The 144179-nt window shown below is 42.9% G+C and overlaps 1 protein-coding gene and 1 long non-coding RNA gene across 4 annotated transcripts; one reads left to right on the top strand and one right to left on the bottom strand.

Annotated features, from left to right (window-relative positions):
• Window positions 1–26778: 26778 nt before the first annotated feature.
• Window positions 26779–127152, bottom strand: FNIP1 (folliculin interacting protein 1). 3 transcript variants are annotated; one of them, XM_056575078.1, is made up of 18 exons: window positions 126805–127152; window positions 76996–77122; window positions 68418–68555; window positions 63266–63366; window positions 56030–56104; window positions 55574–55662; window positions 53365–53448; window positions 51669–51740; window positions 51441–51576; window positions 50648–50849; window positions 50453–50538; window positions 43364–43510; window positions 38430–38599; window positions 33225–34629; window positions 31261–31429; window positions 30976–31173; window positions 30667–30782; window positions 26779–28049 (listed from the first exon to the last, which is right to left on the bottom strand). In XM_056575078.1, the coding sequence occupies exons 1-18, from the start codon at window positions 126891–126893 to the stop codon at window positions 27971–27973; spliced, it is 3483 nt and encodes a 1160-aa protein (XP_056431053.1). In that variant the 5' UTR covers window positions 126894–127152; the 3' UTR covers window positions 26779–27970. The 3 variants fall into 3 exon arrangements, with proteins under 3 accessions (XP_056431053.1, XP_056431054.1, XP_056431055.1); XM_056575079.1 differs by lacking the exon at window positions 126805–127152 and adding an exon at window positions 81910–82038; XM_056575080.1 differs by lacking the exon at window positions 53365–53448 and having other exon boundaries at window positions 126805–127150.
• On the top strand, window positions 95076–108571 carry LOC130369625 (uncharacterized). Its single transcript, XR_008892843.1, has 3 exons — window positions 95076–95237; window positions 104036–104096; window positions 108290–108571. It is a non-coding gene; the product is annotated as an uncharacterized LOC130369625 (long non-coding RNA).
• Window positions 127153–144179: the final 17027 nt, after the last annotated feature.

Genomic DNA, 144179 nt, shown 5'->3' with positions numbered 1-144179 from the left:
GGAAGGATTAAGATTTTTTAATAGAAGTAATTTACAAATATGTTTAACTTTCTGCCACCAGTTGATTTAAAAGAAAAAAGGTTTTCACCGGAGTACCCCTTTAATGACACAGCCTGGAGTTGGCGGCAGAATGAGGAGAATATATGGTGGCAGAATGAGACAGCCTGGAGGTGGCATCATCAGCACGAGGAGAACATATGGTAGCAGAATGAGACAGCCTGGAGATGGCAGCAGCAACATCAGGAGTCCTGAATGTGACCCTGTGACAGAATAGTGTGGTGGGTGGCAATGCCAGTGCCCGGTGAGGAAGGTGGTTGAAAAAAGGAGAACTTGGCATCAGATGTGTGGCATTAGGCGGGTGGCAGGATCAGAATAGTAGCTGAGGCCGGTAGGCAGAAGAAAATGGTCTCTTTTGTAAAAGTGTTAGTGTGCACAAGTAAGTATTGAAGATATGCATTACGTAAAAATTAACTTTTAATAATATGCTTAGGATAAAATATATGGACCCAAATATATATTTTTTTAAATCAAACAAAAGCAAAGGTGTGCAAAAAACACCATGTACCACATACACCACCAAGTATTGATATGATGCAAAGACCTCTAAAAGGTGGAAGGGAACATCGTATATGGTCCAATGTAACCGATGGGGTTAAAAACTTCCCCTGTAAGGCCCTGCTCTCACCCTATTAATTCCCTTCTTGGCAAGTGTTACTCACTCTAAAAAGGATGACCCCACACAGGAAACTCTCTCTATTTCCACCTGAAAACCCTGGGAAATGGCAGTGTTTGTAATGTAAATATGGAGAGATTCCTGTGTGAGGCTTCCCTTTTTAGGGCGAGTAACACTTGCCAAGAAGGGAATTAATATTGTGAGATTGGGGCCTTACAGGGGAAGTTTTTACCCCCACACGTTATAATGGACCATACGTTGTTCCCTCCCACTTTTTGGAGGTCTTTGCATCACATCGATACTTGGTGGTGTAGGTGGCACATAGTGTTTTTTGCACACCTTTCCTTTTGTTTGAGTTTAAAAAAAAATGTTAGTACATATATTTTATCCTAAGAAAAGTTACGTTTTAGCTAATGCATATCTTCAATGCATACTTGTTGTCTGATGGCGAGGAATGTCTGTAACTGGGGAGCAGCACCTTTAACATGTTTTGCACTATCCATATTTGTGAAGTGTTGGTGTGGCACCATGGTCAATCTACTCTGATGCATCAGGCATTGGTGGGTGGAAATCCTGGCTGATCCATGCCTGATTCATCTTCACAAAGGTCAGTCTCTCCACGGAGACGAGTTCTCCTTGGGGTTACTATGGCCCCTGCTGCAAGACAGCTTTTCCAGGGCAAATTCTGCTAGTTGCGGCCACAAATCAAGTTTGGCTGCCCAGAAGTCCAACGGATCTTCAAGGTGTGTTGGCATGGGCATGTCAAGGTATGCCACCACCTGCTGGTTCAGGTCCTGCTCCAGGTCTACCTGCTGCAGCTGATGAGTTGCTTCACTATGCGAGTGAAGAAAGGTACTCATCAGCGACTGTAGACTCTGGCTGCTGCTGATGGAGCTGGGACCTGCCACGCCACCCCTCCCCAGCAGCCATGGCAGTGGAAGGTGAGCGCAGAGGGCCCCTCGAGTCAGACCTGTGAGAGGATGGACGATGGCGCAGATAGGCATCGGCCAACTGACTACATAGGATGTCTCTGTAGTAGGTCAGTTTGTCCTCCCTCTCAGTGGGTGTGAAAAAGGCCCCCATTTTGTGCCGGTAGCGAGGGTCTAATAAGGTGGAGAGCTAGAAGTTATCCTGCTGCCGAATGGTGACAATTCTGCGGTCACTATGCAAGCAAGTGAGCATGCATCGTGCCATTTGAGCAAGTGACTCGGAGGGACTCCTTGCCTCCATCTCCACTGCATACTGCCACGGTGTGTCTGGGTCCTGTGTCTCGCCTTCCTCATAACCCTCTAGCTGCTCCTGTTCCTCCTCTCCTGTCAGATGACTAGAAAAAGCACCCATCTCGCGAAACCTAAACTGTGCTCCACTGTGCCTGTGCCCCTCTCCCTCCTCCTCCAGTTCAGCCCCCACAGGGCTCATGTGGTCGTGAGATGTAGGCGCCACGTCTCCAGTGCCCTGACCAGCCATTGTTTCCAACATGTGTTGTAGTAGATGAAGCAGGGGAATGGCGGCGTTCATCCCGTAATCCTGGCGACTGACCAATAATGTGGCTTCCTTAAAGGGCCTGAGCAAACGGCATGTGTCACGTATGAGCTGCCACTAGTTGACATTGAAGTTACACAGGGGAGTCCCCCTATCCAATTGGATCATCAAAAAATCGGTGATGGCTTTTCTCTGTTTGTATAGTCAGTCCAACATATGGAGGGTGGAATTCCAACGTGTGGAAATGTCGCAAATCAGACTATGTTGGGGGATGCCATTTTGAGGCTGCAGCTCAAGGAGGGTGTGCTTTGCGGTGTACGAGTGGCTCAAGTACATGCCAAGTTTTCTTCCCATTGTTAGGATGTCTTGCAGATGGGGGGGGGGGGAATACTTCATGAACTGCTTGACAACCAGATAGAACATGTGTGCCATGCAGGGTGCATGGCTCAGGCTTCCTTGTCGCCGTGCAAACAAGATGTTGTTCCCGTTGTCGGTCATGGTTAGCATTTCCAGTTTTTGTGGCGTAAGCCAGGATTCCATTTCTTTATGAAATCCTCCCCTGTGTGACTTCTTTCGTCAAGGCAAACCTTGTGAAGAACAGTGTGACATCGCAGTGCCCTGCACACATGCTGAAAGGGCACTGAGACTTGTCTGTGCAGTGGAGGCTGAGGAGAAGGTGGAGGATGAGGAGGCGGGACAGGAGCACATTTAGCTTCTGTGCCGTTGGATGAGTGGGTGCATACTGTTGTCTCTTGGACATGGCTTTGCCGATAGATTGCTGGTGGTATGACTGACTCGAAGTAGGAGGAGCAGGACCATCTAAAGCGACAGAAGATGGGTATGACACACAGCTCCCTTCGGCTGCGGTGGTGGAGCCTTGGCTGGCGGAAACAGGGAGCTGCGTGCCACTGGGTAATGCAGCATGCTGGACTACCACATCAGAGCCACGCTTCTCCCAGGCTGCTTTATGGTGACGCTGCATATGTTGACGCAGGGCCATGGTGCCAACATTATGACCCTGGCCACGCTCCACCTTCTGCCAACACATCTTACATGTGGCCATGTTAACCTCCTCCGGATACTTGATTTAAAAAACTGCCACACCGCCGGGTATCTGATTTTCCCACCAACAGTCCGCACTGATTGACTGCTACTGCCACCAACTCCAGGAACCCATGTTCCACTACCTCCCGGATAGTTAGGCTTCCGCGATGCAGGTGGTCTACCCTGGGCACGTTTGGCTCCAGACTTTCCACTTCTGCCACCATGCTGACTGCCAACTATGCTACCACCTTGCTGACTCAGCTGCTGCTTCATAGGCAACCTGAAACCCTCTACTCCTGATGATGATGATGATGATGCCTCTTCTGCACCCAGCTCCCAAGTGTGATCTGCTTCATTATCATCGAGTTGTGTCTGCACGTCACTGATGTCCTCCTCAGGTTCCTCAACAGTGTCTGCTTTAGGAGCCTGAACGCTCGCAACACCACCTCCCACATCACTCTCCTCATCCCTACTCGCTCGCCTAGCGGAGGAAGCGGCAGATGTCTCCTCCACTTCTTGGCTGGGCAGTAGTTGCTGACTGTCCTCTAGTAGATCGTCCTCAGTAAATAGTGGAGCTGAACCCACAGCATAAGATACTACTGCGGGGGAGGGAACAGCATAGGACAGAGGCAATGGGAGGACAGGGACTGCTCCCGGGCCATGCCAACTGAGGGTTGTGTATGAGGAACCCACCGACTGTTGACTGGGGGTGTCAGATGTCACTTGTGATTAAGTGGATGACCGTGTTAACCAATCGATGATGGCAGATGGGTTGCTGGTCGAGACATGACTGCTAGCTGATACCCGGAGCTCAGACCTCTCGCTGCGACTCCTGCTGCCACTTGTCCCTAGTCTGCTGCAACCACTGCTTGAAGAATTTAGGCCTCTGCCACTCCTCTGTGCACGTCCTGGCACTTCTCTGCCTGACATACTTTGTGCGTATTATGAGGGGAGTACAATACGCTCCACTACGCTTAAAACAGTATTTGTCTACAACACCAGCAGGTGTGTACTTTTGCCTGGCCTTTCACATTATCTAGGCACTTGAGACTTTAACAGGAACAAAATTGTACACCACTTAGATGTATCTATGTGGTATGCACTTATGAGAGGAGGACAATGCGCTCCAGTACACTTAAAAAAGTATTTGTGTACAACACCAGCAGTACACACCGGTGCTGCAGCACACAGTTGCTGTGTACTGAACCCAAAATTGCACTTTCTCTCTCAATCTCACTCCCTTCCTTCAGTGCTTCTAGGCAGAATTTGTGCTTGAGCTGTCCCTCTCTCTCTGCTCTCTGCAAAAGAAAGCTGTAGTGACTGGGAGGTGAATCGCTGCAGTAAGAATGGTTTTCTGTGCAACACATACTGCTTTCTGTCCCTCTGTGCAACAGAACGTTGATGTGACTAGGAGGTGAATTGCTGCTGGAAAAAAGCTTTTCTGTGCAACACACAACTCTGTCTGTCCCGATCTATCTCTCTGCAATAAAAGGCTGAAGTGACTGGCCGCAATATTTCTGCCGATTATATAGGGCTGTGACATCACAGGGGTGACTGGCTGCTGATAGGCTGCATGCTGCATGTGATTCAGGGTCATCCCGTCTACACTTGTTCCCGCCTTCCCAGAGTTCCTTGCCCTTGTCCTCACATGTGGATCCACTATTTTCATGCCCTGGAGCCTGGACCACACTAAATGGAGTTTAATGAAGCGATTAGCGCAATCAAATTGTGCCAATATTCACATCTGTTGCGAAACAAATTTTTCCTGAAATTCGTAACCAATTCGGATTTGTCAGATTCGTTTCGCTTATCTCTAATCTCGGAGCATGTACATGTCTAAAAAGTGTCACCCAAGAAGTATAAAACAATAGTAATATATACATGATGTATACACTTTGGTACACAAGGGGACAAAATAATAGTATATGACACAGTAATAGATGGTGCACAAAGGAACAAAAATGAGGCACATACTGAATAGTAACCCCCCCCCCCCCACTACATTTTTTTAAGTTTGTTGCGTTTTTTTTGTTTCCTTGTGTCTTTTGTTGTGATTCTCAATATGATTATGATGCCATCAAGTGGCTAAATGGCAAAATGCATATATGTATAGTTAAACACAGAAATTAACTTTTACTAACCTGACATCTCTCTTTGCATAAAAAAGTTGCACATACTTGCGTACGTGCAACTTTTCTATACATGCTGCGACTTTTTGATTTTGCTTATTCCAAAGCACATTTCTGAAATCTGCTCACGTAGTAATTTTTTGTTTTTACTTTGCAGTGGTCATGTATTTATCTAATGTGATAGTCGCTATTTATGAAGGAAAAAAAGTCACATCTCCATTTAAAAGTTGCATATGTATTCCAGGTCCGACCTGGCTTACAAAAAGTGCATACGTTTGCAGAAAAGGACATTAACACCCACTTTAACAATTGTTCGTGTTCTGCATCGTGATACATAGCTACTACATTAATGTTAATTATATAAAAAATTAATTATATAACTAATAACTCTATTTTAGGGTTGAAAATACACACTACACAGGGGCGTGGCTTGGTGCCGACTGTGATGGCCACACTTTGAGTTAAAACCCCTGGTTTCTGCGCTTTCTTCCGGCACCCCCAGGCCTGCCCGCCATAGCAGGCCCTGCGCAAGGCCTGCGCTCCCTCTCCAGGAACATCTCTACAGTCCAGGACACAGGCCTTCCAGCTCTCCACCTGCCAGCTCCGGAGGACTTGGGGTTGACACTCTGACTGTCTCATCTGGCCGCCGCTGCTCTGCCTGAGACCCGTGACACCAGCCAGCCTTCCCTGCACGGTGCTGACCCCTGATCCCCCTGCCTTTGCTACCACTCCTGGGGCTCCCGGATGCCTGGGTTTGGCGGTGAGTGATCCACCTTATTTACAATCCGTAGACTCTGCACCCCCTGATCCTCCTGGACTGTCCTCACACTTGGGGCATCTGCTTTCCTCCCCCTGTCTGGATGGGGACCCACCATCTTGGGCCTTAGTAGTGAGAGGCTTGCCTTCCCCTACCACCATCCCACAGCAGCACGCAGCTACTTCAGATTGCTCAGCCCTCCCCTCCCCTGTCTCTCTTGCCTGGGATACAGACCTCCCTACTTCAGCATTGCTTAGCTCGGAAGGGTCTGTACCTGTACCACTTGCACCCTCCCTCTCCATACTCCTGGATCCCCTCGCTGAGTGCTACATTCCACCTGCCTCTCCCAAACTCCAGAGGGTCCGGTTGCCCACCATGAGGCCTGTTGGTACTTCCCGCCTGTCCTTCCAGGGGACTCATCGTCTCCCCTCTGGGTGCCTGGGGCCTCCTCCACCAACACCTGCTTCTTCCTACTGGGATGCCCTCTCAGAGAATTACCTGCCATGCCTGTCCTGTGCCTTTCTCTGCTCTACCTGACCTGGGACAGCTTCTTTCTCAAATTCCAACAAAAGAAGATTTCCACTCACTTATTGCTGAAGTTAAAGTTACCGGTCGGGCAGAAAGTTCATCTCTGTGCCAGGATCTACAGCATGTGTCTGACCGGGTGGAGGGCCTGGAGGAAGCTCATGATGCCACCAGAGCCTACATAGCTCAGCTACATTCTTCAATTGCATCTCAAACAGACTTTCTGTGTGATCTCCATGCCCATGTGGAGGACCTGGACAACAAGGGAAGGCATAATAATGTTCGTGTACGAGGGCTGCAGGAGGCTACCCTACCCGCAAGGAGGATCTTTTCATCACCCTCGAAGCCATCTTCAACCTTATCCTGGGTGAGCCCCTTTCACATAAGATCAAACTGGACAGAGCTCATAGGGCCCTCCGCCCTAAATCTACTATGGGCACCCCTCGTGATGTTGTCTGCTGTGTGCATGATTTTCAAGTCAAGGAGGCTATCATGGCTAAAGCCCAGTCCCTGAGGAACTTTGATTTCGTTGGGGCCCCTATTCAGTTATTCTAAGACCTGTCCTGGCTGACACTCAGAAAACTGCGGATGTTCCAACCACTCTTCTGTTGTCCTGTCTGTTGGTTGTCTGTATGTTGGTCCTTTTGTTCCCCTTTGTTTCCCTCCCCCTCCCTTCCTTTTCTCTGGTCAGGTCAACTCCCCCTGCACTTCACTGGGCCCCTGGTTCCCCAGTCATCTCACCTTTGGAGTGATGCGGTCCTTCTGGGTTCTCCTGTGAGTATGTCTCTTAATTGGCTGTATTCTTCCTCTTACCATCCACCATGGTCAAGTGTGTCTCCCTGAACATTAAGAGCCTGAACTCTCCCTCTAAGAGGTGTTGTTTGCAATGGCAGTTGGTCGAGCTACGTGCTGATATAGTTTTTCTTCAGGAGACACACTTTGACCGTTCTGGATCCTTTCAATTCCGCCAGCATCTCTTTCCACAGGCCTACTCTGCTGTCTCTGACAGGAAGACGGCTGGAGCTGCTATTCTTATCTCTAGATCCTGCCCGCTACAGGTTTCTTCCTCTTTTTTGGATCCACAGGGGCGCTTTGTAGTGGTGGAGGGGGTTCTGGGTTTGGTCCCACTTCTGCTCTGTAACGTTTTCCCAAATCCCATTCTTGCAAAGAGTACTTTCTAAACGCCATAAATACCCCTCCTCTGCTTGGCTGCTTGGGGGGGACTTTAATATTATCTTTTCTCCCTCTATAGACCACCACTCTCTCACTGCTACCCCTCCTACCCCTGCCCAGCTACCATTTTCTGTTGGATTGTTAGGACCTCCTCATTGCAGGATTTGTGGCGGTAAACCACCCGAATGACCGCTCTTTTAGTTTTTACTCACACCCCCATAAATTGCATACATGCAGAGAGCTGTCACTGGCGACTTAAGGATACTCTTCTTAAATCACTGCCTTCCCGGGAGTCGATACAGAAATGTCTTAGTAACTACTTTGCTACTAACGAGGGCTCAGTCTCTTCGCAATCCAGTCTCTTACCCTCCTCTGGGAGGCTCACAAGTCGGTTGTGTGGGGGCATTGTATTGCTCTTGACATGCGACTTAAGCGTGACACTCTGACTCGCTCCCGGGAACTTCGTACCCAGATTGCCCGTTTAGAAGCGCTTTTACTGTCCTCCCCCTCTTTAACGACCCTGAGGCGCTTGGTAACTGCCCGTGCTCAGTTAGGTGACCTGGCTCTCCATAGAGTTGAACAACAGCTGATGTATATGTATTTTTATGAGAAAGGTAACAAAGCACATACCCTGTTAGCCAGGTGCCCACGGGACCGTGCTGTTGCTCAGTCTCCCTCTGCCCTCAAGGACTCCTCTGGTGTTCTTCACTATCATCCAGCTGATATCTCTCGTCTCTTTGTAGATTACTACACTTGTCTCTATTCCCTTCCCTCTCAACTTCCGTCTGATCCGGTGGAGCATCCAGCCGCCCTAGACTCCTATCTCTCCCGATGTGGCTTACCTACTCTGTCGGGGGGTGATCGTGAGCTCCTCAATGCACCTATTACTGGGGATGGACTACTGGAGGTTCTCAAATCCCTTCCTGCTGGTGGCTCCCCCGGCCCAGACGGATTCACGTACCTGTATTATAAGACTTACTCTTCTCTACTAGTATCTCAACTTGTTCCTCTGTTTAATTCTGTTAGGGGGGGGGGGGTAAGGGGATCCTGCAGTCCTTCCTGCATTCCTTAATCACCCTGATACCTAAACCTGGTAAGGACCCTCATGATTGTTCTAGCTACAGGCCTATTGCCCTCCTTAATTCTGACTCGAAGCTCTTTTCTAAGGTTTTAGCAGTCACACTCTGCTCCTTTCTCCCTTCTTTCATCCACAAGGATCAGGTTGGGTTTATCCCCTGTCGCCAGGGAGGTGATAACACCAGGGGGTGATAGATCTGGCTGACTTAATCAATCGGAGATCTGAACAAGCATTGATTCTTAGTTTAGATGCGGAAAAGGCCTTTGATAGCCATTTCTGGGATGGCCATTTCCTTTTGCTACCCTTCAAAAGTTTGGTATCACGGGCAATTTTTTCACTGCACTGTGGAGTCTTTATTCCTCTCCTTCTGCCTCTCTCAAACTTCCTCATGCTTCCTCCCCAACCTTCCCTTTGCCCGTTGTACCCCTTGGTTTGCCCTATGCATTGAGCCATTGGCCGCCATGATAAGGAGTGATCCGGACATCACTGGCATTCCCTTACATGACAGGGAATTCAAGATATGCTTATTTGCTGATGATGTCCTACTTACCCTTTCTCGCCCTTTGCTCTCTCTCCCTAGCCTCTATAAAGCTCTTCATGCCTACGGTGTGGTTTCTGGTTACAAGGTCAATCTCTCTAAATCTGAAGCGCTTCCTCTGAACCTCCCCCTGTCTTTGTCTACCCTCTTGCGCTCTAAGTACTCATTTAAATGGTCTACCTCTGCTATTAAGTATTTAGGGGTCTATATCACCTCTCACTACTCCTCTCTTTACTCCACTAATTACCTTCCTCTTTTCCAGGAACTTCAGGCTCTTATGGAGAAATGGCGGTCACAATATATATCCTTTTTTTGGTCGTATAGCGCCGGTTAAGATGACGATTCTTCTGAAATTGCTCTATTCTTTTTGAGACGTTGCCCACCTGAGTGCCCTTATCGGCCCTTCACTCTTTTTAACCAGCAATTTTTTGTTTAATCTGGGATAATAAGCAGCATCGACTGCCAATGACTGTTATAATGGCTAGTAGAGCTATGGGGGGTTTGGCTGTCGCTGACATGACAAAATACTACTGGGCTGCCCACCTACGCTATTTAGCAGCATGGTCCTCATACCACGCATACAGCTGTTGGATGGAGTTGGAGAGGCTCTGGCTGGCTCCTATCCCCCCTAATACTCTCCTATGGTCCTTACCGGCACCAACTCTTACTCTCTCTCCTCTACTAGGCCCTATGTCTTTTTCAAAATATGTGTGGGGATATTGTTCAGTAAAATTCAAACAGTTTTCTCCCTCTTCCCCTTTGCGCTCTTTCCTCTATCACCCTGACTTCCCCTCTGGTCTGTCCTCTACTATGGTGAGGGAGTGGGGGTCTCGGGGCCTTTTTTTGCTGGGCTGATATAGTGGACCCCATATCTTGTTCACTCCTGCCCTTTGACCAATTGATTGCTCGTTGGGAGCTCCCCTCGTCTGAATGCTTCCACTATTTACAATTGCGGCATCTTATGTCTTCCGTGACTGGCACCACAGTGGTCTCTCTACCCACCAGCTTCGAAAGGTTATGCCGAGGTGGACCTTAGATGAGGGGCCTTCTGTCTGATATTTATTCCCTAATTCTTCAGCTCCCGAATGGTGACCCTCCGCACCCTAACACAGTTTCGTTGGGAGGCTGTTCTAAATACCACCATTACCCTGCGTCAGTGGCATATTATCCGGGAGAGGGCCCCTAAGGCCTCCATCTGCACTGCATACAAGGAAACCCAATATAAAATGATTATGGGCTGGTATCACACTCCGGAACTGTTGAATAGACTAAACCCTGATATCCCTCCTCAATGCTGGCGTTGTTGAGTGGGACTGGGTGTGGTGTTTCATATTTTCTGGTCCTGTCCTCTCCTAGTAGATTACTGGAAAACAGTGCAGCGCCTAATTTCTGGTGCCCTGGGTGTTTTGGTTCCACTGGACCCCCTTGTCTACCTTCTTCATCTTTCTCACCCTACTCTATCTAAAAAGCCATTTAAGCTTTTCATGCATATTGCCTTGACAGCTAAAACTCTTAGTGCTGGAAGAGGACCCTTCCTCCCTCTGAGTCGGACCTGTTGGCCTATATATACGTGAGATCCACTCCTTGGAATTTCTCACGGCCTTTTAAAATAATTCTATCCCTTCATTTCTCACTATCTGGGAACCTTGGGACCACTTCTCTGATTGACAGCTGCCTTGACTCCTCTACCGTCTCTTCTCTCTCTTCTTCCTCCTCATCTCTCCCCCCCCCTTTCCCTCCCTTGTCTCGTGGTTTGTTCCATGTCTGTCTTTGGGGTCTTTTATTTTTGTTCTTACCCCCTCCCCCCCCTCTCCCCTACCCGAGTCTGTGGCCCCTGGGCCTTACTGCATATATTTGTTGGTACACAGATCTACGCTTGTTGATGGATCTTTATGGTTAAGGTTATGTTTTTTTTTCTATTGGTACCCTGGTACTGGAGGGCCTTTACCTAGATTTATATGGTTTCATTGGATTACATTGGTCCTCCCTGTTCATCATTTTGCTATTTCTTACACTCTAACTGTTATGGGTCTCGACCCTTTATAATGCTGTTTGTGCCTTATTTTCACATTATATGGATTTGTACTTCTGAAAATTTCTTTAACAAAAATTACAGTAAAAAGAAAAGTAAAAGAAAATACAGACTGCACACCTTGTTAATTTTAGGACACGTACATGCTGGCGTACCCACTAAATTTTAAAATTAATGTTGTGTTAAAATAGAATAAGCAACAAAATAATTGTGTAATAATTTTTACAGACTACGTAAATAACCCATATGTGGCACTAAAATTTTCCCCTAAAAAAAAACAAAAAACATTCATAGTAATACAGCTTCATGAAAACAATACCCCTTATAAACAACCCCTAAAACATAACTTTTACTGTATGCTGTTAAAACCTATAATCTCAACAGAATTGTATTAAAACTGATACCGGAGTGGACCAGATTGGCCAATGCAACATGTTAGGGAGTATACGCTCCTTACATGGAAGTGAACGGCCCTGCAGTGGCCACTATACTATCTATCCACTCCGATTGCCACTTAAAACGTCACTCAATTGCTGCCTCTACATGTTTCGCCGTAACAACTGTTTTCTCAAGAGGCAATGGTGGCAGTGTGGGGTGTGGTGGGTTACTGGGCAGTGGGGGTCTCTGTGTACCGCACCGATACTTTGCATGCATGTAGGTCTTTAGCCATTTTTACCATATTTGGATTATATGCTTTCTTAGTGCACTAGTCACTGTATACTGTAATCCAGATTGTATTCTTGGGTATGGACCCAGCATGTACATGACTCCACCTTTTTTCATGCTTCTATAGGTCTGTGTGCATATACCGGTTTACTGCTTACCTTTTTTCCATGCATGTATGTAGGCACTTTTTACTGTTTTGTGTGTCTGAATATATTTTTCCCCCTCCCCAGATTCCAGTGTTTTATGCCCCTTGTACTTTCTTTCTTGTGGTTTAGTTTGTTGACAATTTATCTTAGTTTACCACTGAATCCTCTTTCTTTATGTATCCCATTTTTTTTGGTGACTATCTCTGTAAATTTATTGAATTAAACATTCTGTAATAGGCGTAACATAGGCACATTTTATAACCTGTTTTTCTTACACTGATATTGGCCAGGTAGCTTAGGCATCTGCTGCTCCATTGTCTATGGGAGTGCTGAATTTGTACAACCAGACACTTAAAGGGGTATTCCGGCCTAAAACATCTTATCCCCTATCAAAAGGATAGGAGATAAGACGTCTGATCGCAGGGGGGGGGGCCGCCGCTGGGACCCCCCACAATCTCCCTGCAGCAGCCCGCATTCTATGCGTGGCTGCGTCTGCTTTTTCTGAAAGCTCCGGGCTTCCGAGACGGGGATGTGACATCACGCCACGCCCCCTCCATTAATTTCTATGGGAGGGGGCGTAATGGCCGCAACGCCCTCTCCCATACAAATTAATGGAGGGGGCATGGCGTGACGTCACGTCCCCGTCTTGGAAGCCCAGAGCTTTCAGAAAAAGCAGACACAGCCACGCATAGAATGCGGGCTGCTGCAGGGAGATTGTGGGGGGGTCCCAGCGGCAGCCCCCCCGCGATCAGACATCTTATCATCTATCCTTTGGATAGGGGATAAGATGTTTTTGGCTGGAATACCCCTTTAATTCTGACAGAAGGCTCGGGTCTTCATTCTCAAGATCACAAGGAAGTCCCAGTTGTCAGACCCCTCACAGTCTGGCACTTAACCCCTATCGTATAAATTAGAATACCCCTTTCAAGCGATGAAAATTGCTCAACACAGCTGGCACTGTGGTCCACTTCCGACCTTTCATTTTCAGTATTGTTCACTGTCTCCCATTGGAATCAAAAGGAGCAGGGTTTTTAAGTGAAACTGCATTGTTTTTGACACAACAATCAGGTCTGTTTTTACATTAAAAACCACATGGATGCTTAGGGTGTGAGGCGTAAACAAAAAAAACATACTGAGTTGCCGTAGATTCCCACTAGTGCCCTTCTGATGGTGCATTCTGCCCTTTGTTCTGACATACAGTAATTGCCCACTAGGTCATTGCTGCAGCCAGTGACTGGCCGAGTTGGCACCTCTTGTATGTATGTAGCATGGATGGCATCATCAGAATGTGGGGGATTAGCAGCAGGTGAATTTGTGCTTTTTTTTTTTTATTTACTCCTCACACCCTGAAGAATTTTAACTGTAAAAAAAAATTATTTGGTCACCCCCCCCCCCCCTTAATATTATATCTCTAAAAGCCATGATTAGACTGTTTTGCCAAAAACATCCCTAAATCTCCACTCCAAAAACTCCACACAATTCATAAGGTTGAAAAAAGGCAGGAGCCTTCTAGTTAAGCTGATGCCAAATGTCCTGTACAAGGGAGAAAAATTCTGTCCCTAAATCTAATATCCATAACCTGTAATATTATTACTCTTCAGAAATGCTTCCAGGCCTCTTTTGAACTTTTATTGTGTTCATTATGACTCTGGGAGAGAGTTCCACTGTCTCACTGCTCTTACAGTAAAGAACCCCCGTCTGTGTTGGTGTACAAACCCTCTTGTTATAGATACAGTCCTGGGTATAAAAATATCTCTGGAGAGATCTCTGTACTGTCCCCTAATATATTTATACATAGGTATTAGGTCTCCCCCTAAGCTGTCGCCTTTCCTGAACAAAATAACCCTATTCTGATAATCTTTCTGGGTACTGTAGTCCTCCCATTCCCCGTATTACTCTGGTCACCTTTCTCTGAATTATTTTCAGCTCCACTATATGTTTCTTGTACACCGGTGCCCAGTTCTGTGCACAGTATTCCATATCATGTAGCCAGAGGCATTCCATGGAGCACTGTATTCTCCCTTGATTCTTGAAGAGAAAAGCTATGTAAAATGGCGCTCCAGGAAGCATTTCAGCATGAGAAATAAAACTTCATACACATGAAGTGCTAGAGATGTAGAGCTGCCTACAGGGGCCTATTGTTATATAAACTGCTGCAGGTAATGGATGACATCTGATGATTTTTTTTTGTTTGTTTATAAATCTTTGTCATTTTGACTGATATCACATTGTATGGGGTATAAGAATGAAATTTTAAGAAGTCAGCTGCTTTCTGATTGTCTTAATCATTGCACATTGTTGTGATGAAGACCTGACATCTTGGTTTTTAGAATTACAACAATTTTATGTTAGAAAATACTGAACATTAGTTGTTTATAGCAGTGAATGCACTCGTTCCACCTGAATTTATGTATGGCTGGCACTTGCACTTCTGGAGAGAAAGATGATGCTGGCGTGGTATCCCGGTACAGGACCTGGTCCTCTCCCTGTCTAAAGTCCCCTCAGTTAGAGACCATTCATTCCACAGGGCTCTCCATCAGGGCTTGCCCCTTGGTCGCCTCATATAAATGTATTTCTGTATAGTATACAAATGTATAGGACCTACCTAGGTCACGTGATATATTATAATGGTTGTAAAGATATTTAGGACCTTCCTGGGTTATGTGATGTACCCAGAGTTCTCTGGGTTCAGGACTTACAGGCTTTGCAGCCAGTGGGATTAGTCCAGCCCTCCTTGTATATAAGGGGCTGTATTCTCTAAATTCACTCTCTTGTTCCTGCTCTCTTAGTTCCGGACTATCAAGGAAGCACAATCAGCATATATCAATTCATCTCAAATAGGCCAAAGACTAAAGATCCAGCAGCCACTAAAACCGTGAGTTATAAAGCTCTATCTAAAAATTCTTTGTGACTACTATTCAACTCAAATCCTATAATTAGCACAGTGGCCTCCTTAAAGCTAAAGACTATTAGTCCCAGCAAAGCCTGTGATGAACCGGCATCCCGGTTACCTCAAGAGAAACTGTATGTTTGTAAAGACTGTTGGCATAACAAGTTCAGTAAAAGTTCCAGTTATCTCATAAAATCTGCTGTGAACATTCCGTTTATTATCCTGCCATTTGTGGACCGGTTGTCGTCAGGGCCTTCTATACAAAACAACCGCACCCTGGCGTCACGACAAACTAAGGGTTAATACCACCAGACCCTGTAGCATCATTGCAACACCCCTATATCACTACTCTCCTGGCTTACCACACTGGTGTGATGTACCGGTACAGGATTTGCATCCCACAATCCTATCAGCTTGAGTCCCTGCACGTCCCCAGGGCTCTCCTGCAGTGTAACCCCATAATCTTATTAGTTGTACATTGAATGTAAAGGACCTTTGATATGGTCACGTGGTTATTAGTCATATGATAATGGTTGTCACATGTTAAGGTCACATGTTTTGTTACCCAGAGAGCACCAGGTGACCAGATGACCCGTAGCTAGCCTATGGGCTCCTTGCTCAAACCCCCCCCCCCCCCTTATAAGAGGGGGAGGTACTACCATCTCTTCTTGTGCTTCACTTTCTGCTGAGGTCAAGTCCAGTCCAGGCGTCTAAGACCCAGTGTCCAGCACATCTGGAGGCCTCAAGCCTAAATTGCAGCCATAAGTCAGTAAGTTAAGTCATCTCTGTCTGCTGTCACTATCTTCACTCAAGTCAAGTCTATTATAGTCAGCGTGGCTGTGCTAAAGTCTGTCAAAGTCACTGCAAGTCCCAGCAAGCTGCGAGGTCCCCTGTGTTACTGGTCATCTCTCTGGGATCCTGGTCTAGCTGTAAAGACTGTACCATTTGTCTACCTCAGTAAAGCTACCGTTAACCTTGACCTGGCCTTGTACTCTTATTTGCCCTGCCTAACTAGGACTAGCAGCGCTACCATTCGGGTGGTTCTCTGTTAAAACCACTGTGGCGCACCACCCTGGTTTCTAGTGAACTGAGATGTAATAATCCTTGAGGCCTAACAATGCTAGTACAGTATGATTAATATAATGGGAATAGTTAGCCCCCGTGTCTATGGCATTTTCACATTACAGCCTGCCAAAGTAAGGTGCCATGATGCCTGGTGGGTGCCATGAGCCACCACAAATAATGTCTAAGCTACAGTGATCCTGTTGTTTGACATTTATTTTGAGAGTTGCAGTCTTATGTAAAACTACAGATAATTCCTGGGATTGAGAGACGTAATTAAATCAAATCTATGTGGAGGTCTGTGATTTATGAGCAAAGGGTAGAAAAGTAATTATATCAGTCAATTTTGTCATAGGAGTCAAATGTTAGGGAGGGATCAGACCTCCAACAGTCCTTGTCCTGATGTCAAGCATGTGTGGTCATCTCTCCACTGAAAAAGAATAGGGTCATGGAAATAAAGTTCTATTGACATTTTTTTAGGCCACATCCATGGTATGTGTCACAATACCAGCAAAAAATGTATTTTGATATACAGTGGGGCAAAAAAGTATTTAGTCAGCCACCAATTGTGCAAGTTCTCCCACTTAAAAAGATGAGGCCTGTAATTTTCATCATAGGGTTGTCTCGACTATGAGAGACATAATGAGAAAAAAATCCATAAAATCACATTGTCTGATTTTTAAATATTTTTTTTCAAATTATGGTGGATAATAGGTATTTGGTCAATAACAAAAGTTCATCTCAATACTTTGTTATATACCCTTTGTTGGCAATGACAGAGGTCAAACGTTTTCAGTAAGTCTTCACAAGGTTTTCACCCACTGTTGCTGGTATTTTGGCCCATTCCTCCATGCAGGTCTCCTCTAGAGCATTGATGTTTTGCGGCTGTCGCTGCGCAACACAGACTTTAAACTCCCTCCAAAGGTTTTCTATGGGGTTAAGATCTGGAGACTGGCTAGGCCACTCCAGGACCTTGAAATGCTTCTTAGGAAGCCCGGGCGGTGTGTTAGGGATCATTGTCATGCTGAAAGACCCAGCCACGTTTCATCTTCAAGCCCTTGCTGATGGAAGGAGGTTTTCACTCAAAATCTCACAATACATGGCCTCATTCATTCTTTCTTTTACAAGGATCAGTCGTCCTGGTCCCTTACCAGAAAAACAGCCCCAAAGGATGAAGTTTCCACCCCCATGCTTCACAGAAGGTATGGTGTTGTTTGGATGCAACTCTGCATTCTTTCTCCTCTAAACACGACAAGTTGGGTTTTTACCAAAAAGTTCTACTTTGGTTTCATCTGACCATATGGCATTCTCCCATTCCTCTTCTGGATCATCCAAATGCTCTCTAGCAAATTTCAGACGGGCCTGGACATGTACTGGCTTAACCCCTTAAGGACCAAGGACGTACCGGTACGTCCTTGGTCCTGCTCTTCTGATATAACGCGGGGTTACACAGTAACCCCGCGTCATATCATGGCGGGCCCGGCGTCATAGTGAAGCCGGGACCCGCCTCTAATAGCGCGCAGCGCCGATCGCGGCGCCGCGCGCTATTAACCCTTTAGCCGCGCGCTCAGAGCTGAGCCGCGCGGCTAAAAGTGAAAGTGAAAGTTCCCGGCTAGCTCAGTCGGGCTGTTCGGGATAGCCGCGGCTAATCGCGGCATCCCGAACAGCTGACAGGACAGCGGGAGGGCCCCTTCCTGCCTCCTCGCTGTCCGATCTCCGAATGACTGCTCAGTGCCTGAGATCCAGGCATGAGCAGTCATGCGGCAGAATCGTTGATCACTGGTTTCCTATGAGAAACCAGTGATCAACATAGAAGATCAGTGTGTGCAGTGTTATAGGTCCCTATGGGACCTATAACACTGCAAAAAAAAAGTGAAAAAAAAAAGTGAATAAATATCATTTAACTCCTCCCCTATTAAAAGTTTGAATCACCCCCCTTTTCCAATAAAAAAAAAAACACAGTGTAAATAAAAATAAACATATGTGGTATCACCGCGTGCGGAAATGTCCGAATTATAAAAATATATCATTAATTAAACCGCTCGGTCAATGGCGTGCGCGCAAAAAAATTCCAAAGTCCAAAATAGTGCAATTTTGGTCACTTTTTATATCATTTAAAAATGAATAAAAAGTGATCAATAAGTCCTATCAATGCAAAAATGGTACCGTTAAAAACCTCAGATCACTGCGCAAAAAATGAGCCCTCATACTGCCCCATACACGGAAAAATAAAAAAGTTATAGGGGTCAGAAGATGACAATTTTAAACGTATTAATTTTCCTGCATGTAGTTATTTTTTCCAGAAGTCCGACAAAATCAAACCTATATAAGTAGGGTATCATTTTAATCGTATGGACCTACAGAATACATATCAGGTGTAATTTGTACCGAAAAATGTACTACGTAGAAACGGAAGCCCCCAAAAGTTACAAAACAGCGTTTTTTTTTTCAATTTTGTCGCACAATGATTTTTTTTCCTGCTTCACCATAGATTTTTGGGCAAAATGACTGACGTCATTACAAAGTAGAATTGGTGGCGCAAAAAATAAGCAATCATATGGATTTTTAGGTGTAAATTTGAAAGAGTTATGATTTTTTAAAGGCAAGGAGCAAAAAACGAAAATGCAAAAACGGAAAAACCTCCGGTCCTTAAGGGGTTAAGCAGGGGGACACATCTGGCACTGCATAATTTTAGTCCCTTGCGGCGTAGTGTGCTACTGATGATAGCCTTTGTTACTTTGGTCCCAGCTCTCTGCAGGTCATTCACTAGGTCCCCCATGTGGTTCTGGGATTTTTGCTCAACCTTCTTGTGATCATTTTGACACATGGGGTGAGATCTTGCATGGAGCCCAAGATCGTGGGAGATTATCAGTGGTCTTGTATGTCTTTCATTTTCTAATAATTGCTCCCACAGTTGATTTCTTCACACCAAGCTGCTTGCCTATTGCAAATTCAGTCTTCCCAGCCTGGTGCAGGTCTACAATTTTGTTTCTGGTGTCCTTCGACAGCTCTTTGGTATTGGTACTGGAGTTTGAAGTGTGACTGTTTGAGGTTGTGGACCGGTGTCTTTTATACTGATAAGTTCAATCAGGTGTCATTAGTACAGGTAAGGAGTGGAGGACAGAGGAGACTTTTAACCTGTTGGGGACGGAGGGCGTACTTGTAAGCCCTCCGCCCCCTCCCTTTCTATAACGCGGGGCTACGCCGTGGCCCCACTTCATAGCGGGTCGGGCCCAGCCTCTAACAATGGCTGGGACCCGTGGCTAATAGCGTGCGGTACTGATCACGGTTCAGCGAGCTATTAACCCTTTAGACGGGCGTTTATAGTTGAATGCCACGTCTAAAGTGAAACTAAACTAATGCCAGTTAGCTCAGGGGGTTGTTCGGGATCGCCACGGGATCCCGAACAGCTGTAGGACAGCAGGAGGGTCCCCTACCTTACTCCTCACTGTCCAATCACTGAATGACTGCTCAGTGTCTGAGATCAAGGCGTGAGCAGTCAAGTGGCAGAATCATTGATCAATGGTTTCCTATGAGAAACCATTGATCAATGTAAAAGAACAGTGTGTGCAGTGTTATAGCCCCCTATGGGAGCTATAACACTGAAAAAAAAAAGTGAAAAAAAAAAGTTAAGATCATTTAACCCCTTCCCATAAAAAAAAGTGTAAATAAAAATGAACGTGATATTGCCACATGCGGAAATGTCCGAATTATAAAAATATATAGTTAATTAAACCGCACGGTCAATGGTGTACGCGCAAAAAAAATTCCAAAGTCCAAAATAGTGTATTTTTGGTCACTTTTTATAGCATGAAAAAATTAAAAGCGATCAAAAAGTCTGATCAATACCGCTAAAAACTTCAGATCACGGAGCATAAAATGAGCATAAAAAATCATACTGGCCCATACGTGGAAAAATTTAAACTTTTTAGGGTTCAGTAGATGACAATTTTAAACATATAAATTTTCGTGCATGTAGTTATGATTTTTTCCAGAAGTATGACAAAATCAAACCTATATAAGTAGGGTATCATTTTAATCGTATGGACCTACAGAATAAAGATAAAGTGTCATTTTTACCGAAAAATCGACTGCGTAGAAACGGAAGCCTTCTTCAATTTTGGTGCACAATGATTTTTTCCCCATTTCGCCTTAGATTTTTGGGTAAAATGACTGATGTCATTATAAAGTAGAATTGGTGGCACAAAAAAATAAGCCATCATATGGATTTTTAGGTGCAAAATTGAAAGGGTTATGATTTTTAAAAGGTAAGGAGGAAAAAACAAACGTGCAAAAACGGAAAAATCTTCCAAGGGGTTAAAGAAGTTACAGGTCTGTGAGAGCCAGAAATCTTGCTTGTTCGTAGGTGACCAAATACTTATTTTCCACTATAATTTGCAAATCAATTCCTTAAAAATCAGACAATGTGATTTTATGGATTTTTTTTTCTCATTATGTCTCTCATAGTTGAGGTATAACTATGATGAAAATTACAGGCCTCTCATCTTTTTAAGTGGGAGAACTTGCACAATTGGTGGCTGATTAAATATTTTTTTGCCCTACTGTATGTGCCGCATATCCACTATAATATACTGAATGTAGCCACTATTAAACATATGTGTTCTAGTTTCCAATTTTTCTACTTTCTTTTGTAAGACTTAAATGTACAGTAAACTATACTTTGAGTCCTGCGGGGGAAAAATAACTAACTAAAAAATAAAGAAAAAAAAAAAACCACAATCAGTGTGAACTACTGGCTACACAGTAATAGGAGGGTAACTGTATACTCCTAAGCCAAACTAATGTGTTACATTGTGTGCAACCTGCTATATGCAACAAAATAAATCCAGGTCCCTGGAAGAAGGAAGTCATTCTGAAACTGATTGTCAGGTCAGGCTTTTGATCTCCTGGTTTGGTAACGTGTGGGTATAGATCATTGCTTGTACATGTTATCCTGTGTTACTATGTTTAATGCACTTTTATTAGTTCACAGGGACTCATGTAATGTACTGTACCCCTTACAATCGTATTGATGCTGTTTGCACGTTCTTCTTTCAGTTGCTGCCTCTTTTTCTGCCCTTTGGCTTAGTGTGCATTTATGGAATTTTTGGTGCTTAAATTAAAGGGGTATTCTGGCCAAATCCATCTTATCCCCTATCCAAAGGAAGGGGATAAGATGTCTGATTGCCGGGGGCCTGCCACTGGGACCCAGCGATCTCTGTGCAGCACCCACATTCTATGCGGGGCTGCATCACATGTCTCGGAAACCTCTTTGCTTCCAGGACTGGAAATGTGACGTCACGCCATGCCACGAGGGGGCGTGGCGTCACGCCTCCAGTCCTGGAAACAGAGGTTTCCGAGACTGGAGACTCAGCCCAGCATAGAATCCTTTGGATAGGGGATAAGATGTATTTGGCCGGAATACCCCTTTAATACAGTTTATTAATTTCTTTTTACCTTTTTCTGCTGCCATTTTGTTGTGTGTAGGTTGAATAAAGTCACTAGTAGACTATGTTCAGACTATTAAAGTTATTGGGCCCACCAGGGTTAACTTTGTGCCGGTATGCTGATGTATATCTTGTATGTAGCCCTGAAGCATGATGTGAACGGGGCCTAACATATAAGTGACCACAACATACGATCATTTCAACATACGATGGCCTCTCAGAGGCCATCGCATGTTGAAGGCAGCATCAACATACGATGCTTTTGTATGTCGGGGCCATCGCATAAACTGATATCTGGCAGCGCTGACTGCTTCAGCTGCCGTCGGATAGCCGATCACGGTGCCCCGTGTGGTCCGCTGACGATCACTTACCTGTCCTCCTGCGCGTCCTCTTCAGGATCCTCTGCATAGTCGGCGCTCTCCATCGTCGTCATCACGTCATCGCGCACGCCGACCCGTCATCCAATATGAGCGGCGTGCGTAACAACGTGATGGCGGCAGCGGAGAGCGAACATGCTGGGGAAGCAGAGGCCTTGCCGGAGCGTCGGGGACACCCCGGGGATGCGGCGACAGCGATGGAGGGCAACATCCAGGGCAGCGGTGACGGTCCGGAGCAGTAGGGACACGTGAGTACAACTTACTCTACCAGTGGTCTCCAACCTGCGGACCTCCAGATGTTGCAAAACCACAACTCCCAGCATGCCCGGACAGCCAACGGCTGTCCGGGCATGCTGGGAGTTGTAGTTTTGCAACATCTGGAGGTCCGCAGGTTGGAGACCACTGTCCTATACTTTACATTGCACGGATTCCTCAACATACGATGGTTTCAACAAATGATGGTCCATTTGGAACGGATTACCATCGTATGTTGAGGGACCACTGTATACGTGAAGGGAGCACCTCCAGTCTAAGCATAGGAGGAGACATTTATTTATTTTTATTTAATATGCTCACACAGCATTCTGAAAAATCCATGCTATACTGAATGTGGTTTGTTTTGCAGTTTTTTCTGAAAAAAATTCATTCAGATGTACGAGACATACAAAATCCTATTAAAATTAAACTATGATTAGTCAAACCAAATCTCCTTTAAGATTATGTTCAGTATCTTAAAATGAATAGGTTGGCTTTGATACAATGGGATACTGCCCTACCACAAAATGTATGTCTTGAAATGGATACAAACATGCCCTTACTCTACAGAAACCACAGCAGCAATAAAATATTGACAAGACTGGTATTTATTGCACAAAAGTTGCCCATAAAATTGGGTTTAGTAATATAATACAGTGCATATTATGAAAAAATATTTACAAATACAGGAAGACGGCTCTGTACATTATACACATGATTCATCCAAATAATTTAAGTAAGCAAACAGACAATACCACCAGTGCTTTCCAGCAATCCAGGAGGGGGCAGATATGACACGCATGCAACACGGGCGGATGTTTTCTGCCAAGAATTTAAGACATTAAAAAAATGATCCAGAATTTGGTCAAGGGCAGGAGCCTAGAAAACCTGCACCTAAAAAGGAGTACAGAAGATAAGTCTGAAGGCCCTTTTTGCTTATTAATGTCTTTTACAATGGTTAAAGGGGTACTCCACAAGAAAACATTTTCTTTTAAATCAACTGGTGCCAGAAAGTTGAACAGATTTGTAAATGACTTCTATTAAAAAAAAATCTTAATCTTTCCAGTACTTATCAGCTGCTGTATGCTCCACAGGAAGTTCTTATTTTTTAAATTTCCTTTCTGTCTGACCACAGTGCTCTCTGCTGACACCTCTGTCCATTTTAGGAACTGTCCAGAAAGAAAGGAATTAAAAAATAAAATAACTTCCTGTGGAGCATACAGCAGCTGATAAGTACTGGAAGGATTAAGATTTTTTTTATAAAAGTAATTTACAAATCTATTTAACTTTCTGGCACCAGTTGATTTAAAAGAAAATGTTTTCCAGTGGAGTACCCCTTTACCTTCTTGAGAATGAGCAAAATAAATTGTGAAACTTTAAATCGCTGTCAGTTTACATAGAGAATATATAGGAACAGTTAAACCATGATCATGCTCAGTGGTGCAGATGATCTCTCTACAACATATTTTATTTTTTTCTAAAGTTTTAGCAATAGTTTGTAGTAAACTGCAAATAATGTAAGAGGCGAAGCATCCAGGCTGCATCTCAGAATGAAAAATAGAAAATAGACCAGAGAATAAAGAAACGGAACAGTATATACACAACACAATAGAAATCAAAGAGTAAATAAATGTCAGACGCTACAGAATGCTATGGGCAGCTTGATAGCAGAGCAAGACTGCATTATCTTATTTGGATATCCTCAGGTACTTAATGGAGTTGGGTGCAGATAAGGACTATAACTAATATAGAAGAACTAGTATGTGGACATGGGGGCAGAGGAAGAGATGGTAATGATACAAGCCTCCTACAATGACTGTAATGTTTAGCAGCTCTGTACATGTGGATGCTGGCAGATTTAACGTTTACAGGGTTTTATCTAAACCTATGTCATATTTCTATAAATGTAGTAGTGCTGTTTACCGAAAAAGCTTGTAAAGGGGCTGGTAACAGCAGAATATATGTCTCTCAAATTGTCCCAGTGCTCCCACATTCCCTGAACATAGATCTGTATCTATATTAAGAGAAGTTGGTTTCAGAGATAGTCTTTAACGTTATATTTATAGTGGCAGGTGGTCTTTAATATATTGGAAAAGCAATGTAAGATGGGTGCCAGAGATGAGCGAACTTACAGTAAATTCAATTCGTCACGAACTTCTCGGCTCGGCGGTTGCTGACTTTTCCTGCATAAATGAGTTCAGCTTTCCGGTGGGCTGGAAAAGGTGGATACAGTCCTAGGAAAGAGTCTCCTAGGACTGTATCCACCTTTTCCAGCCCTCCGGAGCACCTGAAAGCTGAATTTATGCAGGAAAAGTCATCAACTGCCGAGCCGAGAAGTTCGTGACGAATCGAATTTACTGTAAATTCGCTAATCTCTAATGGGTGCTTTACCATAAACAGCTCATTCTATGAGTATATCGTACTCGTGGCAGAGCTGTGTGCTCAGAGACTTACCATGTCATCACTTTTCATGCAGCCCGGACCACGAGTCATCTTTGCTTCTTCCTAGTCTGCAGAATTTGACCGATAGATCACTTCCTGTTTGGATATAGGTAGATCTAGCAGTCAAGGCTTGTGGGGCAGGGAAAAGCTGCCGGGGACCTCCTTAAAAGGGAAAATGACAGCCTATTCACTCACACTAAACCCAATACACTTGAAGCAGAGTGCATGCTCTCATGTCACTAGAATATTCATCAGATGGGCGGGTATAGAGCTACATATGAAGGAGGCAGGGGAGCTCGGCAAGCTGGCTCCCCCCCCCCCATTGTATAACTTTTAATCCACTTGACCAATTTCTGTAAGAGACACCTCCTTTAAAAGCTGTTCACCCTCACTATAAACCAGGGTATTGTGTTTAGTGCGGCTGAACAGCCTGTCAGTTTCCCTTTTAAATGACTTGTGGTTAAGGCAGCATGAAAGTGATGTTCAGATTACCACCTTAAATGGAATCTGTAAAAAATAAGAACTATTAAATGGATAAAAATGATTCTTTAATTAAAACTATAATATTTATGGGAACTAATAGTTGCCAGATACTCAAATGTTCTGGTTTACTGAATGATCATAGAAAAAATACAGAGCCCTCTGTGGAAGACAGACTCAAATAAAATTTCTAACATATAAGAGAGATTCGGTCTGCATGTAGTTTAAGCTGTTTTCATATACTCTAGTAATTCTGGGATTCCAGAAAAGAACAGGTTATCGGAATTTCTGCTCAATTGGTTTGTAGATTAAGGGAATCTAACTTCTTCATTTACAGATTTGTAAAGGGGCAAATCAAAATTTCCTATACAACAAACATGATGATAATGCAAATGCATCCATACTGGGAAGTAAAATTCAGTCTGATATTTGCCCTATTTATGAAAAACAGAGAAAATAGCCAATGTTCAGTTGGCACAAAGCAAAATATTTTCCAAAGTATTCCTTCTATATCATAGTGGTCAGATTCTCAGAGCACTTTGCAATATATACAGTGCCTACACAGGAATTAGGTTTATTGCTGCATAGAGATACATCAATGTAAAGGGTTAATATTTGCAGTATATTTAATTAGATTTTTTTTTACCAAGATGTTATTGGGATTATGAATTTAGGATTATTTTTTTTTTAAGAAGAGCATATCATTTTCTTTCAAAACAAACTGAATATAGCAAAATTAATTAGGGGAAATGGGTTAAAGATGATCTGTCAGTATTAGGTAGTAAAGACTTTCCACATAAAATAACATTCTACTGCTCCTCTGTTATTCTTCCTGGAAATTAGAGCTGCACGATATATTGCAAAAGCAATCGAATTGCGATTTTTGCGATATAGCCCCCTGGGAAAACTTGCGATTATCTGCTCGGGTCGGCTCATGTGTGCTGCTGCAGATGGGGCCAGCCAGAGCAGGTAAAAACTAATTTAAATACTAAAAGTCAGTGTTTACCAACCAGGGTGCCTCCAGTTGTTGCAAAACTACAACTCCGGGCATGCTGGAAGTAGTAGTTTCGCAACTGGTAGAAAAACACCGAGCTAAGTAAAAGGGCACAGGGAGAAAATAAAAATAAAAACTTCTGCTAACCTACTCCTGTTCCCTGCAGATGCCGTTAGTCTCCGGGCGGTCCGGTGTCTCCTCTCTATATAAGTAGAAGGACCTTTCCCTTTTCAGCCAATCACTGGCCACAGTGGTGTCACGTGTCAAGCCAGTGATTGGCTGATGGGGAAAGGTCTTTTTCGGCTGCAAACACACTGGGTTTCCCGGGTCCAGTGGAAGATTTGAAAACCATTCGGGAAACCAAGTGTATTGCTGCAGTACAAAAAACTACCTACAGGGGGTGGGTGGTTATGTGACATGGAGGGGATATTGTGACAGGGGGGAGTTTGTGATATGGGGAAGAGAATGTGACATAGGGGAAGATTGTGATGGGGGGGAGAGAGAGATTGTGACGGGGGGGGAGAGATGTCACCATGGAGGATGAGATGTGACCATGGGGGAGAATATGACAGTTGGGAGATAGAAATGGGGGAGATGTGAGATGGGAGGAGGGCATAAATTAGGTGGATAGATGTAAAATGGAGAAGATTGACGTAAAATGGGGGGATTTGACTGTTCATTTATTATATCGCATTGCATATCAAAATCGCAATATTTAGGCCCATAATCACATTCGCACATTTTCCCCATATGGTGCAGCCCTACTGGAAATTTATGAATACATGTACAACTAGGTGTTCCTATTCCCCTGGTCTATGTGGACGTGTCCCAACCTAGTGCAGCACTGCCTGATCACTGTGGACAGTGTAAGTGCGTTAAGTCACACCTTATTAAGAAGAGTGGTAAGACCCGATTATAAATGTACTCCAGGAGGAAAACTAAACTGAAGCAGACACATTGGGAGAGGCGACAGGAACATCTTTTAGGTTCTTCCTGTGTAATGGAGAAATAATAATACATACAAATTAACATATACTGGAAAAGGCCATTATTGACAAACGCACACGCAACATTTCCATGAATTGATGTTCTGCCCACAATATGGCCGCCCCTTGTTATGGAGGAGAAAGATTCATTTTAAGAAGTAGTGTTAACATGAGGACTCGGCTCATAGTAAAGAGCCACCTCTGAAGTTCAGTCCCCTGCACAGGAATCCTATTGCTGTACTGTGTTACACATGGTTATATCATATATGTTGTCTGTAAAGCTGCAACACTTCTTACCTTTCCAAGATTACATCAGACCTTGCACATTTTTTGGTGACATCTTGCTAAATCAGGGACAACTGTTTATCTAGAGTAATATTTTTCTGCTCCGCCAGGAAGGGAAGCTTGTTACATAAAAGGGAGATTCATACTATAAGAAGCAGCCATTCAAAGTCACTCTTAACATTTGTTCACCCTATTTACAAAAATGATTTTTAAAAAGTTCATACAAAGTTACAAAGAGGAAGAAAATGTTTCCAAAGTCTTTAGAAGCGTCTGAAATGCTGCTGTAATAAGGACCCATAAATGTACGCCTTTTATTTCTCATGATCGAGAAGTTCTGTCTTCCTTCCATTTTGACTCCCATCTAGAAAAGATGGGAGGAAAATCTCCTGCAATGTGATTATCTTCCTGAAATACTACACGTGGAGTCTATTAAACTGCTATTACAAAATACTGCAATAAGACATCGTCCTCTCCCCATTCTAGCTCATGGGGCAATTCCATATTCTCTTTTACAGGAGGATTTGTGCAACGTACGGAGAGTGAGTGCTGGCAATTGCAGCAAGTAACGGAAGATCACTGGATTCGATTCTGCAAGAAAGGACAGAAACAGCAGTTTACTTATTGGGCTACACAAGAAAAAAAGACAATAAGACTATTCGATGGGTAAGTAAGGCTACTTTCACACTGCCGTTGTACCTCGCCTTTAACGACCATTATCGGGACAGGGCACAAAGGGCAATAACAGGTCCCGATGGATCATATTTACAATAATGGTGTCCTTCAGGTGCCGTTATTTTGTAGTGGGAGAAAAAGACTGTGCTTGAAGTATTTTTTCTCCCGTTGTTCCCCCCAGTTCCCCCAACAGCCGTGTCCTTACGGCAATGTGAAAGAAGCCTAAGGGAGCTCTTATAACAAAACGCCAAGAGAGGGGGTTAAAGGGGTACTCTGCCCCTAAACATCTTATTCCCTATCTAAACATTTATATTCAGAATTCCGGGTTTTGGTGGACGTGAAGCCACGCCACACCACTTAATTAACATCACGAGCATGGCCACCACAAACCTGGCATCCTGAATATAAGTGTTCAGAACGCCAGGGTGCCGGCCCAGAGATCGCAAAGGTCCCAGCAGCCATTCCCACCATGATCAGACATCTTATCCCCTTATCCTTTTGGATAGGAAATAAGATGTCTAGGGGCGGAATGCCCCTTTTTTGTTCAGGAACAAAAAAAACTGCAATTTCTGGGTAAAACCAGCACTACACCTGTCCTCAGGTTGTATGTGGTATTACAACTTGGCTTCACTTACTTCAATGGAACTGAGCTGAAATGCTAAACACAACCAGGACAGACGTGGTGGAATTTTTGGAAGAAATCAGCGTAGTCTTTCTAATCCTGAATAACCCCTTTAAACGATACTTTCCTAAGACACTATGTAGTCACTAAAATATAACTACCTGTCAGGAATTAAAGCAAACCAGATTGCAGCTGCAAGTTCACTTTAGTGCAGATTTGCAGCTATGAATTTACTGGTGGAAATGCCATAGCCTTTCCGCTGAACAAAATCTGCAGCTTAACCGTCCTGTGTGCGGCCACCACACTAGGGAGAATGCTGTCAGAGATGGCCATAAATGGGCTGACATATTTCTTTTAACTTTATTCACTTCTCACATTTATGGAAAAGCTTTAGTAATGTTCAAACTGTTAAGATTTTAACTGTTTAGTTATTTAACCCCCTTCCCTCTTTGGCGATTTTTCATTTTATGCACTTGTAATTTTCAGAACGTGAGGAGGGGAGGGAAAAAAAAAAAAAAAAAAACACAATTTTCCACCTAAAAATCCATATGAGGGCTTGTTCTTTGAGCCAACAATTTTAATTTGTAATATCATTAATAATTTCACCACAAAATGTACGGCGAAACAAGAAACACATTTTTTGTTTCTACACAGCACAGTTTTCAGTAAAAATTGCACCTTATATTTATTCTGTAGGTCCATACGGTCGCAAGGATACCAAATTTATATAGGTTTGATTTTATTTTACTACTAAAAAACCAAAATTATAACTACTCTATTATAACAACTCCTTTCCTGACCCCTATAACTTTTTTATTTTTCCATATAAGAGGCGGTATGAGGGCTAATTTTTTGCGCTGTGATCTGAAGTTTTTATCGGTACCATTTTTGTTTTGATCGGACTCTTTAAACACTTTTTATGGTATAAAAAGTGACCAAAAATACGCTATTTTGGACTTTTTTTTTTTTTACGTGAACACCATTGACCATGCGGTTTAATTAACAATATATTTTTATAGTTCGGACATTTACGCACGCGGCGATACCACATATGTTTGTTTATTTTTATTTACATAGTTGTTTTTTTTAATGGGAAAACGGGGGTGATTCAAACTTTTATGAGGGAAGGGGTTAAATCCCTTTTATTAACACTTGATTTTTTACACTTTTTTTTTTTTTGCAATGTTATAGCCCCCGTAGGAGACTTATAAAATGCATTATACTGATCTCTCATACTGATCACTGCTATCTCACTGCATAGCATTGATCAGTGTTTCTGCCGCTTGACTGCTCCTGCTTGGATATCAGGCATGGAGCAGTCATTCGGCGATCGGACGCCAAGGAGGCAGGTAGGGATCCTCCAAGTTTGATCGCCGCGTCTAAAGGTTTAATACCAGACATCAGTCCGATCGGTGATATCTGGCATTAGCCGTGGGTTCTGGTTGACTATAACAACCGGGACCCACCGGGTATGATGTGTGCTCACCTGCTGAGCTCGCGTCATACCTCGGGAGCCGCAAAAGGACGTGAATGTATGTCCATTTGCAGCAAAGGGGTTAAGCTGCAGCACTAAAGACTGTGGTGAATGAGGTCATTTAAGCAAGAAAAAATAAATAAAAATGTATGTGTGCCATGTCCATGCTGTTATCTTGAAATACTCTACAACTTTCTACCTCGTAGGGCAGCATTTGCCAACCAGGGTGCCTCAGCTGTTGTAAAACAACTCCCAGCATGCCTGGACAGCCTTTGGCTGTCCGGGCATGCTGGGAGTTGTAGTTTTACAACAGCTGGAGGCACCCATGTTGGGAAACACTGTCAGAGACATATTGAGGTTTGCCTTAGACTGATATTGTCTAGTCTTAAAGCTAGCAAGTGTGTCAATCCAGGTACTGAAGTCTTCACATCTCTTACCCTAACACCATGCTGAGCTCCTTCACATGAACTCTGGTTTGTCCTTTTAGATATTCGGAAAGCATACGGCTTTTGAAGTACAGCTCTTGCAGTCTGTCTTCCAGGTGCATGATGCACTAACAGAGGGATAAAGGGATTAAGAATACAAATGAGGTTTGTAACAATGGCAGAACAAGCTTTAAAGCAGCTGTTGATAGACGTTATGGTATACTAGGAAGTCAACACTGTAGTTTACAGGCTTTAAATGGAAGCCGCACTATACAACTACCCACCTTCCCAAATAGTGAGAACGGTATAAACTATACTCACAAAGTTTGCTGATAAGTTGTGTTTATAAAGCTGGAGGGTGGAATGAAGAAGGCTGGAGACCAGGCTGGATACCAGCACCTCCTTGCCTAACTTGTTATCAGTCGTCCTCCTCTGACTACTGGCCACTTGTACTGACCATTTTTCCACGTCTGCAATAATGCAGACAGCCTCTGCGATGGGTTCATCCAAAACTGGATGCTATGGAAGAAAGTCAAACAAGTGCATTAACCCATAAGCTAGAGCCAGTAGTCATTTATCCGTCTCCCATATGAACACATTACCTACCTGTACAGCGTGCGACAGGTCTGACATCAGGCACTGCCTTAACTTCTCCTCACTTCCTATTCCTTGCAGAACAAAGTCTGGTACGTAGGATGAGCAATAGCCAGCTAACAGGGATCTCCCAAAGTTAGCTATATTGGGCTTTACCGAATTGACTTCCACCAGTTTTGATCTGAAAAAAAATGAAAAAATTCAGAAAAACTGTTAAAAGCAACACTTGGGCTGTTTAAGGGGAAACATGTAAATGTGTTGGAATGGCCATATCTCAACCCAATCGAAAATCTGTGGTCAATTGCTGTTCACAAGCGCAAACCATCCAACTTGAAGGAGCTGGAGCAGTTTTGCAAGGAGGAATGGGCAAAAAATCCCAATCCTTGGAGCTGTGATTGATGCAAAAGGTGTCTCTACAAACTATTTCCTTTAGGGGGGGGGGGGGGGAATATGCACACTGACTTTTTCTGTAATTTTGTCCTATTTGTTTGCTTCACAATAAAAATAAATAAATAAATTAAATAAATCCTCAAACAATCCATGTTAATTCCAAGTTGTGAGGCGCCAAAATACAAAAAAAAGAGTTAAAAAAAGGGGGGGGGGGGAGATGAATACTTTTGCAAGGCACTGTAAATACCAAATAATGACAACTGGCAGTGGGTGTGCATTGTTGACACTCTGATATCTTCATGACAGCACTGACCATAGTTCATGGAGAAAAATGGAGCAACAGGGTAGTATACTGTATGATGCAGCTTCCGAATATATGGTATTGGCAATGCCTGGGCACTAATATGAGGCTAAAGCTGAATGTTACTGCATCATCCATTTACAGTTATTAGAGTACAGTGTGTAAACCAGACCTTACTATGTGTTATTGCTGGCTTCTAGACAAGTATACAAGTCTGTCCCACTGTACAGTGGCAGATGTCACAGAAGGCTGTAACATTTGCCACTATATTGGTTTGGAACACCCATAGGGAGATTATTAAGGGAGATTCATTAAAACCTTTGCAGAGTAAAAGTCGACCTGTTGTTCTTAGCAACCAATCAGATTGCTTCCTTCATTTTTGAAAAGGCCTCTAATAAATAAGAGAAGCAATCTGATTGTTTGCTATTGGCAACTGGTCAACTTTTCCTCAACACAGGTCTAGATGAATCTTCCCTATTGTGTGGTATAACACGATGCATCTGTATAAGAAAGCACAGAAGAAAGACATTTTCCTATAAAGAAAAAAAAAAAGTTTATATGCCCAATGAACGTCCGGGTAACTGGGGTGTTATGAATGCTTTCCACAGCTTACACCAATATAAGATGTGTAAACAGTAAATACAGATACGGTGGTCCCTCAACATACAATGGTAATTGGTTCCAAACAGACCATCTTTTGTTGAAACCATCGTATGTCGAGGGATTTGTACCATGGTATATACTCGCATGTGCCCGCTGCTCCGGCTCGTCTGTTCACCACTACTCTAATGCCGTATCACTACGTCCCCGCAGCCCTGCGGTTGCTCTCTGTCGCCGTCATCACGTCACTGCTCATGCTGCCCCTATTGGACGACAGGGCTGTGTGAGTGGCGACGTGATGACGGTGACTGAGAGCGACGGCGAAGGTTAGCGGTAGCAGTGGAGTGGCGAAATGACTGCCCAGAGCAGCGGAACATGTGAGTATCAATGAGCGGGGCACATTAAACGGCTATCTGGCGGCAGCTGAAGCAGTCAGCGCTACCAGATAGCCGTTTTTGTGATGGCCCCGACACACAGAAGCTGTCTTCAACATACGATGGCCTCTGAGAGGCCATCATATATTTAAATGATCGTATGTCGGGGCCATGGTATGTTGGGGGACTACTGTACAGTATTCTGCAACTAGAGAAATACCACTGTGGTCTATTGCACTGTATCTCTCATGTGACCGTAAGGAGTAACGAAGTGTGTAGTCAACCTGCACAACATGTACATAAATTCTCACCCTGGAAACTGTATTTCCTCCTCTTCCATCCATTCTTCTTGCTCGGCCCCGTAGTAGTTGATACTTGGTGTGAGAAGCTCGTGGCCTGTATCCTCACTTTCACTGTCACCCAGGGCACTGTCTGAGCTCTCGTTCCTCGGTATGTCCCAGTCAGTGCCCACTGCAACTTTGCAACTACTGTCAGATTTTTCTTTATCCCCATGGGGGACAGATACAGAGACTTTGTCTCTTTGGTCCTGCTCAGCAAAGCAGTTTTTGCATAAATTCGGAAGAACTGAATTTGTTACACCAGAAGCTGGTTCATTTGCTTCACAAAGTTTTTTTGAGCACCCAGAGTCGCTGTCATGATCAGACTTTTTTGCGTCTCCTTCTGGAATTTCTTCAATGATCTTTGCCTCAATAGAACCATCTTCTGGAAAATACTCATCAAACATGCTAATGTTTTCAGGATGAAAAGGATTCCAGTTCTGGATTTTGCTTGCCACCCGGGAAAGCTTTTCAGATGAGCCACCAGCTTTTTGGTCCTCAGTATTTGGCTTTGCCACACTGAACTGGTGATCAGAAAGTGTCCTCTGTTCCTGCACTGGATTAAGCTGATGCTTCTGCATCTGATCTGCTACATTTTGGATTTTTATCTCAATATCAGAGTCAGGTGACATAGAATCGCCAATCTGAAATTTTACCTTGTTCAGAAGATGGCCAGAGTCACAAGGCACAGCAGCAGACTTGTCAGGGGGTTTCTTCTCTATACCAATTTCACTAGTTCTCGTGCCTTTGATAGTCAGGCCTTCATCCTGTAGTTTTTCATTTTCCAAGCCCTGCACTGCTGGCTCAAGACTCCCCACTGCCAAGACACATTTGTCCAATGGAGCTGCCCCAATGTTAATGACCGTTTCTACCTTGGTGTCCAGACAAGTTCTTGACATATCCTTATAGACTTCAGTGTAACCGGCTTCCTCTTGGCTGGATGATTGAGAAACTAACTGGCTCCCATCTTTACTTGCCTCCACTGCCTCTGAAAAAGAATTCTTTGGATTGTTTTCTTGAAGCAAGTCGTTGTTTTGTTGGTCAGTGAGGGGACACTGGCAACACTGACACTTATTTTCAGAAGTCCGCATTACCTCTGACTCACTGCTCAGCAAACATCCCTTATTCTTGTGCATTGTGATCAGCACATAGTCTGTTTCCTCCACCTCTCCTTTCTGCAGCATGGTGGTGATGACTGTGCCAGGCATGACAATGGCTTCATCTTCCCCACTCTCCAGGAGGTGGGTTTCTTGAAGTTCAGAACATCTGATGAAGTAGGTAAGAAAATAGAGCAACCTCTGCACGAGATCTTGCCTCTTGCCTACAACAACCGTTCGTGATGACCGCACTGGAGACCCAATAGCTCCATATAAATCTCCTATAAGAGAAAAGGGCTCAGTAAATAGATTACAATGCCAAGTTAATAGAGCTGCTTTGTGTATGTGTTTTGGAGTATGTGGACTCTTAAACTCTGATATACCCATAAATCAACCATATCATTGAAATCACAGACTGGTGATGTGAATAACATTGATTCTCTCCCTACAGGAACACCTGTCAAGGATTTGGGCATATTAGGCAGCTAGTGAACAGTTTGTTCTTGAAGTTGATGGGGGGTATTTATGAAGTACTTTACCCTTGTTTTCTGGGGTTAATTTGGCGCAAATATTTGGCGCAGTGCATTTTTTGCGCCTTTTCATTTACACATATTGCTTTCCTTGGCGGCGTTATGCGTGTTAAGTCGGGTTTTTGCAGTGGTCAGGAATTTATGAAGATGCAGTTTTTTTTTTTTTTTTTTAAAAAGGTGCAAAATTTGTCTCAAACCCTTTTTAAAAAGGCGTAAATCACCTCCATAAAAAAAATGCTATAGAAAATACACATTACAAAATGTTTTTGAAATTACTCAATATAAGCAGGCCACCTTGTTATTGAAATTAATATATATTTTTTTATTTCCTATAAAAAAATATATATATATATTTTTTAAATGTAGAAATATTTTTCAATATGGTTAGGATGGACATGTTTAAAAGTCTGGATATTTGGTACAATTAAGTTTAACACACAAGGAATCACCTCTGAAAGAGCTTCCTGTAACACTCACACATTTTGGAAATTGCACCAAATTTATAGCCCGACTTGCGCCTTTTTGTAAATTTGGTGCAGTGAGTTAAAAAGCCACCCATGAAAAAAAAGGAGTAAAAAAACACACATACCACAGCCATTATTCATAAATCCCCCCCGATGTGTTTGAAGCTAGAAAAATTGGCAATAATAAAAGGTCAGAGACTTTGATAAAGGTCATAGTGTGATGGATAGACAACTGAGTCAGGGCATCTCCAAAATTGCACCTCCATTGGGGGAGATTCTGATACATTAAAATGTAAAAGCAATATTGTTAATGAATAAGAGCTAACTACATAGAAAAATACAATCCTGGACTACACGGCATTATCATCCTTGACTATACTCTGCAATAATCAGGTCTAGAATCCTTTACATTTTACTCCATCTTCTTTAAAATAACATAGAACATTTTCTTTCATACTGAAAAACATACAGCAGGTGGCAGCAGAGCTCAAGAAACCAGAACAAGTGCACCACACCCAGAATTAGGCGCCCTTCTAACATTAAAATATAAATAGTAATATTAGGATTACTACTGACATATTGGGTCATTGGTTACTATGCGCCCCTAGAACTGGTATAAATACATTTGCCCATTGCATTCTTATGACATGCAAATCTGCAAACCAGTAGGAAAGATTTGCTCAACAATTCAGTTGTTCCTGCTGCCAGTTTATCCACATAGTAATTATATCCTTGAAATCTTTGTGCCCACGCAGACGAAGTACATAGCAGCACAAACCGACACAATAATGCCACATAGCAAGTGTGCCCACACAGTACATGATCACTATTTCCATGGCCATGTCAACGAGTTATTCCTGCAATTTTAGCAGGTGAAAAAGCCTGAGTTTTTACACAGAACTGGCCAACAGAGCAGAGAGACATATATAGTCCCTCAGGTTACACAGACTGTTGGCCCAGGGCCCTTGACACCATTTTTAGGCCGTGTTCACATTTCCACTTGGACTTTCCATTTTTCTGCTCCGTCAAAGCAGCAGAACAACAACAACGACTCCATGCTGGATCCACTGCAGGCTGGACACCTGACCAACCCCACTGACTATAACGGGGTCCATTGTGTTTCTGTTGTGGTGTATGGCAATTGTGAACAGCGCTTTACTGAAGTGCATGCACTGGCGGTCTAGTCATGCTCTGTACTGCTCTTTACCTGTGCCAGTGATTTACACCTACCACAGAGCCTCTTGTGGCCTGTCCGGCAACCACTGCCACGCACATAGCGTTCCTGTGCTTTCACTGTAACCCCTAACAAGGTCCCATACAAAGCAGGCCCCAGCGCAGTGACCTGGTCATTTGGACTGGTAAGCAGCTGCATCCCTAGGGAGTTAGGCTAGGTTCAGACTATGGAATTTCCGCCTGCAATTCCGCTTTGAAATTGCAGGCGAAAATTCTGCTTGCTAAAATGTATAGTATAGTGAATGGGTTTCCATTCACAAATTCACACCAGAATTTGTGAACGGAAAATCTGCTTGGAAATTTCCGCCTGAAGAATGGCGTTGCTCTTTCTTCAGGCAGAAATCCGCCCGGAACACATTGCAGTCTATTGGAGACTGCAGTGTCCGCGCGGTCCTAGAGCCGACTGATTCAGTCAGCACTGGCCGCACTCGGAATCTCCGGGTGGAAATTTTCTGCCCGGAGATTCTGTAGTCTGAACCTAGCCTTACTGTGTAGGGACTTCTGCATCTGGGTGGTGAAATTATAGGGATTGGGTGCTGTGAATACTATGGCCGGCATTTATCATTGTAGGTGTAAGTGAAGCATTGTTCTACACTTTTTTGTGTGTGCTGATAATGTGTAGGATCACTACATTTATTAAATGGTCACAGAGCATTTGATACATTTTGTGCAGGTCACATTTTCTGAAATTTTACTCTTCACATACACCAAATAGCTAAGCGAAGTCTGGGCTGGTGCAGTTTTAGAGGCAGATATTTATAATTGTCTTTAGACTGTTTTTTGTGTCTAAAAAAGGTGCAAGCAGGATTTATTTGCGCCTTTTTGTTTACACTTTTCTGCTGATTTTGAGTTGCAATCCACTGATTTGGGGCAATTAACATGATATAGAAGGGTTTTATGAACTGCGCCTATTTGTGAAAAGGCGCAAAGCCACTGAAAAGTCTCTAAAACTACACCAGCCCAGACTTAGCTTTGTGGTGTATGTGAAGAGAGAAATTTCAGAAAATGTGACCTGCACAAAATGTATTAAATGCTCTGTGACCATTTAATAAATCTGGTTCTCCTACACATTACCAGCACACAAAAGTGTAGAAAAATGCTTCACTTACACCTACAATGATAGATGCCTGCAAGGCACTTTTTAGTGGCTTTGCGCCTTTGTAATAAGGCGCAGTTCATAAAACCCTTCCATATCATGTGTATTGCCAAAATCAGTGGATTGCAACTCAAAATCAGCAGAAATGTGTAAACAAAAAGGTGCAAAAAAAAAGGTGCAAATAAACCCTAATTGCGCCTTTTTTTGCGTCTTTTGTAGACACACAAAAAATGATCTAAAGACAATGATAAATGGCGGCCTATGTGAGTGGGCTAGAAGAAGTCTTCACGACAGTCAGATGGCGAAGAGATGGGAATGACTCCAATTAGAGAAGACATGACCTGGGAGTCCCTGGATTGTAGAGTCACCTCTCCTGACCTATATAGGGGCCTGGGGTATAAATTTATATGACATTTTTTATATATATATATATATATATATATATATATATATATATATATATGTAATTTTTCTATGTATTCTGCCTTTGTTATATATCCTATTAGTGCTGGTGTGAGGGTGAGAGGGCATGGCTACCAGCCAGCCGACCCCTGGCTATTTCCTCAGGGTTAGGGGCCGCATTTCATTCTCAGACCCACGCATCACAATGCCCTGGCCTTCCATCAGTTCTTTCTGACTTTTAGATGTAAGGAATTATTTTATCTGTCTTAGTCATCATCTTGTTAGGTTAAAAAGCATAACTATAGTATTATCGGCAGGTTTAATAATCCTCAGGCCTTATGGGATATAGAACTTACCCAGCTGTGCCCATAGAGGGTTATATGGATGAGTCTTTGCCAGCATGTCTACACTTTGTGATGAGTGTTTTTCAAGGAAGATTTTAATGGGTGGTTGTCCATTGGGCATCACAGTAGGGACCCATGCCAGGTGATTTGTGAGGACAGCGGTGAGAAGAGCTGAAAGGAACCTGAAAAAGAAACCCATATGCTTAACATGCGCACAGTATCTCCATACCAACGTCACAATAGAAGGGCATCTCCGTCCACAGCATTTACTACAATGATCACAAACCATGTAAAACAAATGTCTAACTGATAAATCCGCAGCACTAGATCTGGCAATATACTTTAAAGAGATGTTTGCTTGTCCATCTGACAACTATTTCTCCATAATACCCAGGTGCAAATGTGTTCTAAATAGAGGCGACTTCTCTCCCCTGAAAGGATTGGACAATTGAAATCAAACTATGATCCTTCACCACAACATCTACTGGGGGATTCAGGACAATGAATATTGATGAAGGAAATAAATATTGATAAAAGGAGCGACACGAATGGGACCCAAGGGACACCTCAGAGGTGCAGATAGTCTTCAAGCCCCCCTCCAGTGTGGATCGGCTGAACAGATTGGGGGAAGGAATACATCTTTTTTTTTTTTTTTCCTTTAACTTTATTTGCAACAACAATTTTACATTTTATTTAAAATCACATCTCCATTTCTCTTTGTCTGTTATCTATATTTTAACAATTTTTTTTTCCCCCTTTTACTCCCCCCCCCCCCCCCCTATACATGTCTCCCATCCGGTCTCAGTGCCCTGTCAGACCCTCGCCATCTAATTATTCCCTTTTACCTCATCTGATACTACCTCTCCTATACATAACTTTACTCAGGATCACCCACACTAACCACATGTATATTCAAGTTAGGGGGCTTGAGTCATCTTTCAGTTAGTCAGCTAGTTTGGGAAACCCTAGGTCAGTGGTCTTCAACCTGCGGACCTCCAGATGTTGCAAAACTACAACTCTCAGCATGTCCGGACAGCCAACATAATCCTTTCAATAATTATCAGCTGCTGAAGTTGAGTTGTTGTTTTCTGTCTGGCAACAGTGCTCTCTGCTGACATCTCTGCTTGTCTCGGGAACTGCACAGAGTAGAAGAGGTTTGCTATGGGGATTTGCTTCTAAAGTGGGCGGTTCCCGACACAAGTGTCATCAGAGAGCACTTAGACAGAAAAGAACAACTCAACTTCAGCAGCTCATAAGTACTGAAAGGATTAAGATCTTTTAATAGAAGTAATTTACAAATCTGTTTAACTTTCTGAAGCCAGTTGATATATAAAAAAAAAAAGTTTTCCTGGATAACCCGTTTTTCTGTTACATAGAATGCAAGATCTGACTGCTCTGCGAGCGTATTCATATTGAAGGAGATTTATCATTCTTTTCACGCGTATGGCTTTTATATGACAATTTTTTTTAACTTACTTTTGCTTACATGTGACCTTTTTATCAAATAGTCGCACGACCTTGATAAATAAATCACACATAAGCAAAAACCGGGAAACCAGCTTACAAAAGCATTTTTTAAAGCAGAAAATGTTTCCCTTATGTTAATAGCCGTAGTTCTTTATCAACCCTGTGTGAATGTGTGTGTCTGAATGTATGGCTACTACTACTCCCATCATGGAACAGACTTGTTTCCATGATGGGAGTAGTAGTTCCCCTGCTGCAGGAGTCTGCAGGTGGCTGGGAAGGCTACATTATTGTTTGTACTACTTCCTCCATCACGGAACATGTCTGTTCCATGTTGGGGGTAGTAGTACAGGGGATAAGGGATTGATCGCACCAGGTCTCACTTCAGAGAGCCGATGCGATCAGCAGTTATAAAGCAGGGAAGCAGGCAGCATGCTCCGCTCCCCTGCGATGTATATACTACTGTGTAAACTTTCAATTTTAAATCCCCCGCCAAGAGCCCTGAATGGCTGGCACCGAGGATCCATTCAGGGCTCTCGGCGTTTTTTTTTAACTACTTCTTTGTCCCCCAAATTTATGCCCCCATGTATGTTTATAATAATTAATTTGCCCCAGTGTGCTTATAATAATTCCCTTGGCCCCAGTGTGCTTATTCCCCCTCCCGGTGTCTGCTCCTCATCTTCTTGGAGCAGAGCAGCGGGACATGTCAGGAACCGACGGCGGTGAAAGAATGAATGAATGAATGAATGAATGAAGCTGACAAGACTGCGCTAGGAGCAGCGATAAATGAACTAATGAAGCCTACATAAAGTCGCACGTGCGCAAGTACATGCAACTTTTTACGGGGAAAAAAATCTACTACAGAGCATGATAAATATCCTTCATTGTGATCTCCTTATACAATACACAAACCATACCAGAAAACAAACAACGTCAAAGAGGACCAATCACAACTATGAGCCATCTGTGCACTTGTACTTTCCAACTAGATACCTGCAATTCAATAGATACTACTTGATCACCAAAGAGAGAGGACAAATGTGCTATTCATATACTGAAGGAACATTGCCAAAAGGAAATACAATATGATATGTATCTCTACCACTTTGAAAAATATGTCTGTACATAAAACCATGCCACGTTCCATAAATGGTGGTAAATACTTTGGAGCAGTGACAAACTAATTTTAATATATACAGCTATATTAGGCAACAATGACCATGCTGAGGAATGTGACCTGAGGAGCAAATATCTCACAAAGTCTGGGCCTGACACACATGATGAGCTGCCCCGGTCCAAGCTGACAGATAATCTACTTTGGCTAAAGCTACTCAGGGTGATATTGTGGCAAAAATAAGCAAGCCTCATTTATAGACTATTTATTATGGCTACTTATATCCTGCAGACTGTCAGCTAGAAATACAGTATTCTACAGTGACAAACAACATTACTCTGCATCATGACCTATACATACTAAAAAAAGAGATTACAATTAAAGGGAATGTGATGGTAGAAAATTACCTATTGTCTAAAATAAGTTTTTATTTTGAAACACATCTTTTAATAATTTGGTGATGTTTCATACATTTTTCATAAAATCTATTCTACAATAGAAATCTTGCAGTTTTCATACTGGCCACTGAGCCTAACAATAGGCTGACATTTCCATTTCTGTAGAAAATCATGAGGACTCTTCTCCTCCCCTTCCCATGCTTAGAAAACTTTTCCATAGAAGTCAATGGATCAGCTCCTGATTACAGGTCCATTTATCAGTTGCTGTAAAGCAAATCTTTGAATACTGTTATCAGTACCTCAGGCAAGATGGTTGCCCCATAATCATATACACAATATAGATCAACATAAGAAAAATAGAATCTGTATCATTGTCTGGTTTTATATGTTGTATAAATTATACTTTCCCTTTAAGCGTAAAACAGGTAAACTAAGGTTCACCTAGTAAATGGGTTATGGAGCCCTTCATAAAACACACACTATTCCCTTAAAAATAAGGTTTAGACTCTGTGGCCCAGATTTATCAAACTGTGTGAGAGAAAAAGTGGAGAGATTCTCCCACAACAACCAATCACAGCTCAGCTAACGAGCTCTGGTAAAGTGAAAGCTGAGCTGTGATTGGTCGTTGTGGGAAAATCACTCCAGTTTTTCTCTCACACAGTCTGATAAATCTGGGCCTGTGTCTGTTTACACTGGACTTCTTTCTGGTCACATTGCTGGACTTTGGGCTACTGTTTCCTGCAGGGAATATCTGTAAACATTTACTGCTGGACACCTTCCAAACCTAAAAATAACTGTGTTTAGAAAGCAATTATAAGGAATAGGAAGTTTTAACTATGGTTTCTTTTTCTCCCAAGGCAAAATGGAATTTAGGGGTACATCCACACGAAGCAAACAAGCACCTTTTGCACACTTCACTTTACATGCTGATTCTGTGTTGCATTTACTGGGGGGGCATTTTTCTGCACGCAGGGGGTGGGGCTTCACAGCTCAATTTATATATTCATTGTTTGACTCCACATCCTAGTGAAGTGGAGTCACAAAGCCCTGCTCCCTGCAAAGCCCCGCCCCCTGTGCGCAATTCACTGAATTCAGAGGATCCTCTGGGGGGACATAAGTCAAGACCTATTGGACATATTTAAGTAGTGACCCCTCATTGGACTCCAGTTCACTCACACTATAACCAGTGTATTGGGTTTAGTGCGGGTGCACAGGCTGACAGTTTTCCTTTAAGGATGCAGCTGATTTTTTTTTTTTTTTACTAATTACCCCTTTACGTCAAATTAGTAACTTACTGTGCCAAAAATGTGCCAGTTTTCTGTTTCACAAATGCATCACATGACCTGTGACATAATGACTTCTGCTCCAGTGACATCCTATCTACCGGTTTAGAAATCTCAATCCCATTGGTCATAAGCTCAGTGAGGGGACCTCACTAGTGGAGGAAGAGCCAGTGGCATCGCAGGTGAGGAGACAAAATACTGGAGCTAAAAACTGGCACATTTTTGGGGGCAGAAGGTAAAATAATATATTTGCTGTGGACAGTGATGAAATAATTAGTAAAAAAAAAAAAAAAAATCCGACAAAGCCTTCATTTTTTTGAACAACAAAGCTGTATAAGGTTTTGTTTTTTCACTTGCAGGGCAAATGATAGTTTTTATTGATATGACTTTAGGATACGTTATCACAAGCCACACAGACCCATCTCTGACTGCGGCAATCTCTGGATTAGTAACCTGGCTGAGTCATTCTGTGCTTATCTTATTATTATACTGGGTTCAGACAAACAAAGGCTAAATTGAGTAATATCATTTTGGTGTGGACTCTGACCACAGGCAGTGAGGCCCAGGCATCACCATTTTCTGGCTGATAAGAAATTCAGAAGCCTTTTTATGGATATTTAACCAAAGATCATTAACAGACAGCAAATGAAATAACATTACTGAGACCAAATACATAGAAAACATTACTGGTTTTTGGAGGTGTATTCCATCAGGAAGGCAAACTCCTTCATAAACCGCTGGCATAGGTGATTCTTCTCTGGTGACCCAGACATCATCGTTAACCACACAGGTTCCGATATCCGAGGCATGGTGTACAGGTTACAGATGGTTGTCCTGCAGATTGAAACACAAACTGGTTATAGGTCGATATATTTATTTCAAAGGAGTAAACATAAGGGCCTCATTTCATAGACTTCAGATGTTTGAGAGCTGGAAGACATGCACAAACCTAAAAATGAAGAAATATACATATGCCACTATATATTAAGAAATAACATAAATATTATTTGTTTTAAATAATTTCAAAGTAAAAATATACATACCTGTTATAGGCCCTTATACTGCCTCATATAACAGATGGCCCCCACATAGCAGTAGGAACCCACCCCCATGGAGAACAGTACATAAGTGTGTGTGACTACTGTCAGTTTCCCTTTCAATACAGTTTAACAGTTATAAAACTGTTAAAGGAGATCTCAGGCGAAAACAAACTTCTCCCCATCCACGGGATAGAGGATAAGTAGCTGATTGTGGGGGGGGGGGGGGGGGGGGGGGTCTGACCGCGGGTACCCTCTCCAATTCCTGGGACGGGACCCAGCTCCATTTATTTCTATGGGAGCGCCAAAAAGACCCAAGTACAGCACTCGGGCATCATCGGGGCTCCCAGAGAAATTAATGGAGCGCATGTCGTCTACCAGTAGACAAGACATGCTCCTCACTGACAGAGCCCCTGCGATCAGCTACGAATCCCCTATCCTGTGAATAGGGGATAAGTACATGTTCACCCGGGGTCTCCTTTAAAGGGGTATTCCAGGAAAAAAAACTTTTTTTTTATATCGACTGGCTCCAGAAAGTTAAACAGATTTGTAAATTACTTCTATTAAAAAATCTTGATCCTTTCAATAATTATCAGCTGTTGAAGTGGAGTTGTTCTTTTCTGTCTGGCAACAGTGCTCTCTGCTGACATCTCTGCTTGTCTCAGGAACTGCACAGAGTAGAATAGGTTCGCTATGGGGATTTGCTTCTAAACTGGGCGGTTCCCGAGACACGTGTCATCAGAGAGCACTTAGACAGAAACAACAACTCAACTTCAGCAGCTCATAAGTACTGAAAGGATTGAGATTTTTTAATAGAAGTAATTTACAAATCTGTAACTTCCTGGAGCCAGTTGATATATAAAAAAAAAGTTTTTTCCTGGATAACCCCTTTAAGTCTTAGCTTTTGTTTATTCCCCTGCCGTGTTAACTATTAGGCCACATACACCCTTTTTTTTTTTTTTGAGACCTCCATCCATATTGAGAGTGAGGTCATCCCAAACCCCTCCTAGAGTTACGTGAACAGCACAGATTGCAATGAGAGTTATGCAAATTGCTAAGATAGCTGTTTTAGCTGTATTTGGCCGTCCACCTACGTCAGACAACCAGGTTGATTAAGAAGCCCTTAATCTCAGCACAAATTGTGTTTTTTCAGAGGTGGGTCTAACTCCCAGAGGACATTTCTGCCCCTTTAAGAAAACTGTTTTTGGTGCAAATTATGCCAGAAAATTGCAATGGTAACATCTGCCCCACTAGGTTGTTCTTATTCCTTAATGATTTCCACCCTATCAGAGCAATTTATTAATGTATTAAAGAAATATCCATGAAGGCAGATCCAAATGGTCTGTCCTAGTTCTTAGCACATACACCACTTGTTCATTGGCAGATGGAGAATACATGGAGCAATTCTACTCCGAGCCCTTAGCTTCCAAGTAAAGAGAGCATCTGATTTTCTACACATCATATGGAATATTTATAGGACAAAACGTAAAGCACTCCAATAGGGCAAACAAACTGCATTAAAAGTCCATCTTTGTAGAAGGTGTTAAACACTGTTTGCCCAGCGTAGATAGACCGAGTCTTGTGATACATTATTTACTATTCTGGTAACCCTGGCTGAATCTGCTGCCGATAGTGTTTCCTCCAAGACAGATCAGATTCCGCTGGCTGCCCTCCAGCAGACATGTGACTGCAATAAAGGGAACCCTCGATACCAGAAATGAGAGTATTAATGGCTCACGGACCAAGGGCAGGGCGCAGCGGCTACGTGTACACACACTCACACCCTGTTGTCCTGGATCTTTTAACTATTTAAACAACTCTAACATCCTGTCATATATTTAATGGAAGTTAAAAAATAAAAAGGATTATAAAGACAACGTTTCTATGTAACAGTTGAATACAGCTTAATGAGAAGTTCTTTGTAACATCAAGTTGTATTAACAAGCTAACAGTTCCGGTTTGTTCGATAAAGAACAACAACTTTCTCGGACAGCAGAGTGAACAACAGACAGTACAAACCCTGTGGGATCCACAATGCACCAGCTATGGTAGTAACAGTAGACGGCCAGGAGCTACCACACAGCTGCCTTATGGCAAAGTCATCCTATAGATTTCAGCCCGTTTCCTGTTATTCACATTGCGTTGTAATACGCTGTTGAGCAGCAATAACACAATAATACACAGCTGCACTGACTAGGATATAAAACATCCCCCCAAGATACAAAAAAACATAAAATGATGGAAGGTAAGGGCCTTCTATGTACACAAAAAGGCTGTGTTCTAATGTTTCAATAGGAATAAATATTAATGGGTTCCTAAGAATCAAAGATGTGATAGACATTATTGATAAAAACCCAGTCTACATTATGCACCCGCCTAACATGTTGCCAGGAGGTTTTAGCATCATCCCAATATAGCATTCGCACCCATAACTTATTTTATTGACCAAATAATGATTTTCCACCATAATATTCAAATAAATTCTTTAAAAATCAGACAATGTGATTTTTTGAATTTTTTTTTCTTATTATGTCTCTCATCTTTTTAAGTGAGAGAACTTGCACAATTGGTGGCTGACAATACTTTTTTTTGCCCGACTGTATCTCTGCCATACAAAATGAGGATTTGTCTCCTAGTTGTGCAGTGACCATACATTTAAGGGTCACTTTTTTTTTTTTTTAATTACTATATATGTTTAACAAAGCTTGTTATTTTATTTATATTTTTACATCTGGTGCATTTATTTGATAGGAGGTTATAAATAAAAATATATACCAGTGTTCCTTATAGGGGCACCTGTCAAATTTAGTACCGTTAGATATATATCTATATATAAAACTCAATGTGTGTGTGTGTGTATGTATGCTCCAGCATCACGTCCAAACAGCTAAAGATATTAACATGAAACTTGGTACACGTTACTTATATGTCAACAACAAACATAGGATAGGTCATTTAACCCTTACCCACCCTAAAGTCCCATACAAGTCTATGGGAAATATATGTTACTGCATAACTTTCATACAGCTGGAGATATTTCAATAATACCTGGTACACATATTACTTATAAGTCAAATAAAAAGATATGATAGGGTTTTTATTTCCAGTCCCATGCAAGTATATGGGACTTCCAGTACCTTACCCCACAAGCTCCACTCTACATCTCCTGGTGAATGTGACAATCCGGCTTCCAAGCCACACCCCATATCTTCAAAGACACGCCCACATTTAAGACACCCCCCTTTTATTATCTACCCTTTTTGTGCATCGGTCTGGCTTGCAAATCACGCCCAGTCCCACAAAGCCACGTACCCTTCTATTTCCAGCTTACAATATCTTCATCACAAATCAGTCCCACCTGACAGGATATGAGGATGCGATATGAGGTCGGGATATGAGGTCGGTATATGAGGTCAGGATAGGAGGTTGGGATATGAGCACGGTATATGAGGATGGGATAGGAGGTCGGGATAAAAGGTAGAGATATATAAGGATGGGATATGAGGTCTGGATAGGAGGAAGGGATAGGAGGTCGGGATATGAGGTCGATATGAGGACGGGATAGGAGGTCGGGATAGGAGGTCAAGATAGGAGGTCAAGATAGGAGGTCAAGATAGGAGGTCAAGATAGGAGGTCAAGATAGGAGGATGGGATAAGAGGATGGGATAGGAGGACGGGATAGGAGGACGGGATAGGAGGACGGGATAGGAGGACGGGATAGGAGGACGGGATAGGAGGACGGGATAGGAGGACGGGATAGGAGGACGGGATAGGAGGACGGGATAGGAGGACGGGATAGGAGGACGGGATAGGAGGACGGGATAGGAGGACGGGATAGGAGGACGGGATAGGAGGACGGGATAGGAGGACGGGATAGGAGGACGGGATATGACAACAATATATGAGAACAGGATATGAAGTCAAAAGCTTCCTCCTTTGTGGATTTTCCTCCCCAACAAGGATTAGGAAGGAAAAATTGGGCAACGCTGGGTACAATAGTGTTAATGATTGTGTCACTTGTATTTCCTATATCTAAAGAGTAGGGGGGGTCCATTCTGAATTCATCTTGGTATAATATTCTCTCAGGGAGTGATGCCATAGATTTGATTTGCTGACCGTGTGGTGATTGGTCTTTGTACAACACAGTTACTTGTAGCTACTGTAATTCTGTAGCCTCTATATAGCTACTTTCTGCATAAGCTTAGCGTGCTTCTATATATGTTCTATACATTTCTTACCTTACATGATTCATATATGTAGTCATTGTGCTTTTATATTAAATAACGCTTAAATAAACTTCTATATGTGTTCATATTGATTTATGATACATATATGTATAATATCTTTATATACTCATTTTGTTTATTAATCATAACCAATAAATCTGCAAAGTTAATAATATCTGTGTGTTATTTTATGATATTGCAAAACAAACTGCCATGGCATAAATCAATGAGCTTTTAAATATTCTGGGTAAATAAAAGAATGAATTCCTTTGTTTAGATATTTTAGCAGTTCATAAGATCACATATATTAAATTCCTCGTCATAATGAGTGCCCACTATAGCGGGATAGACAACATTCATGTGGGGGGTTATCCATCCTCTGGGGGGGGGGGGGGAACTAATACTATATTGAGGGAGTTGCCCACAGGGATGATTTACATATGAATAGTGGCCTCACTGTGCATAATCTCCTCCCACAAATTTAAGGAGGTCCGCAGGTGGGTCACCATCACATGTGTGATCAATAAAACTGACATATTTGGTAGGTCCTACAGAGATCAGATAATACTGACATTATTTGGTAGGTCCCACCCTAGATCAGATCAATAATACTGACAACATTAGGACCAATATGACAAGAGGGCCAAAACTTAAAAACTTCACAGTATTACTCATTGCATTTATTCTGTCAAGTTGTATACTACATGGAGATAACACGGGCAACTTTGCATTTCTGATCATTTGTGCTACCAAAGGCAAAAATTCTGATTTCTGTGATGCCAAATAATTCTCATGTAATTCGATAGTCTAACAATCGTGACTTTTTACAAGAAGACAGAGTCAGTCACTCACTCTCTTCGAGCAGAAATCTAAGAGACAAAGCATCTCAGAATGCTATGACAATGAACAGTAATGTTCTGCTGCCCTGAGAAGTCATGGAGGGCATCTGAGGTTATTGGCTTTAACTATCAAGTAAACGTTTGGAAGCCTAAAGTAGCCATCTGTCTACACCTCGTGATTGGCAGTACTCTATTGCCAATAAACAACCCATGGCGTGATGACTGCCGGAGGAAGTAAAAACTTCAATCCTGGGCTCATACCCACCTCCTCTTTTGGGAATTTCCTGTAGCATAGGTCACATACCTACAATTTGGTAAACCTTAGACCAGTATATCATTCTCTGTGAGTCTCCCCCAGTGGATTGAAAATGAGTTGACACAAGTAGCACATACAGTAAAGGGTTTCACGCTTTCTCAGCGTGGTCTACAGTTACTGTTCCCAAGTTTGACATTTGGGGTCTGTGCCTTTTGAATGAAAGTCACTTTATTTATTTTTCGAATTTAAAGGAAAATAACTTATTTTTTATGCTGTTACTAGAGTATTGTTGGTCAAGTTTTGCAATAAAAAAAAAAAAGTAGCTTAACTGATCTGTACAGAAGAAAACACAATTCAACATCACATGTCCTTAAAAATGTGACCTAGCTGCAAGATCCGAACATCTCATGACTTAGCCTAGTGCTGATATTTATGGCTCCAAGGCAAAAACTTGCTGGAGAGGCGGAAAAAAAAGAAAAACAAAAAAAGGCACGTTGAACTTTTTTTCTAGGAGTCAGTATGGTACAACTGAATGCAAAGTGCAACACAAGACTGCAGTTATTTCCACGTGATCTAGATGCCTGAATATGAGAGCTTAAAAGAGGTGAATGTATCCCTGCACATTGCCTGTCACGTGCCACTACGTTCCTGATCACAGGTGAAGAGACCACAGATGATCATATGCTTATCTAAATTGGGTTAAAGGGGTATTCCGGCCTCAGACATCTGGGACTCCCCCCTCCCCTTGCGATCTCGGTGCAGCCGTCACGCCCCCTCCCATGGACATGAATGAAGGAGGAGTGGTGTGATGTCACGAGGGGGGGTGGCGTGATGTCACAACTCCATCTCAGGAGCAGCACCCGGCACAGAATTCCGTGAGCTGCACAGAGATCGTGTGGGGGGTCCCAGCAACAGGACACCAGCGATCAGACATTTTATCCCCTAACCAAAGGAATACCCCTTTAAGTAACATGCCATGCACTCTATGTCAAATTGTCATGATGATACTACTTGTACTTGTATACTGTTTTTCCATCAGACACTTACAAATCTTCTTTTTAGAATAGATTTTGTTGGGCTTTGCTGGCAAATCTCTATTTCTACACACATTATACTGTCAGCAGATGCCCTTCAAACTGGCTTCATCTGTCAGAAAATTAAGATCATGCAACATCCTGGGCCACTACCGTGGTAGAAGGGAAATGTATCATTAAAACCTCACAGCAAGGTAAAATTCACAGAAATTATTGCCCCCGCAACCTAACTTTATTCTGTTCTGAGTGGCGTCTGAGGAATGTAGTGTTGGATTTTTCAGAGAAACAGAAAAGTGTAAAGAACCACAAAACGACTTCACAAGAAAAGGGCATATACTTACTAAAGAACTATCTTAAACAATCGAGAAATAAAATGGCCTTTACCTGAACTCATTAAGAGCGTCCACTATTTTATTGTACGCCAGGCTCCTCTGACTGGTGTCCGCTGATCTGCGGCTCATTTTCATGGCCTTTAAAAAGAATGCTTAGAATTAATAAAGGCAACCAATAAAAAAGGGAGTTTACCACCGCGTGCCACAAGTTCCTATACTGTATAAGGAAATTCCTCATTAAGGTTACCTGCTCTATGGCGCTCTTCAGCTTGTTCATATGACTCTCAAAAAGAGGAAAATGAGAAAAAAAGAACTCGTGAAACTTGCTGGTCTCCTCCTCATCCCTTGACAAGGAGAATATGACACCAATGGCGATCTTCTTCTTGCGGGTAACACCTAGGTTGGGTCCACAGCTCTCATCAGACATGTTAAAGCTTTCCTCTACAGACCTATGATATAAGGGAATAGTTGAGTCGAGTTTGTGTCTTAATTTTATCCTCTGTTTGCATTTTTCCTTGGGATTGCAGGAAAACTTTAAAGGGGTACTCCGCTGCTCAGCGTTTGGAACAAACTGTTCCGAATGCTGGAGCCGGGAGCTTGTGGCTTCATAGCCACACCCCCTCATGACGTCACACCCGCCCCCTCAATGCAAATCTATGGGAGGGGGCGTGGCGGCTGTCACGTCCCCTCCCATAGACTTGCATTGAGGGGGCGTGGAGTGACGCTGTGAGGGGGCGGGGCTATGCTGTCACAAGCTCCCGGCGTCGGCTCCAGCGTTCGGAAACAGTTTGTTCCAAGCGCTGAGCAGCGGAGTAGCCCTTTAAACAAAATATCATGTATTCATATACTGTAGGTTGTTTCAAGTGATGACATTGGCTTTGGTAGCTACAAACAACAATTACCTTAGTATTTCAATGTGATTTGGGAAAAAGAAAGACAATTACAAAAGGTATAAAACTAGTGTTGAAGTTAAAACCAAAAGTCCCTCAGCATTTGTATACTAGTGATCAAAAGAGGACATATAAAAATATTTCACTCACCATCGCGGGAAAACGCCATTTTCCAAGCTGGTAGTTTGGCTACGACGCCAGCGTCTCTGGTAGCTGCTGGCACAGCTGCTATTAAGTGATGAGCTTGGTGATGGGAATGGAGTGATCAGGAGACTACTCAGAGAAGCTACAGATAGTAAGCGCAGACATGCATTGGTCAGTGAAATAGACTCGCACAAGCATATAAAGATAGCAATGGTAAATGTAAAACAGCCTCACCTGATCTTGCTATGCCACTGTCCCGGTCATCATTAAACCCTCGGCCTGGCATATCCATGGGATTGCTATGGACTGTAAAAGAAGCCAATACTTAGGTTATATTAAAGACTTCCTAGACTTTCACTTTCACCCAGCAGATAATCAGTATCACCTGTGAATTCACCTTAAGAAATAAAGTGAGCAAATGGTAGACACTACCTGAGTGACAGATTAGAGTACTCGAGTGACAATTCCATGCAAAACCACCACCAAAGGTAAAAGGTCAGCTGAACAAGTGTCCACCAGAGTCCATCGTGACTTTTCTTCACCAAAGAGGTTTTAGAATGTTACTACAATTATATATACTTATCATAATGTCATCCATATTGTATACCTCTTACCAAGGTTAATCTTTAAATATTATAGAGAATTATTGTGAACAATGATAATAGGTCAATGGAAAATATGCGGTGTACAATCTTCACTTGTATACAATTCACTCTTTTTTTGGGGGGGGGGGGAAAGTGAATCCTGTTCAGCTGGCCTCTCTACACATCAGGACTGACAGGTCATGTGCTTGTGAGGGAATCCAGAATATCAACATTGCCAAATTAACATACGCATGCAAGGTGTGTAGACAAACGCAGCCATTGACTGTGGAAATAAGGTTATTGTAATCTACTTTCTATTCAGACTGAATATGAAGTCAAAATGGTCTTAAAGGCGTACTCCACTGGAAAACCTTTTTTTTTTTTTTTTTTTTTTTTAAATCAACTGGTGCCAGAAAGTTAAACAGATTTGTAAATTACTTCTATTAAAAAATCTTAATCCTTCCAGTACTTATTAGCTGCTGAATACTACAGAGGAAATTATTTTCTTTTTGGAACACAGTGCTCTCTGCTGAATGACGAGCACAGTGCTCTCTGCTGACATCTCTGTCCATTTTAAGAACTGTCCAGAGTAGGAGAAAATCCCCATAGCAAACATATGCTGCTCTGGACAGTTCAAAAAATGTCAGCAGAGACCACAGTGTTCCAAAAAGAAAAGAATTTCCTCTGTAGTATTCAGCAGCTAATAAGTACTGGAAGGATTAAGATTTTTTTAAATAGAAGTAATGTACAAAACTGTTTAACTTTCTGGCACCAGTTGATTTTTTTTTTTTTTTTTAAATCAACTGGTGCCAGAAAGTTTAAACAGATTTGTAAATTGCTTCTATTTAAAAATCTTAACCCTTCCAGTACTTATCAGGTGTTGTACTTATCAGAGGAAGTTCTTTTCTCTTTGAATTTCCTTCCTGTCTGACCACAGTGCTCTCTGCTGACACATCTGTCCATTTTAAGAACTGTCCAGAGTAGAAGCAAATCTCCATAGCAAACCTATCCTGCTCTGGACAGTTCCTGACATGGACAGAGGTGTCAGTAGAGAGCACTGTGGTCAGGCAGAAAATGTATTTTAAAAAGTAAAGAACTTCCTGTGGATCATATAGCAGCTGATAAGTACTGAAAGGATTAAGATTTTTAAATAGAAGTCATTTACAAATCTGTTTAACTTTATGGCACCAGTTTGTTTTCGAGGGGAGTGCCCCTTTAAAGTATAATAGGTTTCCAGATGCCTTGAAATACAACTTTCTCTTTCTTATTTCCACAATAAAGCCATAAAAGTGAGCATGCATAGAGACACACAGGCTACACTACATGTCGCACGGCAAGCAGCACACCTGCAAAGAAAGAAGCACTCCGGATGAGTCGGAGCGGGCCCTGCTCAGAGAATGCCCTTCTGGGGCTGCAGAGCTGAGACAGACCTACATGTTGAAATGCAGAATACAGACGGAAGAGAATACAGTTAATAGGGAAATGTGTGGCCTACAGAGGAAAAAAATGGACAGTAGAAGAAAACAAATGAAAAAAAGATGGTGGTCAGATTAACATGGAAGTAAGCACACTCATTTATGACGTTCTGCTGTTCTGCTGACATATAGTAAATGTTATTAGATAGCACAAGAATCGCAGTGCACTAAATTCTGATGTTTTAACCCAAATAGGTCTTTCCATACGAGTAAGACATTCTTTATGCATTTATTACAGTGTTTCCCAACCAGGCTGCCTCCAGGTGTTGCAAAACTACAATTCCCAGCATGCCTGGATAGCCAAAGGCTGTCCAGGCATGTTGGGAGTTGTAGTTTTGCAACATCTGGAGGCACCCTGGTTGGGAAACACTGATCTATACAATAGCTAGTGCTGTGACTGGATGGTGTGCTCAGTCCCATGAATGCTTATATACTTTATAACTAAAATGATGCAACTGACCAAGCCAGAAGTTACAAAATAACGTTTGTATTTCAATATACAGTATCCATGTCAACCGTTTACTAACAGAGCAACACAACAAAGCACAAAAATTGTGTCAAATGGGCACTCTCATTAAAACAAATTTTTGCTATTGCACTCCTTATGGTAAATAAAAAACCTTTCTAATATACTTGGTTTAAAAAAAAAATGAAGTTTTCTATGTTTTATTTGTGTTTAAAAAAGCCGCCACTAGGTGTCTCCCTACTTGTGCAGAGCAAATTTCCCGCCCATCTCATGCACAGACTTTGGACTCCTGCTGGCCTGACAGAAGTAAAAAAATCAGGAAATGCTGCCTGGAGTGCTGAGGGGGGTGTGTGCAGTCTTAGCCAATCATAGCTCCTCTCACACTTAACTGCCATATGCAGTTGGTTGCAGAATAAGGGAGGAAGTTCTCCCCTGTATGGCTTCAGGTGATGTCACGCCTTCTGGGTAACACCCCTTCCCAGTCTGTGAGCCTGAGCAGAAAATAAAGAGCAATATCAAGGTAGAAAACTAAAAAATAATAAAAATAAAGGCATGGGGTGGTTTATTATGATGGGGGCAGAGAATTGGGAAGATTATGAAATTTATCAAGTTAAATGAGAGGTACTCTCTAACTTAGATATGAGAGTACATTGTAAGTACAGAAAATGTTTATCCATAACAGCTACCTTATGAAAACTCATAAAAAATAATTGTTTCCAACATATCCATTAATACTCGTATAACCTGGCTTAGGGTGCATTCACACCACATTTTTGCAATACATTTCCCGTATAAGGTTTTTGACGAAAAACTGATTCCTCAAAACCTGACTAAACGGTATCAAAATGTGTGTACAAATTTCAACATACATGGTTAAAAACCGTATACGGTTTGAAAAATGATGTCCGGCTGCATACGTTTTTAACTTGCACATACGGTTCTGTACGGTTCCCATTGATTTCCATGTAAAAAAAAAAAAAAAATGTATACGGCTAAAAACTTTTTTTTTTACCCAGACCAAAAACGTGGTACCCTACGGTTTTGGATATGGGTAAAAAACCCGGACAAAACCGTATAAGGCGCAAAACGGACTAAACCGGATGATGCGTTTGACAATCGGTTTACAATGTTAAGTCAGTGTATACGTTCCGTATGTTTTTTTTAACTTGAAACTATATATACGGGAACTGTATCGCAAAAATGTGGTGTGCATGCACCCTTATACAGAAAATTTTACTGATGCCATATTTATCCTACCCCATGTTTATAAATTATACCGTACTACTTTAGTACGGTATATCAAGATATTTTTTATGGTCCTCAAGTATAAAACCAAAGAGCATGTGCAGCTGTGTCCCATAACCGCTATTTTCCAATGTAGGTTATGAAAATAAGAAGATAGTGGTCTGAGTAATGGGTAAGGGCAAGCATTTTATAGGGCACTATCATCTCCAGGATTTATAATGGTGCTGTACACTACTAACATCTATATAAACCAGTGTACAATTCTGTCATACGTCTATGACACAAATCCATTTAGATATTTAGCAGTCAATGGACATATCTACTTTTGAGGGGGTTTCACACGGAACAGCCCCACTAAATTATACTCACCTATGTTCCCAAGTAGACCATTCATGATGCTGCTGTTCTCAGCTCTCACTGTGTTATCATGACTTATGTTCTCAAAACTATCCTGCAGTCTGTAAGCAGTAAAGAGAATATTAAAGTCAACTGGATCATCTGGATCAGAATGATTACACTTTAAAGGGGGAAGGAATTTAGAGCAGTTTTTGGACTCTATTTTTATTTTTTTTCTAGGACATAAAGGATCCCAGTGGTGCAGTGTTAACAGTCAGCTGATGGTAAAATTGCTGAACTGGTGCCAGTGACACCACTGTGGCCTTCACAATAGATAATGACATCATTCAGCAGCTGTTGTGCTCAAATACAATGATCCGAAAGCAGATAAACCCCCATAATCTTGTGCACATCATTAGTAAAATAAGTATGTATTCATATAACCAATATGTCCCAAGATGAATAGGCACAAAGTCAAAATAAACTCACGTGTTTAGGCTCCCGTAGATGCTGCTCCCTGTCCGTGCAGTAAAGACTTTGCTCAGCATGAGCTGGGGAGGGGAGCTAGACATTAAAAATAGGAAAAGTCTAAATATAAAATCTGTATGGATAGTTCTATATAAGCCCAATATTTATTTATTTAAAACACCAACCTATCAAGAATCAAAGGAAGCAGTTATAATTCTTGACATTTAGAATTCTGATTACCCTTTCCATACATTATGTATTAAAGTCTATGAAGGTAATACACTACTCAAAAAAATAAAGGGAACACTTAAACAACACAATGTAACTCCAAGTCAACACACTTCTGTGAAATCACACTGTCCACTCAGGAAGCAACACTGATTGACAATCAATTTCACATGCTGTTGTGCAAATGGAACAGACAACAGGTGGAAATTATAGGCAATTAGCAAGACACCCCCAATAAAGGAGTGGCTCTGCATGTGGTGTCCATAGACCACTTCTCAGTTCCTATGCTGAGATGTTTTGGTCACTTTTGAAGGTTGGCAGTGCTTTGACTCTAGTGGTAGCATGAGACTGAGTCTACAACCCACACAAGTAGCTCAGGTAGTGCAGCTCATCCAGGATGGCACATCAATGCGAGCTGTGGCAAGAAGGTTTGCTGTGTCTGTCAGCGTAGTGTCCAGAGCATGGAGGCGCTACCAGGAGACAGGCCAGTACATCAGGAGACGTGGAGGAGGCCGTAGGAGGGCAACAACCCAGCAGCAGAACTGCTACCTCCGCCTTTGTGCAAGGAGGAGCAGGAGGAGCACTGCCAGAGCCCTGCAAAACGACCTCCAGCAGGCCACAAATGTGCATGTGTCAACTCAAACGGTCAGAAACAGACTCCATGAGGGTGGTATGTGGGCCCGACATCCACAGTGGGGGTTGTGCTTACAGCCCAACACCGTGCAGGACGTTTGGCATTTGCCAAATAACACCAAGATTGGCAAATTCGCCACTGGCGCTATGTGCTCTTCATAGATGAGAGCAGGTTCACACTGAGCACATGTGACAGACGTGACAGAGTCTGGAGACGCTGTGGAGAACATTCTGCTGCCTGCAACATCCTCCAGTATGACCGGTTAGGCAGTGGGTCAGTAATGGTGTGTGGTGGCATTTCTTTGGGGGGCCGCACAGCCCTCCATGTGCTTGCCAGAGGTAGCTAGACTGCCATTAGGTACAGAGATGAGATCCTCAGACCCCTTGTGAGACCATATGCTGATGCGGTTGGCCCTGGGTTCCTCCTAATGCAAGACAATGCTAGACCTCATGGCTGGAGTGTGTCAGCACTTCCTGCAAGAGGAAGGCATTGATGCTATGGACTGGCCCGCCCATTTCCCAGACCTGAATCCGATTGAGCACATCTGGGACATCATGTCTCGCTCCATCCACAAATGCCACGTTGCTCCACAGACAGTCCAGGAGTTGGCAGATGCTTTAGTCCAGGTCTGGGAGGACATCCCTCAGGAGACCCTCCGCCACCTCATCAGGGGTATGCCCAGGCATTGTAGGGAGGTCATACGGGCACGTGGAGGCCACACACACTACTGAGCCTCATTTTGACATTACATCAAAGTTGGATCAGCCTGTAGTGTGGTTTTCCACATTGATTTTGAGTGTGACTCCATATCCAGACCTCCGTGGGTTGATAAATTTGATTTCCATTCAACTATGTAAAGACGAAAGTATTTCATACGATTAGTTCATTCACTCAGATCTAGGATGTGTTATCTTAGTGTTCCCATTATTTTTTTTTGAGCAGTGTAGTTTAAAGGAGTAGAAACAAACATAGAAACATAGAATATGTCGGCAGATAAGAACCATTTGGCCCATCTAGTCTGCCCAATAATCTGAATCCTATCAATAGTCCCTATCCCTATCTTATATGAAGGATAGCCTTATGCTTATCCCATGCATGCTTAAACTCCTTCACTGTATTTGCAGCTACCACTTCAGCAGGAAGGCTATTCCATGCATCCACTACTCTCTCAATAAAGTAATACTTCCTGATATTACTTTTATGTTCAAAAGTTTTTTATTATTTTGAAAAAGACATGAAGAACATGTGTACATATCAGTTAAGCAGTCACAGCTGCACATATACAATTATAAAGCATTGCAATGTGACTTATCACAAAAGTGGTAACAGCGAACAACGTAAAAATGTTCACATGTCCAAAATAGGGTACATAAAAAAAAGGCGTCAACTAAATAACAAGTAACAGAATTACCATTGTAAAGGTATCCAATGCTAATAAAAGATAGATCAGAAAACTAAATAAAGGAAAGTGGAAGTGTATTTTGACCTATGACTGACAATAAACCTAAACTATTATGTGACTTCCTGATCAACTATCTGTAGTAAGTATTGTTGAAGAGAAGAATGGCCTAACTGTTTGGTTTTCTCAGGGGTGAGAAATGAAATTTGGGCTTCTAGGATAGTGTACATGAGAAAGAGGCAACAATATACATATGTACGACAGTATATTTTAAAGGGAAGGCATACAGTGGCAAGATGTTTCCCATAATCACCATCTTTTTGAAAATTTAGCCATATTACCAGAACCTCTAGCTATGAATTGTTCGTGAGAATAAGTGGCGTTTAATTTGGCTATAATTAGATCACTTGAGGGAACTGTTATAGTCTTCCCATTGAGTAAGGGCTAGCTTGGCTATTATGCAAATTATACAGACTAAGTCCCTATTAGCAGGTAAGATAGATGTTAGATTTAAGAAAAGTAAAACTGATTGCGGCAACCAGTCAACAGGGAAATGCAAGATAGATTGAACCAGCATCTTGACCTCATGCCAAAAGGTTTTGATGGACGGGCAAAACCATAAGATGTGAGCTAAGGATCTTTTGTGACTGCACCCACGCCAGCATCTATCGGAAGATCCAGGATAAATTATAGCTAGTCTATCAGGTGTAAATTAGAGGGGCAAAGGTTTAAAACTATGTCCTCTTGTTGTAGTTTTCTTCTTTTAAATATGCTCTCCTCCTTTACCGTGTTGATTTTATGTATTTAAAAGTCTATTAAATCCCCTCTGTCTCTTCTTTCTTCCAAGCTATACATGTTAAGGTCCTTTAACCTTTCCTGGCAAGTGAGGTCTCACCAGTGTTCTGTACAGCGGCATGAGCACTTCTCTCTTTCTACTGCTAATACCTCTCCCTATACATCCAAGCATTCTGCTAGCATTTCCTGCTGCTCTATTACATTGTCTTCCTACCTTTAGGCTAGGTTCACACTGTGGAATTTCTGGGCAGAATTTCTGCCGGAGATTTAGCCGGCGGTACTAGGACAGCACAGACTGCATTTCCGTCCCCATAGACAGCAATGCATTTTTGGGTAGATCTTTTGGGAGATCTGAGTAGAAATGCATTGACATCTATGGAGACGGCAATGCAGTCCACGCGGTCCTAGTGCCGCCGGCTTGGTCTCCGGCAGAAATTCTGCCCAGAAATTCCACAGTGTGAACCTAGCCTTAGGTCTTCTGAAATAATTACTCCTAAATCCCTTTCTTCAGATACTGAGGTCAGGACTGTGTCAAATATTCTATATTCTGCCTTTGGGTTTTTTACGTCCCAGGTGCATTATCTTGCACATTAAATTTCAGTTGCCAGAGTTCCGCAGTTGTGTTCTGATTTCTTTTTGTTCATCCACAAAGAACAACTCCGACTCCAATCGCTTAAAGGAAAACTGTCACATATTTTCTCCTGCACTATCCACACTGACGTCAGCGCCGCTCATGAATATTCATCCCTCCCTCTGGTTAGGAGCGGCGAAGAGAGGGAGAACAGTAGGGATGAATATTCATGAGCGGCGCCGACGTCAGTGTCCGTTAGCCCGCAGAACACCGCCTTTGCCAGTTACATCAGGATATACACAGAGATTAAAACTACAATTGTGGGCGAACGGCGGAGCGGATCAGACCAAGGTAGGGCTCGTTTTAATCAGCGTCTCCCGCACTATCCACCAATACCTGTGGATAGTGCGGGAGAAAATGTGACAGTTTTCCTTTAACTTTGCAATGACCTCGCCGTAATTTGAATGTGACTGCAAGTTTACAAAAGGTCTCATTCCCATACCGGGAGTCAAATCCGGGCCACCTAGGAGAAAACCAGGAATCCTAACCGCATTACCATATTGGAACGGCTAACTCCACCCCTAGACATGTTATCCCCTATTGAAAGGATAGGGGACACCCACTATCTCCTTGCTGCTCCCGGCGTTCATTTAGAGCATCGGGAGCAGTGCCCGAGGCTCTTGAAGTCCCGGGCGGGGCATGACCGTGACATCATGAGCCTCCACCCCGCATTGCGAAGTTCGCTCCGTGCACCTATTGTCTGGGGTGCCACCGCTGAGATCGCGGGGGTCCCCAGCAGCGGGACTCCCACGATCAGACATCTTATCCCCTATGCTTTGAATAGGGGATAAGATGTCTAGGGGCAGAATATCCCTTTAAGGGTCCCTCACAGCAAAAACACAAATCACAGGTATGAAACAAAATAATAAATAAAAGTAAAGTATTTAAAACTAATATGTTTTTCAGACTATGAAGAGACATATAACATCACTTAATCTTGATGAAAAAAGTACATAATCAACAAAAAGAAAATCCCATTCAGTGTGGTTTCTCCTCGAGCTTTTAAGTCTGAATTGTCTGAGGTTCAGGCTTCACTATTGATAAACAGTATCGGACATTGATCACTTCCAACTTATAAGAAGAATGGTAGGCTGATAAGCTTTGGATTGAGCCTTGTTATGGCCAAAACATTAAGTTGACATGTCTTTCCTAAAGAAAGCTTTAAAAGGGGTTATCAGGATAAAGAAAAGCAGAGCCAATTTCTTCCAAAAACAGTGTCACCCTGTCCTCAGGTTGTTTTTGGCATTAAAATTTGTCTCCATTCACTTCAACAGAAGTGAGCTGCAATACCACACACAGACCGAGTACAGACGAGGTGCTGTTTTTGGAAGAAATTAGCTCTATTTTTTTCTTTTTGGATAACTCCTTAACCATCTCAACAAATAAATCTGCCATCACTTAACCTAATTTATAATGAAGGAAAGAGAAAAGTGTCCAAATTTTATATACACCTTAGCATTGACATCAACTCAGGTCCTTCACTTGATGTAAGACTTCCTATAATCAGCTGGTTTATGGTTAAATGAAACAGAATTTATGTATAGAAAAGCCAATCTATTTCTTACAGTTTTGTAACAGCGACTGACACCTGTCGTTACCCCTTTCTTATAAGCATATTGCTTCGCGTTCTCTATCCTTACTCTTTTACATTTTTCTTGGTCTACCCATAGGTTTTCCTTTTAAGATATATATTTATTTTGTTTACACTTGCACAAAATTTTGCAACCAAATTAGGAACAACCAACATCTTTTGCTATTATGTGGCCCAGATTTATCAATGTGTCAAAAACCAAAACTGTTGGTTTTGCCCATAGCAGCCAATCACAGCTCAGTTTTCATATCTGAGCAAACTCTAATAAAGTAAGCTGTGATTGGTTGGTATGGGCAAAACCAACAGTTTTGGTTTCAGGCGAAGTGATAAATCTATGAATTCCTATGAAGTCTACAATCCTTTTCATTGTTTCAACTTGGAATTATGATATATGTTTCTGAAATATAGCATCTGATGTAGTAAGCTTTAAACTAAGTTCTAGTGTCTCTGCATAGCAATACCACCATGCAAGAATGGTTGTACGTCATTACTGGTACTGATTCCAAACATGTTTGTGTGCATAAGACTTATGTACAACTTTCCTTGCCAATATAAAGTTGAGTCACACATCACTGATGCACACAAGAAACACACATACAACCAGGGCTTACCATTGATGCACACAACAGGCTCCACTGAGCTACATTGGGGTCTTGTCCAGTTCTGCCAAGGTATATTTTGTTTTGATGGGAAACAGTAGTCTACACAGTGCCATTTTCCCATCAAAAATGACAGAATCTTTTAAAGAGCCACCAATGCAGTAGTGAACATGACCTTACCCACTTAAAGGGGTATTCCAGGTAAAAACTTTTTTATATATCAATTGGCTCCAGAAAGTTAAACAGATTTGTAAATTACTTCTATTAAAAAAATCTTAATCCTTTCATTACTTATGAGCTTCTGAAGTTAAGGTTGTTCTTTTCTGTCCAAGTTCTCTCTGATGACACCTGTCTCGGGAAACGCCCAGTTTAGAAGCAAATCCCCATAGCAAACCTCTCCTAAACTGGGCGTTTCCCGAGACAGGTGTCATCAGAGAGCACTTAGACAGAAAAGAACAACCTTAACTTCAGAAGCTCATAAGTACTGAAAGGATTAAGATTTTTTAATAGAAGTAATTTAAAAATCTGTTTAACTTTCTGGAGCCAGTTGAGATATATAAAAAAAAAGTTTTTTCCTGGAATACCCCTTTAAACACTGGTTTCACATTTATTACGTAATGTGACTAATTCAGAAAACATCCAATGATAATCTGAGTGTAGATGACTCAAAGTCATCTGCAAGTCACCATTATTGTCGTCAGACAAAACAAACTGTGTCACTGTCCTCATGTAAAAGTGTAAAATAATTTCATCTACTGGGTACATGTATATCACTAACTGGAATGTCACAATCCTACAGTGTAGACTCAGCTTTAGTCATACGGCAGGTCTTAAAAAAAATAAAAAAAATGTATACAATTTCAGACAATCCCCCATTTCTTAACAATTGCATTCTTTACACAGGTAGCCAGTTACTCACTATCAGCCCCCATCCACAGATGGGGAAAAGATGATAGCCGCCCCCCCCCCCCCCCGAAGTGTGGAAATGGGAGGTACAAAATCTTTGCTGTTGTACACGTTCTATTCTACTTGCCTACTGCTGTATTTAGACCTACTAACCATGTGCTAGCTATAAAGCAGGCAGGTAGACTGGGAAATGTCTCATGCTCCCCTACTGTGTTCTGCTGCACCCCATCACACCTATTTGGCGAGCATGGCACAGACTCAAAGTTTTTACCCAACCCACATGATTTATTTGCCCCTTAGATTCTAGTATGTGTTAAGCCAGAAAAAGATTTTCCTAAAAGGCATGTTAGCAGTTATCCTCAGTGGTACACCGTTGCCAAGATGAATGGCTCCTGTCAGTTTTCTCTGAGTCCCCTCAAAGAGCGGCCAGGCCAGACAATATATAAGATAGCTGACAATTCAAATGAGACTCACCGCATCTGGTGAATTTTTAGAGTGGAGCCTTTGTAACTCATGGCTACAGAACCAAACATCATTTCTCCAAGCATATTGGCATCTGAGGGACATCGAGAGCTCTGCAAAACAAAACAGCAAATAGTTAAAACTACAGAGATAACTGTATTTTCATGGCGCAGGAAACATCATGGTTTCCAAGAGAAAGAGATGGTTGGCCTGCGTGCACCCACTGGGGAATTCTTTCAGACTTTATATTACATCAGTTTTAGGGTACGGTCACACTGCGGAATTCCACGCAGCGAAAATTACCATTAGTGTGAATGGGTCTTCCACAAGACCTGTTCACACTGAGGAATTTCAGCGGCAGACAGTTAAGCTGCTGAAAATGTTTCACACAGAGAATGAACATGGTGACGGTGCAGTGTCAGGATTTACGGCAGCATCCGCCAGACGGAATCTCTGCTTGCCGAATTCTGCAAGCAGAGATTCCGCAGTGCAAAGTACCCTATGTTTACATGTGGCAAATCTGTTAGAGATTTCTGTGACAAACTAGCTCCATCCATCTGAATGAGGTTGTATGTGCATGGATTTTAGCAACCCATATTCAGATATAAAATGGAAAGTCGCAGAAATGTTGACAACAGAATATGATTTGAGAGAATATAGCCTTATAAGCATTATGCTTGCAGAGCAGTGCCTCAAAAAGTAATGGAGGAGAGGCTCCCTTGCAAAAGATGTGGAGAGAGCTTTCTTGCACAACATGGAGATCTGATGTTGTCCTCTACATAAATATATAGATATACAGTCAGGTCCATAAATATTGGGACAAGAGAAGACTTCACCAGAGTGAATACAGAGGGTTCACCACAAGATGGAAACCATTGGTGAGCCTCAAAAACAGGAAGGCCAGATCAGATTAGAGTTTGCCAAACGACATCTAGAAAAGCCTTCACAGTTCTGGAACAACATCCTATGGACAGATGAGGCCAAGATCAACTTGTACCAGAGTGATGGGAAGAGAAGAGTATGGAGAAGGAAAGGTATATTTTCCTAAGCATACACCTCATCAGTGAACATGGTGGTGGTAGTATCATGGCATAGTGGGCATATATAGCTGCCAATGGAACTGCTTCTCTTGTATTTATTGATGATGTGACTGCTGACAAAAGCAGCAGGATGAATTCTGAAGTGTTTCGGGCAATATTATCTGCTCATATTCAGCAAAATGCTTCAGAACTCATTGGACGGCGCTTCACAGTTCAGATGGACAGTGACCCAAATCATACTGCAAAAGCAACCAGAGTGTATTTTAAGGGAAATAAGTGGAATGTTATGCAATGGCCAAGTCAATCACCTGACCTGAATCCGATCATGAGCATGCATTTCACTTGCTGAAGACAAAACTGAAGGGAAAATGTCCCAAGAACAAGCAGGAACTGAAGACATTTGCAGTAGACGCCTGGCAGAGCATCACCGGGGATGAAGACCAGCAATGTCTGCTGATGTCTATGCGTTCCAGACTTCAGGCTGTAATTGACTGTAAAGGATTTGCAACCAAGTATTAAAAAGTGAAAGTTTGATTCATAAATATTATTCTGTCCCATTACTTTTGGTCCCTTAACAAGTGGGAGGCACATATGTCTTAATTTCTACACTGTTCGCCTGATTCGGATGTAAATACCCTCAAATTAATGCTGACAATCTGCAGTTAAAGCACATCTTGTTTGTTTCATTTCAAATCCATTGTGGTGGTGTATAAAGCCAAAAATTTTAGAATTGTGTCGATGTCCCAATATTTATGGACCTGATTGTATATAAATTTCAGTAGAACAAGAATCACAGGGATACATCAGCTGTCAATCACTGGTCAGGGGGATCACACTATCTACATTGTGTAGTTCTAAAGTGGCCCACAAATCTGGCACTGGGCTGTGATATAATGCTGCTGTCAGGTGGGTAGACAAATATAATTCATTTTCAACTTTAGAAACATGTAGACTTTTTCATCTGAACTATCTGGGCAGAATAGCATGACTAATCCAAAGAGTTGTTACTCTTAATACGCAATAGGCGAAACTATTCCAAACATAATGAAAATATTCCCCGGGGCCAGCAAGAAATGAAACTATACAGGCACTCTGGTATGCAGATCACCATTTACATAGCATATCTAGTGTAACCCACTCGGGGCTGGCGGTCTGGGTTAGTGGCACTTACTGCATTATTGTTACACAAACAACAAACTCAAGATACGTCGGAGAGGAAATAATGTTATGTAACAGGAAATAGTCCTGTATGTACTACTGCTTCACACCACTATAAAAACTAAACAAATTTATATATTGCAATTTTTTTTTCCATAAAACCAATTTTAATTCCATTTTGAAAGTATAGTTGTACCTAAATATGTCACCGTCAGGATGTGAGTCATGGGTTGGACTGAGCTATGCAGAATGAAAGTCAACCAGATACTGCCCGGGATGAGGACTACTGTCATGTACCCTGGCCCACACAAGGTACTGAAAGATCCAACACTCAGAACCATCATTAACAAATTCCCCAAAACTCTAACTAGAGTTATTCCTAATGGTTAAAAGAGCATTTCAGTTTCATAAAGTTATATCATATTGCTAAGATACGCCTTCACTTGACTGGTGGAGAATGAGAGGCTATGGCATTGGAGTAGTGTTGCAATCCCTTTTATGTGAAGATAGGGGAACAAAAAACAGAAAAAGGAGGGTGTAGATTCATAATAGGTGTGTACCTGATCACCACATCAATGTGAGATACTAACGTTTTGGAGCTGTGTTGGGATAGGCATAACTCTACCGTTGGCATAAATAGTGGCAAGACTGCTACCATGGAGGTTAGGCTGCTGCACTCTTAACCCGAATCGGCATCTAGCTAAGGCCATTCAATAAAGTAGAGAGGAATAAAGGAAAAGATCGGTTCACAGAGGCGCCTCTGTGAATCAATCTTTTCCTTTATACCTCTCTATTCCCTTTAAATGTATATCCCCAGGACCATCTAGCGATGCGGAAAATTGCAGATCCCTGAACAGTTGGATGAGTAGAAGAACAGCTGTTATAGGGAAAAACTCAGAAAGGGTGTTTATCAGAGCCCCAGGGGTGAGGGTCACAGTGGTCAAATTCCCACATATCATAAAGGAGTATCCTAGCGATATGCAAATAATTTTATGAAATGGAGAACCACTTTACTTTTGCAAAATAGTTTAAAAAAAAATAAATAGAGCAAACATAGTTAAAAATGCTATCTAAAAGTTCATTCACAGTCACAGCCAAGATTAGCTAAAGAAGACGAGACAATGTAAAAAGCCCTGTGTGTCCACGAGTGCACAATGTGAGGCTACGACAACATGCGGACTTCACAATACTCTCTGAAGCAATGACTAAAACACTCAGCTACTTGTTTAAATGATTAGACAATCCGCACAATGGTTCATCCCAGCTATATTATAAGAAAAACAAGCAGACAGCTTAACAAAGAGGTGGCGGTGAGTTTGCAGCACTATTTTGGGGATGTTGTAACCAGAAACTTGTGATCTCTGCAAGTTCACTTGACAGGATGAATATTTATCTGTGTCAGATGACTGCCTTCTCTTGCAGCCAAAATCCCTTCTCTTATGTAAAAGGTAACTCAAGCCAAGAGAGGAGATCCCAGACCAAGAGCCAGAGGAACAACTCAGCACATGCTCTCGTCATTTTTAACTCTTTTTTGGTGTTGGGAGAAGGAAAATGCCAATCATACTTGGCGAGGCTATACAGTCAGCACTTTCCTGCACGTCGAAACTGATGGTCACGTATGGTCACTGTGACACTGGCTTATGGATAAAAGAAAAAAGTATAGGATGTATTTTCTTCTACAAATGCACCCAAAGTAAAAGTTCATATTCAGTTACCAGGATATGGATATATGAATTCATCAAAAAGGACCGCACTCCCAAGGGTGTCCACGGGTGCAAGCTGGTCGGGCCTAGGTCAAGAGTCCCCACAAACAGCCAGCAAAACAAAACAGCAGCACTCCGGTTAAGATGAAAGCGTGTCAGGCTTTATTCATCAGATGCCACAACGTTTCAACCGTCTCTCACGGTCTTTGTCAAGCACCTGCTTGACAAAGACTGTGAGAGACGTTTGAAACGTCGCGGCACCTGATGAAGGCTGCTGTTTTGTTTTGCTATATATATGTGTGTGTATATATATATAGTGAGAAAGTTCACAAATTCAATTACTTCAATCTGAGCCTATAGGGTAATAACGTAGGGTAAAATTCTGTGTTAACCCATTAAAGAGGACCTTTGGCCAAATGCAAAAAAATTTGATTGGAAAATCACTATATAGCTTAGGATGTCATGATCACACACTTGTTTACAGCTTCTTTATACACCTTTGTGTCCCTGAGATATGTGGGTTTATAGTTTGTCTGACAATTCAGGGAATCAGTCAGATGGGCGTGTAGTTAGTTTTAATAATGGGAGTGATTATCAGGTGATGGGCGGGATCATACAGTCAGGGGGTGTTTATTAGGCATACACGCCCCTCAATGTAAAACATTCACACCCCCTGCCTGTATTATATCAAGTACGTATTCACAGGAGACTGTGGGAGTAGAAAGGGACTGGAATGGTCTAGTTGTAATCATGCTCAAGGACTTCTCATAATGGTGGACGATGAATAGAGCCGGCGTGTAAATTACTTCTATAAAAAAAAAAAAAATCTTAATCCTTCCAGCACTTATCAGCTTCTGTATGCTCCACAGGAAGTTCTTTTCTTTTTGAATTTCCTTTCTGTCTGACCACAGTGCTCTCTGCTGACACCTCTGTCCATTTTAGGAACTGTCCAGAGTAGGAGCAAATCCCCATAGCAAACCTCTCCTGCTCTGGACAGTTCCTAAAATGGACAGAGGTGTCAGCAGAGAGCACTGTGGTCAGACAAAGGAAATTAAAAAAGAAAATAACTTCCTGTGGAGCATACAGCGGCTGGTAAGTACTGGAAGGATTAAGATTTTTTTAATAGAAGTAATTTACAAATCTGTTTAACTTTCTGGCACCAGGTGATTTTAAAAAAATTTTTTTCCACCGGAGTACCCCTTTAAAGAGGCTTTTTCATTTCGTGGTAAACTTACTTTAACTAAACAGAGAACTTTAACCAACCTGGTACTTTGGACATTGTTCTTTAGTGTCAGAAGCCAGTGAACTAACTGAACTGTCCAGAGAGGTTGAGCTGTCTCCTCCAGGTCTGAGCTGGCAACACTTTCCAAACACCCGCACTGGAGCGTCGCTCACGAGTTTCTGCAGAATGGAAAAGCAAATGTTAACTTTTTGGTTAAAATTCTTTGCACATAGGGGGGAAAAAAAAAGGTTACTGCAAGGACAAAATAGACAGAAAAACAGAGACCGTCACCTAAACGTTGCATAGAAAAGAGGTCTTCTATGGGGGGTTGGTCATTAGGCACAATATTTGGTGGACTGAAAATGTATCAGACAATATTTGGTCTGGATAAGGTCTGGTCTTCTCAAAGAGGTGTTTTTTTTGTTTTGTTTTTTGTTTTAGGTTCACATGTGCCGAATTTTGCAGCATAATTGCTGCTGCATGGAAGTCAATGGGTATGAAAATACACAGCTGATTTTGCTACCCATTTGCTACCCATTTGCTACCCAACTTCAATGGGTTAAAAAATACGTACTGGAAAATACGCTGCAAAATATGGCAAATGTGGCCCAGGAACTGTATTGCAAAAACGTGGTGAGAATGCAGCCTCAGGCAGTGGTTTCAAACTGTTGCCCCCCAAATGTTGCAAAACTTCAACTCCCAGCATGCCCGGACATCGGTTGGCTGTCCGGGCATGCAGGGAGTTGAAGTTTTGCAACATCTGGAGGGACACAGTTTGAAACCACTGCCTGAGGCTGCATTAACACCACGTTTTTGCAATACAGTTCCCGTATCAGGTTTTTGATGAAAAACTGATTCCTCAAAACTAAACTGTATCAAAATGTACAAATTTTAACCCATATACAGGTAAAAAACCGTATAAGTTTTAAAAAATTATGTCCGGTTGCATCAGTTTTTTTAAGAAAAAAAGATATACATTTTTTCATTTTCACTCCATTATGAGTAAAGTTTCACTTGTTTGATGAAAAAAACCTGTGCAAAGTCAAAAACCGTATGGTGAAAACCGGATGGAACCGTACAGTTCTGTACGGTTCCCAATGACTCCCATGTTTTAAAAAAAAATGTATACGGTTTAATACAGTCTTTCACCCGGACAAAAACCGTGGTAGACTACAGTTTTGGGTACGGGAAAAAAAACTGACAAAACCGTACAGCATGCAAAACGGACACAACCTGATGCATCTTTTGGCATACGGTTTTCAATGGAGTCAATGCATACGGTTTTCAATACGGTTCTGTACGGTTTTCACATAGAAAACATATACGGGAACTGTATCGCAAAAACGTGGCGTGAACCCAGCCTTAGAGAGTTGTCTGTATCTCCATACAACAGTACGCCCTGTCTAACACACTGTATTGGCAATGGTATGTTATAAGGGAAAACAAGTGGAAAACAAATGTTTTCAAATCAACTGGTGCCAGAAAGTTCGACAGATTTGTAAATGACTTCTATTAAAAAATCTTAATCCTTCCTGTACTTATCAGCTGCTGTATACTTCAGAGAAAATTGTGCAGTTCTTTTCATTCTGACCACAGTGCTCTCTGCTGACACCTCTGTCCATGTCAGGAACTGTCCAGATTAGAAGTTCACCCCTATAGAAAACCTCTCCTGCTCTGGAAAGTTCCTCACACGGACAGAGGTGTCAGTAGAGAGCACTGTGGTCAGACTGGAAAGAATTAGGCTGCATTCACACCTCATTTTTTACATACGGGGAGGGGCAAACCGAGCTCTCCCGTACCCCATCCAGATCAGCCCGTGACTCCATTTACTTTAATGAGCCGACCTCCGTCAACGTTTACTTTAATGAGCCGACCAGAGTCGAACGGTGACTCCGGCTGGCTCACTTTTGACCCGTATCCGGTTTTGGACCGGACCTAAAACCGTAGTATACTAGGTCCGGTCAGGAAACCACATATGGGTCAAAACGGAGCCGACCGGAGCCACCGTTTGACTCCGGTCGGCTCATTAAAGTAAATGGAGTCACGGGCTGATCCGGCACCCGTAAGAAAAAAAACGAGGTGTGAATGCAGCATTACACCAATTTCTCTGTAGTATACAGCAGCTGATAAGTACTGGGTTGATATTTTTAAATAAAAGTAAATAAATTACAAATCTGTTTAACTTTCTAGAGCCAGTTGATTTGAAAACATCTTTTCTCCCACTTGAGTTCCCCTTTAAGGAATACTGAAGACTATAACATATACAGTGACATCAGAAGATGTAACCAAACGGATAGGTTGGTATGTTCTTTTTTCTTCACCAAGGGGACACAAAAACTTTTTCCGAAGGTCTTTATTTGTCAGGCAAATTATTCATGCTGTGCTTTCTTGTATACAATCATTTCAAGCAAAGACCAACAAAGGGTTTCTCCAATGGAATTACTGACAGAAGTCCAGGAAAAGATCTGCGGAGGTTGTTTTTTTCCACTGCCAGGTGCTGTATCCATATTGAGTGAGTCTAGCGTTCATATCTCACATGACTTTGGTGTCAACTTCAGACCTCGATCACAGAAGCAGGGTTCATTTCTCTTCATGATCATAGATAGTGCCTACTGAAATAAAGTCATATGCCACTATGGGCTGAGCTTGCCCAATGAGTGACATTGCAGTAAAAAGCCAACTATAGCAATTTATGCATTTTAACTGGCATGTTAAAATATATGATGTGATATTTAAAAGGATTTGACCTTTCAAATAATATTTTCACCCTCTTTCAAGTAAACACCGACACTATTTTGCTCACACATCACCCACATAAGTTCCAGAAATAGAAGCTGGCTATCAGAATACTGGATGTTTCAAAAGCTGGCACGTCAGTAAATTTGGCCCGCCACGTGCAAGCCGGTAACATCAGAGCTTGGCGCTAGGTAGCAATGCTCCACAGGTTAACTATAACTCAGAAAACAAACTATTTGGAGCCTTTTTTATGTCTAATGGAATGACAATTGGGCTCACAAAGATGAATCATGATTTGCTTAATATAAACTATAAATATCATTAATAACATGCCAAAAACTTAAGTGGGGTTTTTAACTGAAAGTGATGATATTCCTCACAAAGTTAGTCCCAACTATGGAGGGGACAGGTTTAGTGATACTACTAGCTGAGTACCTGGCGTTGCCTGGTCTCTTCCTACCTAAACATTGAGGGTGAAGAAAAGCAACAATGACGCTCTTGTGCTCATATCCTGAGCTGGATATGGTGGGGCCGAGCTGTGATGATGAGATTGTTCGTGGCTTTCGGGAGGAGTGGACCGACACATTCACCTGGAAATGTGAAGCTTGCGGAGAAAGGTGGGGCTGAGCGGTGATGGAGAGATTGTGGTTGAAGGACCTGTGATGTGGAAGGACCTGTGATGTGGGTGTATTGGGCGAAAATGGTGTATTCGGTCACGAGCAAGCTGGATCGACGCACTCACCAGGAGATGCTGAGCGAAGCATGTGGAATAAGTTACCAGAAGTCCCATAGACTTGCATTGGACTTAAGACATTAACGCTGTTAGGCTATGTTCAGACGGGAGAATGTCCGCATGGAGCAGAGCGCTGGTAGAACATGCAGATGCCAGGACCGCTCGGAAATGCACCATCTCATATGCCACATTGCATTTCCATGCAGAAATGTCTATTCTTTCTGTGGCCTCCGTAATTGGGAGATGTTTTTGCTGCGGAAATTTTGCCATTTGCGCAGCGCAGCAAAATCCCATTGATATCGAAATCTCCACATTAGAATTCCGCACAGAAATTCCATCGTGTGAACATAGCCTTAGGGTTAATATTTTTAGTTGACATATAAGTAACATGTACCAAGTTTAATCAAAATATCTCCAGCACTTTTAAAGTGATGCTGGAACATAGATACACGCATTGAGTTATTATTACTGGATTGGGTCAGCCCTAACCCTGACTCCAGATCTTATAGACAGAGCTCCATTCATCGCATCAGACAGCATTTTTTTGGAATATTTAGTTCCAGGTTTAAAAAGACAGAAAAATGGTCAGTGGCAAACGCTAGGTCATAAAAAGAATTTAATCAGAGTTCGCTAACAGGAGGCAGTGACACGCGGTATTAATTCTACAGACTGGATTATGTGCCATGACTGGTGGACAGGTGAAGGCCGACTAGAGCCTGGACACTACTTGGCTGTAGCTCGGGGGATCGGGGGATTACACGTGTGAACATCGCACAGATCATTTTATTCTAGGTCTTTTAGATTCCATACAAACATTTTTATAGGATGGCATGATAGGTCTGGCCAAAATATAACCTTCTGTGTATCCCCTACAATGCCCCCCGTGGTAAAATAGTAGTTAGCTCTCATCTAGATAGAAAAGAATGAATAATCCAGGCAAGAAAGGGGCGGTACATGACACAATCATAGGTCTTCTATGAAATAAAAAGCCGTCGTCGCTCTAGAACAGGTCTGCTAGGACCGGATAGGAGATTATAGGTCTGGTAGTGCTACAGTACTACTTCACGCAAAACATATTTTAACCAAAATGCTCATACAAAGCATAAATATCACATTATGGATTACAATCCAATATACATACTATTATAACTGGATCATGGTTTGATTTAGTAGGGCTGCTCAGAAAAGAATACTTGGCATTTTTGTATGCAAGATGAGACTTCAGGATTTCTCATTACTCCACAGAAAATGCATGAAGCACGTTCTTCAGTAAGCCTCTTCTCACATGACTCAAACTCATATGACTATATAATAGACACTTCCTCCACTCCTTAGTACTACTGATGCTATATAGCTGGGTTCCCCTTTCAGGCAGGCACTTAGTGAGTGATACTGAAGAGGTTGTGCAATATAGATCACATAGAGAGGACAAAAACTGCAGCTGTCAACAGTAAGTTTCATCTATGTGAAGCGATGCCGTCCATGAGTTACTATTCTGCAACAGGGTGGAGTATGTGCAAGGCAGTCATATGATCGCAGTCCGTGAACTAGAACTGCAATTTATCTCTGACCTAAAAGTTCTGGCTAAGCTCAGCAGGCATGTGACAGGCACCGCATTGATTCTGCTGGCTACAAGAGAGTATTACATACAAAACCACACACTCCACAACAACACACACGATCACTTATCCACACATGTAATCCATCCTTCAGCTCCCCCTCTGGTCATGGGAGAGAAGGACAAGACAAGATGGATCCTAACCTGTCAGATCCATTCCCAGGAATACCAATGGTGCCTGGCAGCCACTCTTCTTGTATGTAGGCTGATCATCGTGATCATATTGATGGAGAAGTCAATAAGTTATTAATAAGATGACAGCTTCTGAATCTGTGCTGCCAGTTTAACTACTTAGCAACAGTCTACTTTTTCAGCTTTTGAGGAAGTTGCAGACAAGCAACGGAACGCGTGGGGTCTTTAGGGGGGCACCTGCCTGTGTCATCTTATCATACCTTTGCTACATGAGAATACAGGTTGTATATGGGCTGTTGAGATGAATATAGTACTATGTGGCAGCTTATGTGTATATCACAGTGACGTTATTGATGTATTGTAATAGGCAGGTGCCCTGGGTGGGGTTCCCTTGTTGAGGGGGCTCACTCCGTTTTGTGCTTTAGCTGCTTTTGGCCTTTTTAAGTGTTTTTAATGATCCTGTCAGTCTTTTTGATATATGTATTAATAAAGAGAACATTTTGATATTTACCTTACATGGGTGTGCGCTGTTTTACGTGTTTCTTTTTCTTTTGGATATTGTGTTACATTTGATACGTATTGCAGCACCCCTTTTCTAATTGATGTTGCTGAGCCCGCTCATATTTTAGTGGTTACTGCCACGCCCCTCGTGAAGTCATGCATTTTTCTCATATTTTATTTACATACCCCTTTATCGCTTCCTTCCTCCACGCCCCCTCCCATAGACTTGCATTGAGGGGGCAGGGCGTGACATTGTGAGGGGGCGGGGCTATGACGTCACAAGCTCCCGGCGCCGGCTCCAGCATCGGGACAGTTTGTTCCAAACGCTGAGCAGCGGAGTACCCCTTCAACATTATTGTATGAATCAAACATTTATTATTTTTACATACAACAGGAAAAAACATAAAAAACAACCATTTGATGTTGTGTGCCAGAGAGTTGGATGTTTTGCTTATGAGAATATACTTTTAAGGATAGCCTAAATTAACTCCACTAATGTCCTGACAAGGTCCCAAGGTGCTATCTTCTACTACCACCAGGTTCACACAGCAATTCGTTTCACGGCCACATGATCCTTAGTGTGGAATAGTTGAAGTCAGGCAGGGCAGCAGTCAGCATATTCAGGATACCATATGTCAGCGACTTCCAAACTACAAATCAACATTAAAATGTGAAGCCCTGGCAAGAAGTGATGGCCCTGGGTTTTTATATAAATATTCTGGCTTCTGACTGGGAATGATATATGTAGAATCAGGTGCAGATCACATAAACGCCAATATGATTGACTGGTGTTTACAGCAGTAACCAATCAACCGAAACATCCATGAAAGCTGCCAAAAATGACAATTCCTTTTAGGGGCTTATGCAGATGGTGCGGATGGAAGCAATAATCAACCTAATAAAAAAAGGATTCCCAATAAGGACCATGGAATAACCTGCATAAAAATATTTGGGCTGGAGGCGGAGATAATTGAATTGTGTCAGTATGCAGGAAATAGCTGATCCAGGAAAATATCATCAGTGGCAATCGGGTGGTAGAACCAGGGAGTGCTATTGGCCGTTCTGATCAATGGTGTAACTTTAATATACTGCTCATATGTCAGATGTTTTTGTCTATATACTCTATTAACTAGAACTGGTTAAAGACATAGAAGGAGATTTATCAAGCTCTGTAGATTTTTTTTTAGCGTAATCCAAAGCACATTTCTGAAATCTGTTTTTTTTTTTTTTACTTTGCAGTGGTCATGTATTTATTAAGAAAAAAAGTTGCATCTCCATTTAAAAGTCGCATATGTATTCCAGGTCCAACCTGGCTTACAGAAAGTACATATGTCTGCAGAAAAGGACATTCACACCCACTTTAACAACTGTTCTTGTTCTGCATCATGATACATAGCTACTACATTAATGTTAATTATAGAAAAAGTTTATTATTTAACTAATAACTCACTAATATTAGTTTATTGTCTAACTTAATAACTATTAATTGTAAGGTTGAAAATACTCACTGCCCACCTTGTTAATTTTAGGACACGTACATGCTGGCGTACCCACTAAATTTTAAAATTATTGTTGTGTTAAAATAGAAAAAGGCACAAAATAATTGTGTAAGAATTTTTACAGACTACGTAATAATAGTTTTCGATGGGAAGACAGTCAGTATGCATAATAATGATGGAACTGAAAATATGTCACATTCATGCTATATCCCAGTCCTCTGAAGAAGCCATTGTTATGGTGAGACATGTTGGGGGAGGGGGGGGGGGGGAGGTGACTTGGATGTGGCATTCCAACTGTTTTCATTGATCAGGAGCCACATGATGTAAGTTGTTGGAATTCCGGATACCAACACATTATAATTAGCATGTGTGTGTGATCTGCACCAATCAATCGGCGATACCCAAGTCATTACAACTACTGTCCAGCTTGTTTTTAATAACCTTTTTGCTGCTCATCTATACACATATAGTTTTAGGGTAGAGTAACATGTAGCACATATTTCACGCTGCAGATGCGCAACGGCAATCACTAGAGCCAGCTCCCTGCTGTGGCCGAGTAGCCCTGTGTGTCTGCTCGTAGCAGTTGTGCAGCAGTATATCCGCTGCTACAAGCAGACACACAGGGCTACCCAGCCACAGCCGGGAGCTCCCGCTAGTGACTGGCGTCAGTGTATCCGCAGCGTGAAATACAGAGCTGATGCGCTAGGTGTGACCCTACCCTTAAAGAGATTAAATAAAATGTAAGTTTTAGAATACACCTGTGTATCTATCCAAGTGATGGATACCTATTGGCTTCACAGGAAATCTGGTGTGGATTAGAAGGTGATCCTCTAAAAGAGGTGTTCTTTGGAGAGGCGTTACATAACATGTTTTATATTTTATTCTTTCCAAGGTGGCAGTAATTGTGCAGGGCACATTCCAGGAAGCCTAGCTTGTTTTACTACACAGAGAGGTCTCCGGTATGCAACTGCTGGTTGTGTTCATAATGCATAATGGCCTCAATTATAATGTCTAAGAATAGGGCTGCATGCTTACTATCAAAGGTGGGGTGCAATCTTCTCCTCCACCCCCAACAACAAGCCTTAGTGCAGGAGTGAACATAGTGATAAACAATGCGGAGTGTAATCTACTGACAGTGAATGACTATTTTCTAACAAACACTGTGGTTAGAAAGTTATTGGATTTTCTTATTTGCTCAGTGCTTTTCACATTTGTAAACATCCATAAAAGCCACTTGCTTTTCTCCTCTAAGGGAAATGCAAGAATGTGTACAAATCTCACCTAAGTGATAAAGTATCAAATAAGAGACATGGCATGTGATGGCAATAAACCTGAAGATCCTCTCTTCTGTAACCTACAAGAATATAATCATATATATACATATAATAGAAGCAACTCACCGACACCGACAGATCTTCTGTCTTGCGTTTGGCACTAGAGTCAAACAAGACATTCCGTCCTCTCTTCTCACAGTCCTGGTAGACGACCAGGCGGATCTGGCTTGGGTCAAATTCATATGATGGCCAGCTATAAAAGAAAGGAACAACAAAATTACATTTAGATTTTAAATTACATTTAGAAGAATTTATAGAATATATATATATATATATATATATATATATATATATATATATGTATAAATAATGGACTTTAGGTTTTTAGATACCTGCTAAAATTGCATTAAAGGGGTACTCCACTGGAACATTTAGTTCCGAAAGCTGTTTTCGCGCTGCAGGGGTCGGTCACGCCCCTCATGACATCACAGCCACGCCCCCTCAATGCAAGTCTATGGGAGGGGGCGTTACGCCCCCTCCCATAGACTTGCATTGAGGGGGCGTGGCCAGTGGAATACACCTTTAAGTAGTGATCCCAGTACCTACCAATGCCTTTGAATGAGAACCACAACTAACCCAATAGATGGCAAACTCAAGGGACAATGCAACTTACAAAAGCTACCCAATGGATCATTTTATTGTCGTTCACAAGACCATGTTACATATTTGAAGCAAATGACCACATGCACAAACCTGATACAACCGGAAGTCATTTGTGATAAACATTTACCAATCCTATTTTCAAATGAAAAAGAAGTCATAAAGCAGATATGAAAGATGCCGATGGAAAAAAACATGTCCTGAAGTCATCATTAAACTCATTTTGTACGATGATGTCCTCAGTTCATGGTCATAAAAGTGGTGGGTGTCATTTACTGCCATAAAGAGAGGACATTGGCATTCAGCATGAGTGTTGTGATACTCCTGTTAAATAAATATCTTAGTTGGAGCCTCAACAAGGTAGAAACCGGTTGACTCCGATCTTGCTCACTTGGCTCATATGACTAACAAGCAACTCTATTTTGAGAGGACATATTCTATACTTATGATTCAATTTTGAGTTAAAAGTAGTAAGGAACGTCGTGAAATAAAGATGAATACTACATAAAGTGCAATTTATATATTGCATCCGTGACGTATAGCTGACACCACAACACCACAAGCAAGTCTAGACCATTGTATATTATAGAGGGCCATGTTTCTTCCACTGTCTTAAAAGGAACTTACTTCAACTCTCCCATAGAAATATATCAAGGGGACGTGTCGGCCATTGCTTTGTACGGGGGTTGTGATGCACCACTTCCGGGGAGAGCGGGAGCCCCGTACAGGAGATTGTGGGGGCCCCAGCAGTCGAACCCCCACGATCTAAAACTTATCTCCTATACTTTTGATAGGGGCTAAGTTTCTCCCCCCCCCCCATGATATATCTCCTTGTTGACATCTGTGTTGGAGGTTGGGGGCTACAACAGAAATAACAATGGAGGTGTGAATAAACCCTAACTCCCAGTCTGTGACTTCTTGTGTGTTTCAATTCCCCTAAATCTAAACTATATGCAGCCTTGGTCCCTTTAACTTAGCAACAAGTGTACAAGCCGCTGCCACTAAAACGTCATTATATTCAGTTTATGTGTCCTTGGTTATTCTGGTTGAGACAAAAAAGGCACTGAAATGATAGCCTAGGGAACAAAGATTTAAAGGGGTACTCCGCCCATAGACATCTTATCCCCCTATCCAAAGGATAGTGGATAAGATGTCTGTTCGCGGGGGTCCCACCGCTGGGAACCTCGCAATCTCTCCTGCAGCCCCCATGATCTGGCGCATAGAGCAAGCTTCGCTCCGTGCCTGATGACTGGTGATGCAGCGGCCTGGGGATTGTGATGTGACGGCCCCGCCCCCTCAATGCAAGTCTATAGGAGGGGGCGTGGCGGCCACCACGACCCCTTCCATAGACTTGCATTAAGAGGGTGGGACATGATGTCACGAGGGGGCGGGGCAGTGACATCACGATCCTCCGACCCCTGCAACGCCAGTCTTCAGGCACGGAGCTCAGGAGAGATTTTGCCTGCGATCAGACATCTTAACCCCTATCCTTTAGATAGGGGATAAGATGTCTGGGGCGAAGCAAAGGGGACCTGTAAGAAAACTTAGTTAATTTTATTAGTTTGTAGCCTTTAGCACCCTGTTTTTTTTTTTTTTTTCTATGTGCTTCACCATTTGTATTGAGAGTTCATGTTAAAATAAATATAAAAATATTGCTCAGTTCATCTTTCATTTGGGCTTAAATGCTGTAAAACATTAAAATATAAAAAAATAAATAAAAAAAAATAAAAAAATAAAAAAACAGGGGGCGCCACAATGGTAAGGCTCACCTCACAGTTTGTTTCCCTGCTCCAGATAACCATTACCCTGCTCTACACTGACTAGGGTCTAGCTGTCTACAGATGGGTGATTCTTCCTTTTGGAGGACACTCTGGTTTGGCGAACATGAGTTAAGTCTTCTCAAGAAGGAAGAAAACTAATTTGCATAAAATGTTTTCCCAATGGCTACCCCCTGAAAAATAGTCTATATGCACTGGGTCTTTTTAGATGGCAATCACTTTCCCTTCCTTGAGCTGCACTTAAAACCATATTCAAAAAAAGTATAATTTCAGCCATTTTTTTTTTTTTCACACTGTGCTAAAGACACTTCTTATGCCCAAATAATGACTGAAATAATGCAAATATAAAGATGACCAGCATGGATTTATAATGATCCACATAGTTACTGACAAAGCCCATTTACTTTAATAAGATTAATTTTAGCTTCCAACAGAATTCTAGACCAGTGATTCCCAACATGGTGACGCAGCGTTCTGAGTGTCGTAAAGTTCCACCAGAAGTGCCACAACAATCCAGTAGGAAAATGCTGATGGCTTTTCCCCCTTTAAATCAGCCAGGGACATGATTTTGGGCAGTATGAGTCATGATTGCTGCTACCGCTTGCAGGTAAGATGGCCTGGGAGCACATTTCTATTGCCAACCCCTACATATATTACTAACGCAACTCTCTCCAACATGCTTAACCATCTTGTGTGGCAGAGATAGCTTTTGGTAATGCATCTGGGTGGGGGTTGGGTATTGGGGAGGGGTTGTCTACCTGCCTACCAACCAACCTACCAAACTTACTACCTGCCTATGAAACTTACAACCTACCTACAACAAGCTTTTAAAAAAGAGGTGTGAAAAAAAAATGGCTGGGATTATACCTACCTACCAAGGGCAAACTTTCAACAAGGGGGTCTTACATATCTACCTACTTAGATCAAACTTCTTACAAGATGGTCCTACCTAAGACACACTTTCTACAAGGGGGTCCTACCGTCCTGCCTGGGACAATATTCCTACAATGACGTCCTACCTAGCTGGGACAAACATCCTACTCCTCCCAAACAGTCCTTCTCCTCCCCATCAACCCACTTACCTACCTAGTAGCAGAATTATTACCGTTTGGGACTCTAAATGTGGGGTGAAAGGGAAGGAGAATGCTTGAAAAATTTGGAGCCTAATCTATTTGTATTGCAGGTTCTGCGGTGAAGAGTGATGGCCTGGCCCAGATAGAGAAGAAACGTGAACAACTCCGATCAGAGACATCACCTGTAAGTCCCTGCATATAGCAGCCCTGTAATCTACATAGCCAACATATATACAGGTATTGTGCACTGCTTATTTTTAGCTATTTGTTGACTTTCTGTGGAAATTATTTTGTAGGGGTGCCCCATATACTATTTTTTCCAAGTGGTGCTCCGAGCAGAAAAAGGTTGGGAAGCACTGTTCTAAACACCAAGAATATCAATATATGCTGAGCTGTTCTTTCTGTTAAAAGTTACAGAAACCCTGACGGGAACCACCAATGCATGAGTGAACAGAGCTACAAAATAAGAAATGGAAAATTCTAAAACAGGCTACAAGACCATCTCTAAGCAGCTTGGTGAGATGTTTACCATAGTTGATGTGATTTTTCACAAATTGAAGGAAAACAAAATAACTGTTAGGGTCTCTTGGTTGGGGGTTTCATGTAAGATCTCACCTCGTGGAGTTTAAAAGATCAGTGAGAACTGTGAAGAATCAGCCTAGAACTACACAGGAGGATCTTGTCAATGATCTCAAGGTAGCTGGGACCATAGTCACGAAAAAAAAACAAATTGATAACACAAAAAAAAAACTATGAAGGACTGAAATCATGCAGGGCCTGCAAGGTCCCCCTGCTCAAGAAATCACATGTACAGGCCCATTTGAAGTATGCCATTGAACCTCTGAATCATTCAACTAAATGGGGTTTTCTGAATATTTTTGTTGTTATTTCATCTTAAAATTTAAATTATCACTGTTAGTTGGAAATATACAAATCATTTTTGCCTTCACTGTTAATAGTAAAAATAAGAGCAAATTATAACTAATAATTAAGAGACAACAAAAAATAAAATAAAAAAAGAGCTAGAAGAGCAGCTGTGTCTGGAGAATAGTCATTATCTCCTGTGATCATATGATGGCGCTTTATCACAGTCTCTACACATTGGCTCATGGCAATGTGCACTTCTGACTTCTTGGAATTCTTAATAAAACATGCTCTTGGTGCGTGCAGACAAAGCCATGGGGGTGGTTGGGTATCTGTGACTGCATTACTCTGCTTAGAGATACTTCTCTTTGATGGACAAAGTCAAAGACTATATTTAAAGAATCTACGCACTTACTGTATTTATAGATCGTAGCGGCTTATCTACTTTCTCTGCCTGGTAAGTAAATGTTATTCCCTATATGCAGAAACATAGAAGAACACTCTAATAGGTGTTTATTAGGAATGTCACTATGAAATTTACTAAAATAGCAATTTATAATATATATATATATTTTTTTTTACTAGAATTGAATTATTAGGAATTGCCTAGAGATAATAGGAAAGGGTATTCATGTCACAGAGTATTTATAACTAACTTTAGTTACCTGGACTGCATCTTGTGTTGTCTGCAGCGTCACCTTTGCCTGAAATGTCTCGGACAAAAATTACCCAAGGATTGAGAAGCGGTTAAAAATAGCAATAACCTATATTCAACCAAATCAGAACGGCTGGCATGTGACGGACAGAGAGCTGTGGCTTGGACAATACACTATCCATGTTGGGTTTGAAGCAGCAGAGCACCATCCAGATCAGAAGAGCCACCTTGAAAACATCTGCTGCCAGCGACAAAGTCTTTACCTCAGCACCGAGGGCCATTTAAGCAGCTCCGAATGTGGAGTCGGGTTCTTCTTTGATTCGGGTGTATGATGCAGATGCCCACGGACTGTACTAATTAGCAGGGACACAACTGTTTGCCGCCTGTGCCCTGTGCCAGCCCAGCTTCTCTCTTGCTTCTTAAATGAATCTCATGTGTCTTCAACCACCTGACTAGGTTCTCTTGGCAACTGTGACTATGCACCTCCTCAGCCAAAAAGTGTCAGACAGCTCAAAGTGAGGGGAGTGAGGGGGCTGTAAGATGAAGATGCCTTTGCTGTAATTCTGTCCCCGCTGATTCCCCAGCTTCATGGGTGACATTCTTGGGAGCAGCAGGATGCCTGCAGTCAGTGCTGCTGAGTAGTGGCCCAGACAAGTAGAAAAGCAGGCATTGACAGCTGCCATGTGACACGGAGCTGTCAGTACTTGCCACCTGGATCCCAGACACAGCTGCCAACCAATGGGAGCTATGCTTTCTCTTCATTTCAGCCACTCGATAGATAATTCATAGCTAGAAACTGGAGCTAGCAGCCTCAGGCGTCCAATTACTACTAAAACGCATATTTGTTCACTGTATCGATATACAAGCATATTAAGGCCCCGTTACTTAAAATAAATACATGATTATAATAATAACACTAAAATATATATATCCATAGGAAAAGATCGCAGCACACAAAAAAAGTATTTAAAAAAAAAAAAAAATGTGTAGTGTTTATTCCATCCTCTTACAATCAGTGCAACGTTTCCACAGCCTCACGCCGCCTTTCTCCAGAAACGGATTGTAAGAGGATGGAATAAACACTACACCTTTGTGTGCTGCGATCTTTTTGCACCTAACTATTGATAACATTGGAGCAGTGGTGCTGTTCTTCTTGGGACATATATATAATATATAGCTACATTGTAAAAGTCCATTATGTGTACCTACAAATGCCATACACACAAACGAACGCTGATACATAACACTCACACAGCAGGTATAATGAATATACAATGCTTTTATCCCCATTCCCAGCTAAAGGGTACGTTGACATGGGCAGATCTTTTGAGAGTTTTCTGCAATGTAATCCACCGCAGATTACGTTGACTTTAATGGGGTCTGCTGTGGATTTTCCGCTGCGGGTTTTGGCCACTCACAAAAGATCCGCCCATGTGAACATTCCAATGTATGTTTATTTTACATTAAACTTGCTCATAGGTTTAAACTCTTAAAGGGCTACTTCACCCCTAGACATGTTATCCACGATCTCGGTGCCAACGCTTTTGTGACGGTTAGTACACAGCAGTCACGCCTTCTCCCATAGACATGAATGGAGGGGGCGTGGCAGCTGTGATCGCTAGTCATCCGGCACGGAGCGAAGTTCGATCCATGCACTGGATAACTGGGGAGCCGCAGCATAGATCACAATTGGTCCCCCATGATCAGACATCTTATCCCCTATTCAAATGTGCCTAACGTCCACCTGTGTTTTCTGGCCAGACATTCCACACATATTACTTGGTCTTAGGCTACGTTTCCATCAGCGTTGTAGAGCTCGGTTACAACTGCTGATAACGGGACTAGGGTGGGCGCTGTGACACCAGACACCAATGGAACCTGACAGGTCCCATTACGTTTTAATAAGGGCCATCAGATGCCCGTTTTTTTTTTTGTTTTTTTTTTTAGTGGGGGGAAAGAACCTGACATGCAGGAGCTTTTTTTCTATGCTAAAATCTAGTTTTTTCAACAGACTCAGTAAACAGAGCTCCCAATTGAGCTCAGAATGCTGATGTGAACATAGCCTTACAGTTTAATCCTAATAAAGTGATTTAGAAGCAATAAGACAACTGGTCCTTGTTGTCACACAGACCGTCCTAATGCTAAATATAACAGACCTGGCAGTCATGTGCTGCGCTGACCTCTATCCTAGCTTGCCGGAAAAAGAAGAGGAAGTCTTAGATGGCTGTTAAAACTTCTGTAAAACCAAAACCACAAGAGAACAATAATAAACAGGAACTGTAGAAATAGCGTTCCCAACACTTCCTGATCTCAGTTACACACTATGAAGAGTGTTATGGAAGAACAAAGACAACAAAAGTCTGGAAGCTTTTCCGAATTTTCAGAGTTTTTTCAAAGACTCAGTAAAGAAGGATTCCAGGGTTCTATGCCTAGGCACCACAACTGTCTTTAGGTTGAGGGCGGTATTGCAGTTTGGTTCCATTAAAGGGGTACTCCGGTGGAAAACATTTTTTTTCTTCTTTTTTAAATCAACAGGTTCTAGAAAGTTAAACAGATTTGTAATTTACTTCTATTAAAAAGTCTTAAAGGGGTATTCCAGGCCAAAAAACTTTTTTTTTATATATCAACTGGCTCCGGAAAGTTAAACAGATTTGTAAATTACTTCTATTAAAAAATCTTAATCCTTCCAATAGTTATTAGATTCTGAAGTTGAGTTGTTGTTTTCTGTCTAACTGCTCTCTGATGACTCACGTCCCAAGAGCTGTGCAGTTCCTATGGGGATATCCTCCCATAATGCACAGCTCCCGGGACGTGACATCATCATTGAGCAGTTAGACAGAAAACTTCAGAAGCTAATAACTATTGGAAGGATTAAGTTTTTTTTTTTAATAGAAGTAATTTACAAATCTGTTTAACTTTCCGTAGCCAATTGATATATATAAAAAGGTTTTGCCTGGAATACCCCTTTAATCCTTTCTGTACTTCTCAGCTGCTGTAAGATCCAGAGGAAGTTGAGTTCTTTGTTGTTGTTCTTTTCAGTCTGACCACAGTGATCTCTGCTGACACCTCTGTCCATAACAGGAACTGTCCAGTGCAGGAGAGGTTTGCTATACCCAATAAAAAGATTGTAAAACAAAACAGTTCCTGACAAGGACAGAGGTGTCAGCAGAGAGCACTGTGGTCAGACAGAAAAGAACTATACAACTTCTTGTGGAGAATACAGCAGCTGCTTAGTACTGGAAGGATTAAGATTTTTTAATACAAGTAATTTACAAATCTGCGTAACTTTCCGACACCAGTTGATTTGAAAAAAAAAAATTTGTTTTCCAGCAATAGAAAAATATTGTTAATTTCTTCCAGAAACAGCACCACACATGTCTGCAGGTTGTGTGTGGTAATGCAACTTAGCTTTATTTAGTTGTATGAAACTGAGCCGCAATACCACATACAAGCTCCAAACATTGTGGTGCAGTTTTTGAAGAAATCAGCTGGGTTTTTTTTTAAGCTGGATAACTCATTTAGGGTAGGATCACGCGTAGCGCATCCGCAGGATATTTCAAGCTGCGATATTTCTGCTATAAGCAGACACACAGGGCTACCCCATCGCAGCCCTGTGTGCAGTAAGGTTTGGAGGTGGGCCTATGCGTCACAGTCATGCCCGCGCTGGGCCTGCTTATAGCAGAATCCGCAGCGTATTTCCCACGGTGAGGGAGATTTTTCTGCAGTGTAAATTGTGGTGCAGATGATGATACACGTGACCCTATCCTTAACGGATCTCGCTGCACAGCACTTCCAGAATTGGGGTCGGCAAGTTCAATTGCCTGTTCAGAACCAGAATACCCCTTTAAGAAACTGCTAATTTATGGAACATTTGAACCTGTGATCAAGGTAACCAAAAGCACGTGTACACTCTTAGAATTCCAGTACATGTTACGATTGAGCTACATTGGAACTGCATGCTGCAAACCTGTGTATTCAGCATTCTAGCTGCAAATACTTGTCAATTCTCCCAAATTTCCACAAACTTGTGAAAAGTACAAATTAAGCGAATGGTTACCGCATGTGATTACCGTGATGTCTACAGCCACCATCATAACTATCAAAGGCATTCAGACTGACACAAATAAAATAAAAATTATATATATATATATATATATATCCAAGCTCAACAAGTGTCACAATGGAGGTAGCAATATTGGTCTCCAAGTAGGAGAGATCTCAAATATTTCAAGGAATATTCAAAAGGATACTCTATACTACAACTTTTTTCATGTTTTACATAAAACTGGAAAGACAGTACAGTGTATGATTTGCTTTTACTAGTCACATACAATACAGCAAATATTTATTACTTCCCTACAATCACTCTTCACACACACAAGACGGTTTATATTCACAAAAAATATAAAAGAACAGACATACATAATACCAGTTGGTACTGGGAGACAAAGGACCTTCTATCAGGCACTCTGAGACAACCATTTAATTGGACTGTCTATAGCTGCAGAATAAACTGCTTTTCCATGTAGCAGAATTAAAGGGGTACTCCGATGAAAACCTTTTTTCTTTTAAATCAACTGGTGGCAGAAAGTTAAACAGATTTGTAAATTACTTCTATTAAAAAATCTTAATCCTTCCCGTACTTATTAGCTGCTGAATACTACAGAGGAAATGGTTTTCTTTTTGGAATGCTCTCTGATGACATCACGAGCACAGTTCTCTCTGCTGACGTTATTATAATAATAATAACGTTTTATTTATTGTTGTCCTTAGTGGGATTTGAACCCAAGTCCCCAGCACTGCAAGGCAGCAGTGCTAACCACTGAGCCACCATGCTGCCCTAAGCATACATCTGCTCTGCACGGTTGCTAAAATGGACAGAGATGTCAGCAGAGAGCACTGTGTTCGTGATGTCAGTGTTCCAAAAAGAAAGGAATTTCCTCTGTAGCATTCAGCAGCTAATAAGTACTGGAAGGATTAAGATTTTTTAATAGAAGTAATTTACAAATATGTTTAACTTTCTGCCACCAGTTGATTTAAAAGAAAAAAGGTTTTCACCGGAGTACCCCTTTAATGTCTACAAACACACATTTTGCTTCTCCCAACATACAGTTAAAGGACATCTGCAGCGTGATTAACACTTATCCCCTATTCACAGGATAGGGGATAAGTGTTTGATCGTGGGGGGTCCGACCACTGGGACCCCCTGTGATCTCCTGTACGGGGCCGCGGCTGTCCCGTGCAGGGGGCGTGCCAGCCGCAGCATGACGTTGCGGCCGGCATGCCTCCTCCATACTTCTCTATGGGAGAGGCGGGGAGGCAGCATTCGTGCCTCCCCGCCTCCCCCAATAGAATTGTATTGAGACGGGCGTCACCGTCGACCTCTAGGTCGACGCTACGCGCCTTAGCGCTCACTAGGAGCGCTAATGGCGGCGCCCAGTTAGGGAGATCGCGGGGGTCCCAGCTGTCGGACCCCCCGCGATCAAACACTTATCCCCTATCTTGTATCTTGCGCTGCAGTTGTCCTTTAAGATTACCTACAACTCTCCTCATACAGTCCACATCATGTTTCTAATGTCTTAGGGGGACATTTATCATTGAGTTTACCCCTTTTTCTTGTGTATTTTTTGCGCAAAAATGTGCGCAGTGACTTCCATTGCATCTTTTTTCATAGAATATTTGCCGATGTTCTCTACGTGCTCGTGTACCGTAGGAAGAAATATGCTTTACACACTAATTTACTATTGCGCAACAGATATTGCGCAAATATAGAACACCGAGGAGTGCACGTACCACTGTGTCGGACGGTAGAAACATGAAGGAATATCTATGTTTGAGCAAAATCGACATTGTTTAAATGATTTCTACCTCACACTGACATTGATAGGTCTCCCCTTAGTGTACACAAAAGCCAGAAGAAAACCAGAGCCGGAGGACGGGAGAGCGATTCCACCGGCACAGGAAAGCGCAAGAAGGTAACCCCTTTACGACCACAGATGTACATTTACGCCCATGGCCGGCTCCTGTTAAGTGAAGCGCGCTTCGTACCTGCTGGGTCCCGGTTGCTATCAGCAACCAGGACCCACGGCTAATAACGGACATTGACGATCGGGCAGATGTCCAGTATTAACCCTTTAGACGCCTCAATCAAAGTTGATCGTGGCATCTAAACCGGAAGAAAATACTGCCGGGTATCTCGGCAGAGCTGTTCGGGACCGCCGTGGTGAAATTTCAGCGTCCCAAACAGCTGGGAGGACAGCGGGAGGCACCTTACCTTGCTCCTTGCTGAGCGATCGTCACTCCATTGCTCCAAGCCTGAGATCCAGACTGGAGCAATCGAGCACAGATTACACTGATCAATGCTATGCTATGTCAGAGCATTGATTACTGTATGTAATCAAAGGATTAAATGTAATAGTCCCATATGGGGGCTACAAAAAAAAAATAAATGTAAAAAAAAAAAAATAAATGTGATTTAACCACTCCTGAATTAAAGTTTGAATAACCACCCTTTTCCCATTTAAAAAAAAAAAAATGTAAACAAAAATAAATCTAAAAACATAGGTGGTATCGCCGCGTGCCTAAATTTCCAATCTATAAAAATACAAATGTTCATTAAACCGCACGATCCATGGCGTACACGTAAAAAAATTCCAAGGTCCAACATTGCATATGGTCACTTTGTATACCCTAAAAAAATGTTATGTATAAAAAGTTATCAAAAAGTCCCATCAAAACAATCATGGTACCGATAAAATCTTCAGATCACAGAGCAAAAAATGAGCACTCATACCACCCCATATACGGAAAAATAAAAAAGACACAGGGGTCAGAAGAGGACAATTTTAAACATACAAATTTTGGTGCATGTAGTTTTTTTAAAGTAGTAAAATAAAAAAATATATATATATATTGGGTATCATTGTAACCGTATGGACCTACATAATAAATATAGGCCCAGATTTATCAAACTGTGTGAGAGAAAAAAAGAGAGAGATTTTCCCACAGCAACCAATCACAGCTCAGTTTTCACTTTACCAGAGCTCGCTAGCTGGACTGTGATTGGTTGCTGTGGGAAAAATCACTTTATTTTTTTCTCACACAATTTGATAAATCTGGGCCTATGAGAAACTCATCTAGAAAAGAAAAACCTTGTAAATTCAGCCTGGTGCCTGGCATCCTTGTTATTATTTATTATAAGTTATTACTATAGTGCTGTGGGATTCTTCTATTTGGTTGGGATTTCGGGCATGAAATGTCAACTGATGTTAATGTTGGCAAAATAACTTGTTTTGGCTCGTGACTAGATCAGATTTAACAATATGACCCTATGCCAAATAAATGTTTGCCGCTGTCCTCAAATGCCATGGCACGCAGGCCTTGGGAAACAGGAAGATCTTCCGAGCAGATGAGGAGGGGTACGATGGGCCTTGCATGCAGATGGTGTGGAAAGAAACGTCTGGCATGGCGATTCCATGGAATTGTTCTGTATTAATTCACAGTTTTGACAGCTGTAGTAATTGTTATAGCAATGAAGGTATTGTTTCTGTTCTTCATGGTTTACTGAATACCTTATTTTCCTGTAGCAGTAAAGGAAGAAATCACACAGGGCGAGATTGCTGTCATTTTACCTGTGGATCAGCGCAGGTAAGATCAGCAGCAAAATATAGTTCTGTGACATGAGCTGAGGATTTTATATCCGCAACATGCCATTTTCTATTGAAGTATGGTCAAGGATTTGTTGTGGACTTCCCTCATTTATATAAACTGGGAATGAAAACCCATTAGCATGGGAGCGGCTGGTGAATGAGAATGGGAGTACAGCTAGACTGTAGAAGAGAGAAGTTTAAAATAAGGCTTCTCCTGAGGTTTTTTTTTCAGCATGCCAAAAATTTTTCCTATAAATTCAGGCACAAAAAAATACAGTAAATTCTGCTTGTGGAAGCAATAGCTCAAAGTCAATTGTCTTTATCTGGACAGGTTGTGTACCACTGGCCACCCAACAACATGGTCATTAAAATGTGTTGTGCACATAAGTCAAATGTCCCCTTTTTGCAAAACTCAGGACTCCAACTCCCATCAGAGGTTCAGGTCCTTACAGCCTTAGCCTGCAGAGTTACACCTTGCTTTAAAGCCCAGTAACCAGTTGTATAAACCCTTAAGGACCAGAGGTTTTTCCCCTTTCATTTTTTCCTCATTACCTTTAAAAAAATCATAACTCTTTCAATTTTGCACCTAAAAATCCATATGATGGCTTATTTTTTGCGCCACCAATTCTACTTTGTAATGACATCAATGACCCCAATCTACGGCGAAACGGGGGGAAAAATCACGCCGCGTCTAAAGGGTTAATAGCACACGGCACCACGATCAGTGTCACACGCTATTAGCCAGGGGTCCCAGCCGTTGTTAGAGGCCATGGCCCCATGTTCTAGAAAGGGAGCAGACTCTGGGCGTACAGGTACGTCCTTGGTCCTTAACAGGTTAAAGTGGTATTACAGGATTTTTTTTTTTATTTGACTATGCTACAGGGGCTGTAAAGTTAGTGTAGTTCATAATATAGTGATGAAAGAGAGGAAGGAGTCCAGCGCGGTATATTCAAGCAGATTGTGCGGTTTTATTATAACTTGCAAGCAGTGCACAAGAGAGGCATGGTGGTGACGCGTTTCGGCTGGATGCCACCGTCCAAAACGCGTCACCACCATGCCTCTCGTGTACTGCTTGCAAGTTATAATAAAACCGCACAATCTGCTTGAATATACCGTGCTGGATTCCTTTCTTTCCTCATTATTGTGGTGAGCTCCGCACCTGTCCGTGCCACGGTTGGTCTACATTGGGTGAGCTGACCTATTCTCTTCCTCTTTCCTAATATAGTGTCTGTGTGTGATGGTGGTCTTGCAATTCTTCCATGATTATCGCCCCAATATTTATTTTTAACAGCATACAAAAATACTCATGTCTCAGAATTTCCCAGGTTGCAGTGCATCGAAAGTGACCTCACACTTACAAACTATAGGACTTGTAGTTTGAGAAAGATAATACCCAGTTCTGGCAGGCACGTACTACTAAAATCACCTTATGGTGGAGAACCCCTTTAAGAACCTGTGCTGATTTTGAGCCACATTGAAAACCTGTACTGGCCAGGAAGGAATGAAAGTTCCCACAACTAACCTGCCCTTTATTCCATAAAAAAACAGGCCCAAAAACAGACTTTAACAAAAGGTTCCTTAGCGGCTATGGGATTTTACATATGTCACCCAGCTTTCCCTGGATGACAGATGTGCTTCCTGAAAACTGGTAGATACGCATGACTAAACAATCTGACAGAGAAAAATGGAACGAGCAGGCACTCTATGTTACGGAGTGCAGGTATCATGGCCAGTCAATATATGCACTCACCTAAAACTACGAACGGAACACCGAAAAGAGAATGTATCAAGTTCATACTGTGGCAGCCAGTATCCAACCGTAGCCCAACAGAGGGAAGAGCAATAAAGTGCAGAGGATCCTCAGCCAGGAGAGCAGAGCGAGAACGAATACTTCATAGGCGCCAGCAGGGCGTTCACCAAGTATCAAAGATTGATCACAGGAGAGTGATAATAGTCAAAGTATTCTAGTATTGCAGGTAGACAACACATTTCAAAGGGAACAGCCTTTTTTTCTTTTTTTTTTCCTTCATTTGAGAACCCTGAGAAGTATTGTTCTAGCTATGCTGTCTCCTGGCAAAGGGTTCTTTGCAGTTCAGATATGTACAGTGGTCCCTCAACATATGATATTAATTGGTTCCAGGAGAACCATCATATGTTGAAACCATCATATGTTGAGTACATATGTCTATGTAAAAATGGTAATTGGTTCTGGGGCCTCGGAACCATTGTATGTTGAATACATATCTCTATGGGAAACTGCTAATTGGTTCTGGGATGACCATTGTATGTGGAGCGTATGGGGAGTGTTTAACAAACCAGGGTGCCTCCAGCTGTTGCACAACTACAACTCCCAGCATGCATGTACAGCCATTGACTGTCTGGGCATGCTGAGAGTTATAGTTTTGCAACAGCTGGAGGCACACTGATAGGGAAACATTGATGTATGGGGTGTATAGTGTGTATATGTATTGTATGTGATGTGTGACATTGCATACAGTACTGTACAGTTCTTTAAATACCTTCAGGGGGGACAGAATGTCCTCCATTACGATCCTACAGCTCTATAGGAAAGGAAGGGGAGGGCAGCCAGCAGCTCATTGGATGCCTGCAGCAAGATGCTCCAGGCTATTGGCTATGGCTGCTCTGGGGGGGCGGGGCTTACACGGAGCTCACAGTGGAAGCCTGCGTGAGTTAGCAGGACAGCATGTGAGTAACAGGAGGCAGAACGGGGCACACGAGGCACATTAAACAACTATCTGTCAGTTGCTGAAGTTGTCAGCGCTGTCAGATAGCTGTTTGTACGATGGCCCCAACACACAGCAGCATCATATGTCGATGCTGCCCTCAACATACGATGGGCTCTGAGAGGCCATCATATGTTGAAATGATCATATGTCGGGGCCATCATAAGTCGGGGGGTCACTGTATGATAGATATATTTAGGGAAATATATTTCTATATCCCTGACCACCAATCCTGTCACTGTCTGCCTCACTATGCACACATATATATATATATACATACATACATGTGTATGAGGTTAGATATACAATCAGGTCCATAAATATTGACATCGACACAATTCAAACATTTTTGGCTCTATACACCACCACAATGGATTTGAAATGAAACAAACAAGATGGAAGATGTGCTTTAACTCCAGATTATCAGCTTTAATTTGAGCTTAAGCTTTTTCTGGGCGCTGGTTCTCCAAAATAGCCCATCTTGGAGAACCAGCGCCCAGAAAAAGCTTACTTTTTTTTTACTGAATTGCCTTCCCACTGGACCAGCGGAGCTAGGACTGGACGAGCTGAGGCTGCAGGCTCCATTATGGACATTTATCAACGGGTTTAGTCAGGTTTTCTTTACTATAATTGTCGCAAAATTGTCGCAACTGCGACTACACGATTTTTCGTGCGACATTTTGACTGGAAAGCGAGAAAAGCAAGTTTTCCTAAAATTTACTATGTAGTAATAATTTTAAAATGGACTACGGGTAGTCAGGTATTTATTAACTGCGACAGTCGCAACTGCGCAAAAAAAAGTCGCAACAGCGTTAAAAATTGACTAAATTTACTCCAGCTCAAACATGGAGCAGAAAAAGCTACTACCAAAGTAAAAAAGGAAAAATTGCTTACGTAAAAGAAAATTATCAACAGGCTGAAACCAGTTGATAAATACGTCGCACATAAGCAAAAAAAAAGTAAGGAAAAAATTACTATAAAAAAGAATACATAAGCAAACATTGATAAATGTCCCTCCATATCTCTATCTAAATGTCTTCTGAGGTGTTGTGCTCTGAGCACAACACCATCTGGTAAGTGGTTTTCCCATCTACCTCCTGCACATTACTGTGACGTACTTCACCAGAGGCGCGTATCCCTTTGTTTTTTCTTTTCTTGTCTGCTATATGACTTTAATTTGAGGGTATTTACATCCAAATCAGGTGAACAGTGTAGGAAATACAACATTTTGCATACGTGCCTCCCACTTGCTAAGGGACCAAAAGTAATGGGACAATTGGCTTCTCAGCTGTTGAATGTCCAGGTGTGTTATTCCCTTATTATCCCAATTACAATGAGCAGATAAAAGGTCCAGAGTTAATTTCAAGTTTTCTATTTGCATTTGGAATATGTTGCTGTCAAATCTCAAGATGAGATCCAAAGAGCTGTCACTATCAGTGAAGCAAGCCATCATTAGGCTGGAAAAACAAAACAAACCCATCAGAGAGATAGCCAAAACATTAGGCGTGGCCAAAACATCTGTTTGGAACATTCTTAAAAATAAGGAATGCACCGGTGAGCTCAGCAACACCAAAAGACCCGGAAGACCAAGGAAAACAACTGTGGAGTATGACCGAAGAATTATTTCCCTGGTGAAGAAAACCCCCTTCACAACAGTTGGCCAGATCAAGAACACTCTCCAGTAAGTAGGTGTATGTGTGTCACAGTCACCAATCAAGAGAAGACTTCACCAGAGTGAATACAGAGGGTTCACCACAAGATGGAAACCATTGGTAGCCTCAAAAACAGGAAGGCCAGATTAGAGTTTGCCAAACGACATCTAAAAAAGCCTTCACCGTTCTGGAACAACATCCTATGGACAGATGAGGCCAAGATCAACTTGTACCAGAGTGATGGGAAGAGAAGAGTATGGAGAAGGAAAGGTATATTTTCCTAAGCATACACCTCATCAGTGAACATGGTGGTGGTAGTATCATGGCATAGTGGGTATATATAGCTGCCAATGGAACTGCTTCTCTTGTATTTATTGATGATGTGACTTCTGACAAAAGCAGCAGGATGAATTCTGAAGTGTTTCGGGCAATATTATCTGCTCATATTCAGCAAAATGCTTCAGAACTCATTGGACGGCGCTTCACAGTGCAGATAGACAATGACCCAAAGCAAACTGCAAAAGCAACCAAAGAGTTTTTTAAGGGAAATAAGTGGAATGTTATGCAATGGCCAAGTCAAATCACCTGACCTGAATCCGATCATGAGCATTTCATTTGCTGAAGACAAAACTGAAGGGAAAATGTCCCAAGAACAAGCAGGAACTGAAGACAGTTGCAGTAGACGCCTGGCAGAGCATCACCGGGGATGAAACCCAGCAATGTCTGGTGATGTCTATGCTTTCCAGACTTCAGGCTGTAATTGACTGCAAAGGATTTGCAACCAAGTATTAAAAAGTGAAAGTATGATTTATGATTTTTATTATTTTGGTCCCTTAACAAGTGGGAGACACATATGCTGTAATTCCTACACTGTTCACCTGATTTGGATGTAAATACCCTGAAATTAAAGCTGATAATCTGCAGTTAAAGCACATCTTGCATCTTGTTTGTTTCATTTCAAATCCATTGTGGTGGTGTATAGAGCCAAAAATGTTCCCAATATTTATGGACTTGACTGTATATCCTCTAATTACAGAGACACATCTGTACACACATACACATACAATGTTGAGTAGTATGCCAACAACAGCTGACAAGTATTATCTTAGGAATGTGCATTAGGCTTTGAAGAACTTCCTATTCTGCCTGACATGTGACCTGCAAAGTTGGAAATTGATTCACTCAGTCATGAGACAACAATTGTCAGTGAGGAAATTGGGGCACCAAGAATTACGCATCAAAGCAACAGGAAGAGACAGTTCTGTCTGAGTGAGAATGACAAGATTGAGAGAGGTGAGCAGGATCAGCTTTACTTGCCAAGAGCATATATATATTTGATATACAACTATAATATATCATTTAATTACCAATCACTGACGTGTCTTTAAAAGGAGTAGTCCAGTGGTGATTCAGTGGTGAGCAACTTATCCCCTATCCTAAGGATAGGGGATAAGTTGCAGATCGCGGGGGGTCCGACCGCTGGGGCCCCCTGCGATCTCCTGTACGGAGCCCCGACAGCCCACAGGAAGGGGGCGTGTCGACCTCCGTACGAGGCGGCGGCCGACAAGCCCCCTCAATACAACTCTATGGCAGAGCCGAAGCGCTGCCTTCGGCAATCTCCGGCTCTGCCATAGAGATGTATTGAGGGGGCGTGTCGGCCGCCGCCTCGTGCGGGGGTCGACACCCGCTATCTCGGCGGAGAGCCGGGGCCCCGTACAGAGAGATCGCAGGGGGCCCCAGTGGTCAGACCCCCCGCGATCTCAAACTTATCCCCTATCCTTAGGATAGGGGATAAGTTTTTCACCACTGGACTACCCCTTTAATAAGTGTCAAAAGACGTATGCAAACAACTTACATGGCAGTGGATGTCATAGCTAGAAGCTGGCTGCATTCCACTATTGTGCTGCTGCAAAATAGTAGAAGGGACTAGAGAAGTCACCAGATTTATCAAACTGTGTGAGAGAAAAAAAAGTGATTTTTCCCACAACAACCAACCAATCACAGCTCAGCTTTCACTTTACAAGAGCTCCTAGCTGAGCTGTGATTGGTTAATGTGGGAAAATTACTCTATTTTTTCTCTCACACAGTTTGATAAATCTGGGCCATAGTCACCTTTGAAAAACACGTATTGCTTTTACTTTTCTATAGAGTAAAAAGCATATTTTCCATAAATCTTTATTATTAATTTTGCTTACTTTTGTTTCTACAGCCTCTACATGTGCTGTATGAGCTCTATATTCTTTGCGAACTTGCACACAGCTTATGATTCTCCCCTGCAGACTGCCTTGTATCTGCTTTCCTCTCTTCCTTCAGCTTTCCTTCAGGGTTTCTCTTCCCCTTAAACTTATTGAGCTACTACTATCTCTGACACTGAGAGCGCAGAGAGTCCATCTAACAAAAATTTTTATGACTATTTTAAAAAGACTATTAAGAAAGTAATTTTATTTGGAATTTAGGAATTATAAAAATCCAGTTCAAGGGTGTAAATAGCCATTAAAGGGGTACTCCGCTGGAATTTTTTTTTTTTTATATCAACTGCAGTCAGAAAGTTAAACAGATTTGTAAATTACGGTACTTCTATTTAAAAATCTTAACCCTTCCAGTACTTTTCAGGAAGTTCTTTTCTTTTTGAATTTCCCTTCTGTCTCACCACAGTGCTCTCTGCTGACACCTCTGTCCATTTTAGGAACTGTCCTGAGCAGGAGAGGTTTGCTATGGGGATTTGCTTCTACTCTGGACAGATCCTGACATGGAAAGAGGTGTCAGCAGAGAACACTGTGGTCAGAGTGAAACGAAATTAAAAAAGAAAAGAACTTCCTGCGGAGCATACTGCAGCTGATAAGTAATAGGAGGATTAAGATTTTTAAATAGAAGTAATTTACAAATCTGTTTCACTTTCTGGCACCAGTTGATAAAAAAAAAAAAAAAAATTATATATATAATGTTTTCCAGTGCTGGAGACGGGAGCTTGTGATGTCATAGCCCCGCCCCCTCAATGCAAGTCTATGGGAGGGGGCAGCCGCCCCCTCCCATAGACATGCATTGAGGGGGCGGGGCGTGACGTCATGAGGGGGCGTGGGCTATGGCGTCACGAGCTCCTGGCGCCAGCTCCAGAATTGGGAACAGTTTGTTCCTATACGATGATACCCCTTTATTGCTTCTGTCTGAATAAGGCTACCATTACCGTGTGTTTTTGTCGAGGCATACAGTACCATTTTTCCTGAATCCTTTAAATACCATTATAAAATAAAAATCAGCTAATATCAGAAAAAGTTGTGGGTGGAGACACACACAGAGTATGCCAAGTTGTATCAGAACACGGCAGATTTTAACAGTGGTTATAGTCTGGCCAATAGCCTCGAGACGTTGACTCCCAATTTTATTCTGAAGGTAGACAGATTACAGTAGACTTTGAGTTGGTGTGATATTATTTCCAGGAATCTGTCCACCCCTGCCAGAAAATAGATTTAGCAGAGCAGTCGATACTCTTGTAATTTGCTCTTCATCTTGTGAGATTTGTGCATTACAGTATCTTCTGGTTCTTTGCTGAACTATCAGAATTCCTAAATGTCTGACAACAAGGAAAATCTGTGAACACTTAAAATAATCCAAACAGCAATAATGTAATACACACTTCGTTGACGAGAAACAAAAAACTTGTATTTACGGCAAAAAGTTGTACATTGGTAAAAGAGACTCGCTAAGCATTCATACAGATGAAGATGGTAGAACTTTTAGTTTACACTTATTGAGCATCTCGAAAAGCAGAACTTTCCGGCGTAGTAAGAAGTAGGGGTGATTTCCAGAAACAATCATTCCTCTCCGCAGGACATTGCACTCTTTTGTGCAGCTAGTTTAGATCTGCGCTGGCATTTTACCAGTAAGCAGTGGGAATGTACACTTCCTTCTTCAGAGTTTCCACCAAAGAGGTACTCTTCTCCTAGACATCTTATCCCCTATTGGTCTAATCGTGGGGGTCCTGCCACTGGGAACCCTTGCCATCTCTCCTGCGGCACTGTCATCTGCTGTATGGAGCAAACTTCGGCAGAACCCCCACGATCAGACATCTTATCCCCTATGCTTTGGATAGGGGATAAGATGTCTAGGAGCAGAGTACCCCTTTTACCTACTAAAAAGTAAACTTATGCCGCATATTCTCTTTGACAGATTAATTTAGTCAGTGTCACACATGATAGTCATTGGAGATCACTACTGGAAAGACAAGGAATCTTTCCATTCTGTAAACCTTATCACTTCTTCAAGGTCCCCCAAATATAGAACGGTTACACTAATTGGTTGACTGTCAGCACTTTGCCATAAATAGTCAGAGGGGTGAGGGAGTTTATTGCCCCTCAGCCTCATAGCATATGTCCCTGAGCCGTATCCATGCCCGTCAGCTTCATATTTATACCCTCTGAGCCTTATAAAGCTCCAGTTTTGTCTCATCTGTCCAAAGGAAATCCTACCAGAAACTTGGTGGCTTATCTTTTGGACAGACGAGACAAAACTGGAGCTTTTCGGCAAATCACATCAGCTCTATGTTTGAAGATGCAAGAATGAAGCCTAAAAAGAGAAGAACACTGTACCTACTGTGAATCATGGAGGAGGCTTGGTTAGGTTTTGGGGCTGTTTTGCTGCATATGGCACAGGGTGTCTTGAATCTGTACAGGGTAAAATGAAATCCCAAGACTATAAAGATATTCTGGAGTCAAGTATCGCTGGTCATGAGGATAGTGACCGAAAACACATCCAAGAATGGCTAAGAGCAAAACATTAGACTATTCTAAAGTGACTTCTATAAGCCCTCATCTGAGTCCTATTCTACATGTGTGGAAGAAGGTGAAACATGCACTGTGGACCCGAGACAGCTGGAGCAGTATCCTATGAGGACTGGGCCAAGATACCTCCAGACAAGTGCAGAAGTCTCATTAACCCCTTAAGGACTCAGGGTTTTTTCATTTCTTTTTCTCCACGTCTAAAAATCATAATGCTTTCAGTTTTCCACTTACAGACCCATATGAGAGCTTGTTTATTTTGTGCCACCAATTTTACTATGCAATGAAATCAATTTCACCACAAAACCTATGGCGAAACCAAAAAATAAAATAAAAATTATATATATTTGTAGGACAAAATTTTAAAAAACAAACGCTATTTTGTAATTTTTGCACTTCTACACAGTGCACCCCTTATCTTTATTCTGTAGGTCCATACGATTAAAATGATACCCAACTGATATAGGTTTTATTTTCTATCACTTTTTTTTTTTTTTATTATAACTTTTTGTACAAAAATTTACATGTTTAAAAATGTCCTCTTCCGACCCCTATAACTTTTTTTATTTTTCCATATACATGGATGAATCCTGGCTTCATATTGTTCATTTTCACTGTGTATTTCACCAATCATGATGCATAAGTAAAAATTCACAGCAAATCCGACACAAAGTTTGCATATAAAACATGCAAATAATGCAGTGGATTTCATTTGACATATGTGGCGAAATCTGCAACAGATTTTTCCATCTGTGTGGATATACCCAAAGGGTCCATGCAAACTACTGGAATACAGCCAGAAATTTCCTCACTGTTCTCAGATCTGCCCCGCATTGAACAGAGTTAATTTGGACCAGAATTTACAGCAGAAATCAACCCCCGAAATTCAAAGTCCCATTGACTAATGGGCTTTGGCGGCAGATTCTTCCGAAACAATGAACACGTTTATTCCTTTATCGGAATCCGGATCCGTGTCAAAAGCTCTGCTTCAGAACTTTCGAAGTGTGCAGAATGCTATAGGAGATCATCTTCTACGCCTCCACCTTTATTTGCAGAATCCAAATGCAGAATCCAAATGCAATTGGCATGCATCAGATCTACTGCACCTATACATCTGTACAGGATGTCTGTCTATGTAAGGCTGGAATTCCACTGAGGTTTTTCACGCACGAACGCCGGAAACAAAAACGCCCATTTTGCCGCAGAGAGCTGTGATTCATATTTCCCGCAGAGAGCTGTGATTAGCCAGATGGTTCAAGCCAATCACAACTGTCTGTGGGAAATATGAATAATAGGTATATATATATACAGCAGTGCAGGGGACCACAGAAAAGCGGCCGGCTGCATCTACACATTATACAGGACTATTGCGTCAGGTGTCAAAAGTGACACCTGTTGCAATCTGTCTATTAATGCAAGTACTACAGCTCCCAGCATGGAGCAGAGTGTGCCCCATGGTGGGAGCAGTAGTACCTGCAGTTAAGAACAGATCACATTGGGTGTCACTCCTGACACCAGATGCAATCATCCTATCTATTGCAAAGATGCAGAGTGGCTTTCTCCTGTGCTCACATCTCTGCACTATACTCTGTGAATACATCACTGATTCATATTTCCCCCTGAGAGATGTGATTGGCTGCCACCATCCGGCCAATCCCCACTCTTGGCGGAAAATATGAATGAGTGATGTTCTATTCACATCACTGGCCGGCCGGAGTATAGTGCAGAGATGCGGAGTGCTGTAGAGAGCTGCTCCGCATCTCTAAAATAGATAGGATGATCGCATCAGGTGTCAGGAGTGACACCCGGGGTGATCTGTCTATTAGTACAGGTACTACTACTCCCATCATGGAACCATCTTTCCCATGCTGGGAGTAGTAGTACTACCTAAAAAAATTTACAAAATAGAGAAATAAAAAGTGAAACACATACACACTTTAATTAAAACACATTATTAAAATACATTACTAATAAAAATTTTAAGAAATATATTTTTACATTTAAATGGCCCCTTTCTACATCTTTATTATTGTCAGCTACATTTTTTAGGTCCCTGCCTACCCACATAAACTGGTCCCTGTTTAAAAATGTATTAAAATTTTGTTATGTTATATATAATAAATCGTTAATTTTTTTTCCATCCCTACAGCATTTTTTTGTATCCAACAAATTTTGGCCAAAAGGGGCCAAAAATGCAATTTCCACTCAAAGGCAAAAATGATAGAAAAAATGTCAGAAAGAAAAAAAAAAAAATGCAAAAATGCAGGGAAAAAAAAATAATAAAATAAAATCAGTGGCAGCTTTTCTGGCCGTTTTGATACTTTTCTTGTAAACTGTGTTAAGGTATTTTCTTTTACAGACCAAAGATGACCAGTTGCCTCTGGTGACACCACCTTTTCCTAAAGGCAAAACAAGATTATGAATTAATAGATCTACATGTAGCTGACTCAGATTACCAGAAATAACACTTTAAGTGCTGAGCATAAACATGGCCAACATGACATTTTTCTTGTTTACATCTAGCAGCTCACTATCACCTGAGCTATGTGCTGACATAACAGCCTGGTAACATTGCAGCAAATAAACTTGTAAAAGCCTCCACCAGCTTGAACCGAAATATATGACCTTCCATTTCCATTTACTGTGACAGGTCTTCTGAGAAATGATATTCCAAACCAACAGCTAAAGCATAAAGCGATGGACAAGTTACTTTTCTTCAGAAAGATATACTATTATTCAGCATCAGCCTACAAAAAAATATATATATATTTACCATATATATTCGAGTATAAGCTGACCCAAATACAAGCAGAGGACCCTAATTTCATCCCAAAAACCCAGGAAAAGTTATTGACTTGACTATAAGCCTAGGGTGGGAAATACATCATCCCCCCCTGTTGCTAACACCCCGTCATCATCACCCTGTCGTTTTCACCCAGTCATCATCACCCTGTCGTTTTCACCCAGTCATCATCACCCTATCATTATCACCCCACGTCATCATCATCCTGTCATTTTCACCCCCTTCATCATCATCCTGTCATCACTCCCCCCACCCCCCACCCCATTATCACCGCCTGTCAATCCCTTTCAGTGGTCTTCAACCTGCGGACCTCCAGATGTTGCAAAACTAGAACTCCCAGCATGCCCGGACAGCCATCGGCTGTCCGGGCATGCTGGGAGTACTAGTTTTGAAACATCTGGAGGTCCGCAGGTTGAAGACCACTGCGGCCTTAGTCATCATGCAGACCTAAAATTCAACCCCCCCCCCCTTTAGTTTTCTACTCACCTCTCCTCGGTGGGAAGAAAGGGTGAGCTGGTTCGGACCATCTATGCTGCAGGGACCGTCCGGTGGGGAGGGTTAGTCATTCTGGGCTGTCCATTTTCACCGGGAGGCCCTCTTCTCCGCTCCGGGCCGGCCCAGGACTAGTGATGTTGCCTTGACGATGACGCGCGGGTACGTCCGCTGCACAGGGATGTCCCTGTGCGTCATCGTCAAGGCAACGTCACTAGTCCTGGGCCGGCCCGGAGCGGAGAAGAGGGCCTCCTGGTGAAGATGGACAGCCCGGAACGACTAACCCTCCCCACCAGACGGTCCCTGCAGCATAGATGGCCCGAACCAGCTCACCCATTCTTCCCACCGAGGGGAAGCGAGTAGAAAACTAAAGGGGGGGGGCCAGTCTGGATGATGACGAAGGCCGTAGTGGTCTTCAACCTGCGGATCTCCAGATGTTTCAAAACTACAACTCCTAGCATGCCCTGACAGCCGATGGCTGTCCGGGCATGCTGGGCGTTGTAGTTTTGCAACATCTGGAGGTCCGCAGGTTGAAGACCACTGAGAAGGGATTGACAGGCGGAGAGTTCACTCAAGTATAAGCCGAGGGGGGAGTTTTCAGCACGAAAAATCGTGCTGAAAAACTCGGCTTATACTCGTACTTATATATATATATATATATATATATATATATATATATGTACATATATATATATATATATATATATATATATATATATATATATGTACATAGTTTATAAGATTGAAGAAAAAAAAAAAAACACAAGAGTCCATCAAGTTCAACCTAAAATCCTACTGTGTTGATCCAAAGAAAGGCCAAAAAAAACAAAAAAATAAATAAATAAACAAACAGGCTGATGCCAATTGCCCAGAGGAAAAATTCCTTTGAGACCCCAATATGGCGATCAGAATAAATCCCTGGATCAATGTTCTATCCGCATAAGTCTACTATCATCCATAACCTGTAATATTAATACTCTCTAGAAAAACATCCAGACCCCCATGAAGTGGTTTATTGAGTCAGACCTCACTACATCATGGGGCAGAGAGTTCCATAGTCTCACTGCTCTTACAGTAAATAAAATCCCAATCTATGATGATGGTGAAACCTTCTTTCCTCTAGACGGAGAGGACGCCCCCATGTCATGGTTACCGGCCTAGGTAGAAAAAGATTTCCTGATCGAATGGAAAAAATTAGCGTTCTTCGATTTCCTGCTATCTAATAAGGGAGGGATGCCTACGGACATCTTTCAGTTGCTGGAATCAGGGAAGCTTGAGGAGGGGAATTGGAGGAACGTTTTGATGGTCAAAAGTCTGATTAAAACATGGACGTTGTTTAGGACAGAACTGGAGATAAAAGGTATAATGGATGAGGCACTCCTGCTGGATAACAAACATACAAGGAATGAGTGAACTGGGAAGTTTGAGTTCATTTCGGGTTAAAGGGGTATTCCAGGAAAAAACATATATATATACATACATATATATATATATATATATATATATATATATATATATATATATATATTCAACTGGCTCCAGAAAGTTAAACAGATTTGTAAATTACTTCTATTAAAAAAAATCTTAATCCTTTCAGTACTTATGAGCTTCTGAAGTTCAGGTTGTTCTTTTCGGTCTAAGTTCTCTCTGATGACACCTGTCTCGGGAAACGCCCAGTTTAGAAGCAAATCCCCATAGCAAACCTCTCCTAAACTGGGCGTTTCCCGAGACAGGTGTCATCAGAGAGCACTTAGACAGAAAAGAACAACCTTAACTTCAGAAGCTCATAAGTACTGAAAGGATTAAGATTTTTTAATAGAAGTAATTTACAAATCTGTTTAACTTTCTGGAGCCAGTTGATATATCAAAAAAAGCTTTTCCCTGGAATACCCCTTTAATGGAGGCTTGAGGATAAAGGATTTTTGGGAGAAGGGTACATTTAAGAGCTGAACAGTAATAAAAGAAGAATTTAAATTAAAGGAGGGTGGCCGGTTGGACTATAAACGTTTTCCATTTTATAGGTAGATGTCAGATTGCTTTATCAAGAAATGAAGATTTTAGCCACAAAAGCAAACAAAATAGGTGTGTGCACATCCTGTGTGCTGTAGATAGTGAGCACTCACAGTTATACACCCAACCACTCCAGGGACTATCAGAATATCAAAACAAAAGCACAAATCCATGACTCGAGAGACAACCTCTAGCCTGAATTGGCATCTCTATACCCGACCACAAGAAGGATTGGCACCAATCTGCATGGCACCCTTGACTTTTCTCCTCACTAGTGATGAAAAGCAAATACAATGGCTAAGAGAGTCTCACCTTGCGAAAACATTCGTGTCTCACATACAAGTACAACCTCGTGCACGTCCTACTCGATGACTGCATCGCTAGACGAGCCAAGTGTTCAAAGTCTCTATAGAAGATCCAAGCTGAGGCCTGGCCATACCATTCTGTTTATCTGATACAATAAGACCCAGAGGCAGCTGCACATCATGTTCACTCACACAGTACAGTCACCGTGGCACATAGGTTCAGCCAAGTAGCATCACATCAAGGCCTTCCGCTAAACTTTCCCTTACTTCTCTAACTTAGCTATTTTTTTTCTTTTTAAAGAAATGGAAATTTACAACTCCGAACTTTGTAAAATGTGTACCGTTTTATGTCACATATAGATTGATACTTAGACCCTTCTTACACGTTTACAATAGTCGGGGTGGAAAGTTAAAAACCCACACAAAGGCAATACAACGATCAAAAAGAAAAACTTCTTGGAATTATCTCCATCATGCTCTGAGTAATTCTGCAGGGTTTCACTTTCCTTTGTATGTGAGAAGAAAGCAGAATTGGTGAAGTCACCCAGACACCTCAACGAGGTCAATGAACACTCAATGCCAGAAGACTAATTTTTAAAAACAAACAATATACACTGCTCAATTAAATAAAGGGATCACTAAGATAACACATCCTAGATCTGAATGAATGAACTAATAATATGAAATACTTTCGTCTTTACATAGTTGAATGTGCTGCCCACAAAATCACACAAAAATTATCAACCCAACAAATTTATCAACCCACGGAGGTCTGGATATGGAGTCACACTCAAAATCAAAGTGGAAAACCACACTACAGGCTGATCCAACTTTGATATAATGTCAGAATGAGGCTCAGTAGTGTGTGTGGCCTCCACGTGCCCGTATGACCTCCGTACAACACCGGGGCATGCGCCTGATGAGGTGGCGGATGGCCTCCTGAGGGATGTCCTCCCAGACCTGGACTAAAGCATCCGCCAACTCCTGGACAGTCTGTGGTGCAACGTGGCGTTGGTGGATTGAGTGCGACATGATGTCCCAGATGTGCTCAATTGGATTAAGGTCTTCGGGCCAGTCCATAGCATCAATGCTTTCCTCTTGCAGGAACTGCTGACACACTCCAGCCACATAAGGTCTAGCATTGTCTTGCATTAGGTGGGGTCTCACAAGGGGTCTGAGGAGCTCATCTCGGTACCAAATGGCAGTCAGGCTACCTCTGGCCAGCACATGGAGGGCTGTGCGGCCCCCCAAAGAAATGCCACCCCACACCATTACTGACCCACCGCCAATCCAGTCATGTTGGAGGATGTTGCAGGCAGCAAAACCTTCTCCACGGCGTCTCCAGACTCTGTCACGTCTGTTACATGTGTTCAGTGTGAACCTGCTTTCATCTGTGAAGAGCACAGGGCGCCAGTGGTGAATTAGCCAAACTTGGTGTTCTCTGGCAAATGCAAAACGTCCTGCAAGGTGTTGGGCTGTAAGCACAACCCCCACCTGTGGACGTTGGGCCCTCATACCACCCTCAAGGAGTCTGTTTGACTGTTTGAGTGGACACATGCACATTTGTGGCCTGCTGGAGACACTATGATGGCAAACACAGCAAACATCCTTGCCACAGCTCGCATTGATGTGCCATCCTGGATGAGCTGCACTACCTGAGCCACTTGTGTGGGTTGTAGACTCCGTCTCATGCTACCACTAGAGTGAAAGCACTGCCAGAATTCAAAAGTGACCAAAATATCAGCCAGGAAGCATAGGAACTGAGAAGTGATCTGTGGTCACCACCTGCAGAACCACTCCTTTATTGGGGGTGTCTTGCTAATTGCCTATGATTTCCACCTGTTGTCTGTTCCATTTGCACAACAGCATGTGAAATTGATTGTCAATCAGTGTTGCGTCCTGAGTGGACAGTGTGATTTCACAGAAGTGTGATTGACTTGGAGTTACATTTTGTTGTTTAAGTGTTCCCTTTATTTTTTTGAGCAGTGTACATCATAATGATGTGCATGTAGATTTATTCACTAAAGCTATACACCTTTTATTTCCCACAATAAGGACATTTATTTGCAGCCGCATATTTTGCTGTGCAACAAGATTACTACATTTTCACATTGGGGGAAATCCACAAAAAAAAAAAAAAAAACTTTTTCTTGTCCAATTTCAAGTCTAGTTCTAGTTCACAATGGATTATTTTTCACACTGTATAAAAAATACCAACCTATATTTTTTTTACATGCTTTTTATTCAAGTGTAAAAAAAAAAAAAAAAAAAAAAAAAAAAAAAAGGCTGAAAAACGCATGCAACAAAAATTTTCCAGTATATAAATTTATTATGGAATATTTTTCATACAGTGTAAAAAAATAATAATACAGGTGTATTTTGTATTTGTTTTTTAACACACTTATCGGTTGTAATTGAAAAATCATGTTTTTTGCTGATTATGGCAAGAAAAGTAAAAAAAGAAAAAGCATGTAATATTGTTATAATACAGCTAGTTACACCTTGTTATTGGAATTATCATTGTTGGTGGAGGTGAACGATTTTTGTCCACCTCTATTTTGTGTGGTGCTATTTTATGTGGTCCCAGGGCATTAGAAATATTGTACAGTTACATATTTCCTAAAATTTCACTTCATTTTCCCATTGCGCAAAATTATGAGGCTCTTTATACTGTTGTATCCCAAAATGTTTCTACAGAAACCAAAAAGCCAGGAGCCATGTCTAGGCTGATGTTTAGTTGCAACTTTTCGGACAACTTTTCAGCCCACTGTGCCAAAATGTGTATAAGGCTAGGTTCAGTTGGCGCTAGGACCGCCTGGACATTGCCATCCCCATAGAAGACAATGTCTGCATGACAGATTCCATCTAAAGAATGAGCAGGCTCATTTTATTGGTGGCGTAATTCCAGCAGCACAATATTCGCCGCTAATATTTCGTAGAGGCACAGCAAGTTCTGCTTCACTGAAATTCCGTAGTGTGAACCTAGCCTTAAAGGGGTTATCCAGGAAAAAAACTTGTTATAGTATATATATATATTATATATTTTATCTCAACTGGCTCCAAAAAGTTAAATAGATTTGTAAATTACTTCTTTTAAAAAATCTTAATGCTTTCAGTACTTATGAGCTGCTGAAGTTGAGTTGTTCTTTTCTGTCTAAGTACTCTCTGATGACACCTGACCTCTCGGGAACTGTCCAGAGTAGACGCAAATCCCCATAGCAAACCTCTTCTACTCTGTGCAGTCCCTGAGATAAACAGAGATGTCAGCAGAGAGCACTGTTGCCAGACAGAAAAGAACAACTCAACTTCAGCAGCTGCTAATTATTGGGAGGATTAAGAATTTTTAATAGAAGTAATTTACAAATCTGTTTAACTTTCTGGAGCAAGTTGGAAAAAATAAAATAAAATAAATAAAAGTTTTTTCCTGTAATACCACTTTAAAACCAACGGTAAATTCCCCCTATCAAGATTTAAGCTAAAGTTTCATACTGAACATGATAAATCCTTCACATCCGACTGCACATTCATATACGTGTAAAAAAGTTGTTACCTTAGGAAGTAAAGGTGTTGATGGTTAAGTACAGGCCCGTGGTTTGGCAACATTTGCCAAGTCCGTGTGAAATACAAAATGTTTGTTTATCAGTGCAATAAGGTACATAATGTACTCTTCTATCTTTTTCCTCTGTCCTTTTATGATCCCCTTAGATGTCTTAAGGCACAACAAGTCCCCAAGCACAGACTGATTGTATAAAATTCAGGACAGAATTACAGATCTGCCAATGGAAAACACCATTGTCCATTGACTTCACTGCTCTTTTCCCACCTTGTTCATACTGACACAGAATCGTGTTCGGCTGAAGACTGGACATGATCAATTTTCTGGGGGGGGGGGGGGGGGGTACTTTATTTTTCCTGACTAAATAAGTTTGGAGCAGAACTGACACAGAATCTTTTATGCAGATCAAATTCCAAAGTGGGAAGACCTCATCCACAGCATTTCCTGACCCTCCTTCCGGATTTATTCTTCTAATTCCACACTAAGCAGAAGATGGCAGATTAGCCGAATTTCCTAACCGAAATGATTCCCCAGTGTGATCGGACGGCTGTGTGTAACGATCCCTGAAGGCAACAGCAAGATGCAAAAGAAACAATACATGATAAAAATGCAGGTATAAAATAAAAACTAACAACAAACTTCTAGTCAAAGAAGTAATAAAAGAGACCTTAAAGGAGTAGTCCAATGTAGGGCTGGGCGGTACGACCAAATGTGTGTATCACAGTATTTTCTAAACATTTGGCGGTTCCACGGTATATAATGGTATTTCCTAGCCCCCCCTCCTCCCCCCAAACATATTAATTATCAGCCCAAATCCCCATCGGGGTAAATACTCACGTCACCCACCAGCGCTGCCCTCCTCGTCCTGTTTGTTGCGGCCGCCGGCGCTGGCACTCTATACTGTGCGTTATCCCTATGCCCGGGCTGCAGAAGGTAAACAAAATAAACTTTAACGCACCTACGTCGGCCTTACGCTGGGGACAGGAACTTCAGAGAGCAGTCATCCTATCACCAGCCGCAGCAATGTTCCGCCTCGGCCGGTGATAGGCTGAGCCCACTGTCATGTAAGAAGCCGGCTTCTTACATGACAGTGGGCTCCGCCCATCACCCACTGAGGCGGAACATCGCTGCGGCTGGTGATAGGATGACTGCTCTCCGACGTTCCCTTCCCCAGGAAACAAGTGAGGCCGGTACCGGACCAATGGGAGGGGAGTTTATTTTGTTTATTTTTTGCAGCACGGGCATAAGGATACCGCACAGTATAGAGCAGTGGTCTCCAACCTGCGGACCTCCAGATGTTGCAAAACTACAACTCCCAGCATGCTGGGAGTTGTAGTTTTGCAACATCTGGAGGTCCGCAGGTTGAAGAGCACTGGTATAGAGTGTTAGCGCCGGCGGCCGCAACAAACAGGACAAGGAGGGCAGCGCATGCGGGTGACGTGAGTAGTACCCCGATGGGGACAGCGCAGCGCTTGGCTAATTATTAATTGGGGGGGGGGGGAAGAGCAGCGCTCGCAGGTCACATAGGATTAGTTCCCCGATGTGTGGACAGCGCTGGGCTGATTCATTCAATTCTGAGGGGGAGGGGCAAAACCGGTATTGCGGTATGGGAAAAATTCATATAGTGCAGGACAAAAATTTCTGTATTCGGTATGAACCGGTATACCGCCCAGCCCTAGTCCAATGTAGGAAAACTTTTCCTCTATCCAAAGGATAAGTGTCTGATCACGGGGGTCCGACTGCTGGAACGACCCCTCTATTCCTCTCCTCCTCTGGATAGGGGATACATTTTCCTACATGGGGACTACTCTTTACAAGGACCGATGGGACCCCCCAGAGATCTCCTGCACGGGATGATGGCTCTGCCCGGGAATGTAGCGTGTCATCTCCTGCAGGAATCGGCTCTGTTAATCTCTAAAAGGTAGTGCTCGAGATACAGCATTCAAAACCTCCCAGCGGTAAGACCCCCGTGATCTAAAACTTATCCGATATCCTTTTGATAGGAGATACATTTGTGTGCACAATAGTTCTCCTTTAAAAGGGGCACCATCTGGGAGCTCGTGACGTCATAGCCTCACCCCCTCATGATGTCACACCACGCCCCCTCCCATAGACTTGCATTGAGGGTGCGGGGCGTGCTGGCATGTGGGGGCGTGGCTATGATGTCACAAACTCCTGTTGCCGGCTCCAGTTTGTTCCTAACGCTGAGCAGCAGAGTACCCCTTTAAGCCGAAGGGAAATGTACATGCGCAGAATGATCTAAGGCTTTAATAACATGTTGCGGATTATATCAGGGTTTAAGTAGATTCCATTAGACTCCGCTAACATTTAGCCAGCAATGCATGTAAATGGGGTATATTGTGCTATTAAAAAAATATCAGCATAGAAGAAATAACACAGAGATGTTAAAATCCATAAGAAGTTCATTATTGGCGCAAAATCCAAGCTGAAAAGCCTCATCTAAACTCCAGTGAACTACAATAGAAATATGCCACGTACCGATCCCTATGCCGATCAGAAGTCTCTGCACACTCCATGGGGAATATGCCTGCTGCAACAGTTTCCTAGTATATTGGAAAACAACTCAACTATCTGTATCAATGCATATTGTTTATAGCTGTCCCTTAATAACTGATAGTTACACACGGGTGAATTATCACTTTACTACTTTGAACTTCAGTAAACTGCTACAGTTCAACCTACTGGAGTTCCTAGTTCTGAAATGAGTAAAGCAGGAAATTCCATCACGTGGTAATGTGTATTCTCTACAGCTTCATGAATTATAAGAGAGGGACTTATATTATTATTATTATTATTATGTTTAACCAGGCAGTTATCTAGAAGGCCGAGTGTAGACCATAGACCAGTGTTTCCAAACCAGGGTGTCTGCGGCTGTTGCAAAATTACAACTTTAGAAGCGGTTCAGTGTTGTCTGGGAAGTACAAATTTTAAAAAGGGGTACTCCACTGGAAAACTTTTTTTTTAATCAACTGGTGCCAGAAATGTAAACATATTTGTAAATTACATCTATTAAAAGAAAAAAAAATCTTAATTCTTCCAGTACTTATTAGCTGCTGTTTGCTCCCCAGGAAGTTATTTTCGAATTTCCATTCTGTCTGACCACGGTGCTCTCTGCTGACACCTCTGTTCATTTTAGGAACTGTCCAGAGTAGGTGAAAATCCCCATAGCAAACCTATCCTCCTATCCTGCTCTGGAAAGTTCCTAAAATGGACAGAGGTGTCAGCAGAGAGCACTGTGGTCAGACAGAAAGGAAATTCAAAAAGAAAAGAACTTCCTGTGGAGCATATAGCAGCTGATAAGTACTGGAAGGATTAATATTTTTTAATAGAAGTAATTTACAGATCTTTTTAACTTTCTGGTACCAGTTGATTTAAAAAACAAACAAAACATTAATATATATATATATATATATATATATATATATATATATATATATATATATATATATATATATATTTATTTATTTATTTTTTCCCTTAAAGGCGGGGGGGGGGGGGGGGGGGGGGGCACTATGGCGATCGTTGTGTACAGGAGATACCATGCCCATATGTGGTGGCTTAAGGACACCCAATGATGCAGCAATATTATGCAGGCATTATCCACCACATGTGATGGTCATGGTAGCGTACGTGTACCTTTATCTTAGGGGGTTATACTTCCACTGCAGTGGTACTGGGGCGCCAAAAAGCTATGCCTTTTCTGCTCCATAATAACCCCTTTATATTTCTGGGCATGCTTACAATTGGGAATAACACAAATTCTTCTCAACATGTACAAATGTTAAAGGGGTATTCCAGGTAAAACCTTTTTTTTATATATATCAACTGGCTCAGGAAAGTTAAACAGATATGTAAATTACTTCTATTAAAAAATCGTAATCCTTCCAATAGTTAGTAGCTTCTGAAGTTTTCTGTCTAACTGCTCAATGATGATGTCACGTCCCGGGAGCTGTGCATGATGGGAGAATATCCCCATAGGAACTGCACAGCTCCCGGGACGTGACATCATCATTGAGCAGTTAGACAGAAAACTTCAGAAGCTACTAACTATTGGAAGGATTACGATTTTTTAATAGAAGTAATTTACATATCTGTTTAACTTTCCTGAGCCAGTTGATATATATATAAAAAAAAAGGTTTTGCCTGGAATACCCCTTTAAGAGCCCACAACTCTGTTTAGTCCTGGTAAAGGACTGTTCTGATGTTCTTCAGGTTACATAGTTTAGGTTTTGTTATGATGAAGAAAGCCTCATTGTTACTCCGAATGCAAGGAAGTTGGACTGACCTGAACAGATGCCAGAACCTAATGTTTACCTAAACTGCTAAGCATGTGCCTGATAATAGGCCTCCAACACTTTCTGCCCTGCGCTTAAAGGGATAAATAAAGAGTCAAATAAACAGGTAATTGCAGCCTTCCCTTCAGAACATGGGGAAGTGTAAAGGCTATAAATATGTGTGAAGCCCGTTGTGGCTTAGATTTGGGTCTGTTTGGTTCCATAGAGGTGTCGGTAGTTTTGATGTGAACAATATTGTTGAATGCTGCACCATTCTCCTGAAACGTTGATGGAATCTGCAACAAATGCAGATGTGAACACATTTTCCCCTTATGTTGAATTTTATGTCCACTGTATTTGGCTGCAGATACAGTGGTCCCTCAAGTTACAATATTCATTGGTCCCAGGATGACCATTGTATGTTGAAACCATTGTATGTTGAGACCAGAACTCTATGGAAACCTGGTAATTGGTTCTAAAGCCCCAAAATGTCATCCAAAAAAATAGGAAAAAGTGAGGATTAAAGAAAAATAAGTAAATAACTAATATAGATAAAGCAAATCCTTACGTATAAAAGAAAGATCTGCTGGGAGCTGTAATCACTGTCTATTTTAGTGTTTTCCAAGCAGGGAGCCTCCAGCTGTTGCAAAACTACAACTCCCAGCATGCCCGGACAGCCAAAGGCTGTCCGGGCATGCTGGGAGTTGTAGTTTTGCAACAGCTGAGGGCACCCTGCTTGGGAAACACTGATCTATGTAGAGGACAGGAGCTTCTTCAGGGTCCTGTACAGTACACACAATGGTGGAGATTTATCAAAACCTGTCCAAAGGAAAAGTTGACCAGTTGCCCATAGCAACCAATCAGCTCGCTTCTTTCATTTTTAACAAGGCTTCTGCAAAATGAAAGAAGCAATCTGATTGGTTGCTATGGGCAACTGGTCAACTTTTCTTCTGCACAGGTTTTTATAAATCTGCCCCAATGTCCTAAAAAAGTAACATGGAGTCGCCCTCACCTGGTGTCCAAAGGAGCAGGTAACCCTGGTACAGGTCAAGTTTACAGAACATGAAATACCTCCCAGTACTGTAGGGGGCGCTACCAGACACCAGTCAGTGCATGCACTTCAGTAATACAGGGGTTTTACCAGTAAATTGCCCATTCTGATTGGTCAGTTCTTCCAGGCACTGACATGTTTCGCAAATCTGGACTGTCTGTACATTGTATGTTGAGTCTGGTTTCAACTTACAATGGTCCAGAAAAGACCATTGTATGTTGAAACTATTGTATGTTGAGGCCATTGTCAATCACTGGTAAAACCCCTGTATTACTGAAGCGTATGCACTGACTGGTGTCTGGTAGTGCCCCCTACAGTACAGAGAGGTATTACATGTTCTGTACACTTTGCCTGTGCCAGGGTTACCTGCTCCTTTGGACACCAGGTGAGGGCGGCTCCATGTTACTTTTTTAGGACACTGTGTGTACTGTACAGGACCCTGAAGAAGCTCCTGTCCTCTACATAGACCAGTGTTTCCCAACCAATGTCCTCCAGCTGTTGCAAAACTACAACTCCCAGCATGCCGGGACAGCCTTCGGCTGTCCGGGCATGCTGGGAGTTGTAGTTTTGCAACAGCTGGGGGCTCTATGCTTGGGAAACACTGACATAGACAGTGATTTACAGCTCCCAGCAGATCTTTCTTACTTTTATATGTAAGGATTTTGCTTTATCTATATTAGTTATCTACTTATTTTTCTTTAATTCTCACTTTTTCCTATTTTTGGATGATATTTTGGTGCCTTTAGAACCAATTACCAGGTTTCCATACAGTTGTGGTCTCAACATACAATGGTTTCAACATACAATGGTCGTTCTGGAACCAATTAATATTGTAACTTGAGGGACCACTGTAGTATAAAAGCAAACTGAACCTTTCCTGGAGCTAGCGGTTGGCAAAAAAATAATTGCCTAAGTTAAGTGTCAAAAAGGCAGGGCCAAGCTGTTTAGGTGTCTCAGCCTGGCACCTCTGTGCCCACCCTCACCTACCAACCTTCACTGACATAAAGGGTATTGTATGTCCAAGACGAAGTTTGGCCTTATGAATAATCATGAATGGACTTTGCTGCTGCCCATGCTTATCCTGTCTCAACACAAAGAAAATGCCTGCCCAGGTAGGTAGTTCAACGCTGCGGCCAGTTTACTGAGAAGGTACCAAGATAAAGAGATCAGTGGGGACCCATCGAGCATTAGAACCATTTAGGGTAGGGTCCCGAGTGCCATATTTTGCTGCTGCGTATTTACATACCCATTGAAAATGGGTTGGAAAATACGAAGCAGCAAATACGCAGCAATGTAAGGCAAATAATCCAGTTTACTAAAAGGAAGTTCACCTTCGGATAGGAGAGAAGTGTATGACTGGACCCCGGCGATCTCCTGCACCATGTGGTGGTCAATACGCTCCCTCTATGGCTCTCCCATAGAGATACACAGAGCACTCTTAAAGAATAAAAATATACACCCACGGGGGTGTGGAAATTTTATAAAAAACTACTTGTCCACGGGACTAAAATGGAGCAAAATCTACTTGTCCCTCATGACGATCCACTTGTCCGGGCCAATTTTTGCTTTTACGCTCAGATTTTTTCCTCCTCGCCCTATAATAGCCATAAATACCTACTATAAAAGGACACCTTTTTAATTTTTCAATAACATATTCCCAGGACCCAAAAATATATATAATAAATATATATTAGGTGAAGTGAAATTGAAATAGTAAAAGAATTTTGCAGATTTGTTGGTTTTTCTTTTCTACGCCATTTACCTTGTGGTTGAGCTAATATGTTAGTTTCATACTTTAGGCGCCTGATTAAAGCAATACCCAATTTCTATAATTTGTCATGTTTACGGTAACTAATAAAAAAAAAAAAAAAAAAAAGAGAACTTTTTAAAAAAAAATGTTATTGCCATTTTTTGACCCTTGTAGCTTTTTTTTTTTTCCCCCGCATACCAGGCTGTATGAGGGCAAATTTTTTGCACCATGATCAGTTTTTTGTATCGGTACCATTTTGGTATTAATCTGACTTTTTAAATCGCTTTTAAATTTTTTTCTGGGGGAATTATAAAAATTGCAATTCTGTTTGATATTCTCTTTAACATTTACAGTACGTACGGGATACATAATGTTATATTTTATTAGGACGTACATTAACGCACAAAGCGATACCAAATGTTTATTTTTAATGTTTGCATGTTTTTATATAGAAAAAGGGGGTGATTTGAACTTTTAATATAAAAAGGGGGTAATGTGTGTCTTTTAAACTTTTTATTTTTTTATTTACACTTAGACGTTTAGGAGGAATCACTAGATTCCTCATACAGATGAATAGAGTTCTATTGAACTCCATTGATCTGTGTGCTCTGCGATCCATTGATAGGGCCTGAACAAACCAGGATCTATCAATGACAGAGCCAAGGGATGGCAGGGAACAGAGATAAGCCCTCCAGCTACCTCTTTAGTAGATCACCCCCCTGCGATCACTCTGCGGGGGGGGGGGGGCGATCCACCCCTCTAGCCCACCAGGGAGCATAGACATGTCCCTTTAGACGCCACTGTCAGCTTTGACAGCGGCGATCTAAAGGGTTAATAGCCATCTGATCGCCGCATGTTGGCTATTAGCCGCCGCACCTGGCTACTAAAAACAGCTGGGGGCTGCAGAGTATGGAGCGGGCACGAGTCCGGAGCCCACTCCATACAGACTGCTGAGCGCCGCATGCTGGCTATTAGCGGCGGTGTGAGGTGGAATCTTGCGCCCCGTGCAGACTTGCGTCCACTCCTCCCCTCAGCTCTCCGAAGCTTAGAGCTGTGTGGAGCGAAGGCAGAAGATGCAGGTCTGCACGGGGAGGACGCATTCGGAGGACGCAAGTTTCCACAGCCGGGGGCACGAGTCAGGGGCCCGCTCCACACAGACTGCAGAGAGCCGCAGCACTTGTCAGGTCCAGCCCTGCTTGCCCGAAGCCGGGCTAAGGGCCGGAAAAATTGACCTGCCCGGCGGCCGGAACTGCATTTCCCGGGCATCGGGCAATAGGAATTCCACATCCCTGTCCCAACATTTACATTATACTCACTGAGTTATATAGTTAATAGTTCCTACAATATTACCCAATCTTACTGTTCTTCTAGGTGCACCCATATTAACATCTTTAACAGATACAAAACTCTACAAATGTATACGAAGCTTTTGCTCATTGCATCTCTTACACACTTTGCAAGGTGCTTCTGAATAATTTATCTAAATAGTTCTATGTTTGCTGATGGACAAATAGGTTTTATCCTTGTAAAACAAGAGAAAGGGCTTGTATAGGGTTTTTACGCTTTTCATGCAACTTATTGCAACTATGCAAAGTAGCAGAAGGTAAAGAAATAAAACATCTTGAGTGGATTCTGTGGTTACCAAAGAGATCCCAGAAGGTCAAGTCAGGACAATGGGGGAGATTTAGCAAAACCTGCGCAGAGGAAAACTTGTCCAGTTGCCCATAGCAACCAATCAGATCGCTTCTTTCATTTTTCACAGGCCTTCTTAAAAATGAAAGATGTGAGCTGATTGGTTGCTGTGGGCAACTGGGCATGTTTTCCTCTGCACAGGTTTTGATGAATCTCCCCCAATGAATATGTGGATATTTATTGCCCTCTCTGTAGCATATGACATACTGTGACCCCTCGACCTACGATGGCCCCGACATACCATACTTTCAACATGCAATGGCCTCTCAGAGGCCATCGCATGTTGAAGGCGGCATCAACATACGATGCTTTTGTATGTCGGGGCCATCGCATAAAAGGCTATCCGGCAGCGCAGACTGCTTCAGCTGCCACCGGATAGCCGTTTAAAGGTGCCCCGTGAGCTCCAGTGATGGTCACTCACCTGTGCGCGTCCTCTTTGGGATCCTCTGCATCGTCGGCGCTCTCCATCGTCGTCATCACGTCACTGCACACGCCGTCCCGTCATCCAATAGGAGCGGCGTGCGTAGCGACATGATGGCAGCGACGGAGAGCGCGGTTGCCGGGGAAGCAGAGGCCTTGCTGGAGCGTCGGGGACGCGGCGACAGCGATGGACGGCGACGGCCCGGAGTGGTGGGGACAGGGGAGTACAACTTTCTCTAACAGTGGTCTACAACCTGCGGACCTCCACATGTTGCAAAACTATAACACCCAGCATGCCCGGACAGCCAACGGCTGTCCGGGCATGCTGGGTGTTGTAGTTTTGCAACATCTGGAGGTCTGCAGGTTGTAGACCACTGTCCTATACTTTACATTGCTCGGATCCCTCAACATACGATGGTTTCAACAAATGATGGTCCGTTTGGAACGGATTACCATCGTATGTTGAGGGACCACTGTATACGTATTTCTTATTTCTTGCATTCTTAGGATCTGAGTAGAACATAGTAAACATCTCCTGCTTTGTCGGCCTCTTTGAAACCAAGGGCGGCAGAAAAACGTCAATGTTTGTAAACTTGTGATGTGATGTGTGATTCCCCGTGAATTCTAAACTCCTAAAGTAGAATGTGGGTAGTAGCACAGAACAAGAGGTGGGTGACGAGAGCTTTACTTCATTTTATAGCCGACATAAATCACTCATCTCTGACAATTATTTGGTGTCAAGACGTCAAACAAGTTATTCTGGGTGACAGTGAATTTCCCTGTAGAAACCTAAACTACTCTCTGTGTGGAAGATTCCCTTACACAATGAAAACTCAGGGTCTAAATAAAAGTACCACACATTCAGTAATACTGAAAAGAGAAGGAAACTACTATTTCAGCTAAAGCACAACCAGTTTCTAAATACTTACAATAGTATTCAGGGGTGGGGAAATCCTATCGCCCGACGCCCAGGACATGCAGTTCCGGGCAGGTGAATTTCCGGCCCTTAGCCCAGCTTCGGGCAAGCAGGGCCGGACCTGACAAGCGCGGGGTCGTTCAGCAGTCTGTATGGAGCGGCTCCCGACTCGTGCCCGCTCCAAACTCTGCCGCCCCCGGCTGATTTCAGTAGCCGGGGGCAGCCGCTGATAACCAGCATGCGGCGATGGCTATTAACCCTTTAGATCACCGCTTGGCGTCTAAAGGGACAGGTGAATGCTCCCTGGTGATAATTTTTTTGGTTCGGAGAAGAGGTTATAGAAAAATTAAAAAGGTATCATTATAGTAGGTAGTTATGGCTATTATAGGGCGAGGAGGAAAAAACGAGAGTGTAAAAGCAAAAATTGGCCCAAATAAGTGGATCGTCATGAGGGACAAGTAGATTTTGCTCCGTTTTAGTCCTGTGGACAAGTTTTTTTTATTAAATTTCCACACTCCTGGTATTACAGTGATCTAGTTTGCTCAAAGTAAAACAGGAAAGCCATTTAAACGGGCTGTCCAACGATGACCCTCCTCAGCAATTGGCAGAGCGGGCATTTTGTGTGTAAATCCATCCGCTGATGGTAGTCATATGACTGATCCTGCACTGTGCTCACAGAAGTCAGACACTGATGTGCACAAAGCCTTAAGATGTTAGTGACTGTATGTCGGCAGGTGAGACAATACTGTACTTAAAGGGGTACTCCGCTGCTCAATGTTTGGAACAAACTGTTCCGAAGCTGGAGCCGGGAGCTCGTGACGCCATAGCCACACCCCCGCATGACTTCACGCCCCACCCCCTCAATGCAGGTCTATAGGAGGGGGTGTGATGGCTGTCACGTGACATCATGAGGAGGCGGGGCTATGACATCATGAGCTCCTGGCGCCTCTCCAGCATTCAGAACAGTTTGTTCCAAACTCTGAGCAGCGGAGTACCCCTTTAAGACTCGCTAGAGCTGAGAATTAAATCCGCTAGCCAGAATTTACTAACGTAATTTCAACCATTTACAGTCAAGAATAAGACTGGCTTTCACTGTCTACTATCTGAATGTAAAATGATTTTCATGTTCATTAAGGACACATTCCTGAGTAAAATTTCTACACACTGTGGCCCAGATATATCAGTCTGTCCAAGACAAAAGCCAGAATGATTTGCCCATAGCAACCAATCACAGTTCAGCTTTGATATCGAGCCCCGGTAACATGAAAGCTGAGCTGTGACTGGTTGCTGTGGGAAATGGACAGATTAATAAATGTAGGCCTATATGTTTAAATGGTCACAACTCCCTGTTCAATAATTCTATCTAGTGTTCTCCAATTAGAAAAGATAAGCATCTGACCAATAGACTGCCTCTGTCATCTAGTTTCATAGCATGTATTCATTTTTGTGTATAAAGGTTATTAAAAATAAATAAATAAAATAAAAACACACCACCACAGTCTTAAAGCGGACCCTCAGATCCAACAAAAAACATTTTTATTTAATATATCACTCAGTACCTAATCATGTACAGTGACCCCCCGACCTACGATGGCCCCGACATACGATAATTTCAACATGCGATGGCCTCTCAGAGGGCAGCATCAACATACGATGCTTTTGTATGTCGGGGCCATCATATAAAAGGCTATCCGGCAGCGCAGACTGCTTCAGCTGCCACCGGATAACCGTTTACGGTGCCCCGTGTGGTCCGCTGACGATCACTTACCTGTCCTCGGGGCTCCGGCGCGTCCTCATCAGAATCCCCTGCATCGTCGGCGCTCTCCATCGTTGTCATCACGTCGCTACGTACGCTGTCCCGTCATCCAATAGCAGCGGTGTGCGTAGCGACGTGATGGCGGCGACGGAGCATGCGGATGCCGGGTAAGCAGAGGCCTTGCCGGAGCGTCGGGGACACGGCGACAGCGATGGAAGGCGACATCCGGGGCAGCGGGGACAGGCGAGTACAACTTCCTATACCAGTTGTCTTCAACCTGCGGACCTCCAGATGTTGCAAAACTACAACTCCCAGCATGCCAGGACAGCCAACGGCTGTCCGGGCATGCTGGGTGTTGTAGTTTTGCAACATCTGGAGGTCCGCAGGTTGAACACCACTGTCCTATACTTTACATTACACGGATCCCTCAACATACAATGGTTTCAACAAACGATGGTCCGTTTGGAACGGATCACCATCATATGTTGAGGGACCACTGTATTGTAATTTTTATTTATCTAGCACCTTTTTTTTTTTCTTTATTACACTTTTAATTTAGCTCACTAGTCTGAATTCCTCTCAAAGGGAGGGGGCGTGGCCTCACTGTCAGGTCTCCGCCCCCTCCCTCAGTATGCTGTCTGCTCACATCTCCCCGAGCATTAGCAAAACTCCCAGCTTGTCCTCACTGACAGTAGCGGGACACAAGCTGACAGTGGGAGGAATTTTCCTCCATTATGAGCCCTGCACTCACAGCTGTCAATCATGGAAGTGTGTCCATGATGCATGGACACAGCAGGACTAGTATGTATCAAAGCAGGCAGGGAGGCAGTTGTTTGACTGGCTTTTTCAGTATGAAATACTGAAAATGTTATAATGAAAGCAATTACATAACCTATTGGTTTTGCATGCTTTACAACATATCAAGAGTTTTTGTATCTGACAGTGCCCATTTAAGTATCACCCTGATCCTCCTCAATATGCAGTATACTTATCCCTCTCCTTATTTAAGTTAAATTGTTTGAAACTTAGCAGAACAATTACAATTAAAATCATTAGTAACATTAAGAAGATCGGTAGCTCTAATAATAAAGCAATATATATGCTAAGCACATGACAGACATTCTGGCACTACACAATAAAACAATTTATACACCACAATGTTCATAGCTGGGAACCTGATCCCCCCCTAGCATTGGGAACAGTATGTGAGGGGATCTCGTTACTGTAAGATCTTACAATTATCCCAGACAAGGACACTGGCACAAACTGTCATTATAGGACTAAATTACAGACAAACCTGCAGCCTTTAGTATCACCTTGTACCCAAATATTTTCATTTAACCATCAGGACCTAATTCTGATATATAAATAACCACAACAGTAGACCACAATAGACGTCAAACACAATACACTTACATATTTTCATAGATCTAAAAAGTATTCCAGATCTTAAGAGGATACTTAACACTAAAAGGTTTACGTGCAGAAATTCTGTAGTGGAAAAGCCAAAGCATTTCTGCGCCGGAATACGAAAGAGTAAATCCACACCAAATTGGGCAGATTTTTTGGAGATTTTTCACAACAATGGGGGAGATTTATCAATCGGCCTGAAACCCTAATTGTCTGGTTTTTCTCATAGCAACCAATCACAGCTCAACTTTCACTTTACAAGAGCTCGTTAAAGGGGTACTCCGCTGCTCAGCGTTTGGAACAAACTTTTACGAACGCCGGAGCCGGCAGCTCGTGATGTCATAGCCCCCTCAATGCAAGTCTATGGGAGGGGAGGGGCTATGACCTCACGAGCTCTCGGCGCTGGCTCCGGCGTTCGGAACAGTTTGTTCCAAACGCTAGGCAGCAGAGTACCCCTTTGAATGCAACAGAGGAAATTATTTTCTTTTTGGAACACAGAGCTCTCTGCTGAATCACGAGCACAGTGCTCTCTGCTGACATCTCTGTCCATTTTAAGAACTGTCCAGAGTAGGAGAAAAACCCCATAGAAACATATGCTGCTCTGGACAGTTAGTAAAATGGACAGAGATGTCAGCAGAGAGCACTGTGTTTGTGATGTCAGCACAGCGCACTGTGTTCCAAACAGAAAATAATTTTCTCTATAGTATTCAGCAGCTAATAAGTACTGGAAGGATTAAGATTTTTTTAATAGAAGTAATTTACAAATCTGTTTAACTTTCTGGCACCAGTTGATTTAAAGGGGGGAAAAAAAAAAAAAAAAAAAAAAAAAAAAAAAAAAAAAAAAAAGGTTTCCACCTGAGTACCCCTTTAAGGAGGTATTCTACTACAAAAGCTCTCTGGGAGCTGTGACTTTACGCAGTGAATTAAGCAGCAGACGGCACACGCTCATTTCGTTGTCTATGGGAGCAATGGAGATATCCAAACTCTGTGCTTGGGTATCGCCCGCACGCCTATAGACAGTGAATGGAGCTTGTGACGTCTATGGCTTCATTCAGTGCTGAGACTTAGGGCTCAGTTTTAGTGATCACAGGGGTCCCAGAGGTCAGACCCCTACAATCAGTTGCTGATCCCCTATCCTGTGGATAGGAGATACTTTCTTTGTCTGGAATATCCCTTTAAGAATATCTAGCTTTTAGCATTTAAATAAAGAAACTCCTGAGAGCATGAGAAATATTCAACATTCCAGCGTAAGAAGCCTATAATGAGCAGCGTCTACAAGGTTAACACATCACCTCTACATGGGAAGCATTGGACAGCCGCATCACTGCAGACACCTATATACATGACACAACATAGGAGTATGGAATTCATGTAATGCTGAGGTCATCATCGCTAATAATAAGGCTCAGTATACTGTGAATACACAATGACACATCCTATGCCAAGGACCCGAAATATACCATAGGGCCGCGTCTACACACTTCTTACTCAATAACACCAAATACCGTATTTTTTGCCGTATAAGACGCACTTTTTCTTCCCCAAAACTGGGGGGAAAAAGTCGGTGCGTCTTATACGGCGAATACACACCTATCGCGGTGGCCCCTGCGGCCATCAACGGCCGGGACCTGCGGCTAATACAGGACATCACCGATCGCGGTGATGCCCTGTATTAACCCTTCAGACGCGGCGATCAAAGCTGACCACCGCGACTGAAGCGAAAGTGACACAAACCCGGCTGTTCGGGACCGCCACGATTTCACCGCGGCGGTCCCAAACAGCCTGACTGAATAGCCGGGTTAGTGCTTACAGGACACCGGGAGGGACCTTACCTGCCTCCTCGGTGTCTTCTACGTTCAGGGATTTAGTCTGTATGCCGGCACTCTCCTTCCTCATCATCACGTCGTCGCGTACGTGCGTCAGCGTGCGTAACGACGTGATGGCGGCGACAGAGAGCGAGGATACCCGACCGGCAGCAGAGACGTTCCGGAGCGACGGGGACACGGCGATAGCGATGGAGCGACATCCAGGGAAGCGGTGACGGTTCCGGAGCGGCAGGGACACGTGAGTATTACCTCCTATGCAGTGGTCTTCAATCTGCGGACCTCCAGATGTTGCAAAACTACAACTCCCAGCATGCCCGGACAGCCAACGGCTGTCCGGGCATGCTGGAAGTTGTAGTTTTGCAACATCTGGAGGTCCGAAGATTGAAGACCACTATTGGGTTCAAACTCTTTAATTTTTTAGATTTTGCACCTAAAAATAGGGTGCGTCTTATACGCCAGTGCGTCCTATAGGACGAAAAATACGGTAAACTGAAATACCCTACAACATGACGGTCAGCTCATCTCTCCGACAACCATTAATGTTTTGTCTTGTCTCAGGCATCAGCTGCCATGAACACATTGGGGGGAGATTTATCAAAACCTCTCCAGAGGAAAAGTTGCCCAGTTAACCATAGCAACCAATCAGATCGCTTCTTTCATTTTTAACAAGGTCTCTAAAAAATGAAAGAAGAGATCCGATTGGTTGCTATGGGCAACTTTTCCTTTGCACTGGTTTTGCTTAAAGGGGTACTCCAGTGGAAAACATTTTTTTTTTTATCAACTGGTGATAGAAGTAATTTACAAATCTTTTTTTTAACTTTCTATTAAAAAATCTTTATCCTTCCAGTAATTATTAGCGGCTGTATACTACAGAGAAAGTTCTTTTCTTTTGGAATTTATTTTTTCTCTGTCCACAGTGCTCTCTGCTGACATCTTTGTCCGTTTCAGGAACTGTCCAGAACAGGAGCAAATCCCCATAGCACACCTATGCTGTTCTGGACAGTTCCCGATACAGACAGAGGTGTCAGCAGAGAGCAATGTGGACAGAAAAAAAAAAATTCCAAAAACAAAAGAACTTTCTCTGTAATATACAGCCGCTAATAAGTACTGGAAGGATAAAGATTTTTTTTATAGAAGTAATTTACAAATCTGTTTAACTTTCTAACACCAGTTGATTAAAAAAAAATAAAAATGTTTTCCACCGGAGTACCCCTCTAAAGACTCATCAACAACAGGACAGCCATACAATGTTCATGTACAGGGGTATAACATACCTGTATATTTTAAACATTTTGCATATACTACTCTTATCTGTTTTGCGGATGGAATATTCCTACTGAAGTCTTGTAGATTAGTTCTGCACAACAAGTACCACACACGCAATCCTGATGGGATTTTAGCGGTAATGTCAGATTATGCTTGTGTAAAGAAAGCCTTTCTCTGTATTCTTAAAGGGGAACTCTAGTTAGTAAAAACCCATCCCCTATCATGTAGATAGGGGATAAGTGTCTGATCACTGGGACCCCCCGCAATTTCCTGAACGGGGCCCAACTTACCTCCCGGAGCAGTCTGGCCCCCACCTGGTCTTGGGAGCGGCGGTTCGCTCAGGCAATCACCATCAGAGGCGGAACGTCGCTGCAACCAGTGATGGACTGAGCTGCCCGTCTCAGCCGAAACCAATTTTCTCGGGAGGTGGGGTCCGGAACGCTCAGGTAGGCCAGTGGTCGTGGGTAGAGGGGAGCGAACTTGCAGTCAATTGGCTCGTAACGAACCTCGTAGCTCGGCTGTTGATTACTTTAGTCTGCGTTAAATTAGTTCAGCTTTCCAAGGGCTCTGGTTGCCTGGAAAAGTCCGGGATGACAGTCATAGGTCTCCTAGGTCTGTATCCACCTTTTCCAGACAACTGGAGCCCTTGGAAAGCTGAACTAATTTACGCAGAGTAAAGTAATCAAAAGCCAAGCTACGTGGTTCGCTACGAGCCAATTTACTGTAAGTTCGCTCAACTCTAGTCATGGGTGGTCCCATTGGTCAGACCCCAAGTGATCAGACACGTATCTTCTATCCACAGGATAGGGATATGTTTTAACAAACTACAGTTCCCCTTAAAGGGGTACTCCCCTGGAAAAAAAAAATTAAAAAAAATAATCGGTTTAACTTTCTGCCACCAGTTGATTTAGATTTGTAAAATTACTTCTATTTAAAAAAAATCTTAATCCTTCCAGTACTTATCAGCTGCTGTATGATCCACAGGAAATTATTTTCTTTTTAAATTTATTTTCTTTCTGACCACAGTCAGTGTTCTCTGCTGACACCTGTCCATGTCAGGAACTGTGCAGAGCAGGATAGGTTTGCTATGGGGATTTGCTCCTTTTCTGGACAGTTCCTAAAATGGACAGAGGTGTCAGCATAGAGCACTGTGGTCAGGCAGAAAGGAAATTCAAAAAGAAAATAACTTCCTCTGTAGTATACAGCAGCTGAGAAGTACTGGAAGGATTAAGATTTTTAAATAGAAGTCATTTACAAATCTGTTTAACTTTCTGGCACCAGTTGTCAAAAAAATAAAATTAAAATAAATTCAGTATAGTACCCCTTTAACAATCTAGAGTATAACAGCATGTTGGTAGATCCCTTGACTTATTGATCTAGGTAAGTACTACTGGAAGAGATGTTAAGACATTATGGTAAATCTCAAAGAGACCCATAGCCATTCCTGAGATCTACCAAACTTCTATGGCTATCCTGGGCTAGGTTTAAACTGTATTTTTGTTATCATTTAACACAGTGTTTCCCAACCAGGGCGCCTCCAGCTGCTGCAAAACGACAACTCCCAGCATGCTCGGACAGCCTTTGGCTGTCCGAGCATGCTGGAAGTTGTCGTTTTGCAGCAGCTGGAGGCACCTTGGTTGGGAAACACTGTGTTAAAGGGGTTATCCAGGAAAACTAATTTTTTTAAATATCAACTGGCTCCAGAAAGTTAAACAGATTTGTAAATTACTTCTATTAAAAAAAAATCTTAATCCTTTCAGTACTTATGAGCTTCTGAAGTTGAGTTGTTCTTTTCTGTCTAAGTGCTCTCTGATGACGCCTGTCTTGGGAAACGCCCAGTTTAGAAGCAAATCCCCATAGCAAACCTCTTCTAAACTGGGCATTTCCCGAGACACGTGTCATCAGAGAGCCCTTAGACAGAAAAGAACAACTCAACTTCAGAAGCTCATAAGTACTGAAAGGATTAAGATTTTTTTAATAGAAGTAATTTACAAATCTGTTTAACTTTCTGGAGCCAGTTGATATATATAAAAAAGTTTTTTCCTGGAATACCCCTTTAACATATACCTTTTATATTCATGTCCCATTGGCTTACACAAACACTACACCCTGAGAATGGTAATGCCTAGATGGCACATCACCTATACCCATATGGGACCACAGCCTTCTGCCTGGTTACCTAGGATTTAGTAATTCTCTGCTGATGTCATCACCAGCCTATTATAGGGGGGTACACTGTACCCTTGTGATCACTCCTGTAACAAAAGGGTTAAAAAGGTGGAAGTGCACAACCACTGATGCCATCTGGGAAAGGGCACAAGGCTTTACAAGCTGGCACAGACTTCTATTGCCCAGGACACAGGAATCCTATGACCGCACAGGTGAAATATCAGCAGACTGCCTGACTCAGTGGGGAACTACAAGTCCCAGACTGCCCTAACTGGCAGAGTATGGTGGACGAGCCACAGGTTTCATGCAGGGATCATCTGGCTACTAACAGAAGCAATGATCGCCAGGAGAAGAGAACCGAGTCCTACCTGTAGCCATAGTCCTCTCTGGGGTCCCGGCTAGGGGACAGCTGGCCGCTCCTCTTATTGAAAAGCTTCTGGAACAGAGTCGGTGGCATTTTGCACCAAAAACAACAACCCAGCAGCAGTAGTCAATGCCTGGCATAGAAAGCCTGGCACTTCCCTGGCACCCCGTGCCTAGCTCCAGCACTCCATCTCTGAACTAGTCATATGACTGCTCTGACAACCGCAGCTGTCATATGGGAGGGGCCCACTGGGCGGGGCCGCCGTCCACTACGAGAATACACCACTCCTAGGTTCTGCCAGCCACTTCCTGAAGCGCCAAGCGTAAGAGCCGCTGTGATTGGTCGGTTCGTCAGGCCCGCCTGATTGGACGAGAGATAGTTGTTGCTGTTGTATGTGAGGGAGAGCACGGCTGGGAGAATCACGTGACGTTGTCAGATTACGCCTGGCTTCAGCGGTGTTGTGGTTTGTGGGGAGATTCCTCGTGCGTGGGTGACAGGGAGCTCACTGTGACCCGGACTCCTGACTAGTTACTGAGGCATAGAGGGCAGTGGTGACCCGGACTCCTGACTAGTTACTGAGGCATAGAGGACAGTGGTGACCCGGGCTCCTGACTAGTTACTGAGGCATAGAGGGCAGTGGTGACCCGGACTCCTGACTAGTTACTGAGGCATAGAGGGCAGTGGTGACCCGGGCTCCTGACTAGTTACTGAGGCATAGAGGGCAGTGGTGACCCGGACTCCTGACTAGTTACTGAGGCATAGAGGGCAGTGGTGACCCGGGCTCCTGACTAGTCACTACAGTGGATAGGGCAGAGGTGACCTGGGCTCCTGACTAGTTACTGAGGCATAGAGGGCAGTGGTGACCCGGGCTCCTGACTAGTCACTGCAGTGGATAGGGCAGAGGTGACCTGGGCTTCTGACTAGTCACTGAGGCATAGAGGGCAGTGGTGACCCGGGCTCCTGACTAGTTACTGAGGCATAGAGGGCAGTGGTGACCCGAACTCCTGACTAGTTACTGAGGCATAGAGGGCAGTGGTGACCCGGGCTCCTGACTAGTTATTGAGGCATAGAGGGCAGTGGTGACCCGGGCTCCTGACTAGTTACTGAGGCATAAAGGGCAGTGGTGACCCGGGCTCCTGACTAGTTACTGAGGCATAGAGGCCAGTGGTGACCCGGGCTCCTGACTAGTTACTGAGGCATAGAGGGCAGTGGTGACCCGGGCTCCTGACTAGTTACTGAGGCATAGAGGGCAGTGGTGACCCGGGCTCCTGACTAGTTACTGAGGCATAGAGGGCAGTGGTGACCCGGGCTCCTGACTAGTTACTGAGGCATAGAGGGCAGTGGTGACCCGGGCTCCTGACTAGTTACTAAGGCATAGAGGGCAGTGGTGACCCGGGCTCCTGACTAGTTACTGAGGCATAGAGGGCAGTGGTGACCCGGGCTCCTGACTAGTTACTGAGGCATAGAGGGCAGTGGTGACCCGGGCTCCTGACTAGTTACTGAGGCATAGAGGGCAGTGGTGACCCGGGCTCCTGACTAGTTACTGAGGCATAGAGGGCAGTGGTGACCCGGGCTCCTGACTAGTTACTGAGGCATAGAGGGCAGTGGTGACCTGGCTCCTGACTAGTTACTGAGGCATAGAGGGCAGTGGTGACCCGGGCTCCTGACTAGTTACTGAGGCATAGAGGGCAGTGGTGACCCGGGCTCCTGACTAGTTACTGAGGCATAGAGGGCAGTGGTGACCTGGCTCCTGACTAGTTACTGTGGCATAGAGGGCAGTGGTGACCTGGGCTCCTGACTAGTCACTGCAGCGGATAGGGCAGAGGTGACCTGGGCTCCTGACTAGTTACTGAGGCATAGAGGGCAGTGGTGACCCGGACTCCTGACTAGTTACTGAGGCTGGGAATGGAGGGCAGTGGTGACCCGGGCTCCTGACTAGTTACTGAGGCATAGAGGGCAGTGGTGACCTGGGCTCCTGACTAGTTACTGAGGCATAGAGGGCAGTGGTGACCCGGGCTCCTGACTAGTTACTGAGGCATAAAGGGCAGTGGTGACCCGGATTCCTAACTAGTTACTGAGGCATAGAGGGCAGTGGTAACCCGGGCTCCTGACTAGTTACTGAGGCATAGAGGGCAGTGGTGACCCGGGCTCCTGACTAGTTACTGAGGCATAGAGGGCAGTGGTGACCCGGGCTCCTGACTAGTTACTGAGGCATAGAGAGCAGTGGTGACCTGGGCTCCTGACTAGTTACTGAGGCATAGAGGCCAGTGGTGACCCGGGCTCCTGACTAGTTACTGAGGCATAGAGGCCAGTGGTGACCCGGGCTCCTGACTAGTTACTGAGGCATAGAGGGCAGTGGTGACCCGGGCTCCTGACTAGTTACTGAGGCATAGAGGGCAGTGGTGACCCGGGCTCCTGACTAGTTACTGAGGCATAGAGGGCAGTGGTGACCCGGGCTCCTGACTAGTTACTGAGGCATAGAGGGCAGTGGTGACCCGGGCTCCTGACTAGTTACTGAGGCATAGAGGGCAGTGGTGACCCGGGCTCCTGACTAGTTACTGAGGCATAGAGGGCAGTGGTGACCTGGCTCCTGACTAGTTACTGAGGCATAGAGGGCAGTGGTGACCTGGGCTCCTGACTAGTCACTGCAGCAGATAGGGCAGAGGTGACCTGGGCTCCTGACTAGTTACTGAGGCATAGAGGGCAGTGGTGACCCGGACTCCTGACTAGTTACTGAGGCTGGGAATGGAGGGCAGTGGTGACCCGGGCTCCTGACTAGTTACTGAGGCATAGAGGGCAGTGGTGACCTGGGCTCCTGACTAGTTACTGAGGCATAGAGGGCAGTGGTGACCCGGGCTCCTGACTAGTTACTGAGGCTGGGAATGGAGGGCAGTGGTGACCCGGGCTCCTGACTAGTTACTGAGGCATAGAGGGCAGTGGTGACCCGGGCTCCTGACTAGTTACTGAGGCATAAAGGGCAGTGGTGACCCGGATTCCTAACTAGTTACTGAGGCATAGAGGGCAGTGGTGACCCGGGCTCCTGACTAGTTACTGAGGCATAGAGGGCAGTGGTGACCCGGGCTCCTGACTAGTTACTGAGGCATAGAGGGCAGTGGTGACCCGGGCTCCTGACTAGTCACTGCAGTGGATAGGACAGAGGTGACCTGGGCTCCTGACTAGTTACTGAGGCATAGAGGGCAGTGGTGACCCGGGCTCCTGACTAGTCACTGCAGTGGATAGGGCAGAGGTGACCTGGGCTTCTGACTAGTTACTGAGGCATAGAAAGCAGTGGTGACCTGGGCTCCTGACTAGTTACTGAGGCATAGAGGGCAGTGGTGACCCGGGCTCCTGACTAGTCACTGCAGTGGATAGGGCAGAGGTGACCTGGGCTTCTGACTAGTCACTGAGGCATAGAGGGCAGTGGTGACCCGGGCTCCTGACTAGTCACTGAGGCATAGAGGGCAGTGGTCACCCGAACTCCTGACTAGTTACTGAGGCATAGAGGGCAGTGGTCACCCGAACTCCTGACTAGTTACTGAGGCATAGAGGATCATAAGCTAATTCTGTTTCATGTTGCTCCTGATAAGGTGTCTGTGACTCTTTTGTTCCACGCCATTATACTAGTTGCAAAACATCTTCTGTCTCATTGGCTGTTTCGACTATGCCTACGGTTGTGGAGGTCCTTACTCAAAGGATTTTATTTTTTTTTTTAGATCTGACGGAACTAGTCCATACCAGAGAGAAGTCTGCAAAAGCCTTTTTCAAGAAATGGAGGACTTTCCTGGTCACGTTTCTTAGCGATGATGAGATCTTATCAGTGATGTCTGTTTTCAAGAATACAACTCGGTACCTCACGAGGGCCATAGCTGGCTCTTTAGGGAAGCTCTTGATAACGCGAGGGGTTATTGTTGGAGGTCAGTCTCTGGGATATGGTGGGGATTGACTAATCCTTACTTACTTGTAGGCTGACTTGACCATATTTTTTTTCACCTTTTCTTTCAATTCTGGGCCTGAAGCATCTTCCCTCATATAGAGGGTTAAATTACCTGATGGGGTTTTGGGGAGTTTTGTTTTAGGTTCTATGCTATGCTTTGCTAGATACTAGGGATCGAGCGATTATCGGCACGGCCGATATTCACGTTTTTTCTCGTTATCGGTATCGGCTTCTAAACTGCCGATAATGCGCAAAACAAGGCGTGTGCACGAATCGTGGGAATTCAGTCCCGGCCCTGAACTTCAGGCCGGGACTGAAGTCCCGCGATTCGTGCGCACGCTTTCTTTTGCCGTGCGGAGCAATTGCCTGACAGCTGACAGCACGGTGGAGCAGGAGCTGTCAGCTGTCCCGCTCCTCCACTCCCTCACCTTTCTCACACAGCTTCATTCTTGCAGTGGGAGTGAGAGCCGCGGGGACGCCATCCACGGCAGGCCGGCGTGATGACATCACATCATCGCGCCGGCGCCCAGAGATCACGTCCCTGCAGCTCTCACTCACAGTGCAAGAACGTAGCAGCGTGAGAAAGGTGAGCACTGCTCGGGCGCTGTATGGATGGACGGGCAAATTATAAGTGAGGGGGGCAAATTATAAGTGAGGGGCACATATCAGGGGGTATTATATGTGAGGAACACAGGACAGGGGGGATTATATGTGGGGGCACATGAGAGCCCCCCCCCCGTCATGTGCCCATATAATGCCTCCCCTGACTTATAATACCCTGTCCTGTACCCTCACATATAATGCCCCCTGAGGGGGCAGGACATGGGGCATTATATGTGAGGGGCACTGGATCGGGGGCAATATATGTGAGGGGCACAGGACAGGGGGTATTATAAGTCAGGGAGCATTATATGGGCACATGACAGGGGTGGGCTATCATGTGCCCCCACATATAATCCCCCCGTCATGTGCCCCTCATACATAATACCCCCGTCCTGTGACCCCCACATATAATGCCCCATGTCCTGTGTTCCTCACATATAATGCCCCCTGACATGTGCCCCTCATATATAATGCTTCATGTCCTGTGCCCCTCACATATAATGCCCCCTGTTCTGCACCCTCAGGGGGCATTATATGTGAGGTGCACAGGACATGGGGAATTATATATGAGGGGCACAGGACAGAGGGGGTATTATAAGTCAGGGGGGCTTTATACAGGCAGGGGGAGAGAAGCAAGTGGCGGCGGCGGTCTTTGGCACCGCAAAAGCCGCTACAGTTCATTGATTTAAAGTGCCCGCTTTAAATCAATGATCGGCTTCGGGGGGGGGGGGGGGGGGTGGAGAGAAATAGCCGATAATTTATACCGGAATATCGGTACAAATTATCGGCTATCGGCCTTAACCTCCACAGATTATCGGTATCAGCCCTAAAAAAAAAATCGATATTGGTCGATCCTTACTAGATACCATGCCTATGATATTGAGTCATTTACTATAATTATCGGGGGACTGTCCCGATTATGTCTTGGCTTTGTTAAGTTGGATAAAGATAACATTTATAAATAAATATAATATTAAAAAAAATACCCAATTTGTATAGTTTGTATCATGTTTTACTCATAAAATTCTAAACTCCTGACCACTATAGCATTGCTTTTTTTTTTTGTTTTGTTTTGTTTACCGAGCTCTATGAGGGTTTTTTTTTTTTGTTTTTTTCCTTTAGTGATCCGTAATTTTTATCAGTACGATTGTGGTATTGAGCTGACTTTTTGATCGCTTTTTACTTCATTTTTTCTGGGGTATGATGTGATTAAAAAAAACACAATTTTTTTTTTTTTTATACATTTACGCAGTTTATCGTACAGGATAAAAGTTACATTTTAAAAGTTCGGACAATCACGCTCGCGGTGTCACCAAATATGTTTATTTTTAATATGTTCAGATATTTTTAATATGTAATTTGTGAAAAGGAGTCAAGACTTGATATGTAAGGGGTCAATGTGTGTGGGTTAAACCTTTTCATTATTTTTTTTTTTACACTTTGTTGGTCCCTTAGTGGACTTTTAGGAGGAATCATTAGATTCCTGAGATAGATCAATTTAGTTCTATAGAACTGCATTGATCTGTGTGCTCTGGGTTCGATTGATAGTGCCTGCTGAACAGAGTCTCTATCAATCCCAGAGTAATGGAAGGGCAGGAAGGAGAGGTAAAGCCCTCTGGCTACCTCTGCAGTGGATTGTCCCCACACGGGGCGCATTAACCTGTTGGGGACCACGGGCATATGGGCACGCCCTTGCGCCCTGGTAGTTAAGGACCAAGGGCATACCTTTATGCCCGTGGGAATTTCGATCCCCACCGCTTACCGGACGGGGATCGGCATGGGATGCCTGCTGAAATAATTCAGGCATCCCGTGCAAATGCTTGGGGGGGTTCTGAGACCCCCCATGTCGGCGATCGCCACAAATCCGGGCTGATCAGGGCTCTGATGACCTGATAGCCCAGAAAATAGGGATGATCGGAGCTGTCAGAGACAACTCCGACCATCCTGAAGGATAGGAGGGAGGTGGCAGGGTGCCACCTCCTCCTATCCCCTTCGATTGGCTGATCAGGACTGACCGGCGAATCGCAGGGGCGGGGGTGAAAGTTAATTTCCCCCGCTCTGGATGTCGGGGTAGAGCAGGGGAAGATGGTGGCAATGTGCGGGGGCCGTGGATGTAGCGTGGACCGCCGCCGGCAGTTACCTGGGTTCACCCAGGGATCGGCGGCTGACAGGAGGTGGCAGGCAAGTGGAGACAGTGGCGGCAGTGTCCCAGATGCAGCAGTGAAGATTGCCATAAAGTGATCTTCACTGCTGCTTCTAGGAGTTTCAAAACTACAACGCCCAGCATGCCCAGACAGCCTTTGGCTGTCTGGGCATGCTGGGAGTTGTAGTTTTGCAACATCTGGAGGGCCACAGTTTGGAGACCAGTGTCCTTCCAGATGTTGCAAAACTACAACTCTCAGCATGCACAGACTGTCCAGGCATGCTGGGAGTTGTAGTTCTGTAATATCTGGCCCTTCAGATGTTGCAGAACTAAAACTCCTAGGATGCTTGGACAGTCTCAGCATGCTTGGAGTTGTAGTTTTGCAACATCTGGAAGGACAGTGGTCTCCAAACTGTAGCGCTCCAGATGTCAATTCAAAGCATGCTGAGACTGTCCAAGCATGCTGGGAGATGTAGTTTGGCAACATCTGGCTCTTCAGATGTTGCAGAACTACAACTTCCAGCAAGCCTGGGCAGTCTGGGCATGCTTGGAGTTGAAGTCTTGTAACATCTGGAGTGCTATAGTTTGGAGACCACTACAGTGGTCTCCAAACTGTTCTCCTCCAGTTGTTGCATAACTACAACTCCCAACATGCCCTTCGGCTGTCTGGGCACGTTGGGAGTTGTAGTATTGCAACAACTGGAGGCACACTGGTTGGGATACATTGTCTGTTTCCGAACTCAGTGTTTCTAAACCCGTGTGCCTCCTAGTGTTGCAAAACTATAACTCCCAGCATGCACCGACAGACCATGCATGCTGGGAGTTGAAGTTTTGCAACAGCTGGAGGCACAGATTTTTTTGAAACAGTGGTCCGTGAAAATGAAAAATTTTATTTTTCATTTGCACAGCCCACTGTTACAAAGATGTGTGAAACGCCAGTGGGGTGTAAATACTCACTGCACCCCTTGTTATGTTCCTTGAGGGGTGTAGTTTCCAAAATAGTATGCCATGTGGGGTGTTTTTTTGCTGTTCTGGCACCATGGGGGCTCCCTAAATGAGACATGTCCCAAATAACCATTTCAGCAAAATTCGCTTTACAAAAGTCCAATGTCTCTCCCTCCCTTCTGAGCCCTCTAGTGCACCCGCAGATCACTTTACATCCACATATGAGGTATTTCCTTACTCGAGAGAAATGGGGCTTCAAATTTTGGGGAACATTTTCACCTAATTACCCCTTGTGAAAATGAAAAATTTGAGGTAACATCAGCATTTTAGTAAAAAAAAAAAAAAAAAAAAATTTTTTCATTTTCACGTCCAACTTTATTGAAAATTCGACAAACACCTGTGGGGTGTAAGGGCTCACTGTACCACTTGTTATGTTCCTTGAGGGGTGTACTTTCCTAAATAGTATGCCATGTGGGGTGTTTTTTGCTGTTCTGGCACCATAGGGGCTTCCTAAATGTGACATGCCCCCCAAAAACCATTTCCGCAAAATTCGCTCTCCAAAATCCCATTGTCACTCCTTCCCTTCTGGGCCCACAGAACACTTAACATCCACATATGAGGTATTTCCTTACTTGAGAGAAATTGGGTTACATATTTTGGGGGCTTTTTCTTCTTTTACCCCTTGTAAAAAAAAAATATGGCTCTACAAGAACATGTTAGTGTAAAAAATTAAGATTTTGAATTTTCACCTCCACTTTGCTGCTATTCCTGTGAAACACCTAAAGGGTTAACAAACTTTCTGAATGTCACATATGACATATGCACAAAGAAAACAAGGAGCCTCCAAGGAGGTGGCGGACATCAGGAGGCGCTGGACACACTCGGAGGGTAAAATCAACTTTAATCACCCATCATGCAACGCATTTCACAGATTATCTGCTTCATCAGGCATACTCAGGTGAGTAAAAGCATACTATATATAGGGAACTGGGTGGTTAGCCCTCCAGGTGAGCCAAGGAGGGAATTAACCCTCTAGGCTCCACTGGAGGGGAACCACCCAGTATACAAAGATACACATACAAATAAACAGAAAAGGGGGGAAATTTCACATATGAACAATACATATAGAAGGGAACATGTATAAAAAGATAAATAAAAAATATATATATAGAAATAATATGTTCATATATACAGGAATGCAGGGGTTAAAAAAACACCTAGCTAACTAGCAACTATGTTCAATAAGGTAGAGTATTAAACCAAAGGCAACTAGTAGAGAATAATGATGAATAAGGGAAAAAAAATAAAGATTTGGAAAAATTATGAAAAAAATACTATTAATATAACATAAATATAAGATGGAAGTTGTACTACATATTGCATGAATAAATCTATATCTATATTTATTTTTGCAACATTATGTAGTACAACTTCCATCTTATCTTAAGGATTCTACTCAACTAATTCGGGAAATTGGTTCTTTACATCTCCCTTTTAATTTTTCTTTTCTCACTCTAGATGTCTGTGCACTCTACTCTAACATCACCACTTCGATAGGACTGGCAGCGATTTATAACACATTTCATCTTGATTCCACTCTCACCTTTTGCCAATCTGACTTCCTCATTAGAGCCATGGAATTTATTTTGGAACACAATGTTTTTGAGTTTGATAATATTATTTGTAGGCAGAGGCGGGGCTGCGCGATGGGGACTCGATTCGCGCCCAGTTATGCCAATTTGGTGATGGGGCGTTTCGAGTCCCTTTTTATCGCGCAGTCCCCCCTCTGTCATCATGTTTTATTTTTCAGAAGATTTATTGATGATTTGTTTTTTATTTGGTCGGGCAGTGCACAACAGGCCATTAAATTTGTTGACCACATTAATTCCAACGATTGGGGACTCCAATTTACTCTTCATCACTCTACTGACAATATTGAATTTCTTGATTTACTTACCAAGAAGGATGAGACTGGTAACATTACCACTGAAACGTTTTTCAAATCTGTTGACGTGAATAGTCTGCTCACGTTTAGTAGCGCCCATTATCCAAAATGGATCTCCAATGTACCCTACGGTCAGTATCTAAGAGTTAGGAAAAATTGTACCTCTGATGGGGATTTTGTTAAACAATCACGTATACTCCAACAAAGGTTTAGAAATAAAGGCTACCCACAATCTATGTTGAACAAAGCATATAATCGTGTCAAAGACAAACAACAGGTTAGTCTAGTACAGCCCAGGTCAGTGGAGCATCCGAGTAGGGTTGACAATAGTAACATCTATAAACACAATTTTATTACGTATTATAATAGTGCATCCAAAGAAATAAAAAAACATCCTTTCAAAACATTGGGGTATACTCAAGGATGACCCAATTTTGAAGAAGTCTCTCCCTCAACACCCAGGGGTAACTTTCCGGAGATCTAGCAATCTCCGCAATTTGCTAGCTCCCAGCCGGTTAAAACCCCTTGATCAACCTGTGAAAAATCATATTACACCCCAGGTGACACCGGGGGTATACCCCTGTAGTCGTGGGAGATGCCTTTGCTGTCCCATGATTGCAGGGGGTACTAATAGTTTCAAGTCAAACCAGTCTGGACCATCTTACACTATAAAAGGTATCCATAATTGTGACACTTCATACGTCATATATCTATTGACCTGTGTTTGTGGCATGCAATATGTGGGCCGCACGGTTCAGGCCGTGCGGTCCTGCATGAACAACCACAGGTCAAACACAGGTCAAACGTTTCACGCCATGTTACATTAAAACACAATAAAGATATTAATAGCATCAAACTAATCATTATTGAAACCATTCCAGATTACATCCGCAATAGATTTCAGAGACTGATTAATAGAGAGTAATTTTGGATTTTTACTTTAGATACTTTATTTCCAGGAGGATTGAACGAGACAATAGAAAATGCCCGGTAATATGTATAATTTTGTGTTTTATATATACTATGTTTTATGTTATATTAATAGTATTTTTTTCATAATTTTTCCCAAATTATTTTTTTTTCCTTATTCATCATTATTCTCTACTAGTTGCCTTTGGTGTAATACTCTACCTTATTGAACATAGTTGCTAGTTAGCTAGGTGTTTTTTAACCCCTGCATTCCTGTATATATGAACAGATTATTTCTATATATATATATTTTTTATATATCTTTTTATACATGTTCCATTCTATATGTATTGTTCATATGTGAAATTTTCCCCCTTTTCTGTTTATTTGTATGTGTATCTTTGTATACTGGGTGGTTCCCCTCCAGTGGAACCTAGAGGGTTAATTCCCTCCTTGGCTCACCTGGAGGGCTAACCACCCAGTTCCCTATATATAGTATGCTTTTACTCACCTGAGTATGCCTGATGAAGCAGATAATCTGTGAAACGCGTTGCATGATGGGTGATTAAAGTTGATTTTACCCTCTGAGTGTGTCCAGCGCCTCCTGATGTCCGCCACCTCCTTGGAGGCTCCTTGTTTTCTTTGTGCATCTTTCTGAAGGTGGACCGGCTGCCGGCATACTTACACACACAAATTCTTTTCCACTGTTACACTTGGCGAGTGTAACATTCTGGGTGAGCATTGTAATTACCTCTGTTCACCCTGGTTTTTAGTGGTAATGCGCTAGGTAGCGCCCTCTCTATTCCTTTGCTGTTTTTAGACATATGACATATGTGAATCAATATATCATTTATTTGGTATGTCTATTTTCCTTACAAGCAGAGAACTTCAAAGTTATAAAATGCTAAATTTTCAAAATTTTTATGTCATTTTCACCAAGAAATTATGCAAGTATCGACACAAATTTACCACTAACAAAGTAGAATATGTCACGAAAAAACAATCTTGGAATCAAATTCATAAGTACAAGCATCACAAAGTTATTAATGCTTAAAGTGACAGTGGTCCGAATTGCAAAAAATGCTCTGGTCCTTAGGGTCAAAATGGGCTTGGTCCCCAAGGGGTTAAAGGTCCTTTTAGATGCCCCTGTCAGCTTTGACAGAGGTGCTCTAAAGGGTTAATAATCGCCCGCTACAATCGCTGCATGCCGGCTATTAGCAGTGGCCCTCAGCTACAGGAGTCATTATACACGTCATTGCTCGTTAAGAGGCTGAAGAAGAACTGTCAGTCTGTTCACCTGCACTAAATCCAATACACTGTGTTATAATGCGGGTGAACAGGAGTCCAAAGAGGGGTCACTTACTAAAATACATCCAATAGGTCCTGAGCTATGTCCCCCAGAAGATCCTCTGCTAAATTCAGTGAATTACACGCTAGAGGCGGGGCCCCTTACAGCTCAATTTACATATTCAGAGTCTGTGACTCCATGTCCCAGTGACGTGGAGTTGCTGGTCACGTAAGCGCTCAGGTGGTGCACATGCTCTATGCAAAGAACAGGGCGCTTATGTGACCAGTGACTTCACATATTGAGCCAGCGGGGCCTGCCTCTAGTGTGCAATTTCATTGAATTTTGCAGAGGATCTTCTGGGGGTCATATCCCAGGACCTACTGGACGTATTTTAGTAAGGCTGTGTTCACACTACGATTTGTAACTACGGTTCCCGTATACGGCTGTGAGGAGGGGGCGGGGCTTAATCGCGGCGCCCGCACTCAGCCGTATAGGGGAACCGTATTTAATGCATGCCTCCGGTCGGCTGCTTTTTCGGCCGTATGTGGTTTCCCAACCGTAGGCAAAAACGCGTTCGACCATGGCTGCGGTTCACTCCGGTCGGCTCATAGACATGCATTAAATACGGTTCCCTTATACGGCTGAGTGCGGGTGCCGCAATTAAGCCCCGCCCCCTCCTCCCAGCCGTATACGGGAACCCTAGTTACAAATCGTAGTGTGAACCCAGCCTTAGTGAACTCTCGTTGGACTCCTGTTCACCCACACTATAACTTAGTGTATTGGATTTAGTTTGGGTGAACAGGCTGACAGTTTTCCTCTTCAATTATTTGGGGCAGGTCTGCACCATGAAAAAGCATCATAACCTGGTACACCCCAAGTGGAAAGTAGGTGTGGGTCTTTGCAACCTTAAAATATTATTTGAAAAATCTGCATGGTTTTGTTAGGGAAGGGAGGAGGGGTTACTGAGGCACCGGCTTTGCAAGGTGCTGTGTGAGCTAAAGTAAAAAATAACATCAGCATAACAGAAAGAAATGGGTTACACTAATCTGCTGCTTCTGAAATGAGAGAGGAAGCCTTGACTTACCTTTCAGGGACAGTGGCCATCCTCTAAGGCAGACAGGCTTACAGACAGCTGGTACAAAACCCAGCCCAACCTCATTCCCCAACACAACTAAGATTGCTCTTTGCTCTATTTTCTTTTGGTCCATTTCCCTGCCATAAGAAAAGTCTATTATTACCTTACCACCTAATGGCAAGTAGGCAGGTAATACCATGCTGTTGCTGTACTATAAACATTCCATAATGGCAACAGGAATGGCAACAGGATGTCCTCTTTGTGCCTAAAAGAGAAGCTCTGAATTACCATTATCTCTCAAAATTTTTTTTATCCTAATTCTGGTAATTATCAAGCTCTTTTAAGACAATGCAGAAACTAAGGTGTCAGCCTCCTTTTAACCTCTGTGTGGCCCCATGAATAGTACTACCTGCACAACTTTTCTTTAGTCCTCTCTCTACTAAATCGTCCCTTTTAACCTCCTTTTTCCCCTCTTTCCTTCTCTTTCCGTTCAGCATTATTCACAAATCCTTTATATATTATGATGTCATGACTTGGGTATAGAATGAGAATGATACTTATAGGGAACCTAACTGCGGACAGCATAAAACTGTAGCAGGTGGCACGATTCTGGAACATTATGAATTACTTTAATATGCTTAAGTGTTTCAGAGAAAGCAGAGTTTAAAAATGCCTCCAAGACTCAGGAAGAAGTCATCAGGTGGGTCCTGGCGGCTGCCTTCTGCCCCCATCTGCCTTAGTTATAAGTTTCTCCCTATCTTTATAGGTAGAGACTCGTCACTCAGTACTGGCAGGGTGGAGAGCAGCTGCTGGGATCTGCCCCAATGACTGGTTACCTGGTCCTGGAGGCATTTTTAAACTATAATTACTCTGAAATGTCCGGGCCTATCAGTGTGATTCAAAGTGTCCCGGAATTGCTTTGCCTACACTACTTTCATACTGCTTGCGGTTTGGGCAGCATAAAATGGATGACAGGTTCCCTTCAAGTATGTTAAAGGAGATATCCAGTGGTGAAAAACTTATCCCCTAGCCTAAGGATAGGGGATAAGTTTCAGATCGCGGGGGGTCCGACTGCTGGGCCCCCCCCCCCGCGATCTCCTGTACGACGCCCCGACAGCCAGCGGAAAGGGGGGGTTGACCACCGCATGAAGCAGTGGCTGACACGCCCCCTCAATACAACTCTATGGCAGAGCCAGAGCGCTGCCTTCGGCAATCTCCGGCTCTGCCATAGAGTTGTATTAAGGGGGCGTGTCGGCCACCGCTTCGTGCAGTGGTCAATACGCGCTATCTGGCCAGCGAGCCGGGTCCCCGTACAGGAGATCGCACGGGGGGGGGGGGGGGCAGCAGTTGGACCCCCCCTTGATCTGAAACTTATCCCCTATCCTTAGGATAGGGGATACGTTTTTCACCACTGGACTACCCCTTTAATTGCATTGTGATAGCATGTTTTGTTGACTACAAGAACCTAGCTATCTTCTTTGACCTCTGTACAAGCTTCTTATGCAATATGATAACACTACATGAAAGAGGATATTTATTGTTGGCTGTTAGATTCTCTTTCACTTTTGGTCCTGCTTGAATATTACTGCAGTTTCTCTACTGTAGAGGCTGGGTTCATGTCACATTTTTGCCATACTGTTTTCAATCAGTTTTTCTAAAGAAAACCGTAAGGCAAAAAAAACTGAAGGAACTGTATGGGAAAAAGTAAACAGTATGCATTTTTAAACCGTAAACAGTTTTTAAAAGTGCATACGGTTCCATTAGTTTTTATTTTAAAAAAATATATGTTTTTGAAAATGTTGTCCATTTTTAATGGGAGGGGTGTTGGGTGTTGGGACTTTAGGATGCAAATGCACATGTGCAAAGTAAAAACCGTATACAGATTCCCGTATGGAACCAAATACATGTGCTTTTCCCATTGATGTCCATGTTAAAAAAAAACATATGCGGTCGCAGTACGGTTTTTAAACCGGAGACAAAACCGTGGTCAACCACGGTTTTGACTACGGTTTAAAAACCGTACTGCAACCGCATACATAGGTTTCCAAAACTGGAGACGCAGCTCCCGCATAGAATGCGGGTGCTGCAGGGAGATCGCGGGGGGTCCCAGCGGCGGACATCCCGCGATCAGACATCTTATCACCTATTTTTGGATAGGGGATAAAATGTTTTTGCCCGGAATACCCTTTTAACTACCTGGCTACCTAACCAGCTACCTACCTGGCTACCTACTTGGTTACACAGCTGTCTACCTACATAGCTATGTAGGTAGGTAGTCAGGTAGGTAATTACCAGGCTATCTATCTATCTATCTATCTATCTCCATAGCTATCCATTTATCTGGAATTCACAGAAAAACAGCATACTAAAAAATGTTCTTGCAGAGGATGCTCGCAGGCATATGAATCCTGGTCAGGGACTCTACACATATATCCAAGGATAATAAAGTAACATTCAATTACAAGCAGAGTTACAGCATTACATTTCAGCGACCTCTCGCCATCTTTACCTACCTACATATATGGCTAGCATCCATGCTACATACAGTAGCTACCTACCTACATAGCTACTTACTTACCTAGCTGGCTACCTACCTACCAACATATTCACCTACTGAATTTGGGGAGGGGGGGTGGACGCTACCTACCTGAGGACAGGACTGAGGGGGGATTTCCTAATAACATTTACTGTGTGGGACACCAAGGGGCATTATTACAGTTTGGGGGTCTATAGGTGGAGAACTGTGTAGAGGTGGGGAGGGCACTGGAAAAATGCGTAATGCCCTGAGTCTAAGATGTTTGTCCTGAAGATGCTAAAGAGATGAGTTTTGGCAGGAAGAAGTCAACATGACTGTCTGAGCTTGACAGAGAAGAGAGCTTGACTGCTATGAAGAGTGCAGCTCCTGCGCTTGCTTAAAAGCCACTTAACATGTAAATTATGTATATTTATATGATCTCAACGTGCTGAAGAAACATAAGGGAGCTACAACTGAAAGTCTGCTGTGGGTGCTAGCAGTTTTTGGAGTTCTTTCTTTGATGGGAAAGGTGTCCAGTAAGAATACCATACTTCTTCAGCATCTTCACCACCGTCTGGCAAATACATTTTAGTACATGCCAGAAAAATAAAGCGTAACTTGTTATAGTTTATAAGCTGCACTGTATTTCTCAATAAGTGTGCACCATCTTGTGGAAGACTGGGCACACTGCACTTTGACTATATGGGAGTGCTACTCGGCTGCAGTGATTTTCTTAATTGTGTACTTAGCAATATGGTTTCCAACTACATAGCATATAGTAGAAAAAAGAAGCAAAGCTGGACCAGCAAACTCTGGCCTGTGTCCAGAACAAGAAACAGCCCTTCTGTATAGTGACTGGAAGATTAGATTTTATCTCAAAACCTCAATCATAGAGTAAGACCAGATATTTTGGATAATTTTCCAACAGTAACATATACATATGAATATTTTACCCTATGTACTGCAGGTATTGAGTGGATTTTAACTAGTTCTCCCAAACCAGTTAAAATAACAGCCAGAAAGTTTTGCAGTTGATATTTTTGTACTACTGTCAATCTAGCGCTTATAAATAATATAGTAAATTTCAGCACCCTTTGCTGAGTATTCTATCTAAAAGATGACTTTTGCATGAAATATATATATATATATATATATATATATATATATATATATATTTGTTTTCCAAATAAAGTTTTGATTGAGATATCCACATAGTTCACACGTCAAGCCATAACAGTCACTTGTATAGGTAGCAACCATAGTCCACACAAGACAGCAAAACTAGTACAAATAAAGGGTAATGATGTCAGTAAGCAACGGTGTATCCGACACCCCAATAACAACGTATAATCAACAATTCTTAGCAATGCAGTTTGGGGGGTCTCGCAAATATGAATTGACCATTTCTAATGGTAGCCAATTCATAACTTCAGGACTATGGGGACATAATGTTAAGGTGTGAGACAAAAGGGGGGTATAGGGGTGGGGGGGGGGAAGAGGAAGATGAGAAGAGAGGAGAAGGGAAGAATGTAGGAAAGAGTGGAAAGAGGGGCAATAGGCAAGAAGCCATCTTCAGACTCCAGTCTCCAGGACTCCCCGAGCCATCCACACGTTGCAAAGGTGCAAGCTCTCATAATCCCAGGATACTAGGGAGTTTGTGCAGGGACTCCAGAGTGAGTAGTGTTTACCAATTTGGTGCTTATTGTTCGCCACCAATTCCTCCATTATACATAAGTAAGATACTTCCCTCAGCCAGGAGGAGATCGAGGGTGAGAGTTGGGATTTCCATAGGTGTGGTATCACGGTCCTAGCTGCCAAAAGCAGGAAGGACAGGAGGCGGATATGTTCTCTGGGTATATTATCAGGAAAGATAGTAAGAAGTAAGGCCTCTGGCGTGTTCGGGAGATGTATACCAGTAATGTGCGCAATAGTGTCGAGAACTTGAGCCCAGAAGTTGGACAGGGATGGACACGACAGCCATATGTGAGTCATTGTGCCCCCTGGTCTCCCACATCTCCAACA

This window comes from Hyla sarda, chromosome 4 (assembly GCF_029499605.1).
Source record: "Hyla sarda isolate aHylSar1 chromosome 4, aHylSar1.hap1, whole genome shotgun sequence".
NCBI classification, from domain to species: Eukaryota; Metazoa; Chordata; class Amphibia; order Anura; family Hylidae; genus Hyla; species Hyla sarda.
This window is presented reverse-complemented; position numbering and strand designations above follow the sequence as displayed.

What these genes read in the sequence shown, in the direction of transcription:
- FNIP1 (XM_056575078.1), bottom strand. Translation starts at nt 126,893, where the DNA reads ATGCCACCGACTCTGTTCCAGAAGCTTTTCAATAAGAGGAGCGGCCAG. An exon ending in TGGTCTACTTGGGAACATAG is followed by an intron (nt 53,449 to 55,573) that starts GTGAGTATAATT and finishes TTCAACATGTAG; the next exon opens with GTCTGTCTCAGCTCTGCAGC. An exon ending in GAGTGCTTCTTTCTTTGCAG is followed by an intron (nt 51,741 to 53,364) that starts GTGTGCTGCTTG and finishes CTTCTTTTACAG; the next exon opens with TCCATAGCAATCCCATGGAT.